Here is a 144,179-nt window from a genome sequence, read left to right as displayed (position 1 = left end):
CTATAAAACCAAACCCAGACATAAAAGGACATCCTGAGTTCACTGGCTACCAAGATATCTTGCAGTAAATCAAATGTGGTCACAAATTGTGTCAGCTCCTCCCTGAAGAGATGGAGTCTCTTCCCCACCAAGCCAGCCTTGTGCCCAAGTGCTCTGACCAACAGAATGAGATGGAAATGACATTATGACTTCCGAGTTCAGGCTTCAAGAGTGCTTGAATTTTTGCTCTTTCCTGGACCAGTCGCTCCATGTGAGGAGGCCAGATCGTGGCTGGAGCAGGTCCTGTGTGACTGCTCCCAGCCCCGATTAACCAGCCCCCAAACAACTTGGACACAACCCAAGTAAGGGCAGCTGTAGGACCAACTCACTGAGTCCAGATCAACTTTATAAATATATTAATTTAAGCTTCTAAACCTGAAAGTTTTTTTTTTAAACCCAGTTTCTGCCTGTTACCTATTTTTTTCTATTTTATTGGCTAGCAAACATTGACTCAATAAGGAAAATGAGCTAGGACAGTTGGGGCTTTGCTGTGAAGTCTCCAGTTTTAAATTTCTACAGCACTGCTCTTTCTAGTTTGAGCCCAATTTATTTCTCATTGGAACAATTAGAGTTGGTTTCTGGTATCTGTCCCTGCTTTCATTTACTTCTCATAGCCATCTAACCTCCACACCATCAAAGCAGCTAGAATCCTAATCAAAATTCTCCCTGCCACAATTCTTGCTCTCAAACCCAGTTCCATCTACCAAATAAAACCCCATATGGAGCCCAGTATTCACAAGCCTTTGTAACAAGACCCCTGCCTGATGCAGGAGACAGGGGAACATTACCCATTGGCCCCAGGCCCACTGATCAAGGGTTGTTCCCAATCATGCTACCCTCCCCTGTGCCTCCAAGCTGGGTATCTGCCTAGAAAGTTTCTGACAGCATCCAAGGCACCACAGGAACAACCCAGGCATAAATGAAGCATCTCTATAAAGCCAGTGTCGACTGGAAATGAGTTGAAGCCTGCCCAGAACTATCCAGGACAACTACAGCTAAAACTAGAGGGCAGGCCAAATGTTTATGAATCCATGAACCTGCTGCTGCTTGTCTGAGCTGCATTATCTGAAGCTCCATCTCATTAGAAATCCTCATGAAAGGTATCTTGGGATGTGCCCAGGTATCTCAGAGCCTGAGGTGGTTACGCAAACCTTATATCTCCATGAATTACTAGACAGTATTATCCCAATTAAGTTGATCTGTGGCCCGAATGCTCCTTCTAAGACACAGCACAAAACCACGAGAATCATCTCTAGACACCTGTTTTTTACAGAAAAAACAAAGGAGCCTTCACAGTACCCAGTGACCAAAATAATCACTGGGACAAATTGACATCACCTGCCTCTTGATCTGAGGCGGAGAACACAATTATTTCCATGCTGCTCTTATCAAAAAGAACCTGGAAAAAATACTGGGGAACTTCCTCCAAGTTATGCTAAATCCATGTAGGACTATACCATAATGAATCTTCTGTGTATAAAATGCACTAATTAAAATAGAAGAGAGATTAGTAGAGCAAGCAGACCAAGGAAAGAAATGAGATTGATCAAATTATGCTATGAGCTTGTATGAATATGGTATAATGTATCCATTATGTATAACTATAATGCACCAATAAAAGAGACCTGAATTTAATCAAGAGGAAGTATTAGAAAACCCAAGTTGAAATTCTAAAATACAACTTTATAGCATGTGTCAAAAGAATGTTTATTGACAAAGACTGAGGAATGCAAACAGATGGGAGATGTTCATTAAATATAAAACCCCAAATTGGATCATAGACCAGGAAAAAAAAGTGGAAACATTTTAATAAGATCTATAAATTAGGTATTGTATCAATGTTGGTTTTCTGATTTTGATAGTTGTATCCCGATTATGAAAAGAATTATTTGAGGAATCTGGATAAGAAAGTACACATTTGCAACTTTCGGTAAGTTGGAAATAGATTAGAAGTCTTTGAAATGACAACCTTTTAAAAATTGTTAAATAGAATGGAAGATGAACAATTAGAAGAAGGCCCTTGAAATGAAACAAGTAGCATCTGTCAAGTTTAATTGGCTGTTGGCTGATTAGAAGCAATGATTTGCAACAGTAGGGTACACACTGCACCCCAGTTCACACACATCTTTGATTTGATTATGTTATAAACTTCTTAGAAAATTTTAAAGTAGTGTTAATCACAACTCACTTTGATTTTTACAATGTAAAGTATCCTGTATGTTTTACAAGGAAGAAAGGAGGCAGGATTATAAAAACAAGGTGCTAACTTCCACAGAGATAGCTCTTAGTTTTAAAATCAGTTAAGGCAGAATCATCCAGAAAACTAAAAACTGCTGATGCCCGAGGCCCACACCAAACCTTTAGAATCAGAATCTGCAGTAGTGGATATATACACAAGCTCCCTGAGCTGTTCTGAAGCAAACTAAGAAAAATCTGAAAACTACCCTTTAAGAAATTGACTGGTCTCTAAATCAGGATTCATTAACCACTAGATGGTGCCAGGAATTCAAAGATGTAACTTTCTTGGTATGCATTTCCCGTGGAGAATACAATGTATTCACTTCCCCCAACCCCACCCTCATCTCTACAACCCATAGAAATGGATTACATCACACCAAACAACATTTCACTATCTGTTTAGCAGTTTTGCTTTGAATTTATCTTGGTTATAAGAGACTTGTTCCGAGGGGACCTCAATCCTCTCCTTTCCCTTAGCCTCCGAGTTCTAATCCTGAGGAGGAAATACCACTGCAGGTAGTGAGCTTTATTAGCAATGAGTAATAGGATAAAAACCATGTATGTCTTGATCCATGCCCTTCCCCAGAAACCATGACTTCTGAAGTGTACCCAAATCAGTATTTATTCTTTCCTAATTCCCATTGCCACATTGCAAATGTATTTGATCTCATTACTATGGGGGGGGGGGCACAAAAACGTGTGTGTACATGATAATCTCATTTCAAGTTGTTTTTTTTTTTTCCTGAAGAGTTCATATGTTTGAAATCTGCTTGAGAACGTGGGACTCATGTTTTTCAATGTGCATTGAACAGGAATGGCTAGAAAACTAATCAAGAAAACTTTTTTTTGTTTCTTTTATTAATCTTAGCCTTGGTCTGTTTGTACTGCTGTAACAAAATACCCAGGAGGACATAATTTACAAAGAATAGAAAAATCACTTTCTTACCATTCTGGGGCCAGCGAGTCAGACCATGGCGAATCCCCCGTGCCTGATGAGGGACATCTTGCTACAGCCTTGAACAGAAAACAAAAGAAACAACCAACCAAATGCGCCTGTGCAAAGCCTCTTTTATAAGGACCTTAATGTCACTAACAAGCATGGCCTAATCACCTCCTACAGGCCTCACCTGGTAATAGTATTGCATGGGCAACACCTAGGAAGGCAGATGCATTCAAACCATAGGAATTCTGTAAATATCAATTGAGCAACTACATGTACCAGGTGCTGTGACATCCACTGATATAGGGATACAAGGTTCAACAAAATAAGAAAAAAAAAAAGAAAGAAAACAAAAATTAACAAGATAATAATAGAGAGAGACACTTTATAAAATAATTAAGCATAGAGCTAGGATCGTTTCTGCACAACGTGAGATTATTTTTGACAGTGTGGTCAGGAAAGGCATCCCAAAGGAGGAGACAGTGGAAGAGCGGCTCAATGAGAACAGAAAGAGCTGAAAGTGAGCCTACCCAAGCAGAAGGGAGAGCAGGTGCAAAGACCAGGGGTAGGGACCAGCCTGGTACATTGCAGATCAGAAAGGAAGCCTGAGCCAAGTGAGGTTGGAGAGGAGGGAATAAACCCATCAGGGTCACAGGGTGTCATTTATTTTAATTTTTAGTGAAATGTGAATCAAATCATCCCATTTTAAGAAGGGAGTAAAGCCAGGCTCAGTGGTCATGTCTCTAGCCCTAGATAACCTGACAGGCTGAGACAGAAAGTTCTCTGAAGCCTAAGAGTGTGAGGTCAGCCTGGGCAACACAGTGAGACCCCACCTTTAAAAAGTAAATAAATAAAGGGGAGGGCTGGGGTGTAGCTCAGTGGGAGAGCACTTACCTATTACGCATGAAGCCCTGGGTTTGAAACCCAATACAGAAAAGTGTGTGGGGAAAGAGGGAATAACATAGTTTAACTTTTTTTTAAGATCATCTGGGCTTCTGATTCTAGTGCAGACACAAGTGGAAGGAGAGATAACAACTAGAATACTGATAGTCTAGATAAGAGATGATACCACATTGGGCTAATGATTAGGGCTCCGGTGAGGGGAAGGATAGAATTCAGGATGTGTTCTGAAGGCACAGCAGATTCAAGAGCTGCACGTGGAGAACGAGGGCATGAAAAGAATCAACAACACCTAAGTTTTTGCTTGATTAACCAGGTGGATGGGGGGTGCAATGAGAATAGTTTTAGAAAACAATTGTGAAATAGACATTCTACTTTGGTCACATGAAATTGGAGATGTTTATTTAATAGACAGAAGTCGTGGGGGATGATAAGATTTGGGAGCATTAGCATACAGATAGTATTTCATAACCCTTAGAGAACAGGTGTAGATAGAAAGAGCAGTACTGACTGATGCCATCGACCTCACCCCTGAGGTCCTGCCAGTCTCTCAGGCAGGCTGCAGTAGCTATCCAAACAATGGTGTGCTTGCAACCAACACTGGTAAGGTGAGAATAGTAATGCTCTATATGGTTATTACAAAGAGCAAACAAGGAACATATAAAATATCTAAGATGGCAACTGACAGAGTAGGCAATCAATAAAATATGATTTTTCCCCTATTGAAACAGTTCCTGATCTTCCTAATGCACCAATCAGGTGCTACTGACCTGTTCCCTGGCTATCACGACCTAGCTAAATCTCCATATGTATCACCTGGGTTTTGTTTCCATAAATTGTAGCTCCTTCGGTGGGACCCGTGGAAAACAAATTTAGCTGCTTCCCCCAAGTTTGATCAAACTGCATAAACTTCATTTTTCCTTTTCACCTTCTTTTTCCCCCCTGTGGGATCTAGGCAGGGTCACTTGGCTTGGCTCCAGTAGCACTATTTCCTTCTTTGGTAAACATGAACTCTATAGTGAAGTGCAATAGAACTCGAAACTCTGCTCCCTCAAACGTCTTTACAGCCAGAGGAAGTCTTAGGAATCACCTGTCTCTGCATTTCTCAAATGAGATTCTTGCTTCAGAGGTTAACCAGTTTCCACAATCATTATTTGGTTAAGCCTGAGTTGATAAAGGTGAATTAGACAGATGCCTTGAATGCCAACCTTCATGAAGCTCTCTAAGGAACAGAAGTTATATGTAGCGCTTCCCAGCCTTTACGCGGGCTAGAGAAACTGTCAGGGAAGCACTGATCCACCCAAAGCTCACACTTTATGTGTAAGAAAATCGAGGACAAGAAAATAAACGGGTTTGAGCCAAGTCCCACACAAGTAAAGAGTTCTGACGCTTCACCTGGACCTCTTTGTTCTAGTAAATACCATCACAGTGATGAGGTTATTGTTACAAAGTTACCCCAACTTTCCACCAGCCTTTCCCTCTCAATACACTGTTTTTTCACTTTTTCCTAAAAGCTGAGTTTATGAGGTATCTGTAGTGGACTTTCAGTTTGATGAGATGCCTATAGAAATCCTTTGAATTTCTTTATTTGTCTGAAACAGCCCCTTTTCCATTTATGAGAGGTTGCCAAAATAAGAACAACCTTTTTTTTTTTGCTTGTTTTTGTTTTTGTTTTGTTTTTTCCTACTCTAAGTAGTACAAATTGGACAAACAAATCATTTTTCTATTTATGGCCTCACCTTCAGCCCTGTGAGACTTTGGATCTATCCATATCATATTAAATCTGTGAACTTTCATTTCTCTGGCCATTCATAGCAGAGTAGTAAAATGGGGGTTAATATTTACTAAAGCTCTGACCCAAATCCTACAGTTTCTAAATTGGCAGAAAGATCTTTGCCAGTGATCGAAAGGACCTTGGACTAACCATCTTGAAAGCAATAGCTTCTTGTTTTTCTCATTTCTTTCTTAACAGTAAGGTTAAGCAGTGGGCAAGAAGAACAGAGCTTGGCCAAGATCTCAACTCCATTTTGCAGGAAAGGAAACTGAAATACATGGTGTAGACCCTTAGCATGTGCAAGCATGCCTCACAAGCCAGGTGTGAGGCAGGATGAGAAGCCAGGTTTGCCTCACACTGAAAGTGTCTGCACTTGTGACACAGTAGAACAAATTTTAAAAAGGAATAACAGAAAAATAAACATCCCATGAATTCACCTTCTGGCACGACAGGATTATTTTCAGTAAATATTTTTTAAATCTCCACAGTGAGGAAAGAACCATGATGAATATGGCAGAAAACATTTTTTTTTTTTAAAGAAAGGGTATTCTGATTACAGAAAGCACAGGTGACAGGTGAGTGATGAGACATGGGTAATACCATTTGAGAGTTAATATCAAAGTTGTATTGGGTACATTTAATTGATATATTGTGCACTCATAGCCTCATAGGAATAAATTGAAGGGAGCCTTCGGGTACAACCTTCAATGTAGAATGTACTCACTAACCTCTAGTGAGGACAGACATCAGGGTTGGAGAAAGGCACAGTGGACATGATAAGGGGTGGAGAAATGCAAAGCCAAGTCAACATCAAGACAAGACAAAGTTCTGGAGGTGAGGCAGCAACATAACCTGAGCAGTCACATCAGATGTTCCTGTGGTCATTGCTGACCCACAGATGAGGGTTTCAGGCGTGGCTGATCTCATCTGTCTACACCAATTCTGAAAGAGAAACCTTGATGTATCACTAGTGAAGTAAGAACAGGCCACCTGACTGACAGGGCTGTCATTGGCCAGCTCAGGGATAAACTCAAAGTTCCTTCCTGATACTCTCCAGAGCTTCTTGAGGATCAGCTGGCCTCTACAAGATGAGAGGAAGACAGCAGGCCCTAGCAAGAAAGAGGAGCCTCCAGCAGACCCTTCAAACACAACTCGTGCTCCTGAAGAATGTGCTTGGGGGAAGGGAAATGAAGCAAGAGGATCCAGACCTGGAATTGTGAGTGAAAGGTCTCAGACCTGAAAATACAGTTGACAGTGAGTGTTTCCACTTTGCTCAGTAAGAGGTCTTTGTGGGATCTCAGAACACGGTATCCCCACATGGAAATGGGGTTTGGTCACCTTCTGGGGACATTTTCCAGGTTTACCAATAGAAGCTTAGCAAAAGGATGATCCGACAGACTTCATGTACTCAGCAACCTCTGAGACAGGTTCATTTTGCTTGTATGTTTATAGTCTTGCATGTTTTGCTTGCGTATTTGTTGCATAGAAGAACTGGGAAAGCTTAGGGTTTCCCATGCCACTCAGTCAAAAGAGTTCAAGCAAAGAGTGACAGTGAGCAATGCTACGGAGAGGCTTGGAAGGCATCCTTGCAATCTAAGACTCAATTTGTTCTGGAGAGTTCTCTATTTCCATTTCAGTGGAACACACTGGCACGAAGACAAACTTGCTATGTGAGGTTTGGATTTAAGTTCCTTTTAATTCAGAAAGATCTGTTTGGTTTTAGGTTGGGTTTCTTGGAGTTCCTTATAATCAGGCACCATAGCTAGGCTTTGGGTTTGGAGGTTTCTGCTTGGTTTTCTAGTTTAAGTTTGTGAAAATTCTAGCAGAGTACCAAATATATAGAGAGATTTTTTTAAATTCCTCCATTATTCTAGCTACAAATGCTTTAAAATTCCTCAAAAAATTCTGTCTTAAAAAAATAAAGAATTTTTAAAGGTTATCAAATTCAGCCAAGACCTGGGAAAATAAAAAGAATGTGTCCAGAAAAAAAATTTGAACGCATCACCACACAGACACACAAACCCTGTAAAGGCAGAGTGTCCGTGAGGCATGATGGGAACAGAAAACATGATATAAATGTAAAAGGATTGAGGAGATCAGGAGTTTTATCTTCCTTTTGAAGAAGTTGCCTAACAGTGGAAAGAGGCAGGACTTTGGATTCTACTGACCAGCTTTTGAATCTCAGCTCCATTGCCACATAACTAAATGTGTAGTCTAGGAAAAGAGATGATTTTCTTGAGTTTCAGTTTCCTTATGTCCAAAATGGTAAAAAAAAAAAAAAAAAAAAAAAAAAAAAAAAAAAAAAAAAAAAAAAAAAACCTGTTCTCCAGCAATCTCAGATTATTTTCTACATGCAAAGTGCCAGGTATATAGAAATTACACAATAAATGAATTCCTGCCTCTCCACTTTCTTCTAAGAAACTGAACCATGGTATCAGAGAAACTGCCTCTGCCTCTAGCTCTGCAACCTGCGCAGTGGCCCAGCTCACCACCAAACCCTACCTCACCCTGCAGCCTTTTCACAGGGACAAAGGACTGGTGACAAATTCAAACTCTGGTTTACCAGAAATCTCAACATGACATCTGACCTGCCTGGGTTAACTGCTCACTTTGGCTTTGGCAGAGTTAGTGAGCATATATATCTGTGCTTGAGTCTCAGCTTTGCTACTGACAAGCTATGAGACTTGAGATCCGCACATAGATGTCTGGGTCTCAGTTTTCTCCTCTGCAAAATGGGTGCACCATCTCATTTCCAGCACTGCACACTAGCATACCGCTTTCACCAAAAATGTGATGACCTTTAAAAACTCCTTGCCAAGGGGCTGGGGTTGTGGCTCAGTGGTAGAGTACTTGCCTAGCATGTGTGAGGCACTGGGTTAGAGTCTCAGCATCATATATAAATGAATAAATAAAATAATGGTCCATTAACAACTAAAAAAATAAAAAATAAAAACTCCTTGCCAACTTGGTACCCAAATGGGTGTACTTACATTTTTATTGCTAGGAGAGAATATTTTTCATGTTTATTAGCCATATTTATTTCCTTTGCTATCAATTACATGCTTATGACCTGAATCACATTTTAAAAGATCCCATGAGCTCAATTCTCAAGGTTAAAATATCACAGGAGCACTGTCTCAGTCACCTCTTCTCAATTTGACCCAGCCGTAACATTCTTCATTACTTTAAAAAATTGCAAGATGAAGAGATCCTGCAATTTGCTAAATTGAAGAGATACAGTCATCAGCAACATAAATGCATATTTGTACATGAGGTGCTTTCAATTTACCTGTCATTATTTAAGAGATGATAGATAGCTCATGCTCTCTTAAATGCCTAACAAATCTAGAAAATCATGATTATATATTAATATTCCTTCTTATTATCACTGTTATAGACAGGTGAAATAAATAACCACCTAGAAAAAAATATAATTTCAAAATTATCAAGAAGAATTAAGGGGAAAATACCTAAAGTCATGGACTTAGATTTTGGTGGATATGCATTTAAATAGGGTGGGAACCTAATAGCTCTGAAAAGAATAGAGATGATCAAGTTCACCAATTCTGAGTAAGTGTCTGTTTATATTAATCAAAATAATTATTTTCCCAGAAACAAACAAAAAAAAAGATTCACTTTTAAGGAAGTGGTCAAAGCAATCTAATAGGAAAAGGATAGTCTTTTCAACAATAGTGCAAGGACAACATGCAAAAGAAGGAAATTGGATCCCTACTTCATGACATACACAAAAATTAACCCAGTGGATCATACATCTTTCTTTTACATAACAACTAAAACAATAAAACTCATAGAAGAAACACAGGAGAAAATCTTCATAATGCTGGATTAGACCATGACTTCTTAGGTACCACAAAAAAACCACAAGGGATAAAAATTGACAAGTTAAACTTTGTCAAAACAAAAGTCTTTGTGCTTCAAAGGACAACATAGGAAAAGTGAAGAGACAATATGAAATGGTAAAAAAAAAAAAAAACCCTGCAAATCATATATTTTAAGGAATTTTCATCTGAAAACTCAATAATAAAAGACAAAATAACCCATTAAAATAGGTAAAGGATTTAAATAGATTGTTCTCTCAAAATATATACGAATGGCTTATAAGCACATGAAAAGATGTCCAACAACATCACTCATCAGGAAAATACAAATCAAAACCGTAAGACATGGGAGCTGGGGATATAGCTCAGTTGGTAGAGTGCTTGCCTCAGGTGCACAAGGCCCTGGGTTCAATACGCAGCATGGCAAAATAAATAAATAAATAAAACACAAGACACAGCTTCACATCCAGTAGAATGACTATAATAGAAAACAAAAGCAAAATAACCCCAAGTGTCAGCAGGCACGTGCAGAGATTGGAACTCTCATCTATTGCTGGTTAGAATGTAAAATATAACCACTATTTTGGAAAACAATTCAGCAGTTCCTCAAAAAGTTAAACACGTTTTTTTGATCTCAGCAATCTTCTTGGCTCAGTGGTGCTCAAGATCCTGAGGAACTTAAGGCCTGATGCGTGAAAGGATCAGTAAAGCTGTTCAAATAATAAGGTGTATGTTGCTGTATGGAATAGAGGTTTTGATGTCTTTGTCCTTTCTTGGTAGTTGCAAGGGTAAATTTTGAGATATATCCCAATTACATATAGCATATCTGGGAATTTAGCATCTCTGCCCTGTAAGCTGAGTTGGACTCTTAAAGAATTTCTGTAGAACCCAATTCCACATTTAAGATTTTCTGTCAACCAGGCTAGTCTGAAACTCGACACAGAATTAACCCTAAAGATAAACTTTATTCTTGGTTCATATGCTCTGCAAAGATGACCAAGGCTAGTTCATTAAGATCAGTTAGAACCAGGAGAGGTAGTGCACACTTGTAATCCCAGCAACTCCCGAGGCTGAGGCAGGAGGATCACAAGTTCAAAGCTAGCCTCAGCATAGAGATATTCAAGCCCTTCGGCAACTTAGTGAGGCTCAGTCTCTAAATAAAATATTTTAAAAGGGCTGGGGCATGTGGCTCAGTGGTTAAACAACTCTGTGTTTGATCCATGGTACCAAAAAGAAAAAAAAAAAAAAAAGATCAGTTAGAACAATTCTAACTTAATTAGCTATTTTCCAACTATCTGGAGAAATCTGTTGACTGCTTTAATTTACAAAAGTCATTATAAAATTATTCTTACTATTCCAGATATCATGCCCGTTTTTTATGGTATACTCAATTAGTAAGAGACATAATATGGCAATGCTAGACTTAAAGTCAAAGACTACTTAACTGAGCAAAACAACTGTACACCATAGTAAAACTTGAAACTGTCCTCATAGTTGGTTTACTAAAGAAAACTTTAAAATACTTCAAAAACTTGGCTTTGTATGTTTTGTATGCTTCCATCTTTTTACATAGTAGATCATTTTAGTAATTAGATCTGATCCTTTTGACAGAAAACAGATCAATTGATTCTAAGAACAGGAAGGGGTTGATTGCAAAGGGATAAGGGAGAGTTTTCTAAGTGATTTTTACATCTTGTTCTACATCTTGATTATGGTGGTGATTGCATGATTATGCATTTGTCAAATATCACACTTAACAGGGTGAATTTTACTGAATATAGATTCATACTAAAATAAACATGACTTTAAAAACAAAAACAAAAAAAGTTAAACAGGACAGCTCCTGGGTATCAAACCAAGAAAACTGAAAACATAATCACCCCCAAACTTGTACACAAATGTCAATAGACACATTATTCTTAATAGCCAAACCATGGAAACAATGAATAGATACCAACAACTAAAGAATAGATACCAGAAAATGTGATATATCCAAGCAATGGAATATTATTTTGTCATAAAATGGAATGAAATACTGATACATGTTACACGAATGATTTTTGAAAATATTATACTAAGTGGGCAAAGTCTGTCACCGAAGATTCCATGTAGTATGACCCACTTGCATGAAATGCCTTGAATAGGTATTTTCTCTCTCTGCAGATGATATAACCTAGACCTCATCTGCAGAAAGAAAAAATAAAGTCATAGATTAGTGGATGCCTCTAGGAGAGTAGGGAAGGGAGGGAGGAAGGAGAGGGAGTTACTGCTTTGGGTTCAAGGTTTCTTTGGGGAATGATGAAAATGTTCTAAAATTGGATGATGAGGATGGTTGCACAACTCTGTAAATACACTAAAAGGCACTAAATTATATACTTTAAACAGGTGAACTTTGTATCATATAAATTATATCTTCATGCTATTTTTTAATAAAACTTCCAAAAACAGTGCTTAAAATAAGGGCTTATGATTTTATTATATTGATAAAATGACTGTAAATATTGGTCAAAATCAATGTAAAAAAATTGCTGAGCACTTGTTATATGCTAAGTCATCCTCAGAGTCTTTACAGGCATTAACTAATTGCTTTCCCAACAAACCTATTCAGTAGATACTATTATTCTCATTTTACAAATTAGGACACTAAATCACAGAGATGTTCAAATCCCCCGCTACTAAGTGGCCCAGGAAGAAGTCTGCATTTTTAAAACAAAATATGTACCAACCCTGGAATCTAAAATGTTGGTGAGAAAAATGTCTGAAATTGAGATTATTGGGGACATTTTTAAGTGTGATAAATAATGATAGAGCCTAAGAAAGCTAATGCCCAAGAGGGAAAGAGAGAGAAGGTTGTTACCTCAGAGGATAGCGGTGCAAGATAAAAGGCTGTGGGTGGTGTCACCAGACCCCTCCCTTGCCCAGTATACAGACTGTGTTACACACAGATGGCTGTTGCTAGAGGGAGTCCCTGCTATGTTCTAGTTCTCCTATGAGTCATGATAAGGAGGAGTTCTGCACATTACTATGGTATGCAAAGGATCCAGACCACCAGGTGGGAGAGAAAGGTGAATCGGGGTGGCCCTGGCTCATGAATTTGGGTGAGTCTATGCCCTCTGGACACAAATGAGAGATCTGTAACATGAAGTACTCAAGTAGACACTTCCTAAGGTCCCTACTGGTTAAAAATCTCACTGAGCTTCTAGACTAATCTCACAAACATTTTGGCTGGTGGTGTGTTTACTCACAAGCAAATCTGCCTCAAATCTATTTCCAGGAATCTCTAAACAGGCTCTTGATTCGATTGCAACTACTCTGGCCCCTGGTGCTCCAGCTGGGAGGGAGGAAAGATGTGCCTTTTGTTGCTTAAAAGTAGTAAGTAGTAAGGCCTCTTGAAAATAATAAAAATAAATTTAGCAAACATTGAAAGTATTTTCAGGATTACCAAACTGTTTTGACAAACCTTCAGAGAAAAACATAATTTTGATGAAACCATTGTAATTTTATTTCTGGATGCTAAGGAGCACAGGAGTGTGTGTGTGTGTGTGTGTGTGTGTGTGTGTGTGTGTGTGTGTGTGTTTGAAATGTTTACAATATATATACATTTGTTTTATAAACAAAAAAGTACTTTTAAAAAAAATATGAGTATAACATTGTGAATATAGTTAATGCCACTAAACTTTAAACTTTAAAATGATTAAAATGATAAATTTTATGTTATATATATTTTACCCCCAATATAATATACCAAAAAAAAACCCTCTTATGGGGACACTAATGATCATACCATCCCCAGAACTATTTCTCTGAGAACTATTGAAAATAATTATCAATTTATATAAAATCAAACAAAGTCAGAATATAGAATAAATACTTTACAACTTGTCAGACAACAAAGTTTTTTAAACTAAAGAACACAGTTTTCATAAATCTGCTAACTGTATGGACAAATTCAAGTGTTTCACCCAACACCCAGATTTGAATATTTCAGTGTTTAAGGTGGGGCAAAGGAGTCAACACGTCCTGGCTCACAAGAGCTGGTGGTCTGAATCTCTTCCAAAGTCACATTCAGGCATGTTTGTAGCTCAAGGTCAGCCATATTAGGAGTATTTACACTGTGGAAATTGGTCAATGCTACAAATAATAGCTCCCTCCCTCGTTTCTGGAAAACCAGTTTACCAGCACATCACTGTTAAATAATAAATATATCAATCAATCAACAGAAATTTACAGTGACAGAAAGTTTAAAATTGACTATTGCAACTCATTTTATAAACTTAATTAAATATAATTAAAAACAGGAAAAAAATTTCCCTAGTTGGTGGGAGAGCTTAAAAGAGGAATTTGTGTTTTCAATTTTCTTTCCCTTGTATCACAAAAAAAAAAAAAAAAAAATTGCAGAAAAAGTAAGGCTGCCTTAAGTCTCATCTTACCCTGTTTACTGGAGCTGCAGGATCAATTTTCTAATCTTTTGGGGGACAAAACTCCCTCTAAAATCATGACCCCACTACAGATATACACAGTTTTCCATCAAGGGCAAACATATAATTTTTCTCTGCATCCTTTCAACAAAAGGTTCATGACTTTAAGGAAGAATGTTAATTCTCTTCTCCAATCTTAATTACAGAAACCACAGAATAAAGGAGTTTGAGGAGACAGGAAGGAACTTTAGATATAATGTAACCTTTGAGTCAGATTGGAGTATTCCAAGCAGCTTGGCAAGGCCATTACCACCAAAGTCAACCCTTCATGAGCCAGGATTAACCCTCACTCTCCTTGTGGGATTAGGTCTTCCAAAAACCACAAGCAAACACACAGCTGAGGCCACATTGAGAAAAGTGATTATATCTTTCAATTATATATGTCTTCACTCAGCATTTATGAAAATAAGACCAGCTCAAAATTCATCATATTCTTCTTTTCCTTCTCCTCTTCCACCTCCTCCTCCTTCTTCTCCATCACCATGAGTATGGAGCATTCAGTATCTTCTGAATGCTTACAATGTATAGACTTCATGCTTGCACTTTTCCATGCCCAAATGAGTAGTAACTCGAGTATGCAAACAAATGTTATTAACATTAGCCAGAATACATCATAATCCACCAGATATCTTAAAACACAAATACTTCTAACTTTGCTTCATTATAGAAAAGCTCTCATTTTTTTATAAATGGAAATTTGTATTTCCTGCCTCTGGAAATCTCAGTTTTGAAACTGTTTATCTAGTGTTTTCAGTTTGATATACATATAAATCCCTCACTTCTAGGAGGAGGAAGAAGAAGAGGACACACAAGGATTCATGGACCTCAGAATGCTTGGAAACAAGGCGAGCTTTCTTCTTGAGTCTTTGGTCTTTGTAGTACAAGACTACCAAAGCCAACCGTTATTGTATAATACTATACTGTCGGAACTATGGGCCTTGTTTCATTGAGAAAAGAAAGAAAATCTTACAATCAAACGTTAATTCATGGTATTTAAGCAAAAATATTAGAGTTTGAGAAGGTCTTCAATGATGTCTAGGCTGGAAATTTTAAACTCAACGGCAGATTATGAGAATGAAGGAAGCAGAGCAATTCAAGGAAGGCCAACTGTAGAGGGCACCCCTGTCACAAGCAGGCTCTACCAACTGCTTGGCACCAACCAGTTACTGCCACACTCTAATCAGGTCTGATTTTCCAGGCAAGGCAGATAAGCATGCTTTATAGGAATGTGTGAGAAATGTCTACCTACAAACATTGTAAAAGCCAAGCAGGACAATTTTCACCTAAAATCTCTGGATTTGGCAGAAGAGCAAAGCAAAGTTCAAAGATGTTGACTAACTTAATAACCGGAGGAGCCCAAATTCATTTCTCTTTTTTTCTGAGTGGAACTCTCTTACAACCTCAATTTAGAAAGATGCAACATTCTGACTTGTTGGAGAGTATCTGAAAAAATTATATATTTAGATCACTGATGGTCATACTTAAAACTTCCTGCCAGTTGTTTTTATTGTGTTTGGTTTTATTTTAAACAGATATAAAAGGGTCTTGGTCACCTTTATTTTAGTTATATTCTAATTGTTATCATATATTATTCATTTTGGCCAGTGTTAATCTCCTTTTATGGATAGATTTACATGAATGTCATATTTATAGGAATTCATACAGAAATGTTCCAGTTGTTTTGTCTTTGATCTCCTGGTCTTTCTTTTAATTTTCACACACAAAAATGAGAGCTGTTCCACAGGTCAGCAGTGCCTTGGGCAAAGGCAATGGTAATGGTAAAGGCTATGGAAAATGGTAAAGGGGTCATGTGGTGGTAATGCTATATCCTGATGTGGACTACAGTCAATTACAATTTCTCTTAACAACAGAGTAACCAGAATTCACATTTTCTGGGCTGGGCTTATAGCTCCATGGTATACTGCTTGCCTAGCATGCCGAAGGGCCTGGATTTAATTGCCAGTACTGGAAAAAAAATTAGAATTTACATTTTCTTTCAGTAGTCATTGCAACAGAACCTTATACCTATCTGAACATCAAGTCCAAACATAACTACTTGCAAATTTTATCAGATTAATCATAGGCAGCTTCTATCAAGAAGAGAAATCCCAGGGCCAGCTCTTGCTGACTCTTACTCCCTGGACAGATGTAGGTTGCCTTCCTCCACCAACATCTGCTTTGTTTAAAATTTGAATGTCCCTGGGGTGGGACAAGCATTCCAGTTTTCTATCTTCCTCTTTGGGCTTCTATGTTCACCTTGAAGTTTACTTGCCTTTCCAGCTCCTGAAGACATTTGAGTTTATGACCTCTACTCTAGACTTTCAGCAAATCACGTCTTTGGCACAATTTCTCATGATAAGGAATTAACTTGACATCTTACTTGAGAGTTCAGTCAAGACTATTTTAACTACTTCAAAGTGCTTCCTATGGGCTGGCAAGTTGCTGCCTGACAGAAATAATCATATCACCAAGATGACTGCCAAAAAGGTCCAACTCATCTCCTTCTGCTTCCAAAGCATTGAGCACATGGCCAATCAAACTAATCTTACATCATTTCATTCACTTCACCTATAAAATAAATTTCAAATCAGCCACCCTGGCACTCAGGGGTCTTCATAATTTAGCCTCCATGGGAATCTTCAAACTGATTCGTCTATTCCAACAACACATTCCACCCGTACACATCTGGTTTATACTCATGGAAGTGCTCATGAGCCCCTTTCCCTTTACTTTCTGCCTTTCCAATGTGCGGCATTGAAAGTCAACTCATATCCCACCTTTTCCATGAGACTTTCCTGAATCATTATAATCTCAAATGATCTGCCTACTTTTAAATGCAAGAATTCAATAAATATTTGTGGAATGCCTGGATTCCATCATGATCACATTCCTGCCATTTAATTATGGCTGAGTTTTTAAGACGTAGTTTCTTCATCTATAAAAATGTAATTTGGGCAAGGATTAAATCAGATATTACATATAAAATTATGTAGCAGAGATATCACATATTCTCAGAAAATATTAGCTAATACAAACTCCAGAAACGTTAGCCTGACATACTGCTTCCCTACCTCTTTTATTTTTACTTAGCTTTTCAATTATGCATATTGTTTTTCCCTAGGTACCATATTGGTGCAAGGACTCATTTTTTAAAATTTTTGTATCACTCACATATGCAGCTAGCATAGAGCTTTGCCAATAGACACATGTGTTGAATAAATACTAGAAAAGCAACCTATTGAAAAACATTCCCAAGGACTAGCCACTGACACTGGGATTCCCTACTCTATAGACATTTTGTTCTAAGTTGTCCCTGGCTAAAATCCAAACTCACACAAGAGAAGAGAGTAACACACTACATTTTATTGGTTATTAACATCTGTGACAACTAAGCTTTGTTTAGAAGGAGCAGAAACCACCATGTAGGTTGTGCCTATTATATGAGATATGGTGATTGGTGTGTTTCAACACTTCAGCAATAACTTATTTAGTATCTTTCCAGCATGACTTCCAACACAATGGCAATATAGATATATAAGGGGGGAAGACATTCAGGTCATGCTCTGTGAAGGACAGGAGGGAAGCAGTGCATCATCAGAATCAGAGCATGAGGGTGGACACGCATCATAGGTACCAGCACGAAGGGGTTCCTAGGATTCAGGAAATTCAACACTAAAAAGAGAAATCCTAGGCAAACCAGGATAAGACAGTCACTCTTTAAGGCACCAGGAAAATCCCACTGAAGAACATACTTTGACTTCAAAAGTGTATTTAGCGTCAATACTGCCCACCGAGCAGCACAAACCTGTCCCTGACAGGTTTATCAGCTGGTCAGAGCAAAGGTTTGATTTCCCAGGAAACTTTGCTCTCTTCCACAATCAGAATCTGTGTACTTCTCTTAAGCCAGCCTTCTCCAATGTCACTCACTAGTCAAAGGCAATAAGATAAGAGACCATAGCTACTTTGGAACACCGCTGCTAGAAACGTTGGAGGAAGGACACTCATGTTTTTGTGTGCATAAACATTAAGTGTCTGAAGATGATCACATAAAGAAACTCACTCTCTGCACTTTCTGTTTATAATGCAATGCATATCCAGACAATCATAGTCATACATTGCCGTTGCCCATTCTCCTGTGTAATTGCATTCTAACCCTGTGATCAAGCACAGCAGCACTGGGACCATCTGGGTTGTCCCAGCTAGCAAGCAACAGAGATGGAACTCAAACTCTTAATGTTTGTTTATTTGTCTTTGTTGTTCAGTACAGGTCACAGTCTCCTGTGGCCCAGCAAAATATATAGCCTTCATGTCAAGACTCCCTTGACTATACATATCATGTCCATAAGAATTCCAGAACCTTTACATCCCAAGGACCAAAGAACACAGCCTTGAACCTCAGGTGCATCTTGACAAGCGTGAGGTGCGACACACACAGTGGGCTGGCTACTTCCTGCCTGTGTAGTCATGAAGCACAGCCACATTCCTCACCCTGTTGGTCAAGCTCAGTGATTAGCAAAAGCATCCTGCTTTTAATATCTAGATGCAGCCAGTCTCTGCTCCTCTTTGGATTTTTTCTTTCTTTCGGTGTTTTCTTTTCTGTAGGCTCATTTATCTAAGTCCACCAATTTAGTGGTGTTCATTTTAATAAACTGAAAACAAATTTCCCAAACACATTTACTTCTCTTTTAGAGCAAATGTCAGTAGGAAGAAAACCACCCACATCATACTGATATGTTACTCATTAACTTAAAAAAAAAAAAAAAAAAAACTCAGCTAGATTAGAAGTCAGGCGAGGAGGTTCCCGAGACACAGGAACTGTGCAGAGCCGAAAGCAAAGTCTTTCACTCTATTTGGGAGATCTGGAAATGAGCTTTTAAGCTAATTTCTTGATTTACTGGTGGACAAGCGTACAATGGTGAAGAAAAGGTTGTCTTCCAATGACACGGTGTTCCAGTTTGAGATTCCTGGCAGCCCAAAGAAGGCCAGTGCAGGGACCTCGCACAGCTCCACGGACAGCCCCGGATCCGTGTTTCTCAGGTGGGTACAACCTGGACCTGGCCATCCTGTAAGTACCCAGGGTGGTCTCAGCCACCCAACAAGTATCAGTTGGAGGGCTCTTTCCTCTTTCCCTGAGGTAGCAGCCAGTCAAAAGGAAAGAGAGGGCATAGCGAGACAACCCGGCCAGTGAATCTGATGGGGCACAAAAAGAAGGGAAAATGAATTGAGCGAATAGAACTGTCACCACTGCTAAGGAAATCATTTAGTGCCTTCTTGTGTATTTTGTTGGTACTAGATAACTGGTTACTGGGAAATTCCTCAATTCTTGACTTAATGTCAGGTTCACAGGAAATGAAGCCTGAGAGTTAGACCAAAAGCCTAGTTTGGTGTCAAAATTACATGAATTATGACTAAAATATATTAAGTAGCAATTTTAAAATATAAGACAATTGCTCTCTTTTTGCCTTTCTAAATTAAATATTAAAATAGTATTAGCTATAATGTAGTTCAATGATTTACAGTATAGTGATTTATAGCCAGCTTTGGACGGATTCAGAACATACCCTGTTGAGCTGCAAATATTAATATCCATATCAGTATCACTCTGATACTTTTCAAATACATATTTTAATAAAAATTTAATTAATTATAAACTCTATTCATTCTGTCTCAATAATTCTCTAGCAACTTATAAAATGTAGAAATCAAGTAAAGGGGGAAGCTTAAATATAAGAAGTTTCTCATTGAACTTTAGTGTAAATTTCTCAAATGAAAGCAAAGAAATAATCTCCACACCCAAATTTACTTTTAGATAATACCATGCCAGGAGGTCAAAGGTTAGACATGATCATTTATTTTCTTCTTTAATCATTCAAAATCACTTACACAACATTGCTTTAGATTCTTTCAAGAGTTGAAATTATAGAGTACTTGTTTCGCACCCAGGAGGCCTTGGGTTCAATCCCTAGGACCACAAAAAATAAATAAGTTATAATTTTTTAAAATAAAATTAAAAACAAAGAAATCCCAGCTTATTTAATGGCATTTACAAGTCAGAATGTTCAATTATGAAAACAAATTCAATAATTTTAAAAAGTGTCATAGACCAAGAATTTATGCAAATTGTTGATTAATATATCTATTTTCCAGATAGCTTAATTTTTCTATCATTAAAAAGGCTTTATTTCACTTGCATTAGTGGTTGTTTGAACAAGAGTACAATTCTTATGATTGAAAATGTAAAACATATTTTGCTGAACTCCAAGTATTTCTCACATGTTTTGTCTGCTTAACCTGTCTCTGAAATAGACTGTCATGCAAACTTCTCTTTGGCCACAAGCTATAACCAGGAAAAATAAATCAAATTAAAATATGTCAGCAAATAAATACACATAAAATGCAAGTAAGTAAATATGACTTTTATAATTATCAATCAAAAATAAATAGAATAAAAATTAAAAATCTGTATCAACTTAAATGCAAACTTCTTTCAGGAAGATCCCAGGCCCATGTCACCTGCATATTCATGCATTCAACATCAGATCTCCATCTTAGCATTTACAAGTGCTATTTTAAAATGTATTGGAACCAACCTAAAATTTTCTCCAAATACTTTAGACATTGGAGAACTTTTAGTCTAAGTGACAAATCTATTAAATATTTTGTATATAAAATCACTGAAGATAATTTGGAATTGTTCAAATTTTTAAGATCAAAAATAAGACCAACTAAACACTTACCTTTAGCTTCAAAATAAATGTTTAGAATTTATGTGGCTGTTTTAGTATCCATTATTCTTTCCATGCACTAGAGCTCAGATCAACAAACTAAAGGAGCATGGGTAGAATTTATGCAGTATTTTTATTAAATCATTCAATTCAACAAAGGTGTATTAAGTAACTATTACATGCCCAGCTATGTGGGAGACGCAGGGGATTCAATCACAATTGAGACAAACACCTGCCCTCATGGTGGTTACTAGTTTAATGTCAGAGACAGGCAAAAAATATATATATAAATCAATACTTAATGCAACATCAATACATAGTTCAAAAATTAGCATACAGGGAACAAATCAAAGCTGAAATAGAAGATAGGAGAACTAATTTAAATGATATCATTAAGTAGAGATTTTCCAATGAAGTAATACCTAGGTCTAGCTAGATGATGAAAAGAGCCAGTCATGAAAACACTGGGAAGGGGCATGATGTTCTGAGGTGTGCGGGATCTTGAGTCTGGGAAGAGTGGTGCCTGGTGGGTTAGCATTCTACTCTAGTTATGATGGGAAGCCACCCAGGGGTAGAAGAGGAGTGATGGGATGTTCACTTTAGCAGGACGCTCAGTTCTCCCTCTGGGTTGTTTCCAGTTTTTTGCTCGTTCAAGCAATGCCACGTCTTGTCAGTGTCTCCTGGCATTCTTGTACTTCAGTGTCTCTCAGGTACACACCCAGGAGAGGAATATGCTTATCATTGATTAAGGTCACGATTAACTCTCCCCATTAACATCAAATCATGCTCCAAACTCTGTGGGTCACATTACCTCCAGCAGTCATACTGCTGCCTCAACAGCATTTGAATTGTCTGCCTTTTTAATGTTTTTCCATCTGGAAATTGTGATGTATGACTTTAATGTGCATTTCTCTTATGAATAACAGGAGGGTCATTGTTTCAACATGTTTATTCATCATTGCGGTTCCTTCTTCCTCCTTCTTTTGGAAAGGAAGAGTCACTATCTTTTCTTCTTAACAGTTTTTAAAATACTCCAAACAGTGACTTTTTGTTAGTAATACAGTTTGTAGTAAAATGTTTTTCCAATATATGAATTCGTCTTTTCATGCTCTGTTATGTCCTAAACCTTATTTTTAATTTAGTATTCATTTTCCTTATGGTTTTCACTTTGTGTTTAAAAAAAATCCCTCCCTACCCTGATACCATAAGGAATTGTCTTATGCATCTTCTTCTAATAGTATGTTTTCTTTTCAAAAGAGATCTTTTTTTTACATTTGGGATTAATTTTTGCTTCTGTTATGAGTTAGGGCATGGTTTAATTTTTAAAATAGATAATGAATTGTTCTACATTACTTATTGAATAAACTTTTTCCTACGAATCTGTAATGTCAGCTCTGTCATACATCACATTCTTAATTATTGTCACTTTATAATTTGAAAAAATCTGTCAAGATAAGACCCCTTATTTGATTTAGAAGCATTTGGACACTCTTGATCCTTTGCTCTTCAATTTGAATTTTAGGATCCGCTTGTCAAGTAAAAACTTTACTTGAAATTGTATTGAATCAATTGCTCAATTTGAGGAAACAGCATCATTACAGTAGAAATATGTCTATTCATAAACATGGTATACCTCTCCATTTATTAAGGCCTTCTTTAATGTCCTTTAATAAAGTTTTCAAATATTCTACACAAAGCTCTTGTCTGTTGCTCATTAGATTTATCCCTAGGTGCTTTATACCTTTATTGCTATTGCATAAATATTTTATTGCATTTTATTTTATTGATGTTGTACAAAAATATAAATGGATTTCTAACTTGATCTTATATTCAACAACCTTGATAGATATTTTTATTAATTTTAATAATCTATAGACTCTAAGATGCTTCCTTTGTAGATAATGATATCATTTGAATTAATAAAAATTTGTTTATGCCCTTCTGATCTTTACTCCTTTAAAATCATTTTTGCTCTATTACACAAGCAAGAAACCCTATCAGAACATTAAATATAACTAACAATTCCAGGCATTTTCATTTTGTTTCTGATTTTAAAGGGGGTGCTATTAACATTTCAGGGTTTATTAAAAAGTTTCCTTCTGATGGAGGTTTTCTAAGGGCATATTTCAATGCATGGGCAAGTCTGGGGTGGCAGGACCTGAGAATGCTGCAGAACTTCAGATACAAAAGTGAGGAGCAGGCTGACTTATGGGTAGCCAGGGTGCCAGGGCACAGTGAAACAGGCTGTGGAAGTTACAATGAGGAAGTTGGGTGCAGAGGATTAGGCCTCTCATTAGATGTTTCCAGTAGAAGTCCTCAGAAGCTGTTATTTCCAGGAGAGAAAGGACCTGCAGTCTTCTCAAACTTCACCAGACCCTTCACTTATACAAAGCAAATAAGTTCTTCTCAGTACACATGTTCTGTGCTACTAGGCTTTTGAACATGACAGAATCCCACTCTTTCCCATGACGGCCTCAAAAACTCTTACTCATCTTTCCAGATGCACTTCCTGAAAGGTCTAGTACAACTTCCTGCAGCTCTGAGTTAGCAGGCTTTTGGTTGATATCATGTCCTAAATTAACTACTCTCTAAAATGTCCTGCCATAGGGATGTGTTTTTCACAAACTCCTGCAGCTTTATCTTGTACCCTCATTTGCCCTTCCAAGGCCACAGGAGGATCCCTAGCGATATGCTCATATAGTCATACATGTCAGTAAATTTGCAAATAATATTTTAAGTGCAATTATGATTGCTACTTCTCTCTACTCTAGTCCCTCCCTCCCCCTGCCCCCAGCCCTGGGCATTTGTAACATTCTAATCTAAGGAAAGTTTTTTGGACTTAGGGAGTAGATAAATATATTTAAGTGATTTGCCTTCGTTTCTAGGTACACATAACATTGCTGGTGTAGGAACCTCTTACAGAGGTATCATCATGACATCTCTCCACAGGTGATGTGCATTGGAAACATGAAGGTAACGGAATAGAAACAAGGTTTGAAATGTACGAAGCTAGAAGCTAGGTTCTGGAAATTTCTTCCAATCTTTAAATGTATAAGTTCTAAGAGGTGGACTCTGTTCTCATTATGGTCTAATCGCAATAGCAGTTCTCTCCCATAAGGACTACGTACTCAATAATGCAGCTGATATAATTATAAGTAGCCAATCTTACACTTTTACTTTCTTTTTCAATGGTACTTGTACATAATAGAACTTTCCAGAATTCCATAAAGTAATACTAAAAACAGCCATCGGATCCATGTGTGTCACATAGATTAACATGACACTCAAGAATGAGTTTGAAATTGAAAAACAAAAGTCTAACTAACCTATCAATGAAAAAGTAAGTCTTTTTTGTAGGGAAAAGACTAAATTATCTTCTATTCTCTTGACTAAAAATAGTACAAAATTGTCGCCATACAAAGTGGTCAATGAATGTCAGCTAAAAAGTATAAGGAAATATTATAAAACATGTCAGAGAGTTATTGCATTATTTGTCTGGATTTGGAAATGTTTGTGAAGTTGGTCAGTTTTTTCAGGTTAATGATTTGATTTCTTTCCTCATTCTAAATGAAATATTCACTTTCATACCTAAATCTTTTATTCATAATTTTTCTTACAGAAGACCTTAAATTTATATAAGCTTTAGGCTCACAAAGCTGCACCTGTCCCTAATAATAAGTGTTCCTAGGCCTCTGTTCTACCACAGATCTGAGCTTTTTTTGTGTACAGAATCTGATGCAGGCTATGTACTTTGCAAGGCTGAGAGAAGGAATGGACAGCAGGGGACAAACTCCCAGGTGGAATAAGTGCTGGCTTAAAAGTGACGCCTGTGATCAGTCTTTCATTTTTGGCAGTTTGAAACTATTTATGGGGAAATCAATTTTACAGAAAGGTTTTGAGCATTTTTGTTGTTGTTGTTGTTGTTGGGTTTTTTGTTTTTTTTTTTTTCCGCAGGGGGGTGTTGCAGTACTGGGTATTAAACTCAGGGGCACTCGATCACTAAGCCACATCCCAGCCCTATTTTGTATTTTATTTAGAGACAGGGTCTCACTGAGTTGCTTAGCACTTCGTTGTTGCTGAGGCTGGCTTTGAACTCCAGATCCTCCTGCCTCAGCCTCCCAAGTCACTGGGATTACAGGCATGAGCCACCGTGCTTGGCCTGAGCAGTTTTGACTACACTAAAATTTTCAGACCATCTAAAATTGTTTTTAAAAAGAAAAAAAACATAATTTAATAATCTGTGCTCTAATCTTTTACTCATTTTCTAATGAAATTTTAAGACCACATAGAAATCTATTTTAGATTAATTCAATCTATAGTCTTTCATTAAAACCTTTTTTTATGCGGATTTTAAAAATATCAATCTAGTGGACTTACATAGCTTCATCTTTATTTACTTATTATTTAGTTAGGCTTTGTATTTAAAAAAACAAAACCAGGCAAATATAATTAAATGGAAAATTCTAGGAGCTGCCTCCAATGTGATTATCCAGGAGACCTAGCTTGGAGCTACATAAGGGCAAATTGGGAGCTTTGCCAGGAAGTACAAAAGTGACAAATGAGTGCTTATATAAAATCCAGCAATAGTATTAATTATTTCTACTATTTGCACGGTGTCTTATCTATGGAAATTTTTTACAAACATGACTTTACAAACCTCAGTGGCTTTTCACTATGGTAGATGCTTAGATAAAGAGCAAGTAACAGAAAAAGGAAAGAAGTTTTCTTTCATTGAAGTATGACAAAATTAAACCAACAAAATTAGTTCAGGGGTGAATACAGAACCAGACACATGACCAAAGGGGCCTTTTTCAACTTCATTGACCAAGTGATTTACTTGGCTTGGTTTCAAATTATTTGGGCTATTTACAAAAGTCAAAAAGTCAAATCTGTCTTCAAAGTTCATTCCATTCTGTTTTTTTTTTTTTTTTTCATCTCATCTAAGTCATTTTTAGAGCCTGAGAGGGACACTGGGTTAAGTAGGTACAGTATTGTTGGAAGAAAGGAGGTTAAGAAAATGTAACTGGGATTCCTAATCCTATACAAACTCATCCTGTGATTCTAGTTATTTCCAATCAAGTGTACACATTGTTTCCAATCTAAGTTGAAAAGATCCCAAGTTGAAAAAGCATTTGATATGCCTCACCTACTAAACATTATAGCTCAACAACACATTATACTGTAGCGTGTCAGTGGTTATGTGCCCATGCTTATGTGATTGACTGGAGCTGTAGCTCTATGGCACCGACTAGCATTGAAAGTATTATAACACATACCGTAGCAGTGGAAAAAATAAAAATCTGAAGTACAGTTTGTACCATACTTCACACCTTCATAAAGTAGAAAAATTGTAAGGGACCATCTGTATTCTGTAAAAAGCAATTTGCTATTTATTTGCTATAAGTAATTTTGAAGGGTAGGCAATTTCATTGAATAGCCTGGAATGCTTTCTACAATCCGTGTAAGGAGCACTACCTGATCTACATCTGGTTTTTGTCACTTACGAGCTCTGCATTCTCTCTGTGCCTCACTTTCTTCAGCTGTGATTTGGGGATAGTCTTAGGATTATGAAGAGTATTAAATGAGAAAATATCTGAAGTGCTTGGCACAGCAGTTGTTCTAATACCAATTTTTGTTATTAAAAGACAGTGGGGGGGGCACAGAGGAATAATAATATATTCATTCATCACCCGGAGCTCCTAGGGACTAAGAATATATCCATTCCTCTACATCCCAGAACCCAGCACAAAGAAGAAACTATGTTGAGAAGAGACTGTTGTGAGTAACTAGTTGAAGACTCAGCTTCTGTTTCCAGAGGCTTCAGTCTCTGTTGGTGACTGACACAGATACCAAGAAGAAGGCAGACAATGTGCATGCACTCTGAAAATTAAATTATTACCATAAATCTCCAAACTGCCATTTGCCACAGCATGCTTCCTGTTTGTCCCCATGTTCCAACACTTAGATCTAGAAACGAGCTGCGCATTTCAAATTCTTAGTACGACAAAATAAATCTTGCCTAATGTAAAAAACTACCAGCTGCCAGGGTGATCCTGGAGGAAAGGAAACCTTTTTTTATTCCTTCCAATAGCCCCATGGGGGCAGACCATGTGCTGTGACCAGGCCTCAGGCCCCACGGGGCCCTGTGCAGAGAAAAGAACATGAAGTAGGAATGGAGAAGCACTATGGGTGTGTTCACTTATCTCACAGAGGGATCCTCTGGTCTCTGAGGGGGACGCTCTGTGCCTTGGTCAGCTCCCTGGTCACATCTCTTGCCTTCCCCCTGCCCAGAAGTCTGCTCTCAGCCATGCACACTACTGCAAGGACTATACACTTCCTTCTTTGCCTACAACACTCTGACACAGTCAATTCTGAGCTGTTGTCACTGCCTTCAGGAAGCCATCCCGACATCACTCTCCCTCCCCCTGTGTTCACAGTGTGCCTTTTGTTTACTTCCCGTCTATCATTTAACACCTCTTGAATTATACTTCTTATAAATATTTGCTGTTCTTTCTCACTGTGCTGCCTTTGGTTTCTAACCAATCACGAAGCACAGTTCAGAGAAAAAAGCAGACAATAATAAATGTTAGGTGAATAAATGCTATAAGGGGGACAGGTAAAGGAGGGGTTCCCCCGAGTTACCCCTCGCTGGGGTTGCTGCAGACCTCACCCCAGAGAGGATGGGGCTCAGAGGAACACACTGGGCACACAGGGCTTTAATGTGCCCAGTCCAAGGAGAACAGCGAGTGGCAAAGTCAAATGACACCTCAAACCCTCTGACTTATAGTCCAGGCCCTGTCAGGGCCCCACAGGAATTTATCATTGGATCTGAATTGGCATTTGACCCTCTGTGTTCTCAAATGTTTTATCCTTGGAATTGGGAAGAAAAGAAGGGAGAATTACAATTACATAACCACCACCACAACAAAAAGTCTACCCAGAAGCAATAAAGGCTGAAATTTCTATTTCTATAAATTTAAGTGCAAATTTAATTATAATTAATTTCATATTGACTTAATAAGTTTAAAAAAATGATCTTACTGTAAAATTGAACTAAATTAAATATGAACTAAGTAGGCATTTACTTCAATAAAACATCAGTTTTAATATAATAAATAATCACACATGCCACAATTTTATATCTTTATACCTCTGTTCTTATTTTCTCTGCCTGGAATAATATTTTCCTCAAACCACAGTTAGTCAACAAGTTTCTGTTGTGTAATAAGGCACTAGAGATCCAGCAGTGAATAAAATAAGAGGGGTCCAGGACCTTACGTTGCTTGTAGTTAGAAGAAGATAGCGTTAAAGGATCCTGATGTCTTGTATCTTAAGAATACAGAGCACAGGGCTCATGAGACAAGGAGAGGCAGCCAGTCCATAAAAGTCATGAAACATTCCTAAAACATGAAATGAAAGAGATCTGAACCTTAGGCAAAGGGGAGTGACTGGAAGAGAGGAAGAGGGAGAGACAGAATCCTGTGTTAAAAAAAAAATAGCATTTGCTATCTCTGTGGAAAAGAAAATACACTTCAAGTTGCTGAAAGAAACAGGTCTCTGGAGCGGAGGGGCCAGGGAGGTTGGAGGAAATGAGGTAGAATCCAGATACACTTTTCTCAAAGAGTAAAGAAGAATGCAAAAGCCTAATTTTGTCTTGAGTCATAAACAAAACACCATCCAGGAGTAATATCATACTATCTGCATTCCTTTTAGAAATCATGTCCAGTTACTACAGAAGCTGGATTAGCAGCTGTTCTTTCTACAGGCCAATCTTAAGGGCAAAATATATTTATTTCCCTAATCATCACTACCGAAGTTTTGCCCACTGATCCTTGCATGACTCGGTCCTATTTGACATGCAAAGGCAAATCCAAGCTCCAAATCCTTTCGTGACATGGACATGAACTCACCACGGAAGCGTGTTCCAAACTGAGTAGGAACAGCTGACAAAGTCTGTGTGAACTGTTGATTTTTTCACAGCACTTTATGCCAAAACTCAGCCTCTTAGACAGCAAGCACTTGTTATCTCACACACACACAGTATCTGTGGATATTGGGAGCAATTTGGCTAGGGACTGTGTGGCTCGCGCCCTCTCATGTGGTAGCTGTCAGCTATTGGCCAAGGTTACAATCCTCCCAAGACTTGGCTGAGGCTGGAGCATGCGTTTACAAGGTGACTCATTCACACACCCAGTGGGTTTGTGCTAGTGTCTGCAGGAGGCCTTAGTTTCTCTCCATGTGAATAGAAAGTTGTTTGATCTCCTTACAACAGGGCAGTTGGAATCTCCTGGAGCAAGTGATACATATGAGACAACCATATGAAAACCTGTGTCTGATATGCCCTTTTTTTAACTATCTTGTTGGTCATGAAGGCCTGCCCTGTGTATTCCATGTGGAAAGGGACTATACAAAGGGTGAGAGCAGCAGGAGGGGAGATGATGGGGACATCATCTTGGCTGGTCACCACAACAGCTGTGGGATGACATAAAAACCACCAAGTATTTTTAACCTGAAAGATGGTGCATGGTGGAAAGGAATCAGCCTTGGAGCTACTCAGATCTGTATTTGAATTATAACTGCCTCTGATGTGTCACCTTAGTTCAGTTATCTAATCTTTCTAAACCTCTGTTTTCTCATTTGTGAGACAGGGTTAATAACACCCAACTTGTTGGATTATTTTGAAGATTAGGTGTGGATGATTCTGGTTTCTGGAAAGTAGGAGGCACTCAATAATTGCTGTCCATTATTATGACTATATCTAAGATAGGTGAATAATTACTAAAGACATACAGTTGGAAATCATTATCCATACAACCCTACGGCAAATTCTAAAGTTTTCTTAAAGTTTTCTTATCTCTATACATTCTTTCATAACTTAGTAAGAGCCAAAACCAGGGAAGAAACATTACATGAAGCTAAAAGAATTATTTTCTTTTGTATATTTGAATACCAGTAGAAACCATGAAGACTATAAGAGCCAAACTTGAAGATTCAAACAGCTGTTAAACTATTTTATTCCTTTCATATGGCTGAAGTTCATATCGTGATAACCTTAAAGAAACATGAAATAAAAGGGGAAAAAAATTAAACTACCAATGCTGAGCTAAGTGAGTTTCTCGAAATTACAGCTTTTCTGGAAAACAAAAATTGATTATTTCTAGAAAAAAAGAGAAGTTCCAATAGTCAAGTCTATCTCATGTCAAAATGATAGATTTGTCCAACATTGCTACTGGATGAGGTTAAATAATGATGCTTTGTTCTCAGGAATTTGAGTGTTTATGCTGTGGCTTAGTTTTAAATGTCTCTGACCTTAAGTTTCTCCCCTTGCAAAATAAGAATAAAGACACTAGGAAGTGAAAGTTCTCCATGTGTGTACACAAAATAATCTTTCTCCAAATTTGTACACTGAGAGCATAAATGGAAAGAAACCAGTCCTGCTCTAACAGGCTTCAGCTTCCTGGAGCAAATCAGTAACTCTCTCTTCATCTCACAGATGGAGAGATTTGTTGTGAACAGGATTTTTCCAGACAATGGAGAAAGAAAAGAGAAGAGATGAAAGGAATCAAACAAGAAATTTTCTTCAAAGGGGAAAAAAGTGTATTTTTTTTCAGGGATTATTTTATTCTTGTGGTATTTTTAGAAATTGTATTTAGTTGCTATCCAAAGTGGCAGATTTACTGTGAAACTAATGAAGCTGAAACTTCAACAGCTATCATTTGAAAATGCCTCTACTAATTCAATATTCACTATTTGCACCTAATTTTGTATTTTTTTCTTAAAGAAATATAAGCTCAAGGTCCTATTGCAACTGTTAACCAAGACCAACTAACTATTATAATCAGAACTTCATTCTAGTAAATGGGATGATATTCACTAACAGGTTGTTTAACAAACCTATAAAAGAAGTTGTTATTACACTATAAAAGGTTATTTCCAAAATGATTTCTTACTGGAAAACATGGAAACAACATTATTCCCCTACAGATTCATAACTTATTGGGGGGGGGAACATGCATATTATTATCATATATCATATAAACCAAATAATTCAGCACACTAAATTATATATTTTCAATGTAAAATTTTATTTTACAGCAAATTATAGACAGAAATGATATTATCTTCTTCTCCTTGTTAGAAAAGAAAAGGAAAACTATTGAATCTTTTATTTACCTACATTATTGTATTGTATTATTGTATTTGGGGAGTTTTGAAGAACTAGAGCTTCTAGAAATCTAAAAGCCACTCCACTGATGATTCCCATGTGAGTTGACGAGTAGCTCAGAACAGGAGTTAGAGCACGGGTTCCTCATCCAGGCTGCCTGGGTTCCAGATGAATCTGAGCCACTCAGTTTGTACTTCAGGTTGTTCTGCTATTGAAACAGGAGAGTGACTTACGTCACTACGCAAGCACTGCTTAAAATGCCTATGGCTGATTTCTCCCTTGGGCTGTCATTTCACAAATCGCTTCATCAGCTTGGGTCATGACTGAAGACTGTTCTCACTCTCAGTCTGTTAGTGATGACAACAGACTGCTCCTAGATCACGTACTAAATCACCACATTTTGGATGGAAGAGATTATGTTACTCATCTTTGTATCCACCTCAGGTGTCCTTTAGTCTTCTCTTAGAGTCTCTAAATGGTTTCTTCGGATTGCAGATTAAGATAGGAATGACTAAAATAGAAAACTGTGGCTTAAGGTAAATGTTTCACAGCATCAGATTATTGTGTGTTTTTTTAAAGAAGTTTTTAATATTTGCTAGATTGTCCACATTGGAAAATATTTAGTACTTCAATTCCTGACCAAGGTTTACTTTTGTTGGTGAATAAAGTGGCAAAATGTTAGATGGAGTTTTTTGAACAAAACTTGCAGAAAGGTCTCTATTATAGATTAATGAGTATGTCTTTACTGGAAGGTCTCTCCTTGCTTATTAGTCTACTTGACACAGTAGAGCAGGTTAAACTGAGAAGATGATTTGACTTTGAACTTTCACCAATATCTAGGTTTACAATAATAGAATAGTTTGTTTTATTATGGCCCTACCCTATTTCTATACTTATCGATACCAAATGACTGGGGACATTTGTGTGGAAGTGCTGAAGTATTACTATAAAGAATGGTAAATATTTAACTGAAATATCAAATGACCTTTCTTAAAATCCTATAACTAATTGACAGCGAAGGAGTTTTGTTATTTTCCATGTAGTTCTATAAATGGTCATTAATTAACAATAGATAACAACACAGCATGATAAAATGTTCAGTTATGCTGACTCCACAGATTTTGGGGGGCTAGGATTCTTCTTTAGATCCCAAAGAGCATTAGCATTGATTTTTGCTGAAACCCAAAGAAATAAAAGCATTTTTCTGTGAGCCTCTCAAGTTTTTTGATGGTGCCAGAAGACTATATGACCACAAGTAATGCTACAGTTTTATATAATTTCAGCAGCCTTTCAGAAATGTACTGTTAGGAACAGAACAATAACTTTATCTGTTGAGCAATTCTTGATTAGGTCCAGCCCAGTTACACAATCTCTTAATAAAAATGACAACAACCAAATATTTATTAAATGTCTCCTCCTAAGCTATTTCAAAAGAGCTAGTCCAAAACTTTCACAAAAACCTTATAAAGTGAGAACTATTATTTCCTCACTTTCTAGATAGAAAACTGAGGCTTGGAAAGATTAAGTTCCCAATTCCAATAACAGAATAATTGGACTCAATATTAAGACTTTAAATCCTATGGCCTTTCAACTTCACTGTATTCCAGTTCCTCTAACCTTCAACTTCCTTCCATTATGTATGGAGTAATGAAATTGGGCTAAAAGATATAGACCTCCTAAAGTGAGATGATTAAAATCTGGTATGATACTTAGATATGACACCAAAAGCATTAGTGACAAAAGCAATAGCTAATAAATTGGACATCATCAAAATTAAATACAAGAAAACATCAAAAAAGTGAAAGACAACACTCAAAATGGAAGAAAATATTCATAAATAATTCATCTGATTAAGATCTAGTATACAGCATATATAAAGATTTCTTAGGAGTTGTAAGAAATCTTTATATATGCTGTATACTGGATCTTTTTTTTTAAATTTTTTTTTTAGTTATTGGCGGACACAACATCTTTGTTTGTATGTGGTGCTGAGAATCGAACCTGGGCCGCGAGCATGCCAGGCGAGCGCACTACCGCTTGAGCCACATCCCCAGCCCCAGCTGTATACTGGATCTTAATGTTCAAAATGAGCAAGGATTTGGATTGCTTTTTCATCAAAGAGAATATGTAAATGGGCAATAAGAGGCAACATTGAACTAAATATCATTAGTCATTACAAAATTAAAATGAGATATTATTATTTCATGCCCACTAGAACAGCTATATGTGAAAAGACAAAAATCATGTGTTTGTGAGCAGGTGGAAAAATTGGAACCCTGGAGAAAGTCAAGATTTTTAAATCACATAGGCAACCACTGCCTACCCCAAATTCAAATTCCTGGAAGGAAAGCAGGGGAGTTCAACTAAATCATATTATTTGCACAATTCTAGGCACAGTAAGCCACCTTTCTCAATATTGGGTTCCTCCAGGTTCTACCTGTGCCTTTCACACTGGGCATTCAAAGAGGAATCCTCACAGAGATACAGATGCTGAATTCGTCAAGAACGGAATTCATGATACACCCCTGAAATACTAAGTAGCCTAGCTGTGATTATTAGCCTACATCAGAATCACTTTCTATCTTATGGAAGCATGGAAGGATCTATTTTCTGTCCCATTCTCTTTGGAGCAGGTAACTACAATAAGTCAACTAGAATACACTTGAAATATAAACCAGAAATTTGTCTTTCTTCCCAGAACAATGTATTTCTGTTACATAAGAATTGTCTAACTTTTGATCAGCTAATTACAAAATATAGAACTATAGTACAGGTCTCAGAGTACATAAAAGAAAGTAGTTAAGGACCCAGTGGCTACCTGGAATTTTTTAGACATTCTACTTTATTTGCTCTTTTCCTTTTTCCTTCCCTTCCTCCTTTTCCCTTCTCTATCATCATCCTCCATTTCCTTCCTTCCACCTCCCATCAAGACCATCTCCCCAATTATCAACTGACTGTAATTTCAAAAAATTCAAGTAACAGAAAAAAATGCTTTTTAAAAAAAATTTGCTTCTCTGTTTCCCAAGTATACGATATTATTTCACCAACAGATGATTTCTACAAAAACTCCTAAATGTTTGCATGTACAGCAACTTCCAAATTGATGGTTGGATTTTAAAATTACCCTAGAAACTATCAAAGATCATGAAAATCAATAAATTCTTTTTGCTAAGTTGGACCTGGTTTAGCAGCAAGATGGAAACATTTCAGTCTTTTGAATCTTCAAAGTTTCTCCTTCACTGTCAGGTTTCCCCACATGGGGAAGCACCTGTCCCCAGAATCAGACTTAAGAGTCTGGATGGTTGGCCTGGCTGCCATGGAGGAAGCATTCTGGCTTTCGATCCAGGGAGGGACCCTCCAGCTATCTCAGCAGGCTTAATCTTCACAAAGAGTCAAATAATCTTGCATCTCCAAACAAGTCCAACTGGAAAGAAAACACAACCAATGAATAATTCATAGGCTAAGCCAGCAGCTGATAATAATTATCTACAATTGCCTTCCATTGAGGCCGGGTTTTAAGACTAAATTAGAAGTTCTCTCTGGAAAGATAAAAAAAAAAAATGTAGCCTTAAAAAAGAAAAAAGAAACAGTTAACTTGATAGCAAAGAGCAAAAATAGTCTTTAGAATGCATAAGGTAAATTTACTTGCTGGAAGCGCCTTCCCTAAACCTTCGTGGGTTCAGTGAAAAGATGACAATCTGGTGCATGGGTAGAGGATAGTATCTGAGAGTATGAGGAGCTGTTCATGTCTATATCCGTTACTAAAGGACCAGGGATACTAGTCTGCAGCATAAACCTCAGAGATTAGGTGGAGAGAACAGGACACAAGTATGAACTCAGATGTTTAAAGATTTGTCATTTGGTAGAGCAAATCTATGCAACCAGAAGGGCTAAATATAGATTAAATACTCAAGCAGAAATGACAGTCCAATCATTATAAAGAAGAACTCTAAATGACCAGAGGGGACCAAGAGTGAACTGGGATGCCTTGAACAGGGATGAGTTCCCTGTAGCCAGAGGTGTTTAAGTCATTAGTAGATTCATGTGATATTCTACACTCCTTAATCACATGCTTATTCTGGAGGCTCAACATTGTCCATACACAGGTGAATGAAATGGTCCCGGTTACTTCTGCTATCCAACTTACATTCTGGTAGGAAGATTTCATATGAATAGAGAAAACTCAAATATAAATACCATAGGGACTGTGAAGGTTTTCCTAATCCCAAGAAACTATCATTCTATGAAATGAAAGCCATGTTTTTTTCCCCATTTGGAATAACCCACATGTGGCTCTTTTCTTGCCAAGTGGGAGCCACCCTAACTGACACAACTTGGCTATGAAAGAGCCTAAGGCTAGCTTAGAGAATAGTTGGGATGCTACTAGGATGGAGTCATTAAAATTATAACTAGAGGTCTCCAAAATACATTAATGGACAAGACTAAACCATTTTCCAAAAGTAATCTATATAGAATTGTCCTGGTGCTTTTAGTCACAGTTTTTATAACGCAATTATATTTATTTTATGATTAAAAGATACTTCATCAGAAAAATGGAATAATTATGTTTTGTGATTAAGAAAGAAAATTAAGGCTGATTAAGAAACCTACTAAAAAGAATTTTAAAATATGGTTAACATTTAGTCTCAGGGTTAAATTCTTTAATGCACAAAGCTGGTTAAATACAATCTATTCTTGCCTATTCATTATAATCAGTGAAGTTCATTTTCCTAATTACTTTCCCAATCAGCACATTTCAAGATCTGATCATTTTACCTTAATCGGAGCTTAACAACCATGATCTCAGACTGAACTCACAGGATGGTTTGGAATAGTGGCCTCTTGGAGCTGAAAGGCCTCTAAAAGTTTGCCTGGCTTCACAGGAGGATGGGGAGAAAAGCAGAAAGGAAAATTCCAGAGGCTGGTCTCCCTGATCCTCCCAGCACTGCTCCAGGTAGCACGTAACACACGAGCAGTCTTCATGGAAAATTAACTTACATGCATAAATGCTCATTTTATTCCTTTTTGAAGGTTTTTTAAGTTTGTCTTATCACTAGGCCTAATAAGAAAAACCTATTCAAAAACCAAGTATTCATCAGTGCTGGAATGTTAGAAGTTGAAAAGAGAAAAAGAATAATGTCAGGGACTAAAAAGTCAAAAGCAGCAGGAGAGAGCCTGCTGCTCCATTTCCAGAACAAGAGGGAAGATGTTTCTATTTCCATCTTTATTGAGATATAATTGACAAATAAAGACTGCATATATTTAGGACTCTGTTTTGATATATGTACATGTTGTGAAATGATTACCATAATCAATTCACATATCCATCACCTCACATGGTTACCTTTAATTTTGTGAATTTTTGTGTGTGTGTGTGTGTCCTAAAAAAGTGTGTGTTCACTCTTTCAGCAAATCTAGACTATACAACACACCAACAGTGTACAGGGTTCTCTGTTCTCCTCTTCCTTGCCAAAACTTGTTGTCTTTTGTCATTTTAGGATAATAGCTATCCGAATAGGTCTAAGGTGATATTTCATCATGGTTTTGATTCGCATTTATTTGATGACTAGTGATACTGAACAGCTTTTCATATATCTGTTGGTGTTTTGTTCTTTTTTTTTTTTTCACTATTGAGTTACATGAGTTCCTTGTGTATTTTGAATATTAACTCTTGTTAGGTATTGAGTTTGAATATATTTTGTTCCATTCCTTAGTGTATCTCTTCACTGTGTTGATCATTCCCTTTTGTACAGAAGCTTTTTAATTTGATGCGATCTCATTTATCTATTTTTGCTTTTGTTTTGCTTTGGAGTCATATGCAAAAAAAAAAAAAAAATCATTGCCCAACCAATGTCAGGAAGCTTTCCCCTATTTTACTCTTCTAATAGTCTTACAGTTTCAAGTTTTATATTTAAATCTTTGATCCATTTTAGGATGATGTTTGATTATGATACAAGGCTCCGATTTCATTCTTCTGCATGTACATGCCCCCTTTCCCCAACATCAATTATTAAAAAACTATGATTTTTCATTATGTATTCTTGACACCCTTGCCAAAGATCAGTTGACCATAGATTCACGGGGTTTTTATTGGTCTCTCAATTCAGTTTTATACTTCTGTTTTTATGCCAGCACCATACTGTTTTGATTATTGTAGTTTTATCCTTTATCTTGAAGTCAGGTAGCATAATGCCTCCCACATTGTTCTTCTTTTCCTTGGCTATTCTGGGTCTTTTGTGATTTCATACTGATTTGAGAATTGCTTTGTCCATTTCTGTAAAAAAATGCCTTTGGGATTTTGATAGAAATTGTATTGAATCTATAGATCCCCTTGCACAGTATGGCCATTAAACAATATCAATTCTTCTAATCTATGAACACAAAATGTCATTTCATTTTTCTGTGTCTTCAGTTTCCTTCATCAATGTTTTATAATTTTCAGTGTTCAAATCTTTCACTTCATTGGTTAAGTTATTCCTAAGTATATTTTTCATTTTATGGATATTGTGAATGGGATTGTTTTTTTTTATTTCTTTTTTTGATAGTTCATTGTTTACAAAAACACAATTGATTTTTGTATGTAGATTTTCTTGCCTGGCAACTCTATTAAATTCATTTATGAGTTATTGCAGTTTTTGATGGAGGTTTTTAGATTTTCTACCTAGACATATCACCTGAAAATAAAGATAATTTTATTTCTTCCTTTTCTATTTAGATGTCTTTATTTCTTTTTCTTGTGTAATTGCTCTAGTTAGGACTTCCAGCACTATGTTGAAAAGTGGTGGAAGTAGGCTTCTTTGCCTTATACTAGATCTAAGAGGGAAAGTTTTCATATTTTCCCTATTAATTATGCTGGGCTTTTCATATATGCTCTTTATTGTATTGAGGTAAGTTCCTTTATACCTGTTTTGTTAACAGTTTTAATCATGAGTGGATAGGGGAATTTGTTAAATTCTTTTTCTGTGCCTTCTGTGATGATCGTGTTGTTTGTCTTTAATTTTGTGAACCCATTTCTCCCAAGTTTTCGATTCTGTAAATATTTCAATTTCGACACAGATGCATTAAAATGGATTGAAAATGATAAATTATTTCATGTTTAATAATCTATATTATATAATCAATACCTATGTATTACCATATTAATTAATGCTATTACATTATTTACTATATTTAAGTTTTTATGTGTCCCACATTTGGAGCAATGAGACAAAATGAGTTAATGTGTTGGTCTGCTAGTATTTCATTAAGAATTTTTGCATCTGTGTTCATAAGGGATATTTCCTGCAGTTTTTCATTAAAAGAGTATCTTTGACTGATTTTGGTACACTGAGTGATGTTGGCCTCATGGAATGAATTTGGAAGTGTTCCCTCTTCTGTGCTTTGGAAGAGTTAAGAAGGACTAACATTAATTCTTCCTTAAATTATTGGGAGAACTCCCCCATGAGGTCATCTGGTCCCACACTTTCCTTTTTTGAGATATTTTTGAATACTGATTCAACCTCTTTATTTGGTAGGAGCTTATTCCAGTTTCTATTTCTTTTTTTTTTATTCACTGTTAGCAAGTTGTATGTGACTTGGAATTTATCCCTTTCTTCTGTGTTACCAGTTTGTTTGCATATATTTGTTTGTAAGTCCTTGTAATCCTTATTTCTGAGGCATCTATTGGAATGTCTTCTTTTACAGTTCTGATTTTATTTATTTGGATCTTTCTTTTTTTTCTTAGTCTATGTAAGTGATTATTAATTTTGTTTTTCTTTTCAAAAAACAACTTTTAGTTACACTGGTTTTTGTTTCTGTTTTGTGGTGTTGGGGATCGAATCCAGAGCTTCACACATGACAGACAAGCCCTCTAACACTGAGTCACATCACATACCCAGCCCCCAATGTTGTTGTTGTTTCTAATTTTATTCTCTATCTGATTTATATCTTCACTAACCTTATCATTTCCTTCCTTCTGCTAACTTTGGGCTTAGGTTTTTTGCTATTTTTCTAGTTCCTTAAGTAAAAAATTACATTGTTTATTTAAGTTCTTTTAAAAAATTTTTTAACATGAATATTTATCACTATTAACTTTCTTCTTAGAACTGATTTTGCCACATCCCATAAGTTTTGGTATGTTGTGTTTTCATTTTCATTCACATAGAGACACTTTTAAAATTCTCTTTTGATTTCCTTCTTGATTCAAGAGTAAGTTTTTCACATATTTGTGAATTTTCCAGTTTTCTTGATTTATTGATCTCTAGTTTCATACATTATAACTGGAAAAGATACCTGGCCTGATTTTTACCTTCTTAGATTTGTTAAGACTTTCTATATACCCTATGTGTGACCTATGCTGTAGAATGCTGCATATGTCCTTGAGAAGAATGAGTATTCTGCTGCTGTTGGTGGGAAGTGTATACATACAAACATTCCATTTGGTCTATACTGTTTTTCAAGGAAGACATTTCTTGATTGGTTTTCTGTCTGAATGTTCTATTAATTATTAGAAGCTGTATATTTAAATTTCCTGCTATTATTGTATTGATGTTAACTTTTATCTTCAGATGGATCAATATTTGTTTTATATATTTATCTGTTTTCATGTTGAATGTGTATACATTTATAATTGTTATTTCTTCCTATTGAAATGACCATTTTATCATTATAAGTGACCTTTGTCTCTAAAAGCAGTTTTAAATTTAAATCTACTTTTTCTGATATACCTACTCCAGTTTTGTCTTGGTTACCTTTTTCATAAAATATCTTCTCTATTCATCTGTGCTTTTAAATCTAGTAAAGTCTCTTATGAACAGAACATTACTGGATCCTGTTTTTCTTTTTAATTTATTCAACAACTCAATGCCATTTGGTTGGTAAATTTAAAGCATTTACATACAGGGTAAATATTAATTGGTGTCCATTGCCATCTTGGTTTTTTTTTTCCTGATTGTATAGTACTTTGTTCCTTTATTCCTTTCTTATTATATTCCTTTGTGATTTGATAATTTTTTACAATAGTGTGTTTTTTATAATAAGTTCTCATAATGCATATGTAGATTTGCTTGATGATGCTCCATAAATTCCATAGGATTTTTTTTTTTGGTTCTTTTCATTCATTTTTTTTTCTTCTGACTGGATAATGTCAAATCACTTATCTTTGAGTTTACAGATTCTTTCTTTTGTTTGATAGTCTGTTATTTTTTAAATTCTCTGTTGAAATTTTCAGTTTCAGTTATTGTGTTCTACACTCCATAATTCATATTTTTGGTTCTTTTTTTAAAAAATTTATTTCTATCTCTTTGTTGAACTTCTTGATTTGTTGATGTATTGCTTTCCTGATTCATTGAGCTTCCCATCTGTGTTGTCTTTTCGTTTACTGAGTTTCCTTTGAATAATTATTTTTAATTCCTCGTCAGGCAGTTCATAGACCTTCATTTCTTTGGCACTGGTTATCAGAAAATCATTGTGTTATTTTGATGGTATTGTGTTTTCTTGATTTTTCATGTTCTCTGAAGTCTCTTGCTGCTGTTTTCACATTTAAAGGAAGACAGTTCCTCCAACCTTTACTGACTGACTTTAGAAAGAAAGATGTTTACTAGTGGTCTGGCCAGAGATTTTTGGAGGTCTCTCAGACCTTTTTAATGAAAGCATTTCTGCTTTTCTCTTGTTCCAACAAGGAGTGTTTTATAGAAACTTCAGAAAAGTTTACTATCAAATAAACCCATGCTAGCTTACATTAATACACAGTTTTCTAGCCACACGGTCTTGAGTAGGCCAGATCTATTCAGCGTAATCAAGATATCACTGCTGCTAATTAGGCTCAGACAATCCAATACCGAGGTAACCCTATGACCCCACATCAAATGCAGGGTCAGACGCTAATCCCAGCAGATGACACAAATGTGCAAATCATAGAACATAGTAGAGACTATGGAGACTACCGAAAATTAGAAACTTCCTAGTTCACTATTTGGCTTTCAAATTTTAACAAAACTCACTGCTTGCTCATATTTAGCTGAGAATCACTGTTCTGTAACTGCTGAACTAGCTGTAGGGAAAATTAAAAGCCTCGGTGAGAGTCCCAGATGAATCGGGTCCTAGGCCCTAGTGTTCTGCTGTCAGCCCTCTCCTCCAGTCCCTTTTCTATGTCCAGGGCTTCTGCCAACATCTGCATTGTGGCTCCTGGCTCTCCTTGTGACTTCTTGTCATCTTACATACCATAGATAGAAGAAGGCAAAGGGGAAGAGTTTTCTAAGTGTGACGGTACTTCCAGCCAACTCAAAATGCCTAGTTTCATAAACAACAGGCACTTCAATAATAGCCACACTGATTGCTAATGAAACCATGGGTTGACTGAGCAAGGAGATATTGGTAAATACCACCTTGAGTCATATTCTTGACCTTCATCCGAAGTGTAACACCAGCTTCCTTAAAAGAAGTAATTCCCCTCTTCTCAGAGTCCCTGTGACTTAGGACCCTAGTCCAAGGACTGCAACAACCTCCATCATTTTCTTTTTTAAAACATAACCACTTTGGTATTAGAAATCCACAATTTCCTAGCCACAATTCTGAAATGAAAGGGCTTCTGAAAATCAAATTACTTTTGTAATTTTGTTGGCAGAACCTCAGTCAAAGTGATATAAAGCTATAAGCAGTATCTATTTGTCTCACTTAATGGTAATATTCGTATATTTAGTTAAAGAAATAGAATTGTGTTGGATTATCAGCCAGGGATATTGTTATGGTTTGGATCTGAAGTGCATCCCCAAAGCTCATATGTTAAAGGTCTGTTCCCTAATGCAGCAGTCTTCAGATCTGAGGGCCTTTGGGAATTGATTGGATCATGAGGACTCTGGTCTCATCAACACATCAATCCATTTGTGTATTAATAGGGTTTTGAATTAATTACTTAAGGGGACTATTGGGAAGTGGGGAAATCATTAAGAGGTGGGAACTACTTGAGGGAAGTAGGTCACTGGATCAGACTGTTGAAGGGTATATTTTATTTTCCACCCCTTCTCTTGCTTGCTGTGTCCCCCAGTTGTCATGAGGTAAGTAACTTTGCTCCACCACATACTCCCTACCATGATGCTGTGCCTCACCAGAGGCCCAAAACAACAGAGCCAAGTGAACACTGACTGAAACCAAAAGCCAAAATAAACCTCTCCTCCTTCAAGTTGGTTATATAAGGTTTTTTTGTCACAGCAACAGAAAACTAACACAGATATTATGTAATGTGCAGCATGTGTGTCACATTACCATTCTAAAATCCAAGAATAACACTAAATTCAAAAATATATCTAGTCCTCTGGGTTTTGGATAAAGACGTAAAGATCTATAGCAACCTCAAAATAAGTCCAGAATTTTTCTTTACTATTTTCTCAGGGGCTAAGGCAACTATGCAGGGTGTCGAGCTTAAAGAAGAAAGTCATACATAAAAATTAGAAGTCCTCATAATTTAGTAGGGAATTTAATGGGAGAAGAATACTTTTATGGAACCAGTTGCTTCAAAGCCACAAGAAGACAATATTTCCCACTTAGCAGTCAGTTACTCATCTCTCTGGGTACCACTGGACTAATATTTATCTCAGAAGGAAATCTTTGAGGGAAATCTATTTCTGAATTCAGTGAAGAAGTCACCATGAGATATGATGTAGCTTCTCCATATATATCAGCTTTAAAATGATGATTTTTTAAAATATTTTTTAATTTGTTTTCATTCATTATACATGACAGTAGAATGAATTTGACACATCATATATAAATGGAGTATAACTTCTCATTCATCTAGTTGTCCATGATGTAGAGTCACTCAGGTCATGCAATCATATGCGCACATAGGGTCAGAACGTCTGATTCATTCTACCATCATTTCTACCCACCTGCCCCTTTATTCCGTATCTAGAATTGTTAATACTGATCTTGGTACCGGAGTGGAGGGGAAGATGAGAGCTTAACAGAGATGGATGAGATACCATCTCCCTGTCAGGGGCAGACATGCCTGTGTACACGTAGCCATAAATCAAGGGAGGAAGTTGCCCAGTACAGTAACCAAACTCATCAAAAAACATTTTCTACATGCCTCATTCTCAAGGCTTTCCATGTTTTAACTCCTTCAGTTACCAAAACCACGATTACTTACTTCCTGTTTACACTAAAGAAACTGATGCTTCGAGAGGTAAAGTAACTCACACGACTCATAGTGATAGATTAGGAATTTAAATCTAAGTTTCAGAAACCACTCACTCTTGACCACCTATAATGTGGAATTGAAAGCTTGAATTCTGACTATGATATGGGGGCAGGATGAGGTGGAGATGGAGGATAAGAAGTAGAAGAAGCTTGTAGAAACCAGTAGTTGAGCTGTATGTTGCCCACAACATACACAAATTGTTGGAAACAGCATGACCTCTCTGGACTCTTTATCTTCTTATCTTTGAACAAGGGGGATGGATGAGATTATCTCAAAAATTTCTTTGGATCTTTGAATCTTTGGAATCCACTTCTTGTGACATCACTAGAAGTAGTAAATTGTAGAGAAAGAGCAAACTTTGGAAAACAACACAACTAAATGATCCATTGTGTGATAGAAGGTGTGTTGCTTGTCTTTTCCAAATCTCATTATCTTCATTGGTACAATGATATAATCCTCCTAGGCTGGTTGTGAGGATTAAATAATGTATGCTAGACCCAGTACCTGGCAGGTAGGAAGCACTCCATGACTTCTATGCCACCTGCCCCACTTTTTTTTTTAATTGCATATAATTTCAGTTCTTGAACTCACCTAAGTCAGTGAAACAGATCATTGTTTGGTTGGTTACAAACTATTCAAATGCCCTCTGGAGGTGGATATATAGTAAAATATGGGACCTACAAAGGTATCAAATTCTTTTTTTAATATTTTTTTAGTTGTAGATGGACACAATACCTTTATTTTATTTGTTTTTATTTTAATTTTTATGTGATAGCAGGGATGGAACCCAGTGCCTCACACATGCTGGGCAAGCACTCTACCACTGAGCCACAACCCCAGCCCCTCAAATTCTTTTTTAAATCTGGAGGTTTCTAATTTATCATGTTTTACATCCAAATGCTATTTGCTTCTTTTGATCTTTTTGCTTAAGCTAACTTTTTAAACAGCCACATGATAAACTAGGAACAAAGAAATGAAGAGACATAATATTTATAATTCATAATTGACATGACCTAGAAATTTTCATCAGATATTTGAAAAGTTATAAAACAACAACAACATAGTTAAAAGTTTAAGATTTACAATGTTACACACTAAAACAAATAACTGAGTGAGAATAGGCAGAAAAAGTCCTGTCCAAAAACTCTTGTTCATGATTTGGAGTTTGATCAGCAAATATTAGTAAAGAAGAGTTAATGAGGCATTTATTCATAGAAAAGAATAAAGAGACAGGTCATAATGGTATTCAAGAGAAAAAAAGGAGATTAAGAACTTTATGTATGTTGTTTTGTTTTTTTCTTTTTGTTCTTTTATTAACTCAAAATACATTTTTTTAACGAGTCCTGGCTACAGAGATTTAAGGCTTTTCTTTTTAATTGTTAAAATTTAGATTTAATTTATATCTTAAGTGCATGCTTAATAATTTTTTACATGTGGACACACCCAGATCAACATATAGAACATTTGAAGAACCCTTAAAATTCCATACCCACAATGTGAACACTGTTCCCCCTTTTAAACATGGCAGATAACAAAAATAGTTAAGCAATCCTGAAACTGATTTTGTTGTGTGTTCTAGGGTATGCTGGGTTTTTTGTTTTGTTTTGTTTTTTTCATTACAAAACTTACTTATTGGAAATTTAGTAACCATTCGATACCCAAAGCTCTGAGGAATTAGTTCACTGAGTGATTAAACTGAAAGCCATGATCTGGGACTTAGCCTTCAAATTCTTACTGTAAGAGAGGGGAATTACTCTTGATTTCTTTCATTTTGAGCAAATCGTTAAGGAAAGCATCTGGAAAATTAAGCCAGGTTCTTTACGTCCTCAGTGTCAACATAAGTATGATTCACAAAAAAAAAAAAAAAAAAAAAAAAAAAAAAAAACTGTGCCTTGTGGTTAATAAAGTCAAGAGAGGTAATAATAAATCAGTCAGACCCAAACTCTTGATCGGGTCATAAAGCTGTCAGTTCTGTACATAGAGGGATGCTCTGGATTGATATTGTTATAGTTTAGATTTAAAAATGTCACCTAAAGATCTCATGTGTTAGGCAATGTAGCAATATTCAGAGGTGAAAAGATTGAATTCTGAGCACTGTAACCTCATCAGTGAATTAATCCATCAGATGCAGCCCCTCATCTGGTATGCTTTTAAAAGTGGAAATGAATGCAAAGTAAAGCCCTTCCTATAGGAAGCCAGTAAATGCATTTATCTTTTCAGATGAATAGATTTCAATACTTACTCTCTCCTGGAGAAAATTTTAAATTTTTTTCAATTGGTTCACACACCACTTCTGTGTAAAAAAAAAAAAAAAAAAAAAATTCTTCCCTCATCCCCGTAGTTTGTCAATGTAAAGGCAGAAAGAAGTGATAATGCTGTAACTATGAGGTCTAGGGTCCTTTCTTTGGGGCCAGGATATCTGTTACTTTCATGCTGTTTTCCATTAATAGATTCACATTCCAGCACCAAGCACAGAGGTTGGATTACAGCCCAGTTCTCCTGACTTTCAGCCTTTCTAAAGTTGTGTGGATATGTGTGTGGAGTGGCTTACGTGTGGCCCCAAACAGAAGAACAGGAAGCATCAAATGACCTACCCTTTCCTTCTCACCATTTGACACCATGAAGTTACTTACCACCAAGTGTCTGGTTATAAAATATAAGGACAATAATTTTTTATTAAGGTTCTGCATACATACGTTTGGTAAATATCTGTTTATTGGTATGTTTTTCCAATAGGATGACAGACTCACTTAAGAGCAAGCTTGGGGCTTATTCATTTTTATATCTCCATCACTCAGTATATGGCCTGGCACTTTAAAGGCAACAAAAATGATATTCGATGAAAGAAAGAAAAAAAAGAAGGAAGGAAGGTAGGGAGGATACAAATCACCTCAAATGAAGGATCTATTTGTAAAATTCAACCAAAAAGGAAAGTAAGTCAGTAGGTACTTGAGAGAAGAACTTTCTTATCTTCCTGAGGAGTCTCATGATATCCTTTTCTTTTACTCCTTCTTGGCTCACTTATTTCTTTGGAATGATTTTTTAAAAAATGAATAGTGTTACATTGAAGGAAAATATTGGAAAAAAAGATAAAAATGCTAATGGGAATTTTTTAAAATGAAAATAGAAAAAATGACAACGGTCAGAATAAGCAACAGAAAATGTTTAATACAAGTGATAGAAAAAAAAATACATTATATGCAGAAACTAGCTAGTTAAACATCAGATACTTCAAAACAATAAGACAACTGCTTCCCACGGACAGCAGTGTCAGGATGTTTCACAGGGAGAAAAATAGGCATGAGGAAAGAGAAAGGCCTCCTCACACTCATGGTGTAATACTTAGTGCCCCAAACAAGGAGAGGAAAGGGCTGAATGAATGTTTCTCTAAGAAAAAAAAAATGAGAGATTCCATAACTTTAAGTTGTTGCCTAAACTCTAAACAGTGCCTCTGGGACTTGCTCCAGAGCTGGGCCAGCTCTGATATGTTTGGGATACTTGCACCCACTAGCAGGCAAGTAGCAAGGACAAAAGGCTTTCTTTTTTAAGTTACGAGAGGAAATTTTCTACTACCTTTCTTTTTCATTCACTCCTTTTTTCTCACTGTAAAGTGAAAAGGAAAAAAAAAAAAAAAACATGTTACCCAATATCAGAACATGTCAGTCAGTGTGAGTTTCCAGAGTATGGTTGAGAATCAGTGGCTAGAAGCAATCACTTGTGATTCATTTACTCAGCAAACATTGCCTAAGCATCCAACATGAAGCAGGTGCTGTGGATACAATGGTGGACGTGACAGATAGGGCCCTTGCTTTTGAGAAGATGCCTTTAAAAGAAGACAGCAGATACAAATAACAGAAAAGCTAGTGTGTGTCTGAGACACCAGCCTTCTCTCACCAACTTTCTCCTCCCTCCTTGTACTGCAGGAACAATAGAGAACAGTGGCCTTCTTGCTGTTCCCGGAATATGCCAAGTTCAATCCTGCCTCAGGGTCTTTACCTTGGCTCTTCCTTCTGCCTAGCAAGCCTTGCACCCAGAACCTCAGAGGGCGTCCTTCACTTCACTCAAGGTTCAATTGAGATATTATCTCTCCAAGAGGCTTCCCTGGTCATTCCATGTGAAAGAGACCTCCCTCCCTCTTTACTCTTTTCTGTTTCCTTTATGTCCCAGCAGTGCTCCCTTACTGTCCTCCAGGGACTGTTTCTAAGACCCTCCCCCACACCAAAATCTGAGGATGATCAAGTCCTTTATATTAAATTGTGTAATATTTGTATGTAACCTACACACATTCTCTTGTATACTCTAAATCATTTCTAGATTACTTATAATACCTAATGCTATGTAAGTAGTTGTTATACTGTGTCATTTAGGGAATAATGAAAAGAAAAAAAAGTCCATACATGTTCAGTACAGACACAACCATTGGAGGCCTAACTACATATTTGATCTGTACTTACTTGGTAGAATCTGAGGATGCAGAACCTGCCAATAAGGGGGCTGACTGTACTTTCCAAATTTTTGGTTTGTCCCACTAAGATGTAGAAACCCAACAACATGGATTTTGCTTTTTTTGTTTGTTTGTTTGTTTGCCCCAATATCCCATGCATTTAGAACTGTGCTATTAGAAAAGTTCACTTACCCAAAGGGCCAATGACAAAGTCTATAGTCAGAAGCCTACTCTATTATAAACCAGTTATTATAAACCAGTTCCACTGCAGCAACTGGTTTCCAAAGATGGCTGCCAGTGAAGTACTTCTCCTGGTATTCACATCCTATGCAGTTCTGGCACCTTGAATCTGGGCTGGCCCGGTGGCTCACCTTTGATCAATACAATGCAGCACAGGTGAAGCCGCATGACCACCAATGCTACCTCACACAAGGCCTTGTAGATTCCACCTCCACACATGGTCTGGACGAGGCCTCCCACAAGTACAAATATCCAACCACACAGAGGCCACCAGACAAAAGGAAGCCAGAGTCAGTCCTGTGGAATGCCCCATGGATAGACTGAAACACTTGGCACTTCCAGCCATCCTACCTAAAGCACCAGACCGAGGAAAGAAAACACCATCTTGCACATAGCTCAGCTGTCTTCAAATAACTCCAACCCTGGGCTCTTTCTGACTGCACCTGCAGGAAAGACCACAGTGACAACCATCTGGCTGAGTTCAGTCAACTCACAGAACAATGAGAAGTAATAAGAAGTTATTGTTTTAAGCCACCGAATCTTCAGGTGTTTAGTTTATTCAGTAACAGAAAACTGCAAAATACCACCACCAAAAATGGTCCAAGATCCAAACATTTCTTTTTCTGCAAACATTGTATTCATGTCTGAAGACCTGGATTGAGGTTTCGCCCAACACACTCTCCCACAAAGCATGTATTTCTGCCATTAAAAAAAAAAAAAGTGTCTTGTTCTTTTTAGTCTAATAAAAACCTGTGAACCTCCACTGGAGGTCAAGAAACTGGGTCTCCATACAGTTGGGACTACTGTAATTTTAGCAAATCCCTAGACTCCCTGAAGTGTGGGTTCTTCTCTGAAAATTGATGGGGATTTGATTTTTAAATTTTACTTAGTGTGTACTGGGCAACCCTTACTTCTTTCCCCAAGTAGAAATTAAGATACAAATATATGAAACAGATGGGAGCGAAAGAATTCTAACTGAAGTGGGACAGACTATACTGGAGTGGTGGTGAGAAGAGGGCACCAGAACCAGAAGTGCCAGCTCCTCCCCACATTGGTCCTAAGAGCCTGGATTCCCTGGGAACCTGGTGTGAAAACTACTGAACTGGATGGTGTCAGACACCTTCCTACTTCACGGGTTCTGATCTGAAGCATTTACCGCATAGAACATAGACATTCTAGGACTCTGAGGTAGATTTTAACGTATATTTATTTAATTTATTTTATTTATTTTAATTTTTAAAGAACACTGACCAGGAAGAGTCTTCGTATGGCTTTGTATGGCTACTGCTCTCTCAATTAACCAGATTTATTCTAGTGTTTCCTAGACCAGTGAACACGTCCCATCTGCCTGTTCTTCTCAACACAGGTGCTAAGCTTAGTTCTTGCTTCATCTCTAGGGAGAGAAATAGTATTTCAAATTTCCCAATATATATAACTTGGCTTGGGAAGTAGTAGGTTAAAATCACTCTTTTGATTTATTTATTTTTTAATACCGGAGATTGAACCCAGCAGTGCTTAACCACAGAGTCACATTCCCAGCCCTTATTTATATTTTTATTTAGAGACAGGGTCTTGCTAAGTTACTTAGGGCCTCACTAAGTTGCTGAGATTGGCTTCAAACCCACAACTTTCCTGCCATAGCCTCCTGAGCTACTGGGATTACAGTTGTGGGCCACCATGTCTGGCACTCTTTCAATTTTTGAAAACTTTTATTGTCAAAGGCCTTCACTGTAGAAGATTCCACAGCTTGTTATATATTCCCATTCCAATGTCCAATGCTTGTATTCATTAGGAAGCTTTTCTTTGTATTTAATATAAAACATTCAACAATAGTATCCCTTCAGGTAATGCTTCTCAATCTTCATTCTTATAACTTTTTTTAAAAAGAATTCAGTTCTCCAATGTCACTGTATAGCTCTCTTCTTTATTCTCACTTTTCCCCATTATCTCTTTTGGATAATTGACCTTAATTGAAAATAGGAATGATCTGATAAATGTTTCTGAAGTTCTTTGATTATGAAATAGTATGCATAGTTAAATTATTACAGAGTATCCAGGTTTCATCTTAATAAAGTCGTCAACATCTTTCAACAATGGAAAACGCCATCAGACAATCTGCATAAAATTACAAGCATGTGAAGATAATTTACACATACTTATATTGGCTAATAAATATATACCTCTGCCATGTATTATAAATTAGGTAATAATTTGTCCATATATCATAACCAAATCTTCACTCAAATTTCCAAACTCATTATTTGAACTCTGACCCTGAGACTACAAATGAATGTACAATATATCTGATCTGTTTTTTAAAAAGACCAATGTTTTCCAATATTCTAAGCTGATTGAACAGAAGTTCCCATCTCCATAAAGGTGACAGGTTAGGTATCTTCTACCAAACCTGTTTCAACAACTGTAAAAAGGATCAGCTACAACTTTTCTTCAATATTATAAACAAGAATTTAGATTCCCAGAGGCTTGTAGGAAGAAAAGTAAAAATAAAAGATCTTCCTAAAATTTATTTTAGGCATAATCCTCTGTCTCTATTTTGTTATACCACATTGAAATTTCCCCTCTTGTTTGATTGCTGCTGCCTTTTAAATACTGTATTCCATTTTATGGTTTAATAGCTACAAGAATAAACAAAGGAGGCAGCTGTTTGGCAATGTCTTTTAAAAGTCAGCAAATGTCACTGAGTAAAATAATGTAACTTATTTGCTTCAGACCCAACTTCCTTCCACTCCCATAACCTCTCCTGTTCTTTCTCACTTAAGACCACACCATTGGAAGTCCTCATCGCATACACTGAAGAATGAGTTTCAAAGTATCTGTGTGCTTTTTAATTGAGCTATAAGCCTGTGCTAGAGCCACTCTGAACACTTTCTCTTACCCATGCAACAAAAGAGGCCTGACTGCAGTTTTCCAAAAGGTTAAGCATAGAATATCACATGTCCCAGGAAGTCTACTTCTAGATATGTATCCAGAAGAACAGAAAGCAGGGACTTGGACAGATACTTGTACACCAATGTTCATAGCAGCATTGTTCTCAATAGGCAAAAGGTAGAAATAACCCAAATGCCCATCAACAGATGAATGGATAAAGAAAATGAGATAAATGTTATATGCATGTAATAATGAAATACTATTCAGCCAACCAGTAGAGTGAAATTTTGACATGCCCTAAGGAGGGACACTGAAAATATGCTGAGTGAAGTAAATCAGACACAGAAGGGAAATTATTGTATGATTCCATTTAATATGAGGCACTTTCATAGAGACAGAAAGTAGAATAGAGATGACTAGGGATTGGGAGGAGGGAGCTGAAGAGAGATTTATTTCTTAATGAGTTTAATGGAAATTACCACTTAATGAGATTTTATGCTGGGAATGAAATTTTTTTTAATATAGGTAATGGTGATGATTTCACAACATTGCAAATGTATTTAGTGTCATTGAATCATATACTTACCAATGATTAACATGATAAATAATATGTTAGGCATATTTTACTACAATTTTTTAAAATTACTTTGAGGGAAAAAATCAGAGTCAGATCTGAGATCAGTAGTGCTTGGAAGGCACCTGAGATTTGAAGAGTCACTACCCAGAGGTTGGGAGTTTGATAACCTCTTCTAAATTCCCAGACCACTCCCACCCTGAATAGGGTGGGGAACTGGAGAAGGAGCGCAAAGGCCTCAGGAAGACAAAGCAATGCACACCAAAGAGACAGCCTCCAGCATCCAGGTCACCCAGAGCATTCCCTACCCAGCATGGCTCCCCAGTGTGTGTGTGTGTGTGGGGGGGGGGGGGTTGCAGGGTGCGGGGGGGGGGGGGGTGGGGAGGGTGGGTTCTTTTTAGAAAGAAGAGACCAGACTAGGCCAACTCTAAAGGAATTTGTGCAAACTATTCGTTTGTTTTTCAAGTGTCACAAGAACCAATTTTGGAGCAAGTTGACTACAAAAAGATGCTTCTGTTCTCCCAGTCTAACAATGTAAGCTAGTTGATGGAAAGAATGTAACAAAACCTTGGAAGGGACTTGCATCTCGAAAATGTTTGAGCTTATTTGGAAATGTGAGTGTCTTACACAGGCACACACACACATCACATACAAATGTGAATACTAAAATTCCTTGTAATATTCCTAAATCTAAAGTTAATTTTAAAAGAAAGACGAAGGACGTGCAACCTGAGAACACAGATTTCTTAACTTCTTCCCAGGTGATGTTTGCAACTATTTCCACTTTTAATTGTTTTGAAGTTAGATTTCCAACAGTAGGTTTTATATTAGTAATTCTTATTATCAACTACTCTCTAGCAAATTGGAAAACCACCAACAAAAAAAAAAAAAAAATGTTACTGGTTATAATGTCAATGTTTAGAACTCTGCTTGGAATACCAAGCCTCAAGAAATTGTTGAGCGAAGGGATTGTTTAAATGCAAAACCTCAGATAAGGACCAGCCTGTCAAAACCCCACCAAAGATAGGAAGAAGAGGCATTTATTGTATGGGCTGGGTGCATGGTTAATAAGATGCTAATGAGATTTTGATGATTGCTTCCCGCCTACCACAGGGTTAACCAGGCAACCATTAAAGACAAACTACTTCTTATCACCTTAGTTATTCCCACATAAAAAATTGAGAGGACCTATTGTTTAAGCACGAAGAGGCAGTCCTCAATGAGGCAACATCCTGTCTGAATAATTTAGGCCGGGCATAGGCCAGCCCACACAGTGCATTGGTGTGCGCGAAAGTCCCATTCCGTCGCATCCATTTCCTGTATCTAGAGCCTGCTGCCGTTCTTTAAAATTCCTCTGTTACGTCGAGGTAGGAAAAAAAAAAAAAAAAAAAAAAGCCCAATTTACCAGGAGGCTAAATATATTGTGCCTTCTTAGGCAAATGTATCACCTGCTTGGCCAATTAGCTTCGTCTCCCAGAAAGACTAGTTCAACAGGTTTCCTTTTTCTCCTCGGCGGCCTCCGGGGTTGGGGAAAGAGGCTGTCACTTGGCTTGGGCCCTCCCCTTCCCTCCCTCCGGCTCTCCCACAGTGGGTGGGACCAATCGCGCCGGCTCGAACGTGGCCAGGTTGGCGGCCCCCGGAGCTCGGGGGCCTGGATGCGCTGCGCCGCGCGGCGGAGGGCGCGGGGAGGGCGCGGCACGGCTCGCTGGCCTGCGCCCCGGAGCCTGCGGGAAGGAACCGCGCCGACACGCCGCGCCGAGTCTGAAGGTGTCCTGTGGACCCGGCCCTGATGACTGAACTACAGCAAGATGTGGAAGACACAAAGCCTGCGAAAGTGCTCGCCAAAAGAGAGAGCAAAGTTGGTTCAGCCCAGTAAGTAGTCTCCGGTGGGACACATCCAAGGCGGTAGACCGCGCGCTGCTGCCCCAACCCCAGACCTCTCTGCCCGGGGACGAGGGCGGATGGGAAAGATTTTCTGGAATTTTTATGTGGACAGTCTTGTGTCCTGAACTCTTTCCGTGGCGCCGGATCTCTCGGTCTCCTCCCCCCTCTGTCTTTTACATAGGCGATGGAGCTCTGAGTCGGTGGGGATGTGAAATATTTGATCCGAAAGCATAATTGGTGTTTTTTACTTCTTAAGGGATGTCTGAGAAAACTTTGAAATCCTCAAGGCATATCAAGAAACTGCACCAACATTCAATTCAGTTGTCCCACTTCTTAGTGACATCTGGGGAGATCCAGTTGTCTCTAGTTATTGGATGTCAAATGACTACTACCTTCACAATGATGTGTGGTTTGTGTGATTCAGAGCTTGTGGGTGTCTTTGCCCCATCTCCTTCGCTGTCTCCCCTCAAGAATCAAGAAAGGTTGTGGGAAACGTGAGATAGGTCTTATCTTTCCCCTCAGAGACTACCTGCCTTTGATTGAGTACTTAATCCAAACTTTTTTGTACAGAGAATGAAAGGGTGAGTTGGGGAAGCACAATGAATATGCAATAAAAACACTTGGATTTTGACTCTCTTCTTAAAACATGTATGTGCACAATCGCACGATTTGCACATTATTTGACCTATAAACTCTGACTTAAGAAACTAAAAATTCAAATATTTGGATCACAGGATTAATTTCCTGTAACGAAACTAATTTTTCTTCCCTGTATTCCTTTGAATAGCTTTTTAAATGAAGAAGTGTGGTTTTTAAATGATCATTTTTCCCATTCTTATTTTTAAAAGGAAAATGATATTTCAGCATTTGCTTATTTATTATATCACCATAACTTTAAGTGAGAGTAAAATCAATATCTAAATCAATATCACCCAATTTTATTTTATGATGTCAAGTTGTTGGGGTACTAAAATGTTTTATTGATGCTAGAATGAAAAGATGATAACTTTTTATTAATAATGAAGACTCAATCCCCATCATTTTATCATTGAGTCTTTTTTTTTTCAAAAAAATCACAGCCTTATTCCACATAAAGACTTGTGCCTATAAGTGCAGATTCTAAATGTGTACCAGCTGAAGTTTAAGCTTAAGTTTCAGAAGAAGAGCATCATTGACAGCTTTGATGTGTCATTTCAAGGCTTTGGTCATATTGTGTCCAGGGTTTCAGCCTCCTTTGACTGCCCTATCCTTTGTCTTCCCAGGATTGTCAAAGTGTAATCTGACATTCCTATTCTGCATGATAAAGAGAAAATTTCTACAAGTGAAACCCCCTAAAAATGTTGTTTACTCACTCAATATAAAATTCGAACTTTATAATATTTCCTATACAAGGGAAAATACGAACTGTCAAGTTACATCTATTTACTTTGCATTCCATCATTCTGTGTATACTTTATTTATCTGAAGAAGAGGCAAAGTCCTTTCACCATGGTATAGATGTTAGAGGTGACGAGCATTTTATTGATGCTAGAATGAAAAAATGTAGATGGAAAAAATTTTCTGGAACTTTTGTATGGACAGTGTTGTGTCATGAACTCTTTTTGTGGTCTCTCTCTCTCTCTCTCTCTCTCTCTCTCTCTCTCTCTCTCTCTCTCTCTGTCTCTATCATTATCCCTCCAACCCCCTTTTAGATCCAGACTTTCCAGAAGAAAGGCTGGAATCCAGGCCTTGAAACTCCTAGCCCAGGACTTGTCCAAGGCAGCCTTTAACTCCAGTTACACAAAGCAGGACGATTTTAATGTACCCAAGGGTTCCCAAGTATTGAAATCTTCGTATTCCCAGTTGTCAGATACTCAGTGAAGAGATGATTTTGATTGATTAAAAAGTCCACCATAGACTATAGAAAGTTTTTCTTATTTTGAAACTCAGATGGTGGGAAAATAATTTTGTAGAAAATAAGCCTAAACCACATTGAAGCTTAAGATCCCCACACAGCCCTACATTTAGAACTGAATTTCACAAATTCATCTCAGCTTAATAAATACCACAGAACCTGCTTGTTGAACAGTAGTGGACAATACAAAGATAACTGTGATTTGGGATCTTCCCTTCTGGAACTCCAAGAGCAGGGAGGCACAGATATATGGTACTGTATGTACTTCAAGGGATATACATCGGTGGCCATTGCCACATTAAACACAGACAAGGCCTATAATTGAATCTTCTCTATAGTAAAGATTTTTACCTATTTGTCAGTCTTTGGCAAACTCTATTGCTTTTGGAAGTTTGTTTTTCCCTACAAAATGGTATCTGTGTTTAGGAAAGTCATCTCTGATTTCATCTAAGAGTTCTTAGTTCTGTCAGAATAAGAGTAATTTTAAGAAAAAATATCATTATCACAATTATGCATTAGTGTGGTGATTCTGTATTGAAATCATTCTAGGTTGCCAAATATTTATGCTTAGAAATCCTGTCTAGCTTTTCGGTTTTAGACTTTATATTTAGATTAATTACTACTGAGCTCAAAGTCTTATTGAAGTCCAGGGGTCCTCATGGACATTCTTCTAGGAGAATTTGAGTGGCTCACTCTTCCCCATTTCCCTGTGTCTGTCACTGTACCCACCTAGGCTTGTGACCTAGAACCAAGTCTCGTAGGTAGGTAATGATCGCCACCATTTATTGAGAATGCTTGCTATGTGCAGGGAGTATGCTCAACACTTGACTTGCATTTGCACATGGAATGAGATAGGCACTATTTTAATCTCTATTTTGCAGATAAGAACACTGAAACTCATTCAAGAGCTAACTTGTAACCACTGCACAGTAACTTAATCCCGTTCCTTAGCTCCAGAATCTAGAATCTAGAGTCACTTTCCATGGCCTACTCTGAAACACAGCCTCCTCTGCTAAGATTTTAAGATCTTTCTTTAATGATTTGGGCACTCATAAGACTCTTTTTTACCTCATCGCCTAATACCGGTCAACATGTACATCTTTTATAGACAACCATACTAGCAGTCCTCTATTAAAGAGGTATTATGCAGTACTCCCATATTCTCTGTAGCATTATTCATAGTAGTCAATGTGTGGAATCAGCCTTCACATATCAATGGATGAATGGATAAAGAAAAAGCAGCATATAAATAGTGTATCCTTTAAAAAGAAAGAAATCTGTCATTTGCCACACAGATATATCTGCAGGACATTATGTTAAGTGGAATAAGCCAGGCACAGATTGACAAACAGAATGTGATCTCATTTATATGTGAAATGTAGAAATGTTGATTTCCTTGAAGTTGAGTGGAATGGTGTTTGCCACAGGCTAGGGATGATGTGGAGTTGTTCATCAAAGGATACAAAGGGTTCAATGTTTTGAGGTCTGTTGCACAGCAGGGTGACTGTATCTAGTCAGTAACTATGTATATTTTTAAATAACTTAAGAGTAAATTTTAAATGTCTTATAAAAATCATAGGTAAGTGAGGTGCCAGATATTAGCTTGACTTAATCCTTTCATATTTTATACATATATCAAAATATTGCAGTTTCCTATAAATGTACACAATTGTGACCAATCAATTAAACATATAAATTAAAAATAATTAAATAAAGTATATATTTCTTAGAAAACAAAAAAGAGAGACTATGCAAATCGAACAAAAATATATGCCTACTGTAGGACTGAATGAATCCCCATCTGCCTTTCTTCTCCCCACCTCTATTCCTTTGCTCAAGCAGTTCCCTCTCTGTCTCTTACAATTCTAGAAATCAGTTCCTCTTCACTTAAAGCCTTCCCTTATCACTGGCCACAAACATCTCTTCCTTATCAGTGCTCATGTTGTACCTACAGGGTCAGTCCTATGGAATTTCGCTACTGCTATTTAACAATTAATGCTTATTGAAGGGTTAGTTTATACAAAGTACTGTTTTAAGTTGTTAACATATATTAACTCACATGTTAACCACCAGATTACATTGAGTGTCTTTCCCTAAATAGATCACAAACTCTGATTGCATTTTCTCCTTACTGAATTTCTCAGAAGGCACACAAGTAGTCACTTTCATAAACCATCTGTTAGTGAACGAAGGAAGTTGAGACCCCTGATCCAGTAATTAAAATATATAATATAATTAAATTAAAATATATAGTTTAGCTGCCATTCATCTGGACTATGTCAGGGCAAATTCTACATTTTACCATTTCCTTAAAGTTTCTATCAGTTATTTTTAGATACATTTACTTTCCAGAGAGCTGTAGCTAGGTGAAGCTGTTGATTCACTCATCACCGAACTCCGTAGTTGCTTTGAAAATAACACTGTACTCCTTTTCTGACAAAGAATAGGTGATTTAGCTCTATATCTCCTTTTGAGATCCAGTTTCACCCACTTTTATTGCCTTTCTTATTCTGAATTGTATGTACCATTACATAGACAGTTCTAGCGTGGACTTTTTTTTAACATACATTTTATAAAACATAGTTTTATTTCTTAGTTTCTTAGGGGCCAGATTTTGTAATGACTAAGTTGCTTTTAGTGAATTTCAACAAAGAGCTAAACCTAATACTGATGTATTTCTCAGCAAAACTTACCTTGATTCATATTACAGATAATAAATTATATCACATATAATATACACTTTAAATGCAATTTGAATTTAACAGTTTTTTTTATAGTTGTAGGTAGAAAACATGCCTTAATTTTGTTTTTATTTTTATGTGATGCTAAGGGTCAAACCCAGTGCCTCACATGTGCTAGGCAAGCACTCTGCCACTAAGCTATGGCCCCAGCCCACAATTTGAATTTTTCATATTTAAATTTTAATAATTTAGTACATATGTGTTCTAGAATTTTTTTTCATTTCCATATATAAGAAAAGGACAGATGTATACAACATAAATATTTACCTTAAAAGGAAGCTCTCAGTTAGGTGTGGTATTACTACACACCTGTAATCCTAGCTACTAGGGAGGCTGAGGCAGGAAGCTGGGAATGTAGCAGAGTGGTAAAGCGCTTAACTAGCATTGGAGGCCATGGGTTTCATCTGCCAATACAGAGGTGGGGGCGGGGGTTATCAATAAATGTCAGCTCTCTAGTATGAATTATTTTATATATATATTTTTGCTTTTAATATTGAATTCAAGTAAAAATAAACAGCCTACCATGAAAGGAAGTATTATGTAACCCATACTGTCTTTATGCAAGGCATATTAGGGGTACTTGACAATCACAATGAAGGGTTAGGAATTGATCTTCTGTTGCAAGCAAGAGAAGCAAAGGCAAATACTAATTGAGTATAATTTGATTTCTCTAGTGCTTGTTCAACTCTGAACGTTGAGAGTTCCTATTTAGCAAAAGAATCTCATTATATTTTTAGCTTTCTATGCATGTGTGTGTTTGTGTGTGTGTGTGTGTGTGTGTGTGTGTGTGTGTATATATATATATAAAAGATATATGTATATATTTATTTATTTCCAAGTCATCAAATCAAACGCAGCCAGTTCAATTTCTAATATAAATTTTGAGGTAGGAAGAAAAATTTACATATATCATATTAGAAAATATAAAAATTATATTAAAGTACAACAATTAATGGAAGTGTTTGAAGAACAGAGAACAATAGCATATGTTCTGGTTTGAAAGTTTTTGAAAAGAAATATGAACTAGATCAGTTTTATGTCCAGCAATGTCACAGAAAATTGCTGATTTATCAAGGCTGCTCATAAAGTGGCAAGAAAGTAGGCTTTAGGAAACAAAAGTTTGAATCTGGCTTTTTTTATCTGCTGGAGATGTGATCACGGCAAATGACTGAGCACCTCGAGTCTCAGTTTCATCTTCTGTTTCATATAGGCTCAATTTCAAGTTTCTTTATTTATTTATCTAGGTGCTGGGGATTTAACACAGGGGCACTTTATCACCAAGCTACATCACTAGCCCATTTATTTATTTGTTTATTTATAAATAATTTTGAATTTTGAGGCAGAGTCTTAAAATAAGTTGTCAAGAAGCTGACTTCCAGTTTGTGATTCTCCTGTCTCAGCCTCCCATATTGCTAGGAGTGTACCACCATGCCCAGTTCAATTTGAAGTTGAATGTGGCATTCTGTTTTCTACTCTATGCAAAAAAGTTCTTATATCATAACTGTTTTGTGGCCTCTTGGCTTATTTAGATATTATTCACTTATTTGGGATTATCACATCTGTTGTCTAAATCTTTTATCCATGATCCATTAATTTTTCACATCCTACTTTCTGGCTTTGTTCTCATAGATTCTCAGCTTTAAACTACTGAGTTTTTGGGCTGGGGATGTGGCTCAAGCGGTAGCGCGCTCGCCTGGCATGCGTGCGGCCCGGGTTCGATCCTCAGCACCACATACAAACAAAGATGTTGTGTCCGCTGAAAAGACTAAAAAATAAATATTAAAATTCTCTCTCTCTTTCTCTCTCTCTTTAAAAAAAAAAAACTAGTGAGTTTTTTCTATTTGCTAAATTCCAACAGAACTGTCTTCAATACCTTCCTCTTTCTTTAAATGCTCAGCTTTAGGCACTTCACATATTTTCACATATAAGGAAACAAAGGTCCTGGGGGAAAACACCTCTTCAGCCACATGAATGAGTTCTTTTTTGTCCTCTAGGAACATAGGTTTGATTATTTGCCCTTAGAAGAGAAGCCGGACCAACTTTAACCACACTCCCCAAAGTAGATTGCTTTATATGCTGTCACTGACACATCATTCCACATATCTCAGAGGTCCCTGTATGTGTTACGGTACATGATGTCCCAAGATGCATGTTATTTTTAACAGGTTAATTGAGTATGTTTTATATGTCATAAAACTTACCCATGTGTTAAGTAAGCTTTGTATTGCTGTAACAAAATACATGAGAAAAACAATGTAAAGGAGGAAAGAATTATTTTGGCTCACAATTTTATAAGTTTCAATCCATGGTCACTTGGCTGCATCATTATGGTGAGGCAGCACACCATGGCAAAGAGATGTGGCAAAACAGAGTGCTCACCTTATGGTAGTCAGGAAGCAGAGAAGAAGGTTTAAGGGATGAATAAACTCTTTAACGGTACACCTCCACTGTCTTACTTCCTTCAACTAGGTCCCACATCCTAAAGTCTCCACAACCTCCCAGTAGTATCACCAGCTGGGCACCAAGCCTTCGGCATGTGGCCACTGGGAGATATCTCAGATCCAAACCATAGCAACCCATTCCTAATGACATTTACTAATGGTGCACTAAGTGGTGCACCAACACCATCACCTTATTTTAGAGCATTTTCATCCTTCCACTGAATTCCTCAGACACATTCATACTTAATCGCTGTTCCCAGCCCCAACCTCAGCCTTGGGGCACTCTTCTTTCTGTCCCTTAAACCTACCTTTCTCAGCATTTTATGTACAGATGCCCATCGGGTTTTGTCCCAATAAACTAACCTAAGTTGAAAATTTAATAAGTTGAAAATGCATTTAATATATCTAAACTACAATGCATCACAGCTTAGCAACATGGTGTGCAGTAGAGGTCTTACTCACATGGCTGACTGAGAGCTGTGGCTCACTGCTGCTGTCCAGCATCAGGAGAGGACATCATACCACAGATCACTAGCCTGGGAAAAGATCAAAATTCAAGAAGTAAAGTATGGGGGGCTGGGGATGTGGCTCAAGCGGTAGCGCGCTCCCTGGCATGCGTGCGGCCCGGGTTCGATCCTCAGCACCACATACCAACAAAGATGTTGTGTCCGCCGAGAACTAAAAAATAAAGATTAAAAAAAAAATTCTCTCTCTCTCTCTCTCTCTCTCTCTCTCTCTCTCTCTCCTCTCTCACTCTCTCTTTAAAAAAAAAAAAAAAAAAAAAAAAGAAGTAAAGTATGATTTCTATTGAATCTGTATTGCTTTTGCACTTTCATAAGGTGGAAAGATCATAAGTGGATCACAAGTTGACAACCGCCTGTAAATGGAATCACACAATATGTGGTCTTTTGTGTCTGCTTTCTTGCACTTCCTATCATAGGTTGAGGTTCATCCATGAACTACATGTCCCAGTAGTTCATTCCTTTTTATTGCTGAATAGGATTCAATCACATGGGTATATCAAGTCTTTACCTGTTTACCTATGGAGCATTTAGGTTGTTTTCACTTTTTAGCTGTTAGGCATAATGCAGCTGTGAACCCGTGCATGCAAATTTTGGTGCACACATATACTGTCATTTCTCTTGAAGATGTGACTATAAGTGGAATTGCTATGTCATATGGTATTCTGTATTTAACTTTTTGAGGAGCTGGTTTTCTCAAGTAATTGCAGCATTTTATATTTCCATTGGCAATGCATGTATATATGTTGTAGGTTTAAGAGAAAGGACATTCACATTAGCAGAGAAACAAGATTATAAGCACCTGAAAGGCAGGCCATATTATTATATAATGAATATCTGTTGAATGTTGGCCAAATGATATTTACACTTAAGATTTTAAAAACTTGCCAGGTGAGGTGGCATATGCCCATAATCCTAGTGACTCAGGAGGCTAAGGCAGGAGATCACAAGTTCAAGCCCAGTCTGGTTAACTTAGCAAGATCCTGTCTCAAAATAAGTAAAAAAAAAAAAAAAGATTTGGGATATTGCTCAGTGATAGAGGGACCCTGGGACCAATCCCTAGTAACACACACACACAAAAAAAGATTTAAAACACTCTCCAAATCACAATGTCAAGGGAACTCAGGCCATGATATTTGGGTGCTTTTCTTTTTTTTACAACCTTTTAATATTTTGCATATATATAAATTTATTACTTTTTTAATGACAGACTTGGATGATAACCTTCATATTGGTGTTGACATTTTTAAAGTCATACGTATAAGTTCAGAAATCTAAAACAATATAGATACATACAAAATGAAAAATAAAGGCCTTTCTCCTGCCTCCCACCTTGTAGCTTCTTCTTGTCAAAGGTAACTATCTCCCAAGGTTCTGTTTTTCTTCTTAATGCTATTGTCATTTAAAACCAACATGAGGACTGGGGCTGTAGCTCAGTTGCAGGGTGCTTGTCTAGCATGCGTAAAGCACTGGGTTTGATCCTTAGCACCACATACAAATAAACAGATTCAATAGAGGCATGCTGTCCGTGTACAACTACAAAAACAAAAACAAAATCCTCCAAAATCAAGTTTTTTTTATTTGTTTTGTTTTTTTTTTTTTCTTAAGATAGCCATGTTCCAATGTACATACATTCATACATGGCTTAATGACAGGAATACATTCTGAGAAAGGTGTCATGAGGTGACTTTGTCGTGATGTGAATGTGATCGAGTGCCTTCACAAAACTTGATGCTATAGCCTGTCTGGTATGTAGGCAGTGGTGTTGCCTGTAATGTATGAACAAAACAGTAAGAGATGAAACCAAGCACAAGAGAAAGTGACAGGAGACTCTGCCACTGAGGTATATGAGGGAGGGGGTTGCTGGCATAACATGGCATTCTGTCGTACAGTCCACACATGTACATGTGGGAGTACATTCAAAAATAACAATAAAGAATAATATAGTAAACCATAAACCAGTTTATTGTCACTATAAAGTATTAGAAAGAAGAGAATTAGAAAAGATAGCAATAAATAATACTGAGGTTATATTGAAAAGAGAAATTTTTAAAATGCTTACTTGCATTAACCATCTTCATCCATCCTGGAAGATGCACTTCTCTCTACACCATTCCCTACTTTAGCAATGACATCTCAGACAATGAGCTGGGTGTGGACATGCCTCTTCCTCCAGCTGGAGATATTGATCTGCTATTGATCTGTATATGTATGTTGGTGTTTTCTTGAAGTCTATAAAAGTCAGGTGTATGATCATACCCATATTTGTTATCTTTCTAGATTTTTCAAATTATGTCTTCCATCTTCTGCAGTGAGTTAAAACCTGGGAAGAACCTCAGAGACATGTCAGTTTTTGTGTCCTTTACTGTTAAATATTATTATCTGAAAAACTTACTTCGTGACCCTAACCATTATTTTGAAACCCCTAGTCTATAGTGCTATCTGTCACAAAGAAGCACAGCACCTTTTCTGAAATTCTAACATTAAAAAATAGCAGACCTTTCATCAGGACCTACGAGATGAGAGAATTATAAATGGCATAGGAGCTAGGAGAAAGATAGGCAGTGTTTGACAATCGCTAATGACTGGAGAGATTTGTTCTTGTGCTCAGCTGACATGTACTAAGTAGTTTGGCACATTGGGAGCCATACAGAACATCTTGGACATCCAGGATGAAGAAGATAAAGCCTTTGCTCATAAGGAAAGTGGAATAGAGGAGAGGCATATATTATTTTGAGATTTAATCTTCTTTCAAAATATATCAGAGCTTAAACATATCAGTGCTGTTTTAGACACTGTTTACCATGCTTTGACATCTGTATATATACTGAGGTACAACAGAGACACAGGGACTTGCCCAAGATGATGGGTATTAAAAAATGTTGAAGCCAAATTTCAAAAGCAGGCAGCCTAATCTGAACCAGCTTGCTAAAATCATTAATAATACAAGCTCCCTAAATTTAGGAAAAGCAAAGATGCAGAAGGCAAAGTAACTCCCACTAAACGTCTGTGCATCACTGAGTATATCTCTTACGTTTTTATAGGTCTGTTTTCTCAAATATAAAACTAAGACTCATTTCCATTCTATGGGTCTACCATTGGAAGGATTTCTCATGCTCTGTACAAGACAAGATTAGCTAAAATTGAGCAGTGGTACTCTTTGCTGTATTTTCAAACACCAGTATCTCATTGGGTACTTGTGTTGTACTCAAATCTGACAGTAGAAAGCGAATTTCTCAGATGCAGCTTGACATTGTGATTTGCACAGGGGTCATTCATAAATTCCAACTTTTAAAAACCATAGTTTTGAGTTCTTTGTTGCACAAGCACAGCGTGTCTCTATAAAGTAACATGACTAATTGAAGAAGCATGTGAATGTTGTCTAAGAATAGTCACCTAAGGAACCCAAGAACTTTTTCAACAATGCTGCAGTTGCACAAAATCTTTTTGAAATTCTTCTCGCAGAGCTGCTTTCAAAGCCTGGATCTTGCTCCTTGACTAGTCATAAGGTTGGCAAATATTCTTCTTTTCAGAGTGAATTCAGCTTTTAGAAACAGCCTGAAGTTGTTTAAAGTCAAAGTTTGGTGATGAGGTGGATAAGAATAGTTTAAATACCTTTAAATCACTCTGTGCATGAGCTCACGTGTGATCAAAAACAAGATGTGACTATAAAATATTAAGACAGCTTCTGTCCATACTTACAAGCCAGTTTCACACTTTCAAATCTAGATTTATTACTTTGTTAACTGCGTTATGAAAGCAGTAAACATTTGTAGTTACTATTCTGTTCCAAAATATTTTTTCAGTGTTTATAATATACCCAGATAGGTGCTGACACATAATAAGCATTAAAAAACTATTTTGAAGATGCAACTGTAATGATAACTCCTTTTTTTAAAGTATATTGTACCTATTATGGAAAACAATTTTTGAAAAAAAATCTGTGAATTTCTACAGTGGAAGTTAAGCTGTCACAGTTTCCTTATGCCATTTTCTACTTCATTACATATAATGGGAATTTGTATAGGGTTTACTTTTTTTTTTTTCTTTTCAGTTTTCCTTCCCATGTTATAGTTTTACACCAGGTGGGCCTTTTCCACTGTATGCAAGGCATTACTCTTGACTTTCTCATATGGTAATTACCAATTATTAGCATTAAGCTTTTCCATTACTGCCTAAGTGCCACTAATAGGTAACATCTGGAAGCAGATTGGTCTACTCCCTGGTAAATCCCTGAGCGTGTTCAAGGCAAGCGTATCTTCCTATTCTTGACTTCTGGTCATGATAGATTCATTAGCACAGCTATTACACAGCCATTTTACCTGAAATCTGATTTTTAACTGTCTCCACTCTTCTAACCACTGTAATTTAACAAGAACTTACCTGGCACTTACTCCACGCTGGGAATCTGAGGCCAAGTTACCCGTGTATGATGCCCTTTAGGAGTTCCCAGTTTGGGGATAGGGAGTGGGATGCATACATTACTAATACCATGTGATAGGAATTCCACTTGGTATCAAATTCCACTTGGTATCAAAAACTGTAGGCCATCAGTTTTTCTTGGGATAAGCAGATGAGAAGTGATGTTTGAAGTGAGCTTGAAGGCTAATAAAGAATTCAGCCACAAATTAAAGGGAAAAAATTATTCCAAGCAGAGGGAAGAACAAGGATAGTATACTTGTAAGTTGGAATTCTTGTTTTGGATGCCTGCTTAGGGTTTGCTGGAGGCTGGAGTGGTGGGCTTCAGGGCTGAGCAGGGAGAGTGAAGGGGAGGGATTGGGGTCCCCTGGGCATTCCCCTCCTTGCTTTGCTCTCTGCCTCTCTCCCAGCTTTGGCAATTCTGCCTCTTTGACACTTGGGGAAATCTTTCTCCTCTATGGTCTTCAGTTCCCTCCTCTGTAAAAGGAGAGGACTGAATGGCCAGTGTTGTTAGATTTCTTCCAGCCTGAAGAGGACCAGTCTTTGAAGAAACTGCCCTACTTCTCAGCGCTCTGAGGTAGCCTCTGTGTAAAGAATTCTATTTGGCTGAACAAACTGAGAAAAGCTTCTTAAATAGGAATAGAATCTTTGCTCTCTTACATGTTTTTGGCCTCTTTATTTATTTTTTTTCTTTTGAAGTCTTTCCCTAGGTAAATTTATACTAGTTTTAAAGCAGAACTGCCACTGGAACAAACCTAAACTGTCCTCTTTCACATTATAAAGGTAGATCAGCATTCATGTCGCATTCAGACAGCCCCTCCTGGCCACAGGGCTTCGTGGACTGGCCACAGTAGAACTGTCTAGTCAAGTTACTTAATTTAAGCCTGTAAAACAGATGGAATCAAATTTATTGTCAGTAGAGCTTCAGACTTCTCTAGTATACGTCATATCTGAGAAGAATCATTTATTGCACTTGAATGCAGAATACAATTTAAGGTTAAAATGTCCTTTGTCTCAGAAATGAAATTGGGGAAATAAAAAGGGGTATTTATTAGCTGCCCAGTTCAACTTAATGATTGTACTAGCACTTTTAATATACATTATATTATTTACTATTTAAAGTATTTTTCTTACATCAATAATTGAATTTAATGCACATTTTTGAGGACCTACAATTATTAAGCATTATGCTACATTATAGGATAGTAAGATGTAGTAGGCACAGACAGTCAAAAACATTAACATAGATTTACTGTAATTTTTTAACCGAATTTATTTTTAAATTAATTCATAAAAAAACTAAAAATTGTACATGGGAACAGGGTACCATGAGATAGTTCAATATATGTACACATTGTGTAATATTTAACCTAATCATATCTATCTCTTCAAACATTTATGAAGAAAACATACAAAATCCTTTCTTCTAACTTTCTGAAATATACTACATTATTGTTCTCTAGAGTCACCCAACTATGCAAGAGCCACTGGAACTTCTTACTCCTTTCTTAGTACTAATTGATCAGGCTTTCCTCATCCCTCCCAACCCCCTACTCTCCCCAGCTATTGGTATCCTCCAATCTACCTTAACTTCTATGAGACCAACTTTTTTCAATTCCATGTATAAATGAGATCCTGTGGTATTTGTCTTTCTGTATCTGACTTATTTCACATAATGTAATGATCCCCATTATATCCATGTTTCAAGAATGACAGGATCTCATTCTTTCTGTGGCTGAATAGTATTCCATGGTATATATGTACCACGTTCACTTTATCCATTCATCAATGCATGGACATTTAGGTTATTTCTAGCCCATGCCTAGAAGTAACAAATAGTGCTACAAACGTAGACATACAGATGCTTCGTCAACTACTGATTTCTTTCCTTTGGACATATACCTCGTAGTGGGACTGCTGGATCATATGGTTGTTCTAATTTTTTTTATTTTTTGAGGAAACTCCATGCTGTTTTCCACAATGGCTATACCAATTCGAATTAGTATGCCAGGGTTCCCTTTTCCCTGCATCCTCACTAGCGCTTGTTATCATTAGTCTTTAGATAATAGCTATTCTTACTGGAGTAACATGATTTCTCATTGTGGTTTTAGTTTGCGTTTCCCTGATGATTAGTCATGTTGAACATTTTTTATATATTTGTTTGCCCATTTGTGTGTCTTCTTTTGAGAAATGTGTATTTAGATCTCTGATCACCCACCACCCACCCTTTTTCCTTTTTTTTTTTTTTTTTGGTGTCACTGTGCTTAGGGCCTTGCACATGCCAAGGAAGTGCTGTACAATATCCCCAGCCCTAATTGCCCATTTTTTCAATTAGGTTATTTATTTTTTTTGCTGTTGAGTTTCTTGTTATACATTCCAGATAATTTGTTACTATAATTTTAACAGTATCTTAATATGACATTAAATATGAATTTTAATCTGTTATGATAAATAAGAATGATAAAATAATAAGAAAAACCTTTTTAAGAGAACAATGAGGAAGGCACTAGCCTAACATAGGGGTAAAGTGAAGGCTTCTTAGGGGAAATGATGAATCTGGGTAAGTTTTTAGGAGGAAGAAGCTTAAGCCCCCTCAGGGGAAAAAAAAAAAGTCATTCAAAACAAAAAAGAGCCTAAATAAAGACACAGTGATGAAGTCATGGCCTGGCGACTATGGAAAGTTTATATGACTTGAACATTAAATTGTATAAAATTGAATGGCAATACGTGCAGCAGGAATAGTGGTTGGGTGGAATTTCACAGATGAAGGATATTTTAATGCAATGAGACAGATCTTAGGTTTATTATAAGGGATAGGGAGCCCTCAAAGGGATTAACCAGAGATGTGATACAGTCAAGATTGAGCTTTTTAGAGACAATCCAGGGAGCAGCAGGGTTTAAGATAGATTTATTGGCAAACAAAGCAGGAAGCAGGGTTTAGCTGACTGGGAAGCAATCCAAGTGAGATTATTTGATAGGAGAAATGGAGAAAATAAATTTGAGAAATATTGAGAGATAAAACAGTAAGAGCCAGTGATAGATTTGATGGGTAGAGGGAGGAAGCTAGGATGACTCTTATTTTCTCCCTCCAGGAGGGCTGTGTGGGTTGTGATGCCATTATTTTAATCCATAAAACATAGGAGGTAAAGAATATTTGCAGTATTGAAATGAATTCTCTTATAAAAAGTCGACATCAGAGTGGAGGTCAGAGCTGGAAGACAGATTTGGGAATTGTTGACCTGCAGGTTATAGTAGATGGAGAGTGGATGGGATTTTCCAATGGAGAGAAGAAGAAACCAAAGACAGAACTTAGGAATGAGCCTATGTTTGGATGAAGATCAATAGAAGAGGCCACAAAAATGCAGGGGAATAAACAGCACAAAAATCAATCAGAGGAAAAGAATCATGAAAAAACTAACAAGGAAAAGAGACTCTTTGGGGGCTGGGGATGTGGCTCAAGTGGTAGCGTGCTCGCCTAGCATGCGTGAGGCACTGGGTTCGAGTCTCAGCACCACATAAAAATAAAATAAAGATATTGTGTCCACCTAAAAATAAAAAAGAAATATTAAAAAAAGAAATAAAAGAGACTCTTAAGAGAGAGTCAACACCCACACTACCTCCTTTCATTCACACCCATCCCACCCCTGCCTTGGCTCCATGCCTGACTCCCTACTCATCATATGAAACTCTGAGCCAGGAGTTAGTGAGCCAGGCTGGGCAATGGCCAGGCATGCAAGATAACCACTGGAGTTCAGAGCTCTGACCTGCCCCTTCACCATCTGTGGGACTTCACAATAGTAAATCACATGGCCTCTCTGAGCCTCAGTTTCCCATCTGGGTAACAGGAGCCTGTAGTGGAAATTAAGTAAGATTATATGTGAAGGTCTGATGCTGTGCCTGGAAGATACGAGGTATTTGAAGACAGGAACTCGGGTGTTTTTTGTTTTTTTTTTTTTTAAATGTCATCACACCCAACCTCTCAAAGAGAGGAGAATTCCTGGGAGTGCTGAGCTTGTGGGAACGGGAATGCCAGCCAAGTTCTGTGAGCTCAGCGCTGCTTGATGGAATATGAAAAAAAAATTAAAGGTTAAAGAACGAAACCCTCTGAATTGAATTTAAAATAATATAATAAAAACAGCTTTTGAATTTAATGTAAATGGAATTGAAATGATTATCTTACTGGAATAAGAAGGTCAGATAGAATCAACAATGACTCCAGAAAAGAAAACAGAAAGTGTGTGTGTGTGTGTGTGTGTATGTGTGAGAGAGAGAGAGAGAGAGAGAGAATAGTCTTGGTGCTACCAAAACCAGCATTAAGAGAACTACTATAATGCCCTTAGCACTTACTGATGTAGAAGTCACTAGTAAACTTTGCCAGGGAAATTTTAGTGGCATGACAGGCATAGAGGTTAGACTGTCACGGATTGCGTTAAGTGGGAAATGAGGAAGCAGACACCGCATTTATAGACTAGAACGTCAAGACATTCCACTGAGAAATAAAGGAAAGAGAGGAGGGTAACTAGAGCAATGAGGTCCATAGAAGGTGTTATGTTTTAGATGACAGAGTGTGATAAACTAGGAGAAAGAGCCTGCAAAGAGGGAGAAGATGATGTAGCACATCTGATAACTGATGGAACAAGCCCAGAAGCTTCAGCAAATGGGCTCCAACATGAATAGAAGAGAGACCTTACACCTTGCAACTGGAGGAACAAATAGACTCAGACAGTGCAGGTACATGTAATTGTAGCTCAAGAGAAGGTAGGTGGCTGCTCTAATCTGTGCACTTTAAATTTCAGCTTTCTTAGAGAAGTCACGGCATGGCTTTGTTCCTCTAGTGGGTGAACTGTGTTTGATTAGGGGCTTGAGAAGTACGGAGATTGTTTGGAAAATGAGTTGAAGGAATAGGAATGGAGGGTGTCCAAGAACAGCTGGGGCCCAGCTGACAACAAAGGCACCAGTCCACAAGGACTGAATGTTTTCCTTTTCAACCTCAGCATTCATGAACTAGTACATAAAAATTTGGATCTAATGTGGGAAGGAGGGTAATAGGTTGAGTGGATGTTGCAGAAGAACTGGAAAATGGAACGATCACGGAAATGTGTGGTCTGAGCTATCTCGGGAAGTAAGTAAAGTCCAGAGGGACTGACAGGCTGAAGACCATGGAAGCACAGGAGGGGAGGGTGGCAGCTAGATGAGAATTGGAAGAGTAGGCGGTCACAGGCAGACAGTGGGAACATTGGAGAGGTTATGGTGGTGAAGGATTGCCACAGGGAGCTTTATAAGCCCCAGTGAAACCAGGCTTTAACCCAAGTGATTTCTGTGATGTGGCAGTAAAGGTCATGAGTTGTTACATACCATCCAGAGAGACAATGAAGTGTCCATGTGTCAGAGTTCTCAATAAAAGGAACATACGGCTAGTCTTGGTGCCACATACCTATAATCCCAGCCACTCAGGAGGCTGAGGAATGAGGATCACAACTTCAAAACCAGCCTAGGTGATGTGGGGCAAACCTCAGCAACTCAGTAAGACCCTATCTCAAAAGAAAAAAATTACAAATATTTTTTAAAGGACTGGGGATGTCGCTCAGTATTAAAGCACCCCTGGGTTCAGTTATTAGTGCCAAAAAAATTAAAAAGGGAGCATACATCAGAGAACGAAAGCAATAAGGAAAATCAAAGACACCTAAGTTAAGAGTGACCTGTAGGAGGTTGGACTTTCTCAATATACAAGTTTGAAAACAGAGGTGAAATTTTATTATACAGTATTTTTTTTATTCAAGTGAACTAACAACAAAAGCAATGAGAAACAAGAGAATTCAGTAAGCTGGCTGACTTACCAAATTGTAAGTCAAACCAAATAGCTGTCTTACCAAATTTTAAAAAAGAAATTGGAAAAAGAAGTATGGATAAGAATCCCAAAATATAAAATGTCTATAGATAAATTTAATAGGACTTAAAGTAAAACAATATAACTACTAAAAAACATAACTTGAATAATTGTTTATCTTCTTCAGAACTTTGGGACTGCAAATTGGTACAACCATTATGGAAAGTAATATGGAGATTCCTCAGAAAACTTGGAATGGAATTACCATTTGACCCAGTTATCCCACTCCTAGGTTTATACCCAAAGGACTTAAAATCAGCATATTTTTTTAAAAAATATTCTTTTTTTAGTTGTAGATGGACATGATATCTATATTTTATTTATTTATTTTTATGTGGTACTGAGGATCGAACCTAGTGCCTCACGTGTGCGAGGCAAGCACTTTGCCACTGAGCCACAACTTCAGTCAGCCCTTAAAATCAGCATATTACAATGTGTGGCCACATCAATGATTATAGCAGCTCAATTCACAATAGCTAAACTGTGGAACCAACCCGGGTGCCCTTCAACTGATGAATGGATAAAGAATTGTGGTATATATACACAATGGAATATTACTCAGCCTTAAAGAAGAATGAAATTATAGCATTTGCCAGTAAATGCATGGGACTGGAGAATGTTATGCTAAGTGAAATAAGCCAATCCCAAAGAACCAAAGGCTGAATGTTTTCTCTGATAAGCAGATGCTAAGTCACAATAAGAGGGGAGAGCAGGATGGAGAACAGAGGTACTCTGGATTAGACAGAGGGGAGTGGAGGGAGGAGAGCAGATATGGGATAGGAAGGATAGTAGAATTAATTGGACATAATTACCCTATGTGCATATATGATTACACGACTTGGGTAACTCTACATCATGTACAACCAGAAGAATGAGAAGTTATACTCCATTTATATATAATGTGCCAAAATGCATTTTACTGTCATATATAATTAATTAGAACAAATTTAAAAATTTTTTTAAAAAAGAGACGTTAACATTACAAAGTGTTTCTTAAATTTATAAGTTTAATGCGACTCCAAACAAAGGTCAGACTCAAGAAAACATTATGGAATGATCCTAAATTTTTTTCTGAAAGAACAAGGATATCCAGGCAAAAATCTGAATGATGGTAAGATAGATCTATAGCTTATCATGGTGAAACTATCCTGATGAAGGCTCAGAAAGAAATTCAGATATATCTGGAAGTATTTTCAAAACTGTGAGGAAAAGATGATACAACAGGCCAACCATATGGGAAAAATTAGAGCTGAAAACCTATTCACTCTATAACTAAAATTAGTTTCTGATTGATCAAGTGTTCAAACACCAAAAAGTAAGAACCATGAAATACTAGAAGAAAATAAGAACCACTATATAATCTTGAAGTAGGAAAAGTCTTGCTGTGCATGGAAGTAAATTCAGAAATTTAAAAAAAAAAAAGATTGACAAAGTTAACCAAAATAAAAAATGTGATAATAAAATAAAGCACCATAAAGACCATCAATTTTGGATTAGCTTAGTGAACTACACAGAAATATAGTGGGATATTTCATAGCATCTATGAAAGGTGGCATTTATCTCTATTCATTTGAGCAAAATAATCTCAGGAATATTTCTAATGTTTTTTAATTGTGAAATACAAAAAATTCATATAACATGATTCAATTGTGTAAAATTCCACGTAAATATTTCTGTTCATTGAAATCAGCAGGAATCTCCCAGCCTACCTCCCCCTGTTTCTTCCATATCCCTCTTCATATTTAGGTCATTTGATCATCCTTACCAGGGAGAACCATAGCTACTAATGCTGGCACATAGAACATTTCACAGTTATCATTTCAAAGGCTAATCCCTACATAAAAATTTGTAAACAGAAAGTATGTTTTAATTTTAATGAGAAAAGCTCCTCCAGTGAGAGTTTTCTTAGAAGTGGGTGAGCCAGGTTATTGGAAGCTCTTAATGAAATATACTTCTGAATTCCAACCATTTTACTACTAAACTGAAAAGAAATCATGTGATAATTGTGAGAGTGGATCACGGAATCATATCTATTCAATGTTTTGTTTCCTAGCATTAAAAATTTTAAATCAATTCAGAACACTTTTTGTATGGCAAAAACAAGTTTTTTTATAAAATATTTTTAATATATTTGTGTGTTTTTCAAATATAAAACATTTAAATTTTTTAAAAGTCTCACAACATCCTAAGGCAGGAGGAATTATTCTTCCTGATATGTGTATGAAGACAGTTCAGAGAAGTTACTTTCCCCCTGAATACCAGGAAAAATAGAAACAGACACAGGATTTGAATTTAGTACATGGACCCCCAGACTCCTAATCTCATTTTCACCACCTTCTTCACCCAAAAAATTAATGTCAGTCATAGTTTTGAAACAAATACTTCAAAACCATATTTAAAATTCATTTTCCAATGTATAGTCAGTCACATGTATACATTGTAAGTCTTCTAGATTTTTCTGTAACCCTCCTGCTCAAAATCCGTCCCTAAACATTTAATATACCACACATACTGGGTATCTCAAAATGAAATGCAGTCCTTATTCCTTCTCCAAGAATGTTTTAAAAATTAATACCAATGATTCTAAGAAGCTTGTGGTGGAAACCATAACAACCACAAATCAAACAAAAAATAAAAATGACCAGTAATTGTATCTCCCAAGTAAAACCCCAAAGTGGTTCATACTTTGATTTTGAATTGTGTATCTAATATAGAAACTTTATTCCTGAAGGTAGCACTACAGATTCATCATTATTAGGGATTGTTTTTCCATAGCCCTGATTTGTGCTGATAAATTTACCACTGTCTCCCAATTTCCCTAATAACATTGCTGGGTGAAAGAAAAAGAAAAAAAGAAATTTGCTTTCCAGTTGTCCCAATAATCTCAGCTTGGTTGATATTCAGTTCAGTGATTCCAAGATTTTCATGGTTATAAGACTTTAAAGAGGTATGAAGTAGGGTTAAGTAGGGCATTTTTACAAGCCAGTCTTTCTTTAGCCCCTGGTAGTTCCAACACAGAAGGTCTTTTGACCACACTTTGAGAACCATTAGTTTATGGAGTTCATAGACAGTTTACCGTGTCGCTTAAGTGCACTTGAAATGACCCATAATAGAGAAAAGAAAGTTCTTTAGTCTAATTTATATTCTCAGTCTTAATAAGTGTTGCAGTCTGTGTATTTTCTTTGCTGAGCCAGAGTCCCACTAACTAGAAAAGCCAATAAGGACCCTCCAGTCAAAATCTGGAGGGTCAGGGCCCCCCCACTTCCTGACTCACATCTCTTTACCCCTTTTTCCCCTTTGTCCAGTTACTTGCTGCTCTTCCAGTTATGTTAACATTATCGATAACTTTACTGCACAAGAGCTGTTTTGGTTATCCATGCTTTAAAAAATATTAAATGGAAAATTCCAGAAATAAATAATTTATGTTTTAAATTGCATACATTTCTGAGCAGGGCAACAAAATTTCTTGCCTTCTACTCCATCCCATGAGGGCATAAACCACCCCATTTTCCAGCATATCCGATCTATACACTACCTCTCCGTTAGTCACTTAGTAGCTGGTTTCACAGCTACTGACAGTCATGCTATCATAGTGGAAGTGTTTGAGTAACCCTTACTTATTTAATTAATAACAGCTCTGAAGCATAAGAACAGTAATATTGGCAGTTTTATTACAGTATATTTTTTATAATGTTCTATTTTATTAGTAGTAATTGCAATTAACTGCTTACTGTGCCTAATTTATAAATTAAACTTTATCATAGGTATGTACGTAAGAGAAAAAGCATATTATATATAGGGTTCAGTACAATCTGAAGTATCAGACGTCCATTAGAGGTTTCAGAGTGTGCCTTCCATGGGTACAGCGGGACCACTGTACCTTTGTTGTCTTCTATGTATAAATCAGTCTTCTCTCAGCTTTGATGGGGACTCCACCAGTGACTTCATACATTCATACTGTTATATTCATAACAAAATTATGAGCTGCAAAAGAGACATATGCCCTCCACCAATCATCACCGCTACCCTCACCACTAATGCTGGCCTACCTCTTCTAAAGATGATTCCAAAGAAATATAAATGGAGCACACTGGGGTAAGAGGCCAGATACAAGAATGGTGGTGAGAGGGTTCAGGAACTCTACAGAGACGGGTCCTTCCCATTATCTCTCACTATTGAGCAAACCGTACTGTGCCGATGTCTGCCTTAAAAACAAGCTGGCCCTCTAGCTTAGAAGAGATTTCCTCAGTGCTCTTTCTAAAGTAACCTGCCCATTTGGTATCTGGAAACATTCAAGGATAGGATTGGAATTATTTTTGCATACAAGCTGCTTTTCGTGAACAAAATTCTATAGGTTTTTTTTCAAAGAACTTCTTGCAAGGATAAGGGGTCAGGTGTCATTTGAGAATCACATACTTCTGAGAAAACTGACCTTTGCATCTAGAACTCCATATTTTGTTTCAAACCCACGTACTGCTCATTTTTTCAAATGGCTACAAGACTGTTCCAAAAATCACAAAGACAGGTGAACATGCCTGTATGAAAGCCCAGACAGTCTCGTACCAGCACAGCCCCAGGCCTTACTGACACACGGTGTTGATGGACTGTCACCTTGCCCTCGTCTGCCATTACTTGGGCTTCTCTCAACACTGTCCATTGGCTGTGGGGCAAAGGTTACAGGATAGAAGTAGCTGCCACATAAGGCCCAGACAGGATGCAGGTATGGCTGCATCTTGCAACCAAGTCATGGTAGTTCATCCTCTTTGATACATTCTGTTCACAATTATAACTGCTTTATATTGTTCTGTGTAATTGGGAATCTTTCTTCCTTTATCTTCAAGGAAGCCAGATTACTAGCCCAAATGTTGAGATTAGGGAATGTCATTTCTGTTTTTTTCTCCCCACAGAATAGCCAGAGCAGGTAGCCCCCAAGAGAAAAGGGTATGGTCCCGGGGGATGTCCAAGAGGATGCCTCCTACATCTGTGCTGGCCCCGGCCATCTGGACTAGTTCAGGGAATGTGACCTTCCTGAGTCCCTTTCCAGGTACCCAAATACCCAGCCACATGCCTACAGCTGCCTCAGTCTACTCCAGACCTGAATCTTACCGTATAGAGCTGATACCTACCCTGCAGGGTGGCTAGGTTTCACTCATTTTAAAAAATCAATTATAGTTTGTGATCGTTTTGGGGCTCAATATATTAGTTTTTTTTTATTGTTGTTTTTAAAGAAACAATCTGGAACTATGTATCGTAGTAGTTAACAGATGAAAAAATAATGTTCTGGGGTATTTGCTTCAGAATAAATAAGAAGTGTAAGTAGTGGGCTTGGATATAGATTAAACAAGTTATTTATACTATTCTGTCAACTTTAAGTGACTACCCTTAATTACTCAGTTATGCTGTAAATTTATTAATCTCAAAAAGTAGACCCGTCTGAGTTTTTTCTATGAAACCCAACAATAACCATGACTGATTTTCAAACATTGCCACTATTCCTTTTATCAATGATTTGTAACTCCTTTCATCGTAAAGAATGCATACAAACCTTAAGTCTCTTTTCCTCAAAGCTTTTTTAAATGGAAGAGGGAGAAAATCTGGGTTTTCTAAATTTGAGAAAGATCTGACAAAGAGCAGCTATGACAGAGATCTGACAGAGACACAGGCTATGAAAGGGAGGGCTGGTGTGGAGGCAGGAAAGTCCAGGCTCTTATTAAGATACCAAAATATGATAAACATCCCTTTCAAAGATGCTACTCCCAGAAACTGCCTTTGGCTACTCTTAGGAAGCCACAGATCATGGGATAGAGATTCTTCTTCTAGAGCCTTCTCCCATTTCTGAAATGGAGTAGAGTAGAGTGAAGAAAAACAAACCCCCATTTTCTTCCAGTTTCTTGCAGTCTGCAATATCTAGACATCACCCTTTAAATTCTAACAAAGCAAAGCAAACTAAGGCACTAAGGTCCCTCCCAGCAAGGTTGACAAAGTCATCAGCCTCGTAACTAGGCCAACTCCCCTACCTTTCACCCAGTTCTGTGGGAAGGAATGGTAAAGCTTCCTCAATGGAAATGTTTCTTCCTTACCCACCACTTTCGCAGGAGCCTTCTATTTTATCTTTGTGTGAAAGAATTGGGTAGGTAGCTGTTGCCCCCGCCCCAAACTGCCCTCACATGTTTAGTCTAAGTTTCCAGAGCAGGATTCAGCCCCCAGCAGAAAAGTTCTCTGGCCTTTCCCATGCCAGTCTTCCCAAGCCCAGGAATTTCAAGTGAAATACATCCCTTCCTGTTGCTATTTATTACTGTCCAACATAGCCAAAAGGGACTCTAGGCCAGAAATCAGCAAATCTGACCTTTAAGGCTGAGTTCAAGAACAGGAAGTACTGGAGGTAGATGAATTGAGCATCTTTGTAGGGATAAGAGATGTGATAAGACCACAACTCTATCCTTCCGAGGCTTATGGTCTAAGCAAAGGAAAGACAAGCCAACAGTAGCCCATTCATAATTTTTAAATAAACCTAGTGTAAAGCTATAAAGGAGATTGGGGCAGGCTTCATCTAGGGGGTGACCCAGCCAGAGATAAGTTTTGAAAGATGTGCAGTGCTCTGGGGAGACCTCAAGAGAGGGCATAGCAGCCCAAGCACAGTGTGTTTGGGAGAAGAGTCAGAAAGGGAAGCATCAGAATGGAGAGGACTTGTTTGCTGTACTCATCTTCATCAGCAACTGATAACTGATAACCATAAGATTTTAAAGAAGGTGAAGGAATAATGTGATCATATTGGAGCTTTTCAAAGAAGCAAAGTGATCTTCCACACAGATGAAAGGAGAAGGTGTCACATACAACTCTGAAGTTGGGAGGGACAGTGGCTCAGGCAGGAGACGTTAAGGACATCACTAGCTAAGTCAACCAACTAAAGAAAGAAAAGGAGGAGACTTAAGTAAAAAATATTAAGGAAGTAAAATCCACAGGCTCTGGTGTGTGAATGGGCTTGCTGAGCAAAAGATAGACAAAGTATGAGAATAACAGAGGCTCCATCACTGAGGCTGCAGATGTGTGGTTCTTAGTGTCCTTACCTTTGTTTCCTTCTCTGTGGAGTGTGGGTAGCACCTGTCTCACATGCATACCCCAAAGATTGGCAGGACCATCATGGGTGCAGGTATTCTTTGAGGATAGCAAGATATAATGCAAGTGTAGTCATCTGGAAAATTCAGTAGGAAGGAGTGGTGAGGAAGAAGGAAAAAAAACAAAGAAGGTGTGTTTTCCAAAGCAACATGTTCTTAGTGCAGATAGAGAAAATACCTATTTGTGGTGGAAAAAATTAAGGACGGGAAATACGGATATCAGATGTAAGATTAGAATCTGTTCAGACTCAATGTTTATTTCCTTAAAAGAGGTATTATCATGTATAAATTATATTAAATCTAATATTCCTAGTCTATACAAGTTAATTGTATTTAAAATGTTGGGATAAACATCTCTTTTCAATAATAGTGAGGAATTATCACTAATTCTGCAATTATTCTACGTTGACACATATATAACTATAACTGTATATTTTAAATTTTTGCTATGCTGATAATAATATGGAACAACTCTATATTATTAACAACTAATATGTACAATATGATATATATAATATACTAATTAGAATATTGATACTAATATGTATAATATGATATGCAGAATATGATAAATTATAGGAAAAGCCAAATACATTTAAGAAACATTTGCTTTCCTAGGTAGATTACATTACATTTGTTAAAACCTCACTCAAAATGCAAATAACAAAAACCGTACTCTTATTTTTTTGTCACGGGGTAGTATGTGTCTAGTTTGGGAGTGTTTTGGTTAAAGCAAAGCTTTCTAAAGAAAACTCCTTTATCTAATACATAATTGTCCTATTCTTAAGAAACGACAGTGCCTTTCCTAGAAGTTCAGTCCTATTAATTTTTTATCTAGTTTGTTTTATATTTGTAATTCCATTTTTCATGTTGGGTATTGCCATGTTGCTCAGGTTAGCCTCAAACTCCTGGGCTCAAGTGATCTTCCTGCCTCAGCATCCCACAAGTAGCTAGGATTACAGGAATGCACCACTGTACTCTGCTAATTTTTTTCTTGGAAGAGTCCTGAGTTTTAATAATACATGGCATTTTAACAAAGAATGTGCTAATGACATCCATACAATCCAAGCTATGTTAGTTACTTGCTATGACTTGCAAGTTCCAGTATGGCACAGCCCCTGTGGATGTCCTGTGCTGCCCTCAGACCCATCCAGTCTGAACTATGAAATCAGAATACAGGAAGCAGACGGGGTAGACATGGTGAGTTTAAGAGAGGGAGAAACAGCAGTGCCAGGTTTCTGGAGCACTCCATACTGTTTTGGATTCTCAGTGCCTTTAAGTCTACAGTGGTGCCCACACATCTTGGTCTTTGAACTCACTCTGACTTTTGATCTATTTTTTACTGTCCCACATGGAACAGAAAGACAGAGTTACAGGAAATAAAGAGTGTTAGAGGAAGGGAAGGGCTTTAGTCATCACAGCTGCCAGCCAGGGTGACAGGAGGCTATTCTTCCCTCCAGTGCTGCAGGTCCAATTGCCTACTCCCACCCTCCGCACCCCCACCCCCACCCCGGTGAGGGCCAAAGTAGTACAGCTCAGCTCCATGGGGACAGGGACAGTTCTCAAAACAAAAGCAAACATTTGTCTCTTCCAAGTTTTCTCCTAATGGCCCTCGTTTTCACTTGTCTGTTTTTAACCTTAAATGTTAGAGCATTATTAATAGGTATGATATTCCTTTCTGGCCAAATACATGTATTTCTGGCATGATTTATTCTGCACTTTCTTCCCCTCAATAAAATTTGTTATTGTGAGTATAATTTCACTAAGGTCACAACAAGAGAATTGAAACTTAAGAGGATTTACATGAAGGAATGTCCTGCCTACAAAGTGTATTAGCAAGGCCTCTCTGGGGCACCTCTTTCCTTCTTTCATTTTCTACCTGATCCTCATTCATTCTATTCCTGGAAACGAAAAACCTAATATCTTCATCTGTTATCGGTGGTATGACAAAACACCATAAACTAGGTAGCTTATAAACAACAGACCTTCTCACAGTTCTGGAAACTGAAAGTCCAAGATCAAGATACCAGGAGCTGGACACAGTGGCTCACACCTCTAATCCCAGTGGCTCAGGAGAGGCAGGAGGATCACAAGTTCAAAGCCAGCCTCAGCAAAAACGAGGCACTAAGCAACTCAGTGAGACTTGACTCTAAATAAAATATAAAATAGGTCTGGGATGTGGCTCAGTAGTCAAATGCCCCTCAGTTCAATCCCTGGTACCCTTCCTCCCCAAAAAATGATGCCAGGAAATTTCCTATTTAGTAAGGACCTGCTTCCTGGTTTGTGGACACCTGTCATTTTACTGTATCCTTATGGAGGCTGTACACTCCCTCAGTCTTCTATTGTCCGGTTTTTTTGTTTTTTTTTTTTTTTTGACATGGTGATGTATGCTTTTTTTAAAATTAGTGCATATGAATTATACAGCCAGTGAGTTTCATAGTGTCATATTCATGCCTGCGTCCCACTTGTGAGGGTTCCACTCTTTTTTTCCTTCTATTTTTTTTTTTTTTTTTTGTAATTGTGTCTGGGCATCACACCTTTATTTTATTTGTTTATTTTCATGTGGTGCTAAGGATTGAACCCAGTGCCTCACACGTGCTAGGCAAGCACTCTGCCACTGAACTTCAGCCCCAGCCCGGGTTCCACTCTTGTGACCCAGGGATCTCCCGAAGGGAACAACTCTTAATGCTCTCACCTTGGGCATTTAGAGGGCAATGTAAGAATTTTGTGGAAACACAAACATTCACACCATAGCATTACTGACATTATTCTCTTGCGATACCCATCTATCAGATGATACACAATCATTTTTCTCAGTGGTGTATCATTTTCATAAAATGTCTCATCTCAAAATCGTGGCAAGACCTGTTATTCTCCTAATTAGAAGTTCTCTGCTCAACTGCACCCTCCGTCCCCCATCAACACCTCAGCCATGCAGTTCCTTAGCATTCTGCTTACCTCCCAGTCCTCATTTTACAAATGCTGCCTCTCTTTGTCATTCCTGAGGCCCCACATACTGTTCTTTCTCCTTCTTTGCATGCTATAACTTTTTATGACTTTAGCCTGAAATCCTCAATCTCCCAGTTTTGTACTATCTTGGTCTTTTGTTCTTTCAAAACAGGGTTCCAAACTCATTTCCTCTTTGATGGACCCCACTTAATTCTGAAAATCCCAAGGAACACTAATAACATTATTTTGAGTTATAATAGAATTGATAGCACAATGGGTTTTGGGTTTTATCCATGTGTTTAATCTCTTCATCTCAACTCTGTGTATTGGAAATAGGGCCCATGCCTATGTTTGTTCTTCCCTACCAGGTGGAAGTTCAAAAACTATACATGTGGCTGTTTATCAAGCATATAGGATGGCTTTTGGTGTAGATTACATTTTCATATGAAATTTTTTTTTTTGGCCTTACCCAAAGACAGGTGAAAGAACTTAGCTGCTATTAAACTCCATGATTCCTACTCTTAAAGATAGAATCACTTAGAAATTTGACCTGTTGCAAGTCTGGTTTATGTAAAGAGCTTTGCTTCATTTTATCATTCAGAATTGTCTTTAATTCCAAGTGGCTATTTTGATTTATTACATGGCATATTTTTTATATCACCTCCAAAAAAGATATGTCCAAAGACTACATTGCTTTCCATAATCCATAGCTATTTCTAAAGGACCTGAACTACTTTCTAATTTTATTTGATATGCATGATATTTTACATATTTACCCTATTAGCTGAAGATTTGTTAATTGTACTTTATCTACATTGTTTTCCCTGGACATTATGTTCCGTTCTTGTGAATTTCTGTCTTTCAGTTTGGGTAAGGTTTTCAATTATATTTTAAAAATCTGTTTTTCCTGAAATAGATGCCTCAGGCCAAAAACCTTAACCCAATAGATGCCCTCTAATATATCTTAGGTGTATGAAAAGGGGCTTACTCTGGTAGTCAGCAATTACTAGCAGAATAACAGCTTCAAAAGGGAATGGAAATAGAAATGTGAAAAATATTTAAAGTCTTGGCCCCTGAGGAGGTTATATTCTGATTTGATAACTGAGACGTATTCAGTATATATTTACAGGAATTTTGTTAGGATTAAGCAATGCAAAATGATATTTACTTATGTGCTCAGGTTGTGAGTAACAAAAGATTACTATCAGCAGCATCAGTCTACCTTGACTGGAAATCAGAGAAGTCAATCCTGCCTCCTTCATGGATTTTCTTGTCATTTTCCTTTATTGTTTTCCAACAGTGCTTGGCCTCAAAATGCCACTGCTGAGAAGTTATTTAGCTCGATTATGGTTTTGCTTAGTATTGTTATTTCTTCCAGTAATAAAGGCAGTATTTTCATATGGTTTCAAAATATTGCTCACCTACCAGTCAGTTTGAAGGATAAGTTTACACACAATGTTAATTCAGCAGAGGGAAAGTAAAAAGATGGCACTTTTCCACCTCCCACCCCAGCTCTCAGCAAGGCCCTCTTCCAATACAACTGCTCACCACATTTGGGAAGGATGCTACCAGGTACATTTCAAGACAAAAATGTAAGCTCAAGCCTTTTTTTAAAATATGGATTTTTGTCTTGTATTGCAAAATATCTCAGTTATCCGATCAACAAGAATTAATTGCACAATTTCTCACATCCAGATATGGAAATACAGCAGGGAGATAAGGAGGGTGTAATTGGACTGTCCCAAGACTGGAAATATGGCGGTGTTGGGGAGCAGGAAGGGCATTGCAGGCCAGAGGAACCAAGAGCCAATAGTTCATGGAGAGAGGAAGGAATGTGACATAACCGAGGCCGTGGTGTGAGGACCCACAGTCAGGCCTGGAATGGAGAATTTCTTTTTGAAAAGTAGAAAAAGGGGGACTGGGGAACTCTGGAGGGTCATGGCTCCTGTCCAGAGGCCTCATCTAATGCTCATAGAAAGCCATTGTTGGCTCAGGAGCAGCGGCATGACATAATGGAGGCGATGTCTCAGGAGAATGAATCGGGCATTGATGTCCCAAGACTTGGAGAGGGACACCCCAGAGATCGGAGATCGTTGCTGCATGTTCCAGGGGTGGAAGGGGCAACTTCGGCAGCTGCAGCTGTGGAACTTCATTTTAAGGCACCAACAAAACTCTTGGGGGCTGTTTTTTATTTGTTTATTTGTTTGTGTTTAACATAAGCTAGTTTTCTGTCCCTTCTGAAATCAGAATCTTGAATTAAACACTTTGTGGAATAATGTGAGTTGCCTCAGGCTTTGAGAAAAGTAATGATTTAGAAAAACAGACTTGGGAGTAGATGTGAAGGAGGAAATGGGTACAGTGACTTGCCCATTTTTAATGGGAGCAGAGAGAGAGCTCTGTGAGATCAGATTAAAGAGGTGCATTGGAGCCAGATGGAGGCCTCAGCTACACCCTCCTCCAGCCCTGCTGTTGCATGAGATTGAGGTGTTATTCTGCTGTGGCAGTGTCTTGGGACTCAACAGAATTACTTTTCAAGATGGCAGAAATCTTCTTCTGAAAAGTCTTTACTCTTTTGAAAATTGTTCATTTCTTTTGGGCTCTTTCAGTTTTTTAGGCAGTTAGTAACAATGTTCTTTCTATTATATCTAAAACAGACTTAAAAATTCCTTCCTCCTGTGTTCCTGTAACTGTTCATAGTAGCAGTGCCATCGATACCATCCCCCAGATAACCTCAGGATTTCTCTCTGTTGCTCTTTCTCCCCATGCATTTTGGTGTTATCTCTGGAGTATTTCTCCAATACAGGCTCTGCTTCCTGCCTTCCAATGCATCCCCCCTCTGCCTTTCCATTTTCTGTCTCCGGCCTCCCCAGTTCTTGTCACCAACATGAGAATAATCCTACAGAAGTACATCTCTCATCAGACTCTTAATGAGGTGTGTGGGAAAAAGTGGGTACTGAATATCTGGTCCTTTCATTCCCCCTTTTTACAAATCTTCAGTTAATCCTGACTACCAATCAAAGTCTAAAAGCAGCTCTTTCCCGCCAGGAATCAAGCTTCATGGCCACCTAACTACTGCTGCTTCCTTCCTGCTGCCTGTACTTCAGAAAACACCAAGCTGCTAGATTTCCTTGTGAGCATGTGACTCCTCCTTAGCATGATTTAACTTCTGATTTTCTTCATGTTTCTTATCCCTTCTGGTATCTCTGCCCCTCCAAATCATATGTACCCAGCTCAAATGTCAATCCTTCTACAATCAGTTCTGCACAGTTTTGGCATTCTGTGGGCAGAAGGGGTACTTAAGACTGCCAGGTAGTAATGGAAGATTTTAGTTTTTCCAATCTAAGGAACTATTTTGTTTTTACTGGTTTATAAGCAAATAGAGATATTATTTACATTTCTACTTTATTGGACTGAAATATGTTGCTGGCACTTACTTTGTGGGTTTTCTTTCTTTTCTTTTCTTTTTTTTTTTTTTTTTTTTTGCTAAATTGAGAAAGATCGGTCACCTCATGCCCACACAATGCTGTGCTTATTTCCTTTACAAAACATCCTTCATTCTCTTTACAATTAGAAGAAATGAATTCCTGATTTCTTTATGCTTATCATCTGTGTTGTTCTTTGTGAGCTCAACTAAAATTCCTAGTAAAAGCTAAGTACCTTGAAAACAGAATCTGGCATTTGGGTTTTACACAGGGTATGAACTCCTCCAAGATAGTAGATCTATCTATTTTTATTAGTCACTCTGCATTTTACATTTTATCTATAGGGATATTAATAAAGATTTTTTTTAATTTTTAGAATGCTTACCTAAATGATGTAATGCACTAAAATTTTGTGATGAAGTCAATACCACCTCACCCATCCGTGACTAAAAAAGTGGTTGCCACTTTTAACAGTATGGATTTTAATTGAATTAGTCACCTTACTATTTGTAAAAATATATGTCTCCTGCTCTTTCTTGCTTTATGAATTTTAAACCTTATCTCTCAGCTTCCTGTTTTGATGGAAAAGACTCAGCTCACTGACACTGCTGACCTCTCTCTCTTCCAACTCCAGTTTTTTTCTTCTTCTTTTTTGGTGCTGGGAATTGAGCTCAGGGCCTTGTGCATGCTAAGCACATTCTACCACTGAGGTTCAGTCCCCAGCCCCCTACTCCCAGTTTTAAATGGCATAATACCCCTTCCTATTCTCTCATGCATTTTTTTTAATCCATTTTACCTCCCACTTTTTAGGATAAGAAAGCAGTGGCCTCTGCCCTTCACCCTCCCATTTTCTTCTTTAGTAATGCTTTCTCTTTCCCTTGCTCCCTGCGTCTCTCCTCTCTGTTCTCTTTCGAACCCCTGTTCATTTAATATAGATGCGCCTGCCCTACAGGTGTCTTCTTTTTCCCTCTTGCCTTTTATCTTTCTGAATGTCTCCCAGCCCTTGGTTAATATTATAGATCTCATGAAGAAGGTGATGTTCTAGTAACCACTTGAAGGAGAGGAGGGAAATCGCGTGACTCTCTGAGGAGAGCAGGCCAGCAGAAATCTCTCCCCATATCTTGGGGTGTGGCTGGGCTGAGTGAGCAAGGGTCAGAGAGATTAGGAGAGTGGATAGGGCACCCTCCTGATCTGGAGTCCCTGTTAGGTTATGTTAAGGATTTGAACTCTGGGAGAACTGGGAAAAAAAAAATGGTCCTTTCTGTTCCATGATACTGAAGTTGTTTGTTTTTTTTTTTTTTTTTTAATTAAAGGATCATGACTTTATTTCTTTATTTTATTTTTTTAAAGAGAGAGAGAGAGAATTTTTTAATATTTATTTTTAGTTTTTGGTGGACACAACATCTTTTTTGTACGTGGTGCTGAGGATCGAACCCGGGCTGCACGCATGCCAGGAGAGTGCGCTACCGCTTGAGCCCCAGCCCCTGAAGTTCTTTTTTATGGGGACTGTCTTCTCTCTGAAGATAGTAATTAGGTTTGGGGATTTGTTTTGGTTTTTTTTTTTTTTTATATTTCTTTTATGCTTGTTTGTTTTTATTTTCTTCTGGTTTCTGCAGTGAGTTTCCTTAGGATTTTACTGTCTTATTTGTCAAGGTTTATCTTGGCCTTTTCTTTCAGACTTTCACAAGTTTTCTTAAAGATCTGACAATCTTTGCTTATTGTTTCATATTCAAGAACAAGGGATTAAGGGGAAAAGAAGGGATTAGAGTATCTATCCTGGACTTTTGTTGTCCATGGACAGGGAGATGGCTTCTGTCTGAAGACTGCCTTATTCAAAATGGAAGGTCAGGGGTGTGACCTGGGGCTCCCTCCCTTGTACTAGGTATCCTGGTTTCTGTACCTCAGGTTTTAATGTTTTTTAGAAATGAAACTTCTGGTATTTTCACTCTTGGGCTAAACTCTTAACTGCCTGCCATTTGGGACTGAGGGCTGTCAAAGGTTTCTTACAGGTACACCTTCAAATCTAATGTTTTGAGCAACTTCTCACCTACCCCTCCTATAGCACCTCTCTGAATTGCTGACCAACAGGTCTCTTGTTCTCTTATGTCACACTGATGCCCATACTCTAGACTACTTGGCTGCATGAGTGAATATTGTACTTTATATTCTGTTCCCCATATTTCAGAAATTTGGAGAAATCCCTCTTCTAATGATGGTTTCCTATCATTCTTACATCAAAATTATTGCATCTTTTAGAAATCCTCATTTTATACACCCTAGAGAGGGGAGGTAAATTTTTATCTATCTGCCTTGTATCTGTCTATAAGTCTATCAAGAAAAAATAAAGTTAGTCATTAATGGCTTATTTTAATGTCACACTGACCCTGAAAATCCACTTAACTCTTCTAAATATTTAAGATTTTTTTATTTAAAAAGCCACACTTGGAGGTGCATGCCTAACATTCCAACTACTGGGAGGCTGAGGCAAGAGCATCTCTTGAGCTCAGGAGTTCAAGACCAGCCTGGCCTGGGCAGCATAGTAAGACCCCCAACTCTTGAAAACAAAGGAGGTTCTAGAGTGTTGCCAAGAATCCACGAGGCAGTAATAAGAATAATTGTTTTTCCTAAATGTTTTTATTAAAAAGTCATCAGAAAGCCTGGCACGGTGGTGTACACCTATAATCCAGCAACTTGGAAAGCTGAAGCAGGAGGATCACAAGTTGGAGGCCAGTCTCAGCAATTTACTGAGAATCTGTCTTAAAATAAATGTAAAGGCCTGTTTTAAAAAGTTTAACACTAGTCATTATTAAAATGATTATTGTTATTCTATGTATCAGGTACTCTGCTAGGTACTTTTTAAATAAATACATGTTTTTAATATAGTTGTAGATGAACAGCATGCCTTTATTTTATTTATTTATTTTTTGTGTGTTGCTGAGGATTGAACCCAGTGCCTCACACATGCTAGGCAAGTGCTCTGCCACTGAACTACAGCCCCAGCGCCATATTTTTGAGTTTAACACTTCATTAACACAAATGTGTAAAAACAGCTATATATTGTGAGTCACAGAATCCCTACTGAGAGCAGTTTGGCAATCACTATAAAATTTTTAAAATCACATGCCTTTGTCATAGTAGTTGCATATACAGGAAATTATACCATAGGTATATTCACATACATAATAAAAATACAAAGTCGCGTGTTGCAATGTTCTTTGTATTTGCAAAAGACTAAAATCCACCTAAATGCCCATCGATAAGGAACTGGTTGAATATTGTTCATTCATTAAAATGGAACTCTTATGCAGTCATTAAAAAGAATGAGGAAGATCTATTGTATACTGATAAGGAAAAGAACACTGAAATACAGTAAGTAAAACAAAACAAGGTGTGGAATACTAAAGCTGTCATTTATACTTAAAACAGACACACACACACATATGCCCAGATGTCCCAGGAAGAAAACACAAGTTTCTAGGAACAGTAGGTACATTTGCAGAAAGAAACCAGGCCACCACTAAACGGGGGTAGAAGGGAAATTTGTTTCCTTATTTGTAATTTTCAGATTTTGCACTGGTGCTTATGGTACCTATTCAGAAATAAATATGTAGATAGATAAATTAATTTAAAGTGTCTAGACAAAGATATTACCATATTAGAGTTACCAATGAAAGGCCATTTTGACCTAAAAATCTCTCTTGGTAGATTCTAAGTTTACCAAATTAGAAAAGCTGAAGAGTCACCCAGCTGTCCTCGGCTCAGCTTCTACCTGCTTTGGCACCTCTGCACCCCACGCTACTTCCTTCTTTTGGTTCCTAGATGTCTGTCTGTGTTTGTGCTATAGCTGCTGCCCAGCAGTTCCCAGGAACTTCCTCTGTCTCTGCTGGTTAACTAGTTGCTTCCCAAGTATTGCATTCTTTGCTTCAGCTATGAAGCCACAGGCAGGCACACACCAGAAACAAGGAAGGATCTATGAGGAGTCCCCAAGTCTTAGTGAGTCAGTCCTAGCTGAGCTTTCAGTACAACACGCGACACTCTGCTTTCCCTGGCCATGTCCAGAAATGTATCCTGTGGGGATCCTCTTTGTTGGTAACAACTGTCATTTGAAAAATGATGACCAGAGGGTGGTTGGTTTTTTTGTTTGTTTTTTAATGATAGTGGATGTAAAACTACCCCCACCTGTACTAGCATAAGGAATCTAGTGGGATTTTTTTTTTTTATGCCTTTGCGAACACTAATTTAACATGAAGGTAGACTCAAACACAGGAATTACTGCTGTAATTAGAAAGGAACACTAAACCACAGTGAGACACTTGTTTTTATTCACCTGAGCTGCAGCTTAATATAGCTTCTGCCAGGTGGCTCCTTATTTACCTGGCCTTGCATGTGAGTGCAATACATTCTCAGCAGGAAGGGCAAAGGGCCGGGAAAACTGAGGTGACAAGAGAAAAGAGGGTCGAGTTTACCTTAAACTCACAGAGACTATCACCAGGAGGAATGATAGTTAACTCTATGTAAAACTTCTAGTTCTGAAAAATTGTGACATCTGAATTTATGTCATCATCAGACTACTGAAGTCTGGGCAGTGACCAATATGGGGCCATTGATAAGGATAGTCCAACCTGGTTTTTATTTTTAGATTGTGTAACCATTTTATTGAATCCAGCTTGTCCTAGCTGAATAAAAATTCTTTCCCCTAGGAGGTGAAGTTGGGCTTGGTGGGTGTAATCATGACTGTCTCACTGCTCTGAAATTCCTGCTGAAGAGCTTTCAGGACCCATAGCTGATGCATAAACTGGAATGGAGATGGGAGAAGAACTAACCTGCCAGCACCAAGTGATGGTTTCCACCATCTTCTGCTGTTCCTATGGGTGCTTAGAACTGTCAACTCACTTATCCTCCTGAAGCTCCAAGCATCTTACCAGCAGGGACCATTTCAATAAATATTTGTTGAAAGAAAAAAAATTAGTTTTTTTTTTGTTGTTGTTTATTGTTTTCTAGTTGAGTCTCTCAGTTGGAGATTAAGGGAGCTTAAAAGGCTTTGTTTTTTGGGTAAAAAATAAAATAAAATACAGCCTGGGGTTGTGGCTTAGTTGTGGAGCGCTTGCCTAGCATGTGTGAGGCACTGGATTCGATTCTGGGCACCACATAAAAAAATAAAGTTATTGTGTCCATCTACAACTAAAAATATTCTTTAAAACCCTGATTTGCTTATTTTCATGATTTAAATAAAAATGTTCAGCTTCATGGAGAGTAACTTTAAAGTTACGGAGAGTCCTTGAGGAAGCATTCCATTTCCCCTCCCACACTCTGCTTCTCAGACGCAGGCACGTCCCTACTGTTTGGATTCTATAATAACTTCAGTCTAGGTTTGACAAAACCTCCAAGGTAAGGGGCAGGGGAAAAAAAATCTCAGCTGTTAGGAATTAGCTTGTTTGAGTCTAAAGCATCTTAAAAAAAAAAAAAAAAAAAAACTAAACTAACATGGAATTTACCCATAGATGAAACTCACTTTCTCTTTGAGACAATATGTAATTAATCCCACATCAATCAACATGTGGTGACCACTGTGAGCAAAATGCAGAACTGTTATGGGAAAAAAAAACAAAAACAAAAAACAGAAGTTCCCTGCCTGCAAGGAATTTGGTGTAGTCATTGGATAACAAAGACATGTGGGTGAAAAGCTAACAGATTTTAAGGCATTCATTGTTTAGGGGCAAGGTGAGTTACAGGGAGGCTTTGAGAAGAATGTCCTCCTGGTAGGGCCCTCAAGCACAGAACCTGCACTGAAGACAAGCACAAGTTTAAGGAAGAGCCAGGTGGAGGGTATCTGGAAATAGCCTCTTTTGACTTGAACATGCCTGTGTGTTTTGTATTGCAAGACATTGTTCAGATGGGATGCACAGATGTTATAATCTGACCAGTGCTAAGCTAAAATCCCTGAATCAGAACCACCACGTGACACTCAGTATTGAAGTGCCTGACCAGGTAGGGCAAGGTCAAGGAGGGGCTCAAAGCCAGAGGGAGCTGGGCTTTCTTTACATCTTGGTGCTGGATGTAAGAGGAGCAGCTTTCTCTCTGCCAGTCTATGTATCAGGGATGTGGCTTTGAGAGAGGGACACCTTTTTCGGAGTGGCTCTTAGCAGGAATGGCTCTTTCTATACAAAAGGGCTATACAGAACAGCGAAGGCTCTGCCTCCAAATCTTGTTCTGTCCCCTGCATAAAATTGAGTAAATATTTAAATGAATGCTGAGATGGATTGTTGAAGTTCCACACACAATTGGTCTCCCTAACTAAAGAGTACTTCTCAAGTGGATTTCTGTCTGATGCCCCTAAAGAATAGGAGTAATATGTATGTCTTAGGGGATAAATAGAAAAAGCAAAGGTGTGCTCCAAGGCCGATTCACAATTTGAAAACTCTAAGTTCGTAAGTTAAATTAGTACTAAAATTTAAAAGTTCAATTATTTTATTTTAAACCAAATCAATGTTTTCTAATAAGAGTTCAAGGTCTCCCATATAATCTTTGTCACATAATGCAGTGCAGATAAGAACTAAGCCTTTTTAATATACTTGAGTGCTTTAAGTACTGGAAGAACCAAAGAAGCAAAAGGTTGGATCTCTGTTCTCCAATATTTGTCTACTTAGGGAAAAAAAAAAAAAAGAAAGAAATGCTAACTACAGAATGAGAACATCAGTCGTTCATAGGAATTATTACTTGGTTGATTATCTTTGTCAGATACACTGGATCTTGATTTCGACTCTAGGATAGGACTCCTAGTGTAGACTACAATGTTTCTATGCGTGACAAGGGCTAAGCAAGCAACAGCAAAGCTTAAACCAGCCAATAATATTTCCTGCCTACTTGTTCATATGCAGGTGGAAATATCTAATAGGTGGTAAATTAGGGTTAAAATGAAGTAATCTGTCATAGCAATGCCATTTTACTATGTCTTACTTTATGCTCAACTACCACAGTGTTTTTACATCCTCAGAAGTATGTCTTACTGTTTGTTGCTGGCATCAAAGAAGTTATGATCCTTTAATAACACCTTCTTTTCTCCCCTCAATATTTCTTTACTGGGTTTGGGGATATAGCTCAGTCGGTAGAGTGCTTGCCTTGCATGCACAAGGCCCTGGGTTCAATCCCCAACACCACAAAAAAAAAAAAAAAAAAAAAAAACGGAATATTCCTTTTCTCCTGCTTCCCACATTGGAAATTGTACCCAAGTGGTGTACACCATGATGGTCATTGTCCATTTGTTAGTGGTTCAATGTGCAAATTCTCTTGACTCACCTTCCTGTCTACTCCTTTCCACTCTGTCTTTTACCAGGGTTAGATCTAGTTTTTCCAAAACCACTTGACCATGACTACATACTGTCACTATCCTTGACCCTGGGGTTTGTGTAAAGATGAATCAGATTTCCACTTCACCATGGGGCTCTCAGGCTGAAGAGGTAGTAAGAAGGATAAATGGACGAGTAAGTGGTTGGGGGATGGATGATTGAGTGGGGAGAGAGACTGAAAGAAAGAACGTGTACACAAATACCTTACAGGTGAACGGAACTGAGTTTGAATTTCAACCAAGGTAGATGCTAGTTTTGTAAACTTGTTCATATTTGATGAAAGCTTCAGATATCCCATCTGTAAAATGAAGGTAATCAATCCTGTCCAGCCTGGGTGGTTGTAAAGATTAAAGACTGTAAATTGCTTAGGGAAGTGGTTGGCTAAAACAACAACAACCCAAAGTGGAACCTTCATAACTACAACAAAAGGTGATAAGTGACATAAGAGAAGTACAAACAGAGTGGGTGGGAGTTCCCAGCACCTGCAGGCAGCCACCCCTTGTGGGTTCCAGAGCGCTTGCGCACAGGGCCCTCCCATCCTCCAGGTGATCTGCTGCCCGGCCCACACCTAGGCTGGGCACAGCTGGGTGGTGCAGGGCCCACAGGCACAGCCCTGGGAGCTGAGCAGTCCTTGCACAGTCGGCCTTTTCAAGTGAAGTAGCTGTGATCTGCAACTATTGCCCTCGAGGCTCCAGCCCAGAGGGGTCAGAATGGAGATTGGGAAAGTGCACGGCTGTCCAAGTTGACCAGCCTGTCAGTGGGGATTCAAGATCATTCACTCTCCAGAACTCCAGGTTACTCCACCGTTTTTTTCCTTCCACTTCCCTCTGGATGTCTAAGGTGAAGCGTTTCTCTTTCTTCTCCAGCTCAGAGGCTGAAAATGGTGTGGAGGACAAAAGGAAAACCAGCAGGAGTCCAACAGCCCAGTCCCCTACCCCCTCGGTGGAGGCCGAGTCCCCAGACCAGAAGAAAAGCATCTGCCTGCGGTGAGTCCTCACTTGACTCTTTGTTCTCGGGGTTGTGGGAAGCACTGGGGTTTCTAGTTTTATGGTTGGTGTGAAGAGTGTGGACCAACTGTAGGCAAATAAGGCCTCCGGGAAAGAACAGAGTGTGTTTCCTTGACAGCCAGGCACAGGCACTTGGCTTCCTCTCTCATCTCTTTCTAGCAGCCTCTTTTTCTCCTCCTGCCCCAGCCTTCTGAAGTATGGGTAGCCTTTTCTGAAAGCACTGATTTTGCAGACTGATGAAGCCAGTAAGCCCCACTCCCAAGCACAGATTTATTGATTGATTGATTCAGTCAGTCAGCTATTTGTTTGTTTGTTTGTTTTAGCTGTTGATGGGCCTCCATTTTATTTATTTATTTATATGTGGTGCTGAGAATCGAACCCAATGCCTCACACGTGCCAGGCAGGTGCACTACCGTGAGCCACAGCCCCAGCCCCCAAGCACAGATTTATGAAGCACCTGGCAAGGCTGGCCAGTTGCAGCATCTGCTCAGCCTCTGGGACTGGCTTCTTACTTTCCTGGGAGCCATGGAAAAGAACAGAGGAAAACCCATCCCAGTGATCCACCAGGCCACCTGTGTCTGTGACTGGGCTGTGAGGGAAGTTAGCCGGGAAGGGGTATTTTGAGGTATATAGCTGTGGTTTCCATCAGTCTCCGAGACACCAACTACCAAGAAGGGACTTGAAGTCGCTTTTGAGCCCTTTAAAGAGAGTAACTAAACCAATGGTCAATGAAAGGTAAATGTGCAATTTTTTTGTTTGGGTTTTTTGGTTGTGATTTGCTTGATTTTTTTTGTTTGTTTGTTTGTTTGGTTTGGTTTTTGAAATACATGGATTGAGCCCAGGCCCTTGCATATGCTAGGCAAGTGCACTACCACTGAGTTACATCTTTGGCCCCCAATGTTTTTTTTATCTCTACTGAATAGCAATCACTCTCCCTGCCCATTATTAGAACTTCTCCCTCTTTTGACGCCTACTAACAGATAATTAACTAACTGCTTCTTTTTACTTCTTTCCTGGCTCCCAGCCCATATCTTCTCTCCAAATCTATTCTTCATTCAGGACCAAGCGTAAGTTTTAACTCTGCCTCCAGATTTCTCTTTTCAGACTCTGATTTCCAATTATTTCTCCATCTTTTCTGCATGCCTGTCTTGTGGCATCTCACTTTTCTCCATCCCTTCTACAATATTTTTTTTGTAAAAACATCCTGCCTCACTCATCAAGTGAGTCTTTCCGTAAGGGCACCAAATACGTTATTGTTTCATGTAATTTTCAGCAGTGTCACCTGGCTCCAACAGTCACCTGGCAGACACTGTTGGTTTGACTCCAACTTCTCCAGGCTTCAGATGAGAACAGCACATTGCATCAGGAAGGACACGCTGGAGACTGTGTGGCCTCATGGCCTGGGCTATGGCACAGGGGCAAATGCTCTGTTTGCACTGTCGGGAAATCCTTAATCATTTTTGTGCAGGGGCTGCACCCTTTAATTTTGCATGGGGCTTTGCTCATTGAGAATGGCACAGTTGAAAAAACCCAGAGTAAAGAAGCTTTCCACCCCCTACACAGACAGCCCCCTGTGGCTTGAAATTACCCAAGGTAGAGTCACCTGCTCACCTTGTCATACCTGCCTACAGGCGGCCTATGGGTCTTCAGAAGACCTGGCCCTGTCCTTGGCAATGCTGTTGGTACTCATTTGAATCAGAAGAGGTGATGACACTGAAATCAGAAAGGAGTGTGAATAACTGGTAGTTTGACATTTGTAAGAATAATTTTCTTTTCGAGGACAGACATTTACTCACAGATTCCAAAATGTGATCTCTAGAATTCCCCGGAAATTTGTACGTATAAATAGGTTCAATGGCCTGTAGCTGAAACCAAACCACTTACCTTGAGTTGCTCAGCAGCACTTAACCTGTGCTGTGCGCGTAGTGGGATCATGAACTGTTGGGGCTGGAAGGACATCTATGGCCTGTGTTTTCACAGCTAAGCAAATCAGAGCCTAGTGTCGTGTCTAATGTCAGTCATTTCTGCCCCTCGGTGACATCCAAATTATTTCATATTCTTCCTAAATCTACTTTGAACCAAATATGAACAGGGCCTCATATAAAGGAATAATAATGTAAAATCATGGATTTCTTGTATATCATTTCCTCCCAATAAATAAGCAGGCAATTGTGCAATCGTAAGACTTGTGCATATATTACCTCTGGAGATCATATATGCATTCCACTTGGACATGACTGTTTTTAGCTGTAGGATTGAAGGTATGTTCATAGTCCACATTTGCTAAAATGGAGAGCCAGAACTAGAATCACCTTAGAAAGAAGTTCTGGGGCTCTGACCTCTGCCCTTAACAAGACAGGACCTAAGAAGACTTGACCCAGATCTAAACATTGTTTTGGGGTTTTTTGTAACTGATTTCACTTTTACTCTTTTCCCCCATCTGAGATGTTTTGTTTCTCTTTTCCTCATACCCAATTCTTGCTCATCCTGTTAGGCCCCACTCATTAAGCCCACATTGTTCTGTTGACCTCCTCTTCCCTTGCCTCTTGTTTGACCTACTGTCTCTGTACCTTCTCCCAACTCCTCTGATCCGTCTTGCTGAATCAAGTCCTGCCTTTTTAAAGCCGTGTCTGCTGCATGTGCACACAGGCTCCCCAAACATAAAGACTGCCTTGTGTGCCCAAGGCATTTAGCACAATGCCTCCCTCAATTAATACTTGTTAAATATTAATGGGTTCTGAGACAGAACTATTCTTTGATTGAATTATAGCTGTAATTTTATTTGGTAATTTTCTTCAAATACTCTTCTTTATACTGACGAAAATACTTTTGAAATGATGTGGTTACTTTCACGTCACAACTGTCATTTCTCCTTTTATAAATAAGTTATCATTTTTGCAGTTTGTGCTGATAGCCTGCTCTAATCCCCCACTCACTTGAGACTCGTGCTGTGTAAATGCCCTAGAGTATCAGGAATGATTGCTGATATCTAGAAGAGACAAATAAACATCAGGTTTTCGCATGACAGAGTATAATAATCAAGATTTATTATAATAAATAATGAGTGGATAAAACAATTCATCTTATAATCTCCTGGATTTTATTTCCCCAGGTCAAAATCCAATTATGATGGTACCTCTTTAGTAGGTGATAAGAACGACTGTAAAACAGAAAGCAAAAATGACCCTAAGACTGAAAGAAAAAAGTCTTCCTCTTCCAGCCAGGTAATAGGGGAATGGAGTAAGTGGATGACAGAACCATTAGGGCCCAGGGAGGGAAAGAACCTGAGCATGGTAGCAGCTCAATTCACAGTAGCCACGCTATAGAACCAACGCAGGTGTCCTTCAACACGTGAATGGATAAAGAAAATGTAGTATATATACACAATGGAATATTACTTAGCCATAAAGAAGAATGAAGTTTTAACATTTGCCAGTAATGGATGGAACTGGAGACTTTCATGCTAAGTGAAATAAGGCAGTCCCCAAAAAACAAAGGTTGAATGTTTTCTCTGATATGTGGATGCCAACCCACAACAAGGGAGGGTGGGAAGGGGAAGAGTAGAAGAAGTCCATTGGATTAGACAAAGGGGAGGGAGGGGAAAGGAGGGGTAAGAGGAAATAGGAAGGGCAGTAGAATTAATCGGACATAACTTTCCTATCTTTGTATTTGAATACATGACCAGGTAACTCCACGTCATGTACAACCAGAAGAATAGGATCCTAATTAGAATAACTTATACTCCACGTGTGTATAATATGTCAAAATACATTCTACTATCATGTATATCCAAAAACAACAAATAAAATAAAATAACCTGAGCAGGCAACTTCCTGCAAGACTGACATAAGCACAGGAGTTCAGAGAGTTTGGAAGGACAGACCGTGGCTCTTCCTCTGGTCAATGTCTCATCAATATGAGATTCCACACCTGACCTTTCCACACATACTGAGAGGTAGCGGATGCTGTGCTGTGTCCCCTGACTCTGACAAGTACCCAGAGAGCACATACTAACACAGTGCTTGTCTCATAGTTGGCAGGACAGGGGACGATGTGACATCACAATTAAAATTACAGAAAAGGCACCAGAGAAAGAAAGGCCTTTTGCAGAAGTGATTTCAGTTCTGCTCTCAGATACACCCCGCTGGGTAACAAAGTTCTGTGTCACTGAGTGTGACGTGTTTACTGGGACCAGGAGTTTGGGGTTGGTGTTTTTGTTGTTGTTTTGGGTGTGGGGAGTTGATCTCAGGGCCTCCCACACACTAAGAAAATGCTCCACCCCTGAGCTCCACTTCTAGGCCGGTCTTCTTGTCATTTTGGGGGCTTGAGAGGGGGTTTTTGACATATCACCCCAAATGCTTAAATATGTATTTCCTAAAAATTAAAACAAACAGTACACCCATGAAATTTAATGAAGTACCAAAAATTCAGTTTGTATTTCCATAACTGCCCTAGTAAGGAATGTCCTTTATAAAGTAAAGGTGTTTGGGATTTTTTTTCCCCTACCCAGATCCAATCAAGAGTCAGGTACTATATGTGTTGTTCCACTACCTTTTTTTTTTGGCTCTTCATTACACCGACATCTTGGGGTAGAGGGGGGTGCCAGGGGTTGAACCCAGGGGCACTTAAGCACTGAGCCACATTCCCAGCCCATTTTTGTATTTTATTTAGAGACAGGGTCTTGCCGAGTTGCTCGGGGGCCTCACTAGATTGCTGAGGCTGGCTTTGAACTGGAGATCCTCCTGCCTCTACACTGATGATTTTAAAGACTCCATGGCCTAGGATGTTTTAAATCAAGTGTGTGAACAGTGCTCCCTGTAGCCATGAAACACAAAATCCTACTGAAGCTCCCATCAAACACCTAGCTTTCATCAGGGTATCTTTCTCAGTGCAAAGTGCCCTTCTAAGAAGCAGCACGAGGAAATGTACTTTATGGAAGGTGTCTATCTATAAAATAGCTGGCTTGCAGGGACCACCTGTCATTGTGACGACCTGGTCTACAGCTTTCCTGTACAGCAACAAGAGGTCCCGTCCTGCCGTTGAGCCCCCCTGGTTTGGGGACTACATCATCAGGGGCCTACTTGCCCGTCTCTCTCAGTTCTCCTAATCAGACTTTTTCTTCAGAAGCATCCTAAGCAGCAGAGTGATCCTGCAGAGGGAGGACCTAGCTCAGAGAGATGCCACCAGGCTTCAAAGGGTAGCACACTGCCTACTTTTTTGGTATGGCTTAAAGCTCCCGGTATTCCTGAGGAGAGGTTCCAAGCCCTGGAATAGGGACACCGAGTTCCTAGGGTTATTTTGAGGATGAGGTTTGTGAAAGCAAGTTGCAAGCTGCACATGGTAAAGATGAAGAAATGCGCAGCATTTCCAACTCTTGGGCCTTCTACTGCCCTGGAGAGATAATTCTTCTGTGTGAAATCCCACTTGTCAGCCGGGCACAGTGGCACAGGCATGTAATCTCAGCAGCTCAGGAGGCTGAGGCAGGAGGATCTCAAGTTCAAAGCCAGCCTCAGCAACTTAGCAAGGCTCTAAGTAATTCAGCAAGACTCTGTCTCAAAATAAAAAATTAAAAATGGGCTGGGGATGTGGTTCAATGGTTAAGCGCCCCTAGGAAAGGAAGGAAGGAAGGAAGGAAGGAAGGAAGGAAGGAAGGAGGAAGGGAGGGAGGGAGGGAAGGAGGGGAAGTGGGGAAGGAAGGGAGGAAAAGAAAGAAAGCAGGCAGTGTGCTACCCTTGTAAGCCTGGTGGCATCTCTCTGATGCTTTGGCCTCTGGCACAGAAGAGAAAACCAAGATCCAGGGAAGTGAATTGACTGGGCCATGATCCCACACCACGGACTGTAGTCCAGGTTTATTTGAGTACAAAGCTCTACCGTTTGGGATCTTCTGAGGAACTCGTATCTTTAGTGCCCTGGTAGCCAGTACCTTCTCTAGTGAGATTCCTTAGAGTTCATCTCATTCCTTATCAGGAACATCCTTGTCCTGCCTGATACTTCAGCTGACCACCTACTGCATGTGGTGTCCACCCAGTGAGGCATTAATCCTGTTAGAATGAACCTTTGTGCCCCAACTGAAGGGCGGGTTTGGAGATTTATAAGATCAGAGAGGGTAAATTCCTAAAGATAGCATTAAGGGAGGGAAAATGTGTTATTTAATCTAAATTGGAGTTAGAATTTGTGCAGTGAAGCCTGTGTTTTTCTCTCTGCAGTACAAGGCGAACATGCACTTTCACAAGTTGTTTCTTGATGTCCCCACTGAGGAACCACTGAGGCAAAGTAAGTTTGGACCTGTTTGACCTTCTAAGCCACATATGTGAGAAGCTGCTACTTATTTGGGGGACCGAGTCAGTGAGGGGAATAGATTTCTGAAGGCAGCAGGTCATGGAGGAGCAATAATGCCAGCCACAGTCACCTTTCCCCTAGTGCCTTGCAAGATAAGAGAGTAGAATGAGAAGCTGAATCTCTTCATGAGTTATGGACTCATCCAGCATAGTTCCAGAATGATTTCCTGCCTTTTGTATTTATTGCTGAAATACAGCTGATTGAATCATCCTGAGATTTTTTTTTTTTTAGTATAACAAACCTGGGTCAAGAGAGGCTACAAGAAAGTTAAAAGGACACACAGGTCAAAGTAGACAGATATGCTAATATCTGTGCTATGCAGATTCCCAGAATGCTGATGATGTGTGTGGCCCATCACATTGGGCCCCAAGGTTCACACCTAGCCTCTCTTGGTGTACATGTGTTGAAGGCAAGGTGCTAGATTCCTGCAATGATCTCCAGGCAGAGGGCAAAGTCACATGCTCTCCCTGAAGTGGCCGGCTATTTCTTTAGTGAGTCATTAGTGAGGATCCCTGGAAAGGGAGGACCAGGCGTGCCACAGTTGGCACACGGGTGACACACCTTCCTAAACAGGAGGCTTCTGAAACACCAGTCTCGGTTTCTCGGGTATGATGGTTGACTTGCGTCCCATTTTGATTCTTATTCTAGAATCTGTAAGACTTTGAATTAAAAAATAAAATCCAATCACCGCAGCTTTTATTCCACTAAAGATGACTGAGAAAGAGGTGATAGAATTTTGGAGTATGAGTGTATTATCTCTGCCCATTCTTGAATAGATACACAACTTCTATTTTAAATGGGAATAATGAAAATAATATTTTAGTGGGATCCTAAATGGTGCTGTTTATACCTGTCTGTATTCTCCCAGGCTTTACCTGCGCTCTACAGAAAGAAATACTATACCAAGGAAAGCTCTTTGTATCAGAAAACTGGATTTGTTTTCATTCCAAGGTCTTTGGGAAGGACACTAAGGTTGGTATGATCTCTAGAAAAGAAAGCTAATCCTGCATTTTTATATATTGCACATATAAATTGTTTTTAGCTTAACTCTGTTTGTAAATATATCATGATTATGCCTTTATACCAAGTTTCTTTTGCTATGGTTTCAAAGACTACAGGTTTTCAGTGCCCCCAGATGACGTAAACTTCCCTCTTTGCCTAAATACCATTGTTAACTGTAGTCCTGGCCCCTGGGGAATCCCAGCAGACCAGGCCCACTCCCAGCTACCCCAAAAAAACAATAGCAAAAGCGATCGGGGAGTATATTCTCAGTGTGGTTGCACTGGGAAGACAGGTCAGAGTGCTGTCTTCAGGGCCTCCACAGGAGCACTGTGGTTCTACCAGGAAAGAGCAGAGGCGAGAGGCTAGGGGGTGGCAGTGGCTGTGATCTTGCTCAGATCCTGGTCGAGTTGATCTTTGTCCTGGGCTGGTCTTGTCTTGTCAGCACCAACGAAATCATGGCTGGGGGCAGAAAGGGCAGTTTCAATATCCATCATCAGATGTTATCTCTCAGACCTGGAATTTAAGATAACTGAGGGGAAGAATAACTCAGAGACCAACAGGTCAGAGAGAGAGAAAATGGAGTCAAGGATTGAGTCCTCCCTTCAGCATGCTCACTCGTTTCCTTATGCAAGCACAATGTCCCTTTCCCCCAGATACCCTTTGCCCAAATGTCACCAGAAACACTCCAAGAGTGTTTCATATGGGAAGGTGATACAATTTCTTTCAAAGGCATTCATTAAAACCAAAACCCTTTGTGTAAGAAATGTTAAGCTTTACACCATGTTCAGACCAACAAAGAGGAGACCTGCACATGAAGCACATCCTCAGCAGCAAGGGCAGCACTCAGGCCTCCTCTGGAGGAGGCTCAGAACCACTTCCCCAAGGACTCTCTGATACTGAGCCTTTTCATTCTCTTTAAACACAGATTCAGGGAGCAGAGGTGCGTGACACTTGAGCATAAATGAGAATAACCTGAGGAAATTGGCAGTTTGCCCACGGCACCGCCTTCTAAACCCGCAGTGTAGGAAGAGAAGAGATAATCCCCTCCTGATGACATCCTTGCCTTGAGCATGGTGTTACATCACAGTTCACTCAGGTCACCAGAGTAAGAAGTCAAGAAAAACACCTTCTTGGGTTGCATGACAGTGAGTTTTCAGTCACTCTGATTCATGATGATGAATAAGCAGTCTCTATACCCAGGAAGTAGGCTGATGATAAACTTTTTTATTTTTATTTGAGTTGATTTGCTTCTTTAAAAATATCTTCCTGCTTCCTCTGGCACGTGTATAGAGACCATCAACAAATACAATGGAAACTTTCTTTTTTTGGCATTAGGTATAGACAAGCATACTACTCTTCAGGTAAAACATGTTCTTTTTGTATTCTTTATTTTTTTAATATTTATTTTTTAGTTTCAGGTGGACATAATATCTTTTATTTTATTTTTTATGTGGTACTGCTGAGAATTGAACCCAGTGCCTCACACATGCTAGGCGAGCACACTACCACTTGAGCCACATCCCCAGCCCCTTCCTTCTTTATTTTGTAGAGACACATTTAAATAAGCAAATTTTGTTTTGAGGTATTATCTGAATCAATATAACACAAAGCAATATTAAGCAGTATCTCACCATGCGGTCTAGATTTCTGGATTATGAGAACTCGTTCATGGATTGGGGAAGGAGATTATGTAGTATCAATCAGTGTGGTAAAGGTAGTTCTCAGAAGTTCAGGGAGAGCCAACATCTCTGAGCAGAGAAGCAAGGGTTAAAGATATTCATGGACCAAGACAGTCCTTAGTAAGAGATGGAAGAATAAAGGTAGTAAATGCAATTTCAAGCTAATACTATTCTGCAATGGCTTTAAAAACCGTACTTCTACCTAACAGAGAAATGATAAAAAGAAGGTAAAACCCTAGGTGTTTAAAGATGCAGACTCTTGGAGATTGTTTTTGCATATGCTCTGTCTAACTTACAGAGGCAGAAGATTGAAAATTAGCAGGGGGTGGGAATAAGAACCATAATAGTGACTCATATGCTTCTTCCTCTCTGAAGAGTATCAAAAGAGATCTGGGCTTCTGAGAGGTTACAGAATTTCCTCACTGTCAATAAAAGTCCAGCATGTTCCATTATGAACTGAAGGCACCCAAATAATTTGCTCTCGGAAGGGGAACTTTCTAAGCACCCTGCCGTGGAAAAATATTAATAAAGTTAACCTTAATTTAATCAGAACCTTGTCCTCGGCCGGTCTCTATTTCAGACACTAGTAAAATTAGCATGCACGTATCAAGTTCCATCTAGTCTCACTGAAAAGTAATTTCAGCTTCATTTCACAAATGCTGTGGAGTTGTAATTTTGCACTCATGATTGAAAACTCCTTAAGGGTGTTCGGTGCCTTAGAAAAATCTAAATTTATAGTCCCTTGTCACTGTGTGTTTGCACTGCTGCTCAAAAACCAATTGGACTCATTTTGATATTATCATTAATCTTCATAGGTCTTTAAATTCAGTTTTCCCAAAGGTATCCCAATTTACAACTGCAGAATTACCTCCTATTCTTAAAAATTTTTGTGGGTAGAGTTCTTTGGCAAAATAGCTTTGAGAAAATACCTAATTTGGATTAGTTCCTCATTCCTCCTTAGTCTTCCTGTCTGGAACTTGGCAGCGCAATTAGTCAGCGCATCTCATAAACCCAAATGTGAATGCAAAGATTCAAAATTAAAAGTTCGTTTTCCTTCCTCAGGCTGGTAGTACTAACGCAAGGCCTCCTCTTTCCTGTCAATCTTGTTGATCTCTTTTGGAGTAAGTGAAGTATTTTAACAAAACACATGTTCAGGCGAGCACACAGACCTATGGAGGGAGTGACATCATTTTCTTTTAACCATTCCTGTGTGGCTCTATTATTCAGGGATCAAAGTGATATGATCTATTCTTCTTTGAAACCAAATGTGGTTGGAAGGATATAACAAGATATCAGGAGAACCTAGTGTTCTTTGCACCATCTCGTACATTCTTATATCACAATGTATTGAAAAGAACCCACATTTCGGATCCATTCAGTTCAGATTTCACCTTTGTAACCTTCTCTATGTAGGACCTCAAGCAAGTCATGTACCTCTCTAAACAAATTTCATTATCTTGTAAGATAACCAACTTTATAGTCTTATCATAATTAAATGACATTCCCATCTGTTAAATAGGTGTTAATAATGACAGCTTCTACAGTTTTGTCATTTTTATTCGAACCAGAGATGAACTTATATTTCACCAATGTATGTTTATTTTTGGAATTTTTGGTTCTAATAAATTTATTTTTTGGTTCTAATAAAAAAATCCTGATTTCATGAGACAAATGAGGAAATGGATGGAAATTTTTATCTGACACTGGCCTTTTTCCATATATTTTCATATTATATTTCACATTTAAGTCATAGAAAATTCTATAGACAAGTCTATCTCCGATACATGGATCAGGAAACAGGCCCAGAGTAGAAAGTTTGTAAGACTGAGCGAGTCATGCAGATAGTAACAGAACTGAATAACCCAGACTCTGCAGTGATTTCTCTACTGCACTGGCATTCTTGAATTTTGCCCCCACCCACACATGCCCTGTACAGAGGGGAGGAGGGCATGTGGAAGTTAACCCAAAGCGGGTGACCACAATCTTGAAACTTCTTGGGCTCTAATAAATGAAAATGAATGTAATTTTTATATTCTATTCCCCATGTCTAAAGATAAAAGTTTCCCAGTAAGACTCTCAGTAGAATTGTTGGTCCAGATTTGTCCTCTGGCTTTATAAACACCAGTTTGAAGAGTTCAGGTGGCACCATCCATACTATACTTTTTTTGGTTGAGGGGAGGGGTTACCAGGAATTGAACTCAAAGCACTGAACCACTGAGCCATATCCCCAGCTCTATTGTGTATTTTATTTAGATACAGGGTCTCACTGAGTTGCTTAGTGCCTCACCATTGCTGAGGCTGGCTTTGAACTCAAGATCCTCCTGCCTCAGCCTCCCAAGCCACTGGGATTACAGGTGTGTGCCACCATGCCTGACTCATACTACTTTGTAAGATTCACTTTTATTTTTCTTTTGGTACAGGGGGACTGAACCCAGGAATGCTTTACTAACTTAGTGAGACAAGGTCTCACTAAGTTGCTGAGGGTCTCACTAAATTGCTGAGAAGATTCACTTTTCTTCATGAAGTCTAGGGAGCTTGATGCTGGTGTTGATTTCCTTGTTTATCTTTTCTCCCCATTTTTGCTTAAATGTGTAGATTTGAAGTGGTGTTGTGTGAAGTCTAAACCAGTGCTAACTTCCTGAATCTGTTTCAGATCTCTATTCCGGCATTCTCAGTAACCCTAATAAAGAAAACCAAAACTGCTCTTCTGGTGCCAAATGCCCTGATTATAGCAACAGTCACAGACAAGGTGAGTACTCCTGCAGAGCGTGAGCACTTTTGCTTTATCCTCCTGCTCTGGGCTCTGTTGCCTTCCAGGATTCTTGCCAAGGACAGAGACCTGAAACCATAAATGTCATCATTCCTACAGTGAAGCTGGAGATTTTCTATAAGACTAATTCTAAAAATTATAGCCTAGGGAAATTATGTTAGATTTCCCCCCACAAAATGATTTATTCTAATGTAATTGTTCCCAATTTTGAATTTCCTAGTGACTTAACTATACTTGCTTGACCAAGGTCAAAAAAGTTAAATTCTTTCCCAACTTCCCTTTCCTTAACAATTGTTCAGTCAGACAAAACTGAAATATTCAATTTCTTTAATATAACTAAAAAAAAAAATAATGACAGTAGCCTTGCTGATAGGGGAGGCCGGTGACACTGAGGAGTCTCTAGGAGGGGGTTGGCCAGCCTTCTCATAACCAGTTAGGGGCCTCCCCAGAGTCATCCCAAATGCATGAAACCTGTACCTGCTCCACAGTTATAGCTTTGGGATCAGTTCCCACCCTTTTTTGCTACCAGGTGCTTGGACAACCTCTCTTCTATCCAGAAATTCTAGAGCTACTGTTGATTCCTGGGCTATCCCAGACATGTGCAACCAGAAATATTCCCATTCAAGGTGGTAATAATTCATGGGCTAGGGATCACTCAGTGATAGAGAGCTTGCCTGAAGCCCTGGGTTCAATCCCATCACCACAAAGAGAGAGGGTGGAGGAGGGAAAGAGAGAATGGTATTTATTTAGCTTGACAGGAGAGAGGAAATGGAGAAGTTCAGGTACTTGTTTTTTACTTGACATTCTTTTTTAATCTCTTACCTACTATATTTATGAAAACACATAGCTATATTCCACTTCTCACCATACTAGATAGCTTATGGAAAGATAAAAAGAGGCAATTCTAATGAGCTAGAAAATAAGTTAGTATATCTATTTTGAGATTTTAAAAAATACCAACAGCTAACTGGCATTAGTATCCCTCATCACATCAAATGCTTTCTTTGTATTTTCTCATTTATTCCACGCTACCAACCTATGAGGGAAGAATGCTTGAGCAGCTTTCCCCAAAATTACCCACTTGGTAAATATCAAAGCCAAAATTCACAACGGAATCTAATGCCAGAACCCACAGTGTTAACTACTTTGGAATATAATAAATACGTACTTGGAAATGACATCGAGTTTTCTTGATGAAAGAGAGGGATCATCACAAAGGGGATCTGAAAAGATTCAGTGGCTCAGATAGATGGAGAAAAAGTGAGTTTTTATATTTTGTGAATATCCCATTTATGGTAATAGTTTTCCTTATGTCATTTGTCTCCAGCTTATTTGCCTGGCTCTGATTTTACTCTTTTCCCATAACTCACTTATAAGCAACCACTAGAAAAATCTCCATATTTGTACAGGGAAGAATCTGGAAATGGTGTGAAAAAGAACTGGCCTATTAGAGTTGCTGGGAAGTTTTCAGAGGAAATCTAGGTCAGGGCAGAAAAAGTGGACTCAGGGGAATTGTTGAATACCTTTAAACACAAAAACAAAACTGAAGTGGGAGAGACTTTAAAGAGGATCTCGCAGATACCACTGGTCTTTTCTTAATGTCTATGCCCTTTGCTCTCTGAGCTTTTGGGGGGCACCTATGTCAGAATTTTGGAGCCCTACATTTCTTTATTATTCTTAAATTGAGTCTAGAAGTCTTATTGCTATGGGGGAGGTAATACTTGCTTTATTATTTATTTAAATGAAGTAAAATTTGAATGTTTGGGTAAGGACGATGGTTTGTGTCATTTGAAAACAAATATATACAGCTGCTTATTTGAACTCTGAACTCATGCTTCTCATAATGGAGTCTCTGTTAATACTTATTCCCTTTTGTTTTTCAGTACATATTTGTCTCCTTGCTCTCCAGAGATTCAACTTACAAACTGCTAAAATCTGTGTGTGGGCACTTGGAAGTAAGTGTGACCATCTTGAGTTTCTATAGCTGCCTTTCTTCTCTCTTGCCTCTGGTTGCTTATAATTGATCTGGATTTTCATTTTGTTCCAATAATTTCAGAATGTAAGTGTTGGTAGCAGCCCCATTCAGTCTTCTGGTGAAAATTTTTTCCAAGCAGACCGCCCTTCATCTCTGCCCCTGGTAAGTTGCCTACATAACTATCTTCATGCAAAAGAAAGGGAGTGTGTTCCTTAATTACTGTGTGGGTACACCATGGCCAGGGTGTGGGAGGAGCTTAGGACCTCAGAGTTTGAGGCAGAGCTGAAGCAGCGAGACACATCTCTCTTTCTCTGGAAGAAGAGGGACACACTGGAAACCATAACTTTTTTCTAGTAATTGAAGAGTTCTGTAAAACAAATGAAACATGATAATAAGCTGTCTTAGTGAGTTTCTGGTCACCACAGAAATACATAAGGACTGGCTTTGTTTGCTTGTTTGTTTTTTTCTTTTTCTTTTTTTTTTTTTTTGCGGGGGTGGTGGAGGGGGGCAAGTGCCCTATGACTGAGCTATATATACCATTAGCATGGTTTTAAAGGGATTTGCAAATCTATTTGAAGCAGGGCATAAGTCAGCCCACAAATGTATTCTATATTCAAAGCACCATACCAGTATATATTATAAGAAAACTGGAAAAAACAAAATTAATTCAGGGCTTCTCTCCCATCAGGAGGTGAGAGTGGGCATCCCTTTTTGCTGAGTAGCCTTGTTTTCCTGCCTCAGACATGTGGAGAGAAAGCTAATTCTTGCCTTCATAGGCTTGACAGCTTAGAAAAGAAAATGAGGCAAACTCAGAAATGATTGAAAGAAAACCATAATGCCTAAGTAACAGGTAGACATTTTTTTGGTTCCTTTAGAATTTGTTGACTGTAGGGTAAATCTCCAGTGGGAAATAACTCTCTTTTGTACAAGGTTTGTACCTCTAATGGAATATAATGTTTCCCCAAAGAGTACAGTGTCGTACAAGTAATTATTCCCAAATCTGTTATTCTTATATATTTGCATTTAGTGAAGCAGTATGATTCCATAGTTTCAATACCTCCTACAAATCTTCCTGTACAGAATTTTTTTAAGGAGTAGTAGAATTTTTTCTTAAGGAATAGTAGAATGTTTATATAAAAACTATCACAAGAGTGTTTATAGCAGTATTATTCATGACAGACAAAAAGTAGGGAGAAACTCCTAATGTCCTTCGGCTAACTAATATATTTTTTTAAATGTGGTATATACATACAGTAGAATATTATTCAGCCGTAACAAAGAAATGAAGTGCTGATATGTGTAACCAAATGGGTGGCAAGTGAAAACATAATGCTCAATCAAAGAAGTCAGACACACAAGGTCATGTATTGTATGATTACAGTTACAGATGTTCCTCAACTTATGATGGGATTCCATCCCCAGAAACCCATCGTAAATTGAAAATATCATAAGTCAAAAATTCATTCACTATGCCTAGCTCATTGAAAGTCAGGGCTTACCAGTGGAGTACACCACAAAGTATCCATTGTTTTCCCTTATGGTCACTTGGCTGACCCAGAGCTTCTGTTCTCTGCAACGATCCAGCTTCACAAGAGATTATTATTGAGTATATTACTAGGCTAGAGAAAGATCAAAATTCAAAATTTGACATATAGTTTCTACTGAATGTGAATTGCTTTCACATTGTCACAAAGTCAAAAACTTGTGAGTCAGGGACCCTCTGCCTCTGAAATGTGTCAAACAGGCAGACCATAGGCACAGAAATTAAGTCAGTGGTTAACAGGGAGTGGGAGGAGAGAGAAATTGGTAGTGACTGCTGGTGGGTATGGGCTTTCTTTGGGGAGGACTATTCTGGAACAAGATAGTGGTGATGGTTGCACAACCTCGTGAATATTCTAAGAACCACTGAATTGCATATTTTAAATTATGTTGTGTGAATTTTATCTCAATTTTTTAAGGATCTGTCTTTTACAAAAAGTAATGGGAAGCAGTGCAAAACACAATTAGATGTGATTTGAAATCCAGCAAGCCTGGCTTCAGATCCGGGCTCCACCCATCATGTGATGTCATCAGGCAAGCTCCGGCACTGCTCAGTCTTCTCATCCACTAAAATGGCCACATCACCGTGTGGTTAGGAGCAATAAATGCAATCATGTATGTGAGGAGCTTTGCATACAGCCTGATAACACGATAGGCATTCAATAGATCATGATGAACTTGAAGAGATTTATTTTTTTCAGTTTTCGTTCCCCTATAAATTCTTATGTAAAATACAAATGAATTTTGAGATGACCAAAAGAGGCAAGTTCAAGGCAAAAGGTTGGTGATTTGCTTGCAAGAGGAGTCTCTTCTTCATCTGGCAGCTAACTAAAATGTTAAAAGCTCAGCCTAATTATACTCCTGCTGGGACATTTTAATGATCCCACTTATCTCTGTAGTTCCAAGTACTTTGGAGGAGTCCAAGGAATGCAAACTGAAACATCTCTGCCTTTTCCCTTGCTCCTCTATCATCTCCCTATAATTTAAATTTTACATTACTGACCTTATTTTGATCTAGTTGAGGGAAGAAAAAAAGCTGAAACTTTCATTTTATGGTTTACTTTCAAAGTCATTTTTCCTTCTGTTTTTAACATCTTTTAAAAAACTATAATTTAGTAATACCTCTCTGTCTATGTATTCCAACTTGGATTTAGAGCTTTCTATCCACTCTTTTCTCTTCTGTATGTCTATAGCACTCAGTTTTTTCTCATTACAAAGTGCTAATGAGAATTCTTCAGTTTTACACTGGAAGCCTTCCAAATCATTAGCATTCCAGCATTTTTTTTTTTTTTCTCTAGACATTTGTCTCAAACAAGTTAGCCACTGTTGTGGACAGAATGCTAACTGCCCAGAAGAATCTCAGTTTCAGTAACCAGATACTCTGATCTCTTAGGAAAATCCCAGTAGTGTGGGGTAATCCTTCCTTCTTTTCCGTATTTTATGGGTCAGGCCTAATGGAGATGGCCACAAGTCACAAAAGCCGGCCTGTTTAATGAGGAAAAATTGGCCTCTCTTCCTTTCATTGTCTCTCTCAGGATTTCAATGATGAATTCTCAGATGTGGATGGAGTGGTTCGACAGAGAAGTCAAGACATGGAAGGATACAGCAGTTCTGGTTCTCAAACTCCAGAGTCTGAGAACTCTCGAGGTCTGGCAGATCTTTGTTTCTGAACTAAAATTGAATTCCCCACTAAACTCTCTCATTCTCCCCATAGAAAGAGACAAAAAAAAAAAAAAAAAAAAAGCCCACCTTGTCGTCCTAGTTAACAGTTGCAAAGGGAATCTGAAAGGGGGCATCTTGAAAGTTTAAGGGGAAGGAATTGCCTAAGTGGTCAAAGTCCATTTCCCTTTATGCATTTAACAAAAGTCTCTTAAATGGACATAATATTAGCATGGTGGAGGAAAATCAGCATGTAGTATTTTCATACTTCTTATTTCAGTGATAGTATTAATTGCTATAGACAAATTGTCCTTGCAAATTGGTGGGGTGACAACAGGCTGTGCTTATATTGTTTTATTACTTGTTTGCTTGAGCATTGGATTTCCATCACCAGCCACTTCACCCAACTTATGAGAAGATCCATTTATGTACTTGGCCATTATACAGATTAAGAGTGCTTTGCTTTATAGTTGATCCTGTGTTTTTAAATGCATCGGGGAGAAAACTAATCCAGTTCCACTTTGACTTGGTAGATTTCCATGTGACAGAATCCCAGACAGTTCTGAACGTCTCCAAGGGAGAAGCAAAACCAACTCGGGCAGATGCCCATGTCAACAGAACTCCTGAAGGAAAAGTCAAAAGTCTCCCTGCACATGGTAAAAAGCAGAGTTGGGGAAGAGGGGTTGTTTGTTTATTTTGTTTGAAGGGGAGGAGATTTCTGTTTGTAACCTTTAAAATATCTCATTGTCTTACTTGATGACTACATAGTCCCTTCCTTCTCATTGTAGGTCTTTGCATTTTAATTCTCTCTTGTTCATTAAGCAACCAGTACCCAGTTCTGCGTTGTACTCTGGGGGGGACAAAGCTGAATTAGTCTTCATGGAGACCACTTCATTCTTTTGAATACTTTGAGATGATGATCCAAATATTGGTGGTAAATGCAAATCATTGAATTGGTTCTTGTTCACTAATCTTCTAACAACTGGTCACCAGTTATGCTGGCATGAGAGCAAGGATGGTGTTCTATTGTTCTCCATTGATCCCGACTCAATACTTGACCCAAAGAAGGCTCTCAGTGAACATGTGTTGGATGAAACATTTTAGAAACAATTGAAACTACTGGTTAATGTGACAACTAAAAGGCTTCAGTTAATATTTTTCTCTGATGTCTTTTCCCTGGGAATGAGCACCTGTCTCCAGGATCTTTTCCCCACTGAGACATTGCCTAATGAAGGAAGAATGCCACGGTGTCAAATTGTTGCTTTTCTGGTTTCCACCCAACAGGTCTGTCAGAAAACATTGGAATTTTGCATAAAGTGAAGTCCCAGAAATGTCCGGCTCTCCACCATATTCTTATATTTTATGCAATTGTGTAAGTAAATGTATTTACTCTTGAGTGATTTAAGCAAATGATTCAATTCTCTCAAGGAAAAACCTCTTCACATTGCCAAGAGCCATTGTAAATCTTTGTTGTATTTGTCTCTAAGGGGACCCAAATATTTTGTCTGACAATTTCTGTCCCCTACATTGACATTGTTTTGTTTCTTAAGCATAGGTCACATTTTCATAATGATTGTACCAAATTCAGCAGAGAACTAAGTTCTGAATAGATACCATTCCTTGGAACATTGTTCTATAAATTACAAAGTATCTTTTTCTTGTTGTTTTTCCATCTGTTCCCTGTCCTCTGAAGAAAGGACAAGACATCTTCAAAATGTCTTTTCCCTCTCCTAAAAACACAGGCATTGACTTTTTAAACAGCTTCCAGTCTGTAACCAGTCCTTCTGAAAATAGCATGGTCCAATTCTAAGCTGTTCCTCACAATAAAGAGAACATGCCCAGTCTGGTTTCCAGATAAAGCAAGGGATTTGTGAGTCACTGGGGAGCAGACTAGGCACTCTCTCCCCAGACTCCTCCAGTAGAGGGAGGAGGAACACTGGCTTGATGGTCCAGCTTGGGTCTGACCTTGAACAGTCCTATTAGAATGTCCATCATTTGCAATTTGAGGGACTAGAGCTATAGTCTTTTTAACTCTCCTTCTGGCCATGAAGTTCCATGACAAGCATCAACCTATTTTTTAAATGTTTTTATTAGTTGTTAATGGACCTTTATTTTTATTTATTTTATATGTGATACCGAGAATCGAACGCAGTGCCTCACACATGCTAGGCAGGCACTGTACCACTGAGCCACAACCCCAGCCCCAAGCATCGACCTATTTTTAAAATGATCTTTTGAACACCTCTTTAGCCAAGTTGTTTTAGAAAATGCTTTGCTCCAGCATACAAATTGGCTCTGGGTTTATTGTTTTTTGAATATCAGATCCTGGCCATTAACCTGCTGGAAATTGTTCTTTATCTCTTTCCAGTGCCTGTGCCCTAATCATCTCGACCTTCTACATGAGATACAGAATTAACACTCTGGAGGAGCGACTGGGGTCACTAACGTCCTTCGTGGATACCCACAGTACCGAGTAAGACTAAGACGCTTCTTCTAGCTGACCTCTGCTGGCTGTTCAGATTAGCATAATAATTGACCCAAGCTTGGCATCCTCCTTAGCAAACATTCACTGAGAATGCATTCTGTATGAAACTTTTAAGGATATAAAAAAGTCAAGAGGTAGGAGGTTCCTAGGAATGAATGACCTAACCCTGCACTGTTCTCGAGTTACTATACTGTTGCCGGTAATGTGGCAAGAAACGCACCTAAGTTCACATTGTCTTGCTCTATGATTCCAAGAGGCGATTGTGACCTTGGCCTGTTTATTAACCTATACAAGTTTATCTTCATAAAATGGCAGTGAGTCAGGACATTGTAAAAGAGAAACAATGCAAGTAACTCAGCACATTTCATCATGTCTAAATCTTTAACCAATTTGTTTACAAAACTCCCAACAACTATAGAATCGTACGACTAGTAATTAGTTGACTATGTCTATGAAGATTTTTTATTCATTCCTTTTTGACATGTCTGACCAAATAAATCTGTTCAGACATAGTATTCTTTCCTCAAGTAAAATAAAATCATTCTTTCAGGTTAGAAAGCATACTTTTATCTCGAGTTTTAAAAGTAGAGGTAGTCCTTAACAAATTACCTGCCATATGCAAGAGTCTCTATTAGAATGGATATATACAGATACAAATACAAACAGATTACCTTCATTATATTTTTACCATAATCTGATGAGAGAGTTGTTATTTCCATTTTACAGATGAGAAAACTGGGGCTCAGAAATAATTAGCTTAGGGGGCTAGAGCTATGGCTCAGTGCCTAACATGTGTGAGGTACTGGGTTCAGTTCTCAGCCCCCCATATAAATAAATGAATAAAATAAAAAGAAATAATTAACTTAATGTCTCACTGTTTATAGTAAAATCAGGATTCAAATGCAGATCTACAAAACTACAAAGATAGGCTTCCCAGTCTATCAATGGCTCTTAAACCTTAAGATGCCTCAAAATCATCTTCAGGGCTTGTTCAAACAGATTGTAGGATCCATCCAAGAGTTTTTCATGCAATAGGCCTGGGATGGCACTTCCCAATTGATGCTGATAGTGCTGGTCTAGAATCAACACTTTGAGAATTGCTGTGTATACCATTCTAGGGCCTTCTTTACTCTTTGAGTTACCTAAAGACCTTCTGTGGCTTACTATATGCTGGTCTACAGGTTATTTTTGAGCCACAGTTTACATTTGAACCAATATATTATAGAAGCCTAATAAATCGTTCGGAATAGATTCATAATCTGCCCTTACTCTCTCACCTGTTCAAATGCTAACAGCATTAGAGGCATAGTGACTCCAGATTATTATAGGCTATTAGTTCACTATTACATAAGAAGAAGTTGGTTCAATTAGAAAAATAGATCTCATGTCCTATTATCATTTAATAAACTTGGTGATAATCAGTGGGGAATTCCATTAACAAATTGAATATTCATTCTACTTTCAAAATAATCAATCCAGGAGGAAATAAGAACCTGAAAAATACCCTCCAAAGGAAAAAAAAAATCACAAAGATCGCTTGTGACATGTGGTCAGGGAACAGCATGGTGGGAAGGTCTGTTGACACAGCCCTGTTCCAGGACCCAAGCTGCCCCAGGTCCTTTGTCCAGAGGGATCCACCTGTGCTGCCGGGCAGCTGAATCCACATGTGAATTTTCCTCTTCCATTGCTGAAGAGCCATTCTTGTGAATCCATGCATATTGCCAGCTTTGTTAGCATGTTAGCAGCCTGTGGTGCTGGCTCTGCTCATCCCCATATCCCTAGCCCAGGGATGAGAACACCTGCTACTCAGAGTCTCATGTTGGTAAGTCACTTTTCCAGGTCTTAGATCCCTCACCTAAAAAAATCAAGGATTGAGATCATGTTTCCATGGGTCAAGGATGAAGAATATAGACATCTTTCTTAAGATTTAAATAGTTGTCCCTAACTTACCAAGTCCCTCTATCTTAAAAACAGCACCTATGTAAAATAAATTGGACCAGTCACCACCATCCAAAAACTGAACAGCGCCAATTAAATCACAACCAAGAAATGTAGAGTGGATATAGATTTATGGTTCTTAACCTGATTGTGAAAATCTCATAAACAGCTTTAGATCATCTCTCTGAGAAAAATATATTTTCTGTACTTCTCCAAATTTCCTATGGTGTTAACAACTAAAGGACCCCAGAGTAAGAGCCACGCCCCAAATAGTCAAATGGTAAATATTGGACACCTGTGGTATGGTATGATGGATGGTATGACAAGTCTCAAGGAAGGAACCAAAAAATCTCAGACTTGAATGGAAATTTAATTAATGAGATAGACATTTCTAAACTTTTTCCCATTTGAAAAAAAAGATCTGTGTATTACTGAGTTAGCAATAAGCCTTACAAATGTATGCTGTGGTAAGGAAAGAAAGGATGTCAGGAGTTGATAAAAGGAGTCTAAGAAACCATGTACTTGAAAATAATGGTCTGATTTTTGTTAGGAAGCCAAGGCACAACTCATTCCCTTGAACAAAAATAGCTTAAAAGATTTTCAGCTGAGCTTGTGAGAATTAATTTCCTAAATACCTAGTCTGGAGGTGGGGATTACTGCAGGGCCTTTCTGATATTAACAAGTGAAATGCTCCCTCTCCTATTATAGCCTAGTTTGCCACTCAAATTGAAAATGGATTCATTCCACTTCTTTCTTTGCCCTCCCTGCTAATAATTTTTCTCTTTGTTTTTATAGACAGATAGCACCATCCAGCCTGGGATCACAAGTACAATTAAATGTGGAGGTCCTCTGCCAAGAACTTTCAGCTAACATAGTGAAGTTAGAAAAGGTGACCCATTTTCTTCATGGTAGTTTCCATCAATTGCCATGGGCCAGGGTTTACACACTCACACAACTCAGTCTGCAGAAAACCTAAATGACCAAACCTGGCAGGGGAGCGGGAGGTGGGGGTTTACAAAGTAAATGTGGAAAAATACTTTTTATTTCCATATTTACTTTTTTTTTTTTAGTTGTAGATGGACACAAATCTTTATTTTATTTATTTATTTTTATGTGGTGCTGAGGATCGAACCCAATGCCTCGTACATGCAAGATTATTCACTCTACCACTGAGCCACAACCCCAGCCCCCAAGAAACAGGTTTTGATCTCATTTTCCTTTAAATACATGGTTTCCCTTGGTCTTTCTTTTGTTTTCTCCTTGATTAGACATATTCCTCTGTGCCTTAGGGCCCAATGAAAAGTGACCACTGACACTGGGCACGGTAGGGAGTCAACTGAGACAATTGACCAGTCCCACCACCACCCAGGCTGATTCTTGCCATACATAAAATATTGCATTAGGTGACTGTCTATTAGAGAAGGAACAAGTTTTATTACCTTGCTCAAGGTGATACACTAGAAAGTTGACTGGGGACCTACATTTTGAAACTGGTCTGATTGCAAAGTTGTGCTTAGAAACTTTCTCTCCTAGGGGCTGGGAATGGGGCTCAGTGGTATAGCATGTGTTCAGCATGTAAGAAGCCCTGGATTCAATCTCTTGGACAAGACAAACAGAGGCATATATCAGTTAATTGATATATTAGTCAAGCAAGCAGCCCTAGGCTTTATTGCTTCTCAGAATCCAGACCTTGACTTTGTAGATGAGGCCACTGATGTACCTCTACCTTTAATAATATCTTCCCAGGGCAAATCTGTCATTAGCTTGTAGCATTCTTGGAAGACTATGGGAGAGTGAACAAGGAGAAACAACATGCTAGAAAAATCCCAGAATTAAACCTAATAAACAGGTCTTTCAGCATTTGTGTCCCTTCCCATTTCTTTCCTTTTCTTTTCTTTTCTTTTCTTTTCCTTTCCTTTTCTTTCTCTTTCTTTCTTTCTTTCTTTCTTTCTTATCTTAATCCTTAAGGAAAGGTGTAGAGTGAAAAATCAAGTGTTTGCTTAGAACTGCTATCATGAATTCTGAGTATTTGGTGGCTTTACATAATAGTGCAGTTCTAGGAAGAAATATGAAATATAAATGAGCAAAGTTACCTAGCATTTAAGAAACAAGGGTTGAAAGCAAAGGAATTTCCAAACCACTGTTTCAACCAGATAATTCATATTGAGTCATTATATCTCTGGCCAAACTAAGAAACATTTTCTTTTAAATCCCAAATCAACTAGACCAGATGTGGGTTAGATACTAATTTTTTTTTCCTTTCTAAAACATCAGGTTCTGAGAATTGAAGATGATTTTTTTTATTCTGTTGTTTGGGTTTTGTTTATAAAGAAATGCTTACTAATGTTGCCTTTCATGCTGACCTAGAGAACGGGGTGGTATTAGTTTTCACTCTGACATTCAAATGGTATTCTCTGAATAGGAAGCACACAGAATCCTGCTGCTTTCTCCTTCTCACTCTCCTGCCAGGCCTGGCCAGGATGCCACACTCTGTAGAAATGGGACAGAATACAGGAAGACTTGTTCTTAGCAGGTCTACAGCTGGCTGGGTCTCTGGTAGGGCTTCAGACCCAGTTCAGCTAGCCAGCTAGGGAGACCTCTCCATTAGTACCAGTGGAGACCACCTTTGTCCCAAAGCAGAATTAGTAAAAAGGAGATGTGGGTCAAATTGACATTCTGAAAAGCTATAAGTTACATGCATTACTCAAGGGAATCTGAGTATGAAAAAGTTATCAGGCCACCCCCCTGGTTTTGGATGGGTCTGCCCCCTTCCTCAGAGGCAATTACAATTACACAGCACAGCCTGGGGTGAAATAGCAGCTCCATGCTATGGAAAAGTGTGAAAGGTGGCTGCTCCTTTTACACAGTACCAGTGATTCCTTTTCACACCTTCAAGGATGGGTCATGTCTAAGCCTCATGGTCTTTCCCTGGTTAATACCTCAACAGACATTCATAGGATCACTGTTCTTTTCAGTCTTCCTCATTAGAAGTCTAAGAATAATGTCTACCTCCTTCTGCTTTTCGCCTGCCCCTGATTGACTAATGTGTTGGCAAACCCTATGAACTTTACCCTCAAATGTCTCCTCAAAGTCTCTTTCCACTGGCCGTATCCTGACCCATTCAGGCCCCTGCTTACCAGTCTGATACTATGAATCTCATTATGAATTTTCTTTGTATTTTCCTAATTACTGCTGAGGTTGACCCTCTCATCTATTTATCAGACATTGGGTTTTCTTCTACAAATTGTTTGCCTCTTTTGTTTTATTTTTGTGGATTTGGTTTTTTGTTTTGGAGTTTTTTTGTTTGGTTTTCGCCCTTAGTAAGTGTGTCTTCACTATTTTGGATATCTATCTTTTGTTTCTTTCTTTCTTTTTTTTTTTTTTAATCTTCCTACTCCTGTTTTTCCACTTATCCTTGGTCCTAAGGGAGGCAGGGAAGTTAAGAAGCAGGAATATGAGAAAAGGCAATTTTTTTTTATGAGCAAAGAAACACATAGTTATTTTCTTGATACTAGAAGTGCCATTAATGGTAGAAAGAGTGTAAATTTTAGAGTCAGACCTTTGTTTTTATCACTACTCTGCCACTTTCTGCTTGTGTAACTGGTCATGTTCCTTAACCCCTCTGGTCCTCAATTTCATGTACAGAACTGCCTGTGTGTGGTATTGGGTGGTTAAGGTGAGCGACACATCCAGTTCCTAGAACATACACATTAGAGACCTTTTCTTTTTTTTTTGCCCAAGTATGCCTGAAGGACATCACAGACCTTTTCAAAAGATATCTTAGTCTATTAGTCCATTTTCTTTTGCTGTAACAGAAGATCACAGACTGGGCAACTTATAAAGAATAAAGGCTTATTCAGCTTATGGTTCAGGAGGTAGGGAGGTAGGTCCAAGGTTGTGGGGCCACATCTAGTGAAAGCCTTCTCGCTGATAGGGACTCTGTGGAGTCCTGAGGTGGCACAAGGGTTCACATGGTGAGACAACAAGCTTACTAACTTGGGTATCTCTTCCTCCTCCTATAAAGTCCTGCCTCAAAATACTAAATATATGACTTTGGGGATTAAGTTTCAACATGAGTGTGAGAGGGGACAAATACCCAGATCATAGGAGAATATGTTCTCTTTTTTTTTTTTTTTCCTTTGATGCATGGAGTTCCTTACTCCCATCACCATATTGGTTGTTGAGAATTCCTTGCTCTGAATTCTTTAAAATTCTTTTATTCAACAGACATTTAATGCCCATTTTTATGCTTAAAGTCCAAGCATAAGACATGGTCGATCCTTTGGTCAATCCCTATCCCCGTGAAATTTACAGTCTTCTTGGGAATGTTGTGCATAAATTATATCTAATGGGAGTGTTAATGATTATGATGTGTCATTTGCCTAATTAAAACCACCAAAGGGTCCAGGTGTGGTGGTACACTCCCTTAATCCCAGCGGCTTGGGAGGCAGAGACAGTAGGATCGCGAGTTCAAAGTCAGCCTCAGCAACAGTGAAGCACTAAGCAACTCAGTGAGACGCTGTCTTAAATAAAATGCAAAATAGGGCTGGTGATGTGGCTCAGTTGTTGAGTGTTCCTGAGTTCGATCCCTGGTACAAAAAAAAATCAAATGGGTTCTGGAAAGGCCAATTTCCCATGGTCTCTAAATGAATTTGGGTGGCACTGGATGTTGTCAGTTCTTTGTTCTTTTTCTTCTACCTCATTTCTCTCAGTCTCTACTGACATTTTCATTTTTGTGCCACTCTTTTTTTTTTCCTCTAGTCTTTTGTTTTTTTTTCATTTTTAGATTCGATTGTCAAACAGAATTCTAGTCCTTGAAAAATCATTTGCTTGCCTTATTCACTTTAACCTATGTGTACCTTTTTATTCAAGGTAGAAAATATTGAATCTCAAGTATTATACAGGCCATGGCAAATACCCCCTTAAGATACTCCATTCTGTTTACTAACAGAAGTTTCTTTTTTATTTCAAGATACAAAACAACTTACAAAAGCTGCTTGAGAATAGTGACTGACCCACCAGATTGCTGGGGCCAACACAATACCTCACGTTTCCCCGCCAAGAAGGTGCTCCCCAGGCGTGCTTGTTAAGCGCCCCCTGCTGGCCAGAGGTGCGAGCCGATGAGAATCCAGACCTGTTTGCACTGGGAGGTCTCCAGCTCAGGAAAGGGGAGGGGATTTGTTCTGCTTCTTGTGCAATAAAAGTTGACCTTGTCTCTGAAGAAGTTTTTGCTGCTGCTGCTGCTGCTTCTGCTGCTGCCGCCGCTGCCTGAAGAAAACAGACCCATCTCTGGAGGTCTCAGGAAAGGCCTGGTGGACACTCCCTGGGGTAATTGGGGTTCTGCGATTGCCGTGATTGTGTCAGTAAACACTCCACCCCACACCTGTTAAGTCCTTCCCACCCTCCTTTTGCTCTTACACCCCACCTAGCCAACCTTCAAACCTAGGGATACATCAAACACCAATGGACTCAATACAGTCCTTTAAAGAATGACCCGAGTCTCCAAAAAATGTCTCTAAATATTAGACAGGCTTGCTTCAAATAACACCAGTCCCCCTCCCACTCCCTTCCCCCTTCTGCTGTTGTGTTTTGCTTGAAATCACCTGTGTATCTTAACTTCTTATTCAGTTTTGGTAAGAATGTCAAGCAAAGTAGATTAAAATATCCCATTTATGTTTTGCTTTGTTCCTGTAACCAATACTTAATTGGAGTGATTCTCACCCACCACAGATGGTGAATCATGAGGCAGGAGACAGAAATACTAAATTAAACTTATTCTGAAACCAAAACTAACTTTAAACCAAAAGTGTTTAACAATTATTTAATACAGAATAAAAAATTAATTTTTCATATTGTAGGTCAGCTACGTTAGCTTTGAAACAGCAAGGCTGTGATGAATGCAGAAACCCATTTCAACAAGACAATTGTCTTTCTCTGTTGACTAAAATAAAGAAACAACTGGTTGCTAACTTTATTTACCATATGGGTTGGCTGGTTTTTACTAATAATTATTTAGGGTACAAGATCTAGAAGTATAAAATATACTCTGTTTCTATCAGCAATGCATTTTATAATCATTTCTATGAAATGTATTTTGTTTAATCAGATAAGCTAAGTGAATTGGTGGCATCATTTGTATTTGTCGGCCTACTGGACAACAACTGAGCCTGGTGCACCACTGGCTTTTAATAAAATACTCATTGGTTAAAACACCGTGCTCATCCCGTGTTTTGTCAGTTTGTAAACAAGGGTAATTAAGATGTGCTGTGCTTTTTTAACACTTTCTCTACCTCTACGCTACTACTTTCAACTCACTTCATACTTCTTTTCTTCCAAATACTTATTTCAAAACGCAAAAGCTATTTACATTCTTGAGTTACAGTGGTATTAGGGGAAAAGGTGAATTTTGAAATAAGAAAGCTAATGCTTTTCCAGGTTTGAGTCTACATTTTATGATTTGTGGAACTCAGGAAGTTTGGCCATTTCCCTTTAATTTTTTTTATGGGACTTAGGGTATCAAAACATAGTGCTATTGTGAGGATTCAATATGATAATGCCTCTAAAATCCATAGCTTTGTTGAGCAAGTGGTGTACTCATAGCAGGTATCACATTCATTATTTTAAAAAATATTTTCATGTCTGACATTCCAGTTTTGTAAAAGTTCATTTTCAGTGCTGTATATTCAGAACCCACCAGGGAATCAAGAGTGGGTCAGCCACCTCTGGAGAACAATTTTACAAATGGGTACAGAGCCTTAAAATGTTCACATTTTACTGTTAATGATCTGCCATCTAGGAATTTACCCTAAAGCAATAATTAGAGATGTAGTCAATGTTTTACATATAAGAATGTTCTTCGAAGCCTTCTGACAACAGAATATTAAATCTAAACATTCAACAGCAGAACAGTTAAATGATGTTGTTATTTAGAATTGTCCTGTCAAAGAAAGGCATTGAAAATAAAACAGAAAATCACATTACAAGCCAGGCACAGTGGCACACACCTGTAATCCCAGGATGAGACAAGACAATGGTGAGTTCAAAGCCAGCCTCAGCAAAAAGTGAGGCCTTAAGCAACTCAGTGAGACCCTGTCTCTAAATAAAATACAAAATATGGCTGGGGATGTGTCTCAGTGGCCAAGTGCCCCTGAGTTTAATCCCCAGTACCCCCAAAAAAAGAAAGAAAGAAAATCACATTACAAGAATAAAACTATGGTATGATCCCAATCTTATAAACCCTACATATGTGTGTACACATGAAAACACCTTGTCTTTTTCTAAATTCTACATATTTCCGATAATGAGCAGTCGTCACATTTTTTAAATTAGATAAGATGCTTTAAAAGATTGGATGGTTCTCAGCAAAGAAACAGATCTCACAATTGTCACCACCACAGCATGGCTGCTGGTTCTGCACCTGGAACTTATTCCAACAAGCACTACAAGTTGAGCTGTCCGAAAGGAAAGGATGCTCCATCATTTCTGAGTTGGTATTCTTTTTGCATTGGAAATGCCACTTGCTATTGCTACTGGTTCTGTTTTTCATTACTAGCTTACAAGTCAAAAATCTGGTACCGGTGGATCTAATAGTGGAATCTAGGTCATACACCTGTGCATTAACTATACAGCATGGGAAAGCAAGCATTGGGCTGGTTCAGCCTCTACCACCTGGGTTCAAATGTAGGAGATTATCTTAACACGGGGTTAAGGGGCTTCAAATGCCAAGTAGCCAAATAATGACGAGAGTCCACCAAAATACCTTGCCCTTAAACACTTGTATACTTTCTAGATGTATGTTTCTACCTTTCTAGAAACAGAAAACAACTTATAAAGAGATTATCAGTTGTAATGCTATTTCTATGCATTCTGGTATCTTAATCTATAATTACGCATATATTATTTTAGTTAATATCAATTACCAATCTTCCATATTCTGGAAGTACTATTATTATTATGGTTCACCTCTCAAGCTTCATGGGTTTTTTTTTTGTTGTTGTTGTTTTGTTTTGTTTTTTATGTAGTGAGGATTGAACCCAAGGCCTTGTCCATGTAAGGCAAGCACTCTACCAACCGAGCTATATCCTCAGCCCTCAAGCTTTGTGAAAATTTAAGGTACCTTCCTACATATACTCTACAATGCTCTAAAACATCATCTAGGTATTCATTTATGCAATTCTTTGAAATAAGCCCAGATTCATTTTTAAGAATGTATTTTCCTTGCCTTCCACAACTCATCCTACTTTATAAATTCATAGAATCAGACTGAAATTTTTCTGACTTTAATATGAATTGTCTGCTGTTTTGGTTTATGTATGTTAGTGATGGTGAAATTCAGAAAATGCTTTTTTTGTTCATCAGTGGTCCTAGTGATCTAAAGGACACAGACATTAGCACAATCCATTTGATTTTTTCCCTCTTCAGCATTTTTAAGACAAATATTGTACACATCATCAAAGAACCAATAAAAAGATTTTTCACATAAGAGCTGGGTGGAGCACACCTGCAATCCCAGGAACTCAGGAGTCTGAGGATCACATATTTGAGGTCAGTCTGGACAACTTAGTGAGACCCTGTATCAAAAGGGGAAAAAAGGGAGGGGGTTGGAGTTATAACTCAGTGGTAAAGTACCACAGGTTCAATCCCAAGTACCACACACACAAAAAAAGGTGTATACATCAGTAATAAATTATGCTGTCAGCTGGGGTCATAATGTGAAAAAACAAATCTTTTTATGTGCTTATTTTAAACCTGTCCCTGCTGATGATGATAATGATGATTTTACCAGATTCTTGTCTTTAAAAAAAAATTTAAAAACAGTCGTTCGTTATAGCATCTTTGACCCCTGAATTTCTAGTATATCTTTATTGTGTCCCAATAAAGCTCTTTATAATATGGGGGGTGGAAGGGTGAGATGAGGACCTGACTGTTTACCTCTTACAGTTTCTCTTATCTCTGTATTTCTTTTTTTTTTTTAATAATTTTTTAGTTGTCAATGGGCCTTTATTTTATTTATTTATATGCAGTGCTGAGAATTGAACCCAGTGACTCATGCATGCCAGGCAAACACTCTGCCACTGAGTCACAACCCCAGGCCTTATCTCTGTATTTCTAATCACCCTTTTCTGTCTTCCTCTTTCTGTCTGTACACACATATGCACCCACAGAGCATGCGCTCTCTGCAGAACTCCTGCGAAATTCTATTGACAATCTGTAAAATCTTGGTGACAAGAAGAGGTGGGGTGTTTAGGCAATAATAATCACTGCCAATAATAATCACTGATTATGGTAACAAAATGTGGGAAAGAAAAATGACCCCTTGCTTCCCACAAAGTCACTCTTTCAATGGGTCTTGATGAACCATATAATTCATTCATCTTTAGGTTTTTAAGATTCCTGCCACAAAGTCTCACTTTCATTCTGAAAATGACCTTGAGTATAAAAACCCTTCTGAACATGGAAGTGGGAGATGATGTCATATAAAGAAGCATGTCCCCTTTGTCCTGCCATCACTGAACCTGTTTTTAAGTATTTTAAAGACAGAAACATGCCTCCTTCTCTCCAGAAAGCTAAAGTAAGCATTGAGAATGTTGCTTAGACAGTTCCTGATTGTCCCTAGGCTACATGTGCATAAACAATTTAGCCATATATTTTTCCTTGTTTTCACCTCCCTCATTCTTGGGCCCCACCCATGCAGTGATCCTATTACTCCTTTGCTCCTTCTTTCAAGGATTATTTTTTCCAGTCTGCACATATGTGGGTCACAGTAGGATGTAAACATATTGTCCTCCAAATTCAGCTGGGCTTGCTCACCCCAGCAAGAAGTCTCTGTAGTAAGAGTGCAGTGTACACAATGTTTATGGCAGTTGAACTCACAATAGCTAAACTGTGGAACCAGCCTAGATGCCCCTCAATAGATGAATGAATAAAGAAACTGTAGTATATATATACAATGGAATATTACTCAGCATTAATTTGCAGATAAATGGATAGAGTTGGAAAATATCATGCTAAGCGAAGTAAGCAAATCCCAAAAACTAAAGGCCAAATGTTTTTTCTGATTAGTGGATGCTGATCTATGATGGAAGGCGGGGGATGGGAGGGATGGAGGAACTTTGACTTGGGCAAAGGGGAGAGTGTGGAGGGGTTATAAGAGCAGGGAAACTGGTGGAATGATACGGACATCGTTACCTAGGTGCATGTATGATTACATGAATGGTATATCTCTAGACCCTGTGCAATCAGAGAATTGAATTGTTGCACTCTATTTGTGTAGGATGAATTGAAATGCATTCTGCTGTCATATACAACTAAGTAGAACAAATAAAAAAATAAATAAATAGAGAAGAAAAAGAGTGCTGTATGCAGCCAGAGTCACAGGAGAGAGTTTAGTTTGTCAACTACTAAAAGGAATATTGTGCAGTTTTGTTAACTACCACCATTCTAACAGCATTCTGATTTGTTTTACTTCTCACTGATTGTTGTGGTTTGAACTCTTTATGTCCCCTGAAAAACTCATGTTTTTATAGCATGATTCCCTGGTGAAGGCGATCCCCCACTCACTGTCTTGACAGGGTCACAGTGAGAAAAAGTGTTGGCAAAGCCGCTCTCCCACTGTCTTGACAGGGTCACAGTGAGGATGAATGCTGGCAAAGCCACCCTTTTTTTATGTAATTGGGACTTTGCATTTTCATGCTTATGTTTCTCACAGGAGGCATGAGTATGTTAAATGCCAAACAAATTAAATTTCAGATGGCTAGAACAGAACAGGTAGTTCATGCCTTGGAAGCTGTTCTGCTACCCACCCCTCAGCATATCAAGGACAAAATAAAAGGCTATTCTTCTATCTTAGTACATTGTGGACAAACCTAATAACAGACAACAATCATCCTCTGAAAAACAAACTCTATGAGAACTAGTGCACCTTGACTGAGAAACAAATTCTATGAGAACTAGTGTACCTTGACTGAGAAACAAAAGAAACTCTCTGAGAAAGCAGCTCAACCAGTTTTATGAGAATAAATTTAGGAATTAATTAAAATAGCTTTATAAGACACAGTTTTAGAATAATGTTAAAAATATTATTTTATTTAGATTCTTAAGTTTAGAAATTATTAAGTCTTTAGTGATATAGGTTTCTGATATGCTTTAAGGATAATTCATAAACTTTAGGACATTTTAAATATAAGATTTAAAGGGACTTTTTTAGATGGGAATTTTAGATTAAAAATAAAGTGCAGGTGTACTTTAGGTTAATGATTGGCTAAGAAACTTAGAGTCTGGTTACGTAGTTTGGCATTAGTTAATAAGGAAATAACATATCTTGGGAAAAATAGTAAATCTTGGGAAAATCTGAAGGATGTAAATTGGTGACATGTTTTATTGATGATTCTGTACTTTGATGATTGTATGGCTGGGGGTCATATCCTGGAAGAATGTAGATCGGTGTGCTCTCAATCATGGTTAAGGAAATGTCATGTCTTGGCAAAGTTTTAAATTATATAATCAATGACGTATTGTGAATCTATAATGATGAGAAAAATTGTAATAAAAAGGGGACCCAGAGAAAGCAGCTTTAGCTCTCTCTCTGAAGATTGCTCAAAGGGAACGACTCCTGTCTCATCATTTCGCCGACGCCACTCCTCCTTCGGGACTCCCTGGACCCCACCGGGGCTGGCCCCCGGCAATTCCCAATACTGCAAGGTTCAGAAGTGGGGTGTTTAGGCAATGAGTAGATTGTAGGCACTCTGATCAGTAGTTTAATCTTTTTTAGAGAAAGAGAGGTCCTTGAACTCTCAATCCTCCTGCCTCAGCCTCTGGAGTGGCCAGGATTATAAGTATGGGCCACCACGCCCATAGAGTACTGAGTAGTGACTGTAAGCAAGTAGTAGTGGCAGAAAGAAGTAGATCACTGAAGACATGTGCTTGGCTCCTCTATATCGATCTATCTCTGATATAGGACAGATGAAGCTGGACCCCTGAGGAATTTTCAGGAAGCAGGTTTATTTAAGCTGCAGTGGTCCAGAGGGTCTACTGCCTAAAACTCTTTGGACCCCAAGTCTGGAAATTCTTTGAACTTTATATCCACTGCTTGGGAACTTTATACCCAATGTTTGGGAAAAGTTACACTTTGTCCCATATGATTAGGCTAGACAGAGGTCTTCTAAGTTTTTACCAAGAAAACAGAGTATCTTTATTTTTTTTTATTATTGGTCATTCAAAACATTACATAGTTCTTAATACATCATATTACACGGTTTGATTCAAGTGGGTTATGAACTCCCACTTTTCCCCCCGTATACAGATTGCTGTATCACATCAGTTACCCTTCCATTGATTGACATATTGCCTTTCTAGTGTCTGATGTATTCTGCTGTCTGTCCTATTCTCTACTATCCCCCCTCCCCTCCCCTCCCCTCCCCTATTCTCTCTCTACCCCTTCTACTGTAAATCATTTCTTCCATTTGTATTATCTTGTCTTACCCCTCCTTTCCTCTTATATGTCATTTTGTATAACCCTGAGGATCGCCTTCCATTTCCATGCGATTTCCCTTCTCACTCCCTTTCCCTCCCACCTCTCATCCCTGTTTAATGTAAATCTTCTTCTCAAGCTCTTCGTCCCTACCCTGTCCTTGTTTCCTCCCCTTATATCAAAGGAGTCATTTGGTATTTGTTTTTTAAAGATTGACTAGCTTCACTTAGCATAATCTGCTCTAATGCCATCCATTTCCCTCCAAATTCTATGATTTTGTCATTTTTTAATGCAGAGTAATACTCCATAGTGTATAAATGCCACATTTTTTTTATCCATTCATCTATTGAAGGGCATCTAGGCTGATTCCACAGTCTTGCTATTGTGAATTGAGCTGCTATGAACATCAATGTAGCAGTGTCCCTGTAGCATGCTCTTATTAGGTCTTTAGGGAATAGACCGAGAAGGGGAATAGCTGGGTCAAATGGTGGTTCCATTCCCAGCTTTCCAAGAAATCTCCATACTGCTTTCCAAATTGGCTGCACCAATTTGCAGTCCCACCAGCAATGAACAAGAGTGCCCTTTTCCCCACATCCTCTCCAGCACTTATTGTTGTTTGACTTCCTAATGGCTGCCAATCTTACTGGAGTGAGATGGTATCTTAGGGTAGTTTTGATTTGCATTTCTCTGACTGCTAGCGATGGTGAGCATTTTTTCATGTATTTATTGATTGATTGTACGTCCTCCTCTGAGAAGTGTCTGTTCAGGTCCTTGGACCATTTATTGATTGGGTTATTTGTTATCTTATTGTCTAATTTTTTGAGTTCTTTGTATACTCTGGATATTAGGGCTCTATCTGAAGTGTGTGGAGTAAAGATTTGTTCCCAGGATGTAGGCTCCCTGTTTATCTCTCTTATTGTTTCTTTTGCTGAGAAAAAACTTTTTAGTTTGAGTAAGTCCCATTTGTTGATTCTAGTTGTTAACTTTTGCGCTATGGGTGTCCTATTGAGGAATTTGGAGCCCGATCCCACAGCATGTAGATCATAACCAACTTTTTCTTCTATCAGATGCCGTGTCTCTGATTTAATATCAAGCTCCTTGATCCATTTTGAGTTAACTTTTGTGCATGTCGAGAGATAGGGATTCAGATTCATTTTGATGCAAATGGATTTCCAGTTTTCCCAGCACCATTTGTTGAAGATGCTATCCTTCCTCCATTGCATGCTTTTAGCCCCTTTATCAAATATAAGATAGTTGTAGTTTTGTGGATTGGTTACTGTGTCCTCTATTCTGTACCATTGGTCCACCCGCCTGTTTTGGTACCAGTACCGTGCTGTTTTTGTTACTATTGCTCTGTAGTATAGTTTGAAGTCTGGTATCGCTATACCGCCTGATTCACACTTCCTGCTTAGCATTGCTTTTGCTATTCTGGGTCTTTTATTATTCCATATGAATTTCATGATTCTTTTATCTATTTCTACATGATATGCTGTTGGGATTTTTATTGGCATTGCATTGAACTTATAGAGAACTTTTGGTAATATCGCCATTTTGATGATGTTAGTTCTGCCTATCCATGAGCAGGGTATATTTTTCCATCTTCTAAGGTCTTCTTCTATGTCTTTCTTTAGGGTTCTGTAATTTTCATTGTATAAATCTTTCACCTCTTTTGTTAGGTTGATTCCCAAGTATTTTATTTTTTGGGGGGATATTGTGAATGGAGTAGTTGTCCTCATTTCCATTTCAGAGGATTTGTCGCTGATATACAGGAATGCCTTTGATTTATGCGTGTTGATCTTATATCCTGCCACTTTGCTGAATTCATTTATTAGCTCTAATAGCTTCTTTGTGGACCCTTTTGGGTCTGCTAGGTATAGGATCATATCATCTGCAAATAGTGATAATTTAAGTTCTTCTTTTCCTATTTTTATGCCTTTAATTTCTTTCGTCTGCCTAATTGCTCTGGCCAGTGTTTCGAGGACTATGTTGAACAGAAGTGGTGAGAGAGGGCATCCCTGTCTTGTACCAGATCTTAGAGGGAATGCCTTCAATTTTTCTCCATTCAGAATGATGCTGGCCTGTGGCTTATCATAGATTGCTTTTACAATGTTGAGGTATGATCCAGTTATCCCTAATTTTTCTAGAGTTTTGAACATAAAGGGATGCTGTACTTTGTCAAATGCTTTTTCTGCATCTATCAAGATGATCATATGGTTCTTATTTTTAAGTCTATTGATGTGGTGAATAACATTTATTGATTTCCGTATATTGAACCCAGAGTATCTTTAATACAGCAACAAACTCTTGGAGACAGACTCTATCACACCTTTTGTGTGCAAATCTGGCATTTACAAGAAAGTGGAAGCTTCACACCACACTGAGCTCTCTTCAGATCTCCTGTGAAATCCTGTTGATAATCTGTAAAATCTTGGTGACAAGAAGCGTAATCATGGGAAGGGTCTTTGGAGAAACCTAATTATGGTAAGAGTCTTTTGGGTGGGCGTACCTGGTCTGCTTCCTCTCTCTCTCTCTCCCCCTCCATCCTTCTCACCTCCTCTCTTCCTGGCTGCCATGAGCTAAGCAGATTTCCTCCTCCACACCCTTCACACCCTTCAGCCATGATGTTCCCCTCACCTTGCCCTACAGCAATGGAGTTGACCAACCATGGACAGAACCTCTGAACAATGAGCCCAAAGTAAATTTTTCCTCCTCTACGTTGTTCTTGTCAGGTATTTTGGTCACAGTGATGAAAAGCTATCACATGTACATATAGCAAACTACACATGTTTAAAGTGTACAGTTTGGGGGCTGGGGTTGTGGCTCAGTGACAAAGTGCTTGCCTTGCACATGTGAGGTTCGGTCTCAGCACCACATAAAAATAAATAAGCAAAATAAAGATATTGTGTTCATCTATAGCCAAAAATAAAAGTTATGGAATGAATTTACAAAATACACAAATAAAGTATGCAATTTGATCAATTTTGACATAGGTTTTGTATTCATGAAAATTTCATCACCATTAAAACAATAAAAATATCCATCACCTCCCAAAGAAATCCCTTTGTAATCCATTTTTTGTGCTCCTCTCTGAAATACCATCCCAAGCAATCACTGATCTGCTTTCTGTCTTTGAGTATTACAATAGTTTGTATTTTCTAGAATGTTTTATATATAAAACAGTATGTAATACATACTGTTGGGGCTGGGGATGTGGCTCAAGTGGTAGCGTGCTCGCCTAGCATGTGTGAGGCACTGGGTTCCATTCTCAGCATCACGTAAAAATAAAATAAAGATGTTGTGTCCACTTAAAAATAAAAAATAAAAAATACATACTGTTTTGCCTGGTTTCTTTCATTCATCACAATTATTTTAATACTTATATTTTGTTATATGTTTCAATGATTTGTTCCTTTTAATTGCTTGATAATATTTCATTATATATGCATATATATGTACATACACACACAAACACATATATTATAAATTGTTTATTCATTCATATGTGGATAGACATTGGGTTTGCTTCTAGTTCTAAAAATAAAGCTATTATGGCCATTCTGGTTCAAGTCTTTGTGTGAATATGTACTTTCATTTCCCTTGGGTAAAAAGGAATGGAAAGTCTGGTTCAAATAGCAGGTATATGCTTAAGTTTTTTTTAAAAAATGTTGAAGTATTATTCCAAAGTACTCCATTTTGTATTCCTTCCAGCAATATATGAAAGTACCAATTCCTCCACAACCTTACCAATACATACAATCAGTTTTTTTAAATCTTAGACATTCCAATATAGGCATGTTATGGAATCTCATTATAGTTTAGTTTGCATTTCCCTAGTGACAATTGATGTTGAGCTTCTCTTCATGTGTTTATTTGCCATCTGTTTATATTCTTTGTGAAGGGTCAGTTTAAGTTTTGTGCCCTTTTTTTTTTAACAGGACTGTTTTCATAATACTGAGTTTGAAAGTTCTTTTTTTTTTAATTTTTTTTTTACTATTTTTTTAGTTGTCAGTGGACCTTGATTTATTTATATGCAGTGCTGAGAATCGAACCTAGTGCCTCACACATGCTAGGCAAGCGCTCTACCTCTGAGCCATGGCCCCAGTTCTTTACATTTTCTGGATAAAAGTCCCTTGTCAGATATTTTATTTGGAAATATTTTCTCCCAGACTAGAGTTTGTCTTTTTATTCTGCTTATGTCTTTCAAAGAGAGACTCTACTCTCTTGTGCTCTGTTCAGCAAACTCCAGCCACCTGGCTTACTCCATTTCTGCAAGAAGCCCCATGCCAGAGAAAATTTAACATCCAGAACTGTGAACCAAGCAGAAAAAAATTATTCACTTGGTAACAGAAAAAGGAAACAATACTGAGGTGGCAGACCTCGGTTTGGGGGAACTAGAGGGAAGTGGTTAAAACTATTAAAACTTAGAAGCTCAGAGGAGGGACCTCACAGAGCTAAAAGTCAAACCTCTAAAGAAGGGGCACAGCCAGGAGGTCTCAAAGGGTATAAAGTGGATTCTGCCAATGTGGATTCAGCATAGAGACGTAAGCTGCCAGTGTCAGGGTGAAGTGAGAGTAAGGTGACACTTGCTGGAACAGGAATAAGGCAAGAAGTTCTGAGAAGCAAACAGGAAGAGGGAACCCCTTCCCTCCCACCTTTACAGGCTGTCTGTCTCCTGCCCCTGTTGGCAGAGTCTAGCAGGGAGCAGCTGGCAGATGGAAACAGTCTGGGCATTAGCATCACAAAATGAAGGGCTTAGAGCCCAGAGTGATAGCTTGATAGGGCCATTACCCACCCTTCCCCTGCTCAGCATTCATGCACATCTTTTATTCATATTTGAAGTCTTACACAACAAGAAACACAACTCCATGTTTCAGTCTAACAAGTACAACTCTCCTTCCATCAAAGGAAGATTTTTCACACTTTCCTCAAAATGATGAGACACCAAGTCTCAACATCCACTGCATCCATCTCTAGAAGGTAGTTATACTATCCACCTCTCAGCTATGTCAATTTTTCCTCAGATTTGACACTGTGTTAGTCAGCTCTTCATTGCTGTTACCAAAATACCTGACAAGAACAACTTAAGGCCACAGGGTATTTGAGCTCACAGCTTTAGAGATTTGGCCCATGGTTGGTCAACTCCATTGCTCTGGGCCCAAGGTGAGGCAGAACATTATGGCCAAAGGGTGAGGCAAAGAAAAGTTGCTTTCTGCTACCTGGAAGCCAGGAAGGGGTAGGGGCATTGCAGGGCAGGCCTTCCAGGGTATGCCCCCAATGACCCACCTCCCCAATGAGAATGGAAGAATTAGGTTACAGCTCTCATGATCTAATCGTTTTGCCTCTGTACATTTCTGCATTAACACAGGAGCTTTGGGGGACACTTCATATCCAAACTGTAACAGACACAAAGCCCAGCAGAGTGGTACATGACTTTAATCCCAGCTGCACAGGAGGGCAACAGAGCAAGACACTATGTCAGAAAAGAATGAAACAGAGGTAGAAAGAGAAAGAAGAAAAGAGAGGAAGGAAAGAAGGGTTTGTCAGATTATCAGGTGTAATGTACAGCAACACACCTATAGTCCCATCTACCTGAAAGGCTGGGATAGGTGAATCATCTAAGCCCCTGAATTTGAGACTTGCCAAGGAAACATAATAAGAACCTGCTAAAATACAAAACAAACCAAACAATACAAAAAAAAATTGGTATACTGCCATAGGAATATTCTGTTTCCTAATTACTAAATTGTAAAGTTAGCCTCCAACAAAATTTGTACAAAATATTAAAGGGGAAAAAAAGAGAAAAGAAGAAAATAGTTAATACAGACATGTCTATAATATACATGCATACACTGTGCTCATGTACCCATATACACATAAACCAAGAAAAATATTCATCACTGCTATGGTAGTGCTTATTTTCATAACTAGTCACAAAGTTATATGTTCCTTCTTCTATCTTTTTTTTTTTTTTTGACACTGGTTCTTACTAAGTTACTCAGACTGGCCTTGAACTTGTGACCCTCCTGCCTCAGCCTCTCAAGTAGCTGGGATTATAGGCATGCACTACTGCAGCCAGCTCTATCTTCTTTCTTCCACTTCTCATTTCATCTTCTCTTTGCCCTCAAACAGAACCTCAGCTGGTCACAATTCTTTACTTAATAGGGGTGACACAAAGCTTTATTCCTAAAGGGTCTGAATTTTCATTAATCCTGTCTTTCTTTCTCTTTCCTTCTTCCTTCCTCCATTCCTTTCTCTTCTCTACTTCCTCCTCTTCCCCCACCCCTCCTCCTCTTCCTTCTTTGGTGTCACTGTAGTTTTGAGCTTCCTATTGACCCAATGACATTAGGAGACCAAAATGGACATTGGGCAGTCTTAGCTTTCAACACAATGGAAACATTTTTTTTATCTCCTCATAGATACATTCCTCCCTTAGGACTCAAAATCTCCAAACAAGCAAAGTTCAAAATTGCAGGGATGGAAAGCAAGAAATCTGCAAATGGATTATTTGTTACAATAATGAGAGAATCCATTCCTTGTTCCTGGGCCATGTTTTCTGGCTGCAGGAGAGACACACATATTGATTTCCACTCCATGGCACCTCCTGTGTCCTGTAAGGTATGGTCATCAGGAGGCCATGCCACTGTCCTGGTAGGCCAGCAACTTCTACGTGGAAACCATAGGCACAAGCCTACTGCTACACTTCTTTAGGGAATGAGTCTCTTAATCAGAAGCAACATGTTGCAGTGTGTGGAGTTAAGTCACCATGATGAATAAGACAGAAGCATTATAGGCAAAAAGGCAGATGATATTGAGAAGACATGTGCATTCCAAAAATGAGAATCTCTTTTCTCTCTGCACTGGAAGAGGTCCAATGGAATCATCTCGCCACCCAGTGGCTAGCTGGTTTGCAGGAAATGGCGCCATACCTAGGGTCCAGTGACTGCCTGCTGTTAGGTGCTCAGCTGGCTCAGCCTGAGTGAAGAGAGGACTGGGGACTTGAATCAAAGCTTCATAATAATTTACACTTACTCTCTATTCAAAGATTAATGCTTGAATGGGTTACTTAAGATTAAACAAAAAGCAAGGACTCTATCCATCATAGTCTCACTTCCCGAAAAAGCCACAATACTAAGTTTCCAATCTGCCTCCCCGCTGGACTTGTTGAAAAGCTATTTATTTAGTGAAAGCTCAGTTAGGAAGTCAGTCAGAGCCAGACAGCAGTCTGGCAGGGTTGTGGGGGGAGTCATAAAAATATTTCCTGGATTGCTTGATGATAAATTGTTATTCTGACTACTGTAGGAGAGAACAGTGGTGAATGAGCAATCTGCACATTCTTCCATTTTTTTAAGGCAAATTTCCATTCAAGGGTTAAACTCACCCACGGGAAATTAAGCCATCGCTCACTAAGCTAAGAAATAAGAACAAGAGTCACATGACAACGCTGGGGCTCTGACACAGTTGATCTGGGTAACGTTGCGTGGAGGATGTGATGGGCTGTCGGCTTTACAGACAAGCATATTGTGACCCAATTTGTTTGCCAGGCAGTTGTTCCAGAGAGGTAGTTTACTGACAGAAGAAAATTGAAGGCAGAGTGCTGATTGCACCATCAGAGCCGAGTGGCTGCTGAACTGAATAAAATGCTGTGTAAATCCTGAAGTCACCCTGGAGAAAAGAAAATTAAATAACAGGGAGGAAAAGGGATTAACTCAGCAATGAAACACAAGGTGATTCCTACCTGCCTGTCCATATCCAAAGTGACCTAGTGTGTTAAGCCCAGTAAATTGGTCTCCATCTGGGCTCCAATGGCTTCCCATGACCAGAATCCTATTATCAATCTTGATAAAAGAAGTGAGTAAGCTTTGGGTCAACATGCACATCCTTCGGTGGTCATTGTTTTTTAACTCTTAAGAGAGCCTATCTATTGCATTTTATACCCTTTCGTTTGATCCACGGGGCAATATAGGATATTAATGCTTTCCTCTAACACTATTTTCTTGAGCACTACAACATGAAATTAATCTCAAGGCAGGGTTCTCTTGCAGGCCTTTGACTGTATCGATCCTACTGCCCAAGTGGATTTTCGAGTGAAATTTTATAAGAAACTGGCACTATCTGTGGACTCCTAGAGGGGCTTCAGTCCCCTCAAGGCTACTGATCTTCTTCCTTGTACTTTCAATCTCAGCAATAATCATTAATTACCAAAAACAAATGATAGGAAAGCAGTTTTCTGAGAGTGGGATGAATTGGGCAGTCATTCAGAACAACCATCAGACCTGGAGCGATTCTCCTTGTAAGACCCTGATTCATTTCTCCTTCTGAGGGGCAAAGTATTAGATTGGGAGGGAATCTAAACCACCTCAACTCGTGGCCTCGAGAGGATGGATTTTGGAATCTCCCCTCCCCTGATTTAGCCAGGAAAGAAAAGAACATGAATGGGTTCGATTAGCACCATAATCTTCCATTTTTTACAAAGAACCTAAATGAATGTCAAACGTTGGCTAAATTCTGCCTGTGGGGAAGGTGGCAAATACGAAATAAGGACAGCTGTGAAGCCCTTAAAGCTATAAAATGGCATAAAGCTATGATGTGACAAGGAAACGAAGAAAGCTGGCGCTGCGTTTTTCCTAAGACAAGCAACTACGTGGCTGGATAGGCCTGTGGGCAAGGCCACCAGCTTTCTGCTTGATTCTCCTCCATACCTGCTACTGAAGTGGACGCACAGAACCAGGCTCATGGTCTTGCTAGAAAAATAAGAGGTTTTCTATTTCTAAATCCAATATTGTTATAATCTTTTGTTCTTGTACCTTTGGGCTTTTTACATATGGAAAACTTCCTGACGTTTGGGTAAATTTTCATAAAGCAGTTCATGACATTTAGAAAGGACAAAATATGCCACTCCCATCCGCTGCTTCCAACTTCATAAACAGGGCCTGAGACAGCAAGGTTGAACACTTTCCTGGAGGCCAAGCAGCCACTCTGCTTCCTTTCTGATACAGAAACCTTTCATGGGGACACTTGCTCTTGCCCACACCTATCCTCCATATACCTGGGTTTGAGGAAATGAAAAAGCACGGGCTTAGTTTTTCCTCCCATGAACTTGGTTTTCACTAAATATTGAGGATCCCAGAAACACTCTTTTATTCAGTGTTTGGTGATATTTTTTTAATTTATTTTATGTTTTCTTGGTCCTCGGCTGTAATAGTAATCACAGCACCAAATAATAACTAGACACTGTGGTTCCCTGGTGAGATGCTCACTTACTCAGCTAGGACGACAATTCTCCCCAAGGCTGAAATATGTGGTGCCATAGTGACCCATTTTCTAGACACTGGAGTCTCACTTATATTTCAAGCTGTTGCAGGAGTATGGTTCTCAACAGGCCCACCTCAACACATTTTCTACCACCAGTCCCTCATACTGAATCTGATGAATCCAGGACCGAGGGTTCAGTCTAAAGAGGAATTTCTTGATCAGGCTCTTTCAGTCAGTGCCTCTGTGATACCCCAGCTGTCTCAAAGGAGTTAGCCCTCCCAGCGAACCAGTGTGGTCCAAGAAATACTGACCACAGAATCCTAGTGAGATAGATGTGTTTGGAAACAGATCCTTAGGTACCCATCAGCTTTCCTGGATTCAAATCTGTGATAGCACCACTCACTCTAGAGAGTGTACATTGGAAGAAAATAAAATGTTTAAATTCAAACTGGTTCACTGGCCCCTGATTGTAAACTGTGAAGCTCTTTAAAAGTGTAAGGGGGGCTGGGGTTATAGTTCAGTGGTAGAGGGCTGGGGATGTGGCTCAAGCGGTAGCGCACTCATCTGGCATGCGTGCGACCCAGGTTCGATCCTCAGCACCACCTACAAACAAAGATGTTGTGTCTGCAGAAAAAAACTAAAAAAAAAAAAAAATTAATATTAAAAAAAAATTCTAGTTCAGTGGTAGAGCACATGCCTAGCATGTCTGAGACCCTGGGTTCGATCCCCAGCACCACATAAAACTAAATAAACAAAATAAAGATTTTAGGTCCATCTACAACTAAACATATATTTTTTAAAAAGTGTAAGGGAACATGCATTGTGAGCAGAATTCAAGCCCAGGCAATACGTAAATCTCTCCTAGAAAGAGACTTGGTGGGTTTTATTGTTGTTGTTGTTCTTTTCAGATAAATATGACAGTAGAATGTGTTTTGACCTATTTACATACATAGAATATAACTTCCCATTCCTGCCATTGTACATGATGAGGATCTTCACTGGTCACGTATTCATATGTGAAATAGGAAAATTATGTCTGATTTATTCTACTGTCTTTCCTATGCCCATTCCCTCTGTCTTCCCTTCATTTGGTGGGTTTTTAGTATTAGACTTCCTGGCCCTGACTTCCAGAGTTCAAAATCCTATCTGGTAACTTCCTGCTTCTAGCCATCTTTCAAAATACCCCAGACTGCTATAAGTCTACATCTAGAAAACTCGAGTGTATCTACATGCCCACCCTGAAACATTAAATATATATCACACATCTTATTCATAGATGGCATTTTCCCCCAAGGAACCTCAAAAAGCAAAGAGCCATTCAAGTAGACACAGTGAATTTTCTGAGGACCAAAAGGAAATAAGAAAGAGCAGCCAACATTACATTATGTTCATGTTTTTCATTCCTTTAGGGCATCCAGATTTCTTTTTAGCCTAAGGATGTGACCCAGGACTGTCTTTATGGTCACACACTATTCTAGTTATTCCAGATTTATTAATGATAAGAACCGCTCTAAACCATCATTGCTACAGACCGTGAATAAAAATGTCAGTGAGGCATGCCAGAGCACATTGCAAGCTGGAAATCTCCTTTGATGAAAACTCGGTAGTGTAGGTCTAAAGGAGACTGTGAACTGAGAGCTTCTCTGGAGAGAAGGGAATCACATTCCCCAACTAAAGGCAGAAGTCTGGAAAGCTCCACATCATTCTCTCCCAGAATGGGAGGCAGCCAGGTGGCCTGAGTTGCCCCTCATGAGCCCAGTGATGAATTCAGTCAGTTTGTTCAGGTTTATATTCCTTGCTGTTCTTGCAGATATAAAATTTAAATTGACTGCATTCACATCAAAGAAAATATATTTCTTCATAGAATTTAAATGTTAAGCATGCTGAGGTGTTTTCTTCTGGATCAGAAATGAGAATGCACTGAAACAGGAAGTCAGGACCACAACAGGAAGTGGATGTCAAAAGTGTAACTCACTACCTGTGTCTCTCCATTTGAGGAAACAAAGTCCCTCTCCTCCAGCTTGTCCACCTCATCCATTGCAACCTCCTCATGGGTGGGGTATAGGAAGAGGGAACTTGATAACAAAGGTTTGGAGAAGAAAAAATAAGTCTCTCAAAATGGTAATGATGCAGCAATTATAAAATAAAACAAGTATCAAAGAAAATACTAATAATGCCTGGCACAGTGCATCAGGAGGCTAAAACAGGAGGATTGAGAGTTTAAGGCTAGCCTTAGCAACTTAGCAAGGCCCTGTCTCAAAATGAAATATAAAAAAAGGCTAGGATATAGCTCCATGGTAAGTGTCCCTGGGTTCAATACCCAGTACCAGGAAAAGAGAGAGAGAGAGAGAGAGAGAGAGAGAGAGAGAGAGAGAGAGAGAGAGAGAGAGAGGGAGAGAGAAGGAAAGATAAAGAAGGGGAAAAGGAAAACTGTGAAAATAACACAAAGACATTATTCAATACAAAAATGCCAGCACTTCAAGATTATGACCAACCTAACACATAACTGATTTTTTAGGAGTATGGCATAGTTTATCCATACCATGACACTTATGAAAGTGACAGATGATGTCTATTGATAATTTTAAAGGAAAGTAGTCATAAACCAGAACCATCCCCAGCAACCTGTGACATATGGTCAAGCAAGTGATGATTCAAAAACAACATATCCTTCAAGAGAAGTGTGGGAATTCCATGCATGTGGATGTGCACATGCTCAGCAAGCCTTCACACCAGCATTTCTAGTAAGTACTAGCAGCAAGGCCTTGGAATTCTTTGGCGACTTGCTGTTCCAGTGCACAACAAACACCCACATTTCAAAGATTTAGATCTACCTGACTCCAGTCTGTGTAGCTCACATCTGGGACTGACCTCTCATGTCACTTAGTTCCATATACTTCTTAATTTCTTCTCTTTTAATTTTAAGATCTCTTTAGTAATGTTATTTGGCTTCTAACAAGGAAGACGTTTAAGGTAGTTTTCTGTTATTGGTCATTCTTTCTTCTAATAAGAGAAAATTTTATACGTTTATGGTGGAAAACAAGGTGTTCGGTATATGTATACATTGTGGAAAGGCTAATCAAGCTAATTAACCTTTTTTTTTTTTTTTTTTTTGGTGTAATGAGAACACTTAAAATCTACCCTTGGCAATTTTCAGATTGTATTCGTCCGCTTTTCACAACTGTGACCAAAAAAACCTGAGAAAATCAACTTAGGAGAGGAAAAGTTTACTTATTTATTTATTTATTTATTTATTTATTTATTTATTTATTATTTGGGTACTGGGAGTTAAACCCAGGGGGACACTTTACCACTGAGCTACATCTCCAGTGCTTTTTAAATTTTATATGTTGAGATGGAATCTCACGAAGTTGCCTAGGGTGGCCTCAAACTTGCAATCCTCCTACCTCAACATCCTGAGTTGCTGGGATTATAGGCATACCCCATCACACCCAGCCAGGAGGAAAATGTTAGGATGGCTCACAGTTTCAGAGGTTTTGATCCATGGTCAGCTTGCTCCATGCTATGGGCATGTGGTGAGGCAGACTATCATGGCAGAGAGGGTGTGGTGGAACTCAGCTGCTCACATTACGGTGGCTGAGAAACAGAGAGAGAAAGGGAGAAAGGAACTAGGGGCAAGATATACCCTTCTAGGGCAAGCTCCCAGTGGACTCTTTCTTCCAATTAAGCCTCATGTCCTACTGTTTCCATCACTTCCCAATAATGTCACCAAATCGTGAATCCATCAATGGATTAATCCATATGTGAGGTCAGAGCCCTCATGGTCCAATTACTTCCCCAAAGCCCCACCTTTGAACAGTGCTGCATTGGAGATCAAGCTTTCAACCATGAGCCTTTGGGAGACATTCCATTTCTAAACCATAACACAGGTATACAAAATATCAGAATAGTTACCACCTGGGGCAATGGATCCCTTGAACTAATTCCTCCTGTGAAACTGAAATGTATCCTCTCACCTTCTCTCCAATCTCCCCATCCTCCAGGTTCTGATTACTACAATTCTCCTGTCATCTGCTTCTATGTAATTAACTTTTTTAGATTCCACGTATGGGTGAGATCAAGCAGTACTTGTCTTTCTGTGCCTGAAATTTCAAGTAAGATACTGTCCTCCAGGCTCATCCATGTTGTCACAATGACAGGATTTCCTTCATTCTTAAGGCTGAAAGTAGTCCATTGGGCATATGTACCAAATCTTCTTTATCCTATCATTTGTTTGTTAATGGACACTTAGGTTGGTTCCATATTCACTATTGTGACTACTATTGCAAAAAACAAGGAATGCAACTGTCTCTTCAGTATGTTGGTTTCATTTCCTTTGAATATATATGCAAAAGTGGAACTGTTGGCTCATATGTCACTTCTATTTTTAATTTTTGGAGGAAGCTATACACTATTTTCTATGATTTCTGTCATTGATTGCTCATTTTATTGACAATTATGGTCAGAGAACACAGAATAATATTATTCCTTTTGAAATTTACTGAGGCATTCTATGTGGCCCCATGCATTTTTAAAAAATATTTAGTTTTTGCTCAGAGTGTATTTACAGTCTCCACTTTTTATTTCCTTGTGGTACCTGGGTTGCCACTTCCATGTCTGTCATTCCTGAATGTATGAATTTTCTCGTGCCTGGAAGGGTACTGGGAAGAATTCTCATCATGCACTTCCCAGCCTAGGGCTATTATGCTGCTTTTCCTACCTTTGTCCCCACATCTCTCAGAGTCTGCTCCTTGCCAAGGTCCTTGCTCACCCACTGAGACCTTTCCTGAGCTTGCACCATAGGCAGTAGCCCTCCAGCCAGCCAGCCTCCCCAGCCTGGAAGCCCATCTTCTGTCCCCAGAGGGCTTTTCAAGGCAACTCTCCGTACTTGGGATTTGCTTACCAGCTGCGAAGGGAAAGTGATTCTCTTCATATATTGCATCAGATGAAAATAACTCTAAGTTTCAAACTTATTGGGTAACTTGTAGGCAGTTTTAAATCAAACATATTGAAGGGAATCAGAATATGTTACCCTCAAATAGGCCACTTATGCAAAGAATTGTTTAGAGCTGAAGACAATTGAAAAAGAAGAGTCTGCTGAAATAGTTCTCTACCCTTCCTCCAATCGGCCTAAATGTGAGGCATAAATTTCTTTTTGAAGGTGCACCTCTCTCTGCTCCCTTATCAGGAGGAAAAGAAAATTCTTATCACTGGAAATGCACTGGCTTGAATCTGCATAAACAAATCTTCACAAAAGAACTCTTATCTTACACTGGCTTCTCCATATATTTACTGTCCCACAATTTACTGCTTCTAGAAACTCAAAACCTTTTTCTTTTGCCTTGTCACTTTCCCACAAATGTGCCATTCTTTGATAAAACAGTATATTACCCTTCATACCTGACAGCCTTTGCAGGGGTTTTTCTTTCAGTCCTCCAAAGCCTCCATATGCATATTAAATAAATATTTTTCTCTTTTTTTTAATATTTATTTTTTAGTTGTAGTTGGACACAATACGTTTATTTTATTTATTTACATGTGGTGCTGAGGATCGAACCCAGGGCCTCGCACATGCTAGGCAAACTCGCTGCCACTGAGCCACAATCCCAGCCCCTTCTCTTGTTAATCTATATTTTGTCAATTCAATTTGCAGGGCTCCAGACCTGAACTTAAGAAGGCAGAGAAAAGGAATTATTCCCCCTCCTCCATAGGAGAAAGACTGACCCAAGAAAAAGGTCAAGGAAAATGAATTCTGTACTGATCATGTAGTAGTGACTTAGTAAATAGTAGCTGATTTTGCTACTGACTCTTCACTTGGGCACACAGATGTCCAATGGCTACTGCAGGCCAGGTACAAGCAGGATAAATCTTGGCATCTCTGTCTTCATTTTGCATCTGTCTTCTTTGCTAACTTAAACTTTGGGCCCGATTCCTGTCCAACTGTGCACTAAGACATGTTAATCATTTAAGGATTGCTCATCTAAAGTTGGTCATCCTCCTCCTTCAGAGACACAAAGATAAGAGTAACTAAGAGATTTTTGAGATTTGCATGGACATCCTAATTAACAGATTGTCAGCTGTCAGCTTTGACCACCTCCTGTTCCAGACCACTGGAGCCTAGAAGCCTCAGTCATTGCTCCGAATCTGAAGGAACTAATGCTATCTTGCCTTTCTAACTTCTCCTTTTCTCAGAGTCTTTCTTTTCTGGATTCTCTCTTCCTTGGATTCCAGGAATGACAGGTCTGATCAATAAACATCTTGTGAAAAAAGTCAAAACTAACCTCCGGCAACAGCAACTTTCTTATTGCTGACAAGGTTCTTCATGTCCAAATCTGGAGATAATTATCAACCACATACAGTTCGACCAATTCTGCTCAACCAGGCATACTTCTTGTCCTCCCCCACACTTCTGTTTCTTACCTACATCCTAAAAGTTCTTGTTAGACCCCTGAACACAGGGATGAGGACATATGGTTCCTACCCACCCACTCCCATCCTTCCCAGTATGGCTAAACTGAATAAATTCCTTTCCTACTTCACAATTACTTTTTCCACTTGATTTTGGGGGTGAGTGCACCTAATCTGTTTGGACTCCAGAAGTCCCTAGCCCACCTCTAGCCTAAGATTCTGGTAACAATAATACCCTCTGCTTATGATAAAATTAATATAGATTGAGCATTTATGTCAATCAATATCAAGAATATAAAGAATAAAAGAGCTTTATTTAGAGTTTTTAAGAATTGCAATCCAGGACACACAGATTTGGGTAAAACTGAAAATGTGTTCTGAAGAGAGAACAAAGGGCTTGGGTTTAAGAAGGCAAAAATCTACAATGATTGGTGCAGGCCAGCACTGAAGTCCATGAGTTCATGGCTGACTGGTCAACTTAAAGGTATAGCTGCAGGCCGGTGTGAGTTAGTGTAAGTGCAGCCAGTTGGATGATCTCTAGGCAGCATTCTAAAATGTTCTCTTTGACCAACAGATCTCTTAAGTAGAGTTTTCCATGATTTCACACTTATTATGTGTCAAGTCCATCCCTAGTTAGTTTACATCTTTTAATCATTTAATTCTGTAATAGTGGGTCCACCTTACACTTTGGGTTTTTTTTAATTTATTCTAATTAGTTATACATGACTGTAGAATGCATTTTGACATATTTTACACAAATGGAGCACAACTTCTCATTCCTCTGGCTATACATGGTACACTCCAGTAGTGTAATCATACATGTACATAGGGTAATAATGTATATAGGGTAATTCTACCATCCTTCCCATCCCCACAGCCCTACCCTTCTCCTATCCCCTGTGCACAAACCAAAGTTCCTTCATTCTTCCCCATCCCCTTGCCCCAGTAGCATTTGCTTATCAGAGAAAACATTCTGCCTTTGGTTTTGGGGGGGATTGGCTTATTTCCGTTAGCATGATATTCTCTAGTTCCATGCTCTTACCTCCAAATGCCATCATTTCATTCTTCTTTCAGGTTGTGTATATGCACAACATTTTCTTTATCCATTCTTCTATTGAAGGGCATCTAGGTTAGTTCCATAGTTCAGCTGTTATGAATTGAGCTTCTATAAACATTGATGTGGCTGTATCACTAGTATGTAGTCCTTTGGGTATAAATCGAGGAGTGGGAGAGCTGGGTCAAATGGTGGATCCATTCCAAGTTTTCTGAGGAATCTCCATACTGCTTTCCATAGTGGTTGCACCAATTTGCAGTCCTACCAGCAATATGTGAGTGTACCTTTTCCCCCACATCCTTGACAACACTTATTATTGCTTGTATTCTTGATAATTGCCATTCTGACTTAGAGTGAGATGAAATCTGAGTTTTGATTTGCATTTCTCTAATTGCTAGAGATGATGAACATTTTTTCATATGTTTGTTGATCAATTATATTTCTTCTTCTGTGAAGTCTGTTCAATTCCTTACCCATTTATTGATTGAGTTATTTGTTTTTTTGGTGTTAAGTTTTTTGAGTTCTTTATATATCCTGGAGATCAGTGCTCATCTGAGGTGCATA

General features: G+C 38.5%; 1 protein-coding gene across 2 annotated transcripts; it reads left to right on the top strand.

Moving 5' to 3' along the window:
- Nucleotides 1–53,038: 53,038 nt before the first annotated feature.
- On the top strand, nucleotides 53,039–119,926 carry Gramd2b (GRAM domain containing 2B). 2 transcript variants are annotated; one of them, XM_026380155.2, is made up of 14 exons: nucleotides 53,039–53,292; nucleotides 92,906–93,025; nucleotides 96,159–96,270; nucleotides 99,253–99,319; nucleotides 100,254–100,357; nucleotides 104,720–104,815; nucleotides 106,720–106,791; nucleotides 106,893–106,973; nucleotides 109,886–109,997; nucleotides 110,543–110,665; nucleotides 111,294–111,381; nucleotides 112,378–112,482; nucleotides 115,228–115,321; nucleotides 119,405–119,926. In XM_026380155.2, the coding sequence occupies exons 1-14, from the start codon at nucleotides 53,210–53,212 to the stop codon at nucleotides 119,444–119,446; spliced, it is 1,299 nt and encodes a 432-aa protein (XP_026235940.1). In that variant the 5' UTR covers nucleotides 53,039–53,209; the 3' UTR covers nucleotides 119,447–119,926. The 2 variants fall into 2 exon arrangements, with proteins under 2 accessions (XP_026235940.1, XP_026235941.1); XM_026380156.2 differs by lacking the exon at nucleotides 115,228–115,321.
- The last annotated feature ends 24,253 nt before the right edge of the window (nucleotides 119,927–144,179 follow it).

The sequence above is a fragment of the Urocitellus parryii genome, chromosome 1 (assembly GCF_045843805.1).
Source record: "Urocitellus parryii isolate mUroPar1 chromosome 1, mUroPar1.hap1, whole genome shotgun sequence".
Lineage (NCBI taxonomy): Eukaryota > Metazoa > Chordata > Mammalia > Rodentia > Sciuridae > Urocitellus > Urocitellus parryii.
Note: the sequence above shows the minus strand (reverse complement) of the source record. Positions and strands in the feature narration are given on the sequence as shown.

Excerpts from the sequence above, each read along its gene's own strand:
- Gramd2b (XM_026380155.2), top strand. The coding sequence starts at position 53,210 with ATGACTGAACTACAGCAAGATGTGGAAGACACAAAGCCTGCGAAAGTG. Across the intron at positions 96,271-99,252 it reads AGTCTTCCTCTTCCAGCCAG|TACAAGGCGAACATGCACTT; the intron begins GTAATAGGGGAA and ends TTCTCTCTGCAG. Across the intron at positions 111,382-112,377 it reads CTTATATTTTATGCAATTGT|TGCCTGTGCCCTAATCATCT; the intron begins GTAAGTAAATGT and ends ATCTCTTTCCAG.